General features: G+C 42.4%; 3 protein-coding genes across 13 annotated transcripts; 2 read left to right on the plus strand and 1 right to left on the minus strand.

The window, feature by feature from the left end:
* The first annotated feature begins 2,482 nt into the window (after nucleotides 1-2,482).
* Nucleotides 2,483-70,617, plus strand: MTMR2 (myotubularin related protein 2). Of its 6 annotated transcripts, none has more exons than XM_054059735.1 (16): nucleotides 2,499-2,583; nucleotides 8,276-8,346; nucleotides 25,082-25,187; nucleotides 43,270-43,345; nucleotides 46,714-46,808; nucleotides 46,986-47,096; nucleotides 49,303-49,404; nucleotides 50,093-50,176; nucleotides 59,258-59,407; nucleotides 60,214-60,402; nucleotides 61,272-61,457; nucleotides 62,320-62,526; nucleotides 64,111-64,203; nucleotides 65,493-65,606; nucleotides 67,351-67,527; nucleotides 68,638-70,617. In XM_054059735.1, exons 4-16 carry the CDS (start codon nucleotides 43,300-43,302, stop codon nucleotides 68,797-68,799), a joined length of 1,716 nt encoding a protein of 571 aa, XP_053915710.1. In that variant the 5' UTR covers nucleotides 2,499-2,583; nucleotides 8,276-8,346; nucleotides 25,082-25,187; nucleotides 43,270-43,299; the 3' UTR covers nucleotides 68,800-70,617. The 6 variants fall into 6 exon arrangements, with proteins under 6 accessions (XP_053915705.1, XP_053915710.1, XP_053915720.1 ...); XM_054059745.1 differs by lacking the exon at nucleotides 2,499-2,583 and adding an exon at nucleotides 7,165-7,347; XM_054059730.1 differs by lacking the exon at nucleotides 8,276-8,346 and having other exon boundaries at nucleotides 2,483-2,583.
* Nucleotides 70,618-70,718: 101 nt separating this feature from the next.
* On the minus strand, nucleotides 70,719-92,233 carry CEP57 (centrosomal protein 57). Its single transcript, XM_009566485.2, has 11 exons — nucleotides 92,119-92,233; nucleotides 87,256-87,412; nucleotides 83,879-84,058; nucleotides 83,437-83,558; nucleotides 82,439-82,555; nucleotides 77,020-77,097; nucleotides 75,817-75,921; nucleotides 75,593-75,664; nucleotides 74,998-75,242; nucleotides 74,140-74,284; nucleotides 70,719-72,937 (listed from the first exon to the last, which is right to left on the minus strand). Exons 1-11 carry the CDS (start codon nucleotides 92,146-92,148, stop codon nucleotides 72,701-72,703), a joined length of 1,488 nt encoding a protein of 495 aa, XP_009564780.1. The 5' UTR covers nucleotides 92,149-92,233; the 3' UTR covers nucleotides 70,719-72,700.
* A 576-nt stretch (nucleotides 92,234-92,809) lies between these two features.
* On the plus strand, nucleotides 92,810-105,108 carry FAM76B (family with sequence similarity 76 member B). 6 transcript variants are annotated; one of them, XM_054087364.1, is made up of 10 exons: nucleotides 92,813-93,174; nucleotides 93,777-93,841; nucleotides 93,999-94,053; nucleotides 95,867-96,022; nucleotides 96,970-97,166; nucleotides 99,033-99,080; nucleotides 99,296-99,376; nucleotides 100,062-100,194; nucleotides 101,783-101,884; nucleotides 102,539-105,108. In XM_054087364.1, exons 1-10 carry the CDS (start codon nucleotides 93,079-93,081, stop codon nucleotides 102,626-102,628), a joined length of 1,023 nt encoding a protein of 340 aa, XP_053943339.1. In that variant the 5' UTR covers nucleotides 92,813-93,078; the 3' UTR covers nucleotides 102,629-105,108. The 6 variants fall into 6 exon arrangements, with proteins under 6 accessions (XP_053943356.1, XP_053943347.1, XP_053943339.1 ...); XM_054087356.1 differs by having other exon boundaries at nucleotides 92,815-93,174; nucleotides 100,059-100,194; XM_054087381.1 differs by lacking the exon at nucleotides 99,033-99,080 and having other exon boundaries at nucleotides 92,810-93,174.
* The last annotated feature ends 38,320 nt before the right edge of the window (nucleotides 105,109-143,428 follow it).

Below are 143,428 nucleotides of genomic sequence, written 5' to 3' on the forward strand. Positions count from 1 at the left end.
CACCTGCCTACCAACACGTCCCCAGCGTTTCAGTTTCTTTGCCTCATGTATTTTTGCCAAAACAGCTGGGCATTTGGAAGACACCTTCACGCTGTCAGTCGGAGAACCTCTCTCCCTGCCAGCACACAGAGGATCCATGCTGGCACCCTCTGGATTTTGATCTGCCATATTCCACAGCTCCTGCCCCATCCCAGCAGGGATGAACTCAGACAGGTACCTGGAACAGATACAGGCAATTAGAACTTCCAGGAGCACAACAGTTTTTTATGACAGGTTCACAACCCAGCACAAGAGGGGTCTCAGCAGAGTCTCTAGCAGGCTGACCTAACAGAAATAAGATGACTTATACCCCCCTTCAGAACAAGAAAGACATTGAGGTCCTGGTGTGTGTCCAGAGAAGAGCAATGAAGCTGATAAAGGAGCTGGAGAACAAGTCTTATGAGGAACACCTGAGGGAACTGGAGTTCTATAGCCTAGACACAAGGAGGCTGAAGGGAGACCTTAATACTGTCTATAACTAGATGAAAGGCGGTTGTAGCAAGGAGGGTGTTGATTACATCTCCCAAGTGACAGGCAATAGGACAAGAGGAAGTTGTGCCAGCGGAGGTTTAGATTGGATATTAGGAAATACTACTTTGCCAAAAGGGTTGTCAAGCACTGGAACAGGCTGCCTAGAGAGGTGGTTGAGTCACCATCCCTGGAAGAATGTAAAAGATGGGTAGATGAGGTGCTCAAGGGTATGGTTTAGGAGTGAATAGGTACAGTTGGACTTGGTTGATCTCAAAGGTGTTTTCCAATCAAGCGATTCTATGATTCTATGACTTCAGGAGGAACTTTGAGAGCACCATTTTTTTGCACTGTACCCCGGACAGGGAACCTGGACACTTTAGAAGAGGCCATGAAGGGAGATCCCTGCCAATTCTTTACCTGCGAGAGCATACACCTTGCTTGCTGTTGGGCTTTCACCCTCTTTTCACCCTGAGGCTGTGATACTGAAAATGCCAGGAAATAAAATTCTTGAGAGACTCATTTTGAAGTTTTAAAAAGCAAGCACCCTTCATCAGGCCTGGGCAACGTGAGGGAGTGATCTATATCAATCATGTGCCACAAGACAAGAGCTGGTTACAGAATTTCTTTCCCACTTACATGCATATGTATAAATTTTCCCAGAAATCTTATGCATATTCTATTACTTTCCAAGGATATTTTTAATGTTATTATGAAACCTCGCAACAGTCAGAACTCTAATTTGGAGCTGGCTCCAGCTCTGTCTGATGTTGCACTTGAGATAGGGAGAGACTGCAAACAGAGGTGACTACAAAAGAAGAGACATCTGTTCAGCACAGATCATACTGAACACAAGACATTATCATCTCCAAGGAATGGACAGTGTCTGGAAAAACACTGCAATCATGCTCTTAAGAGAGATATTCTGTCTAACTTTCAAAAACCACAATGAAGTTGAGATGAAATCTAACTCTACTTTAGCTTAAATAAAAACATTCTATTTCTTGTAATAGTAACTATTTCTGGTATCAGCTGGAGGGATGAGGAGCCCCCAGACTTTGTCCGGGCTCCCACTGCAGGAAGGGAAGCAGTGATGTGCCCAGGGGAGGCTGTGAATCATAGAAATCGTAGAATTCTTTGGGTTGGAAGGGACCTTAAAGATCATCCAGTTCCAAGCCCCTGCCATAGGCAGGGACATTCCACTGGATCAGGCTGCCCAAGGCCACATCCAGCCTGGCCTTGAACACCTCCAGGGATGGGGCAGCCACAACTTCCCTGAGCAATCTGTGCCAGTGTCTCACCACTCTCATGGTGAAGAAATTCTTCCTAATGTCCAGTCTAAATCTGCCCCTCTCCAGTTTATACCCATTCCCCCCCACCCTATCACTACAAGCCTTTGTAAACAGTCCCCCCCAGCTTTCCTGCAGCCCCTTTCAGGTACTGGAAGGTCACTATAAGGTCTCCTCAGAGCCTTCTCCAGGCTGAACGAGCCCAACTCTCTCAGCCTGTGCTCGTAGGGAAGATGCTCCAACCCTCCTATCATCTTTGTAGCCCTCCTCTGGACTTGTTCCAACAGCTCCATATCCTTCTTATGTTGAGGATTCCAGAACTGGACACAATACTACAGTAGAGGTCTCACAAGAGAGGAATAGAGGGGCAGAACCCCCTCCCTCGCCCTGCTGGCCACGCTTCTTTTGATGCAGCCCAGGACATGGTTGGTTTCTGGGCTGCAGGTGCATGTTGCCGGCTCACGTCGAGCTCCTCATCGACCAGCGCCCCCAAGTCCTTCTCTGCAGGGCTGTTCTCCATCCCATCACCCCCAACCTGTACTAAAATCCCGGATCCCCCCTGTCTTCGCCTCCCAGGGGCTGCACCAAGGCAGCAACCGGGGCAGCCACCGCCCCTTTCCCCGCCTCCCCGCGCTGCACGCCGGGCAGACATGGCCGCGTCCCGGCCCGCCTGACAGACGGACGGACAGACAGGCAGACAGGCTGCTCCGGCTCCCGGCATGGAGGAGAGCTCCAGCTGCGAGAGCCTGGGCGCGGGGCGGGCGGCCAGCAGGGACTCGCTGTCCAGGTGAGGCGGAGGGAGAGGAGGGTGGAGGGCATGGAGAGGGAGCCGATTGCTCCATCCCTGGGAAGGGGCTCTGGCGGCTGTCCAGAGGATGTCCTGCGGGTGTCCCTATGGGATGTCCCAGCAGACATCCCTGCTGGTCTGTCCCTGTGGGATGTCTCGGTGGGTCTGTTCCTGTGAGATGTCCCTACAAAACGTCCCTGTGGGTCTTTCCCTGTGGGGTGTACCTGCAGGATGTCCCTATGGCTTGACCCTACGAGACATCCATGTGAGTCTGTCCTTGTGGGTCTTTCCCTGTGAAGTGTCCCTGCAGGTCTGTCCCTGCAGACATGGGGTGTCCCAGCAGACACGCCTGCAGGTCTGTCCCTGTGAGTTTGTCCCTGTGAGGTGTCCCAGAAGGTCTGTCCCTGCAATACATCCCTACAAGACATCCATGTGGGTCTGCCCCTGCAGGGGTGTCCCTGTGGGGTGCCCTTACGAGACATCTGTGAGGGTCTGTCCCTGCAGGAGTGTACCTGTGGGTGTGTCCCTGTGAGATGTCTCTGCAAGACATCCATGCAGGACTGTCCCTGTGCGTTTGTCCCTCTGAGGTGTCCCTGCTGGGTATCTCTATGAGGTGTCCCTATGGCTTGTCTCTATGAGACATCCCTGCGGGTCTGTCCTTGTGGGTCTGTCCCTGCATGATGTCCATATGGGGTGTCCCAGCAGACATCCCTGCTGATCTGTCCCTGTGGGTCTGTCCCTGTGAGCTGTCTCTACAAGACATCTATGCAGATCTGGGATCCCTACAAGATGTCTTGTGGGTCTGTCCCTGTAGGATGTCCCTATGGCTTGTCCCTACAACACATCCATGTGGGTCTGTCCTTGTGGGACACCCTGCATGGGTGTTACTGTGGGGTGCCTTTACGAGACATCTGTGAGGGTCTGTCCTTGCAAAATGTCCCTGTGGGTCTGTACTTGTAGGATGTTTGTATGGCATGTCCCTACAAGACATCTGTGCAGGTCTGTCCTTGCGGGTCTGTCCCTGCAAGATGTCCCTATGGGGTGTCCCAGCAGACATCCCTGCTGGTCTGTCCCTGTGGGATGTCCCAAGTGGGTCTGTCCCTGTGAGATGTCCCTAGAAGACATCCCTGTGGATCTGTTCCTGTGGGGTGTCCCTGCAGGATGTCCCTATAGAGTGTCCCAACAGACATCCCTGCAGGTCTGTCCCTGTGGGTTTGTCCCTGTGAGGTGTCCCAGAAGGTCTGTTCCTGCAAGATGTCCCTACAAGACATCCATGCGGGTCTGTCTCTGCATGGTTGTCCCTGTAGGGCACCTCTGCGAGACATCTGTGAGGGTCTGTCCCTGCAAAATGTCCCAGCGGGTCTGTCCCTGTGGGATGTCCCTATGGTGTGTTCCTACAAGACATCCCTGCGGGTCTGTCCCTGCAGCATGTTCCTATGGCTTGTCCCTACAAGACATTTCTCTGTGTCTGTCCTTGCGGGTCTGCCCTTATGGGTCTGTCCCTGCATGGGTGTCCCTGTAGGGTGCCCCTACGAGATATCCGTGCAGGTCTGTCCCTGCGAGATTTCCCAGCAGGTCTGTCCTTGCAAGCGTGTCCTAGTGGTTCTGTCCCTGTGGGGTCTCCCTACAAGACATCCCAGCGGGTCTGTTTGTGCGGGTTGGTCCCTGTGAGATGTCCCAGTGAGATGTCCCTGCAAGCTGTCTTCGTGCTTGGTGTGGCTTCAGGATGGCAGGCACGCTGGCAGGCATGGGCCCTGTGGCCAGACCAGTTCTTTGACAGCTCTTTGGTCAGAGAAGGAGATGCCACCCCCAGCAGCCTTTCGATAAGAGGTCTCTGAACAACCACGGCCATGCTGCGCGTCTTTGGCTTGCGCAGTGCATAGATTTAGGAAATGAGTAGTAGAGGTGAGCTTTTTCTGGAAGAGCAGAGTAGGGCATCAGGTTTGCTTGCCGCCTTCGTGCATGGTGCTGCTCCCAAGCCTAGGCCTTATCCTCTGATGTTTCAGTGATAAATTTGCTGAGATGCATTGAGCATTTGTGGTTTCATCCTCACAGCCTTCTTCTGGGATCTTGACTTCGCAGTCTGAATGACTTTCGATGCCATGTGGGTAATCTGCAGAGTCTTTAAGCTAGGGAAGGTGAAAGGAAACTTTCTGGTTCCTGCCACCCTCTGTAGGGTCTCGGTGAAGTCTAAGTATTGTGTCTCAAAAGTACATGTTGCTTGGGCCGTGCGTTTGATACAGAATAGTTCTGCGGGAGGGTGGCAAGGGGGGACATTGACTGCTGGACAGGGATGGTGGTGCAGAAGGCCCTGTGTCATGGTAGGGCCTGGGAGGCAGGATGACTTGGTGGCTAAAGGTTGTTCTGTCCCATTTTGCCTGCCCTCACCATGCACAGGTTGTAGGATCACAGGATAATTCAGGCTGAACTCCCTTAGTCCAGCTTCCTGCTCACAGCAAGGACAGCTCTGAGATCAGATCAGACTTTTACTCAGTGGCTTTTACCCAACCTGGTCTTGAAAACCTATAAAGACAGAGACTGCACAACCTCTCTGGACAGCCTATCTCCTGGATGCTCTCCACATAGGTGCGGGGGCTGCTTTTTTGGTCCCCTGAAGCATTCTCTGCTCCAGGCTCCCCCAGCCTCCCCTTACAGTGAAGCGCTTCAGCCCCACCATCCTGGTGTGCTTCTTAAACCCCCTTCAGCTTATCCATGTCTTTCCTGCACTGAGGGGCAAAAAACTGGATGCAATATTCCAGAAGCACTCTAATGAGTGCCAAGTAGAGGGGGATCCTTTCTTGAATGTCCTGGCTCTGCCTGTTCTGGCAGCCCAAGGTGCTGGTGGCTTTTTTGCTGCCGGCATCTCTGTGTTCCCATGCTTGTTTTTTCCCCAGCAGGACTCCCAAGGCCTTTCTTGAAGAGCTGCTCTCCGGACAGGCAGTGCCCAGTTTGCACTTTGGTTTCTTCCTTCCCGAGTCCTTCATGACTGCTCATCCTCCTTTCACCATCCTTCATCAAGTTGTTCTGTTCTCTGTATTCGTTTCCTTGTGCAGTTTATATGTGCCCTGCCAGACACCAACAGGCCTCTTTCCCTGTACTCTCTGACCCAGCACACTCTTCTTCTCTCTGCATCAGCTCAGGCAACTTGGACTCATCTGGAGGTCAGTCACTCTAAGAGATACAAACACAAAAGAGAGCTTAACTCAAAAGAGCCAATGGCTACAAGGAAACTCCTGTTCAGCCTCTCAGCAGCATACCCTGCACAGATGGAACTGCTGGGAAATTGAGATGATAAATCTGTTTCTGTTGGCCATGCGCTATGTCCTTCAGCTTTCAGAATTTCAAGTCTCTGATCTGACGTCTAGAACTCACAGAAGAAAGCTAGCCAATTTTTTTGATATGTTCCGAACACAATATAGTTTTCTCCAGATGAATGTTGGAAATAGATAATTTTTTTTCATCTGCAGTTATTAATAAAACCCTTCTCATCTAGTGGTACATAAATATGCACAAATAAATTATTTTCCTTCAAATTGAACTGTAGATCCATTTTCAGGGTTTTCTTTTAAAAGATTTTTTTACAGTGTAGTCTGATTTTTATGCATCGGAACAATCCCTCTGAAGCTAATGGGACTATTTGTATGCATGGAAACATACTACTTTTCATCTCTGTGATTGTGGTCTAATAGCTAGATCAAATTTGAATTGTTAACCTATGACTATAGAGATGTGGCACATTTTCACTGAGTGATCTTGTTTAAAAAGTTACCTTTGGGGGTGGTGTGAGGAGCACAATGAATTGCGAGGGTGCTGTCATCAGTTTTTATAGTCTGCCTGATTTAAGAGGAACAACAACAGAAAGTGAGTAGGTCGCTCATTCCAGATTCAAAGTTACTTAGCAATGTGAAGCCCTATTAAGTTGTCGACTGAGATGTTTTATGCAAGATTTAGAAGACTTGGAAAGGTGATAGTATCAAATATGTACAGCACCTTATTCTTTGGATTCTCTCAGTTCCAGTGTAGAAGTTGAGTGAGTCTCTCATTTCTAGAGGTACTTAAGATCTAGTTCATCAAGAAGATATGCTTGATTGAGCTTACTCATGCGTAAGGTTGGTAACATGAATAAGTGCCTGAAATAACATATATTAATATCTTTATTTGTATTTTAGTAATGTGTGTGAGCTATGGCAATAATGACATTTGACAGTTAAAGTCACTTTAATATTTTAAGACCTTAGAAATGTCCAGTACCTGTGCTCTCTGAGCAAAATGTGAGAATAACTGAGCTAATTAAATAACTAAATATTAACTACTTCCTGTCCCAACTGGAAAAAATATTTTAAGAACTCTTTATAAGAACTCTTTATGAGACTCACGGTATAGCTGTTTGTATGTGGTAAAAAAAATCCTGAGCTCTATGTGGAAATACTGAGTGTGTTTCAAATGAGCAGGTCACAGCTAATTAGCTCAGCTGCCCTCTCGGTTTTGCTGAAACAGCTATTCTTCTCAAATCTAAGCCATCTGAGGCAGTGCTAGTTTTGGGAGGCACAGCACTGGGTTCTGCAGCTCTGTGCGGTTTCCAAAGGTCAATATTTAGGATGGACTTTTCTTTTGCATCCAGTTCTCGTGGAGGATAGGTGACTGTGAGCCAACTACTCATAAAGAGCTGTGGTGAATTTAACTAGCAGCTTGCAAGGACCGCTGTCACGTCTGCAGAGTCAGACCAGGAACAGCCCATGAGACAGAGAGACAGAGAGGAGTGAGGTAAAACACTGATTCTGATGTTTGATGAGCTGCAGTACAGTTATGTCCAGAAAAGAAAGCTTTACTCAGTGTTGTGGACGCTTTTATATTCTTTATTTTTTTATATTCTATAAAATGGCTTGAGGGTCTTGGGTGAGTGTTAAACACTTTTCAGCTGTGCTAGTTAATCAGACTTCCTCAAAGACCACTCTTGAAATGAATTTGTAGCTAGGAGTTGTGGCTGGGTTTTTTTGGTTTGGTTTTTTTTTTTTGTTTGTTTGTTGTTTTTTTTTTTATTTTTAAATTGCATGTGGATCCTCTGACTTTTAGAATTCAAAGTAACAGCCAGCGAAATTCTACCATAATCTTTCCTTTTGTGAAAGGAAAGCCAGACAGAACCACATATGACTTTAATAGAACACACAACTTTAGGAAAAAGGTGATGTCAAACTTAAGATATTTGCTTTTCACAGAAGGCGATTAGGCATTTTGTTCGTGCAAGTTATGTGATTATGTGCTGTAGTTTCTGTATGGATGTATATCACCTTGTATTTCTCTGAAATGTTATCTGAAAAAGTGTATTACAGTCCAATCTGAATAACAGTCCAGTAAGATATCCAAGAGGCTTTCTGTTAGATCTGCTGAAGGTAAATTTGTGTTGCTTGTGCAAGAATGTGAAGGTGATTGTACTGTAACGAAACTGCTGTAGGAGATGTCAGTGATGTTTCAACGTCCTCTTGAAATGAGAAAAAGAGGTAAGGCAGTGAGCAGGTGTTTCCTGCCATCACCACTGTAGCAATGATTCATGTTACCACTTTCTAGTTGCCTGTTACCACCTCTCTGCTGGTGGCTATCATCCACAGAGGTCTGCAGACACAGTGAATCCAATGCATTGCACTTTTACTGAAGCATATGAGAATAATCATGCTCCTTGTCTTTATGTTTGCAGGAATAACTATGAAAACATAAACTCTGTGTAAATCAGTGCAGCAAGGTCTTTTGAAGCCATAGCTCCGTGAGGTATGAACTCCCCGCTTTTGTCGCAAATAAGGTCCTGTCAATACCTGGTCTGATTTAAGGCTACATTGAAACAATTCTTTTCCTGCTGTTGAGAGTGATGCTGGAAGCAGTTGGGTCTGTAAGCTGTTGACTGAGGAGCGCTTGCTAGCACCACATTGCTACCAGATGTATGAGATTTGCTGATTGAGTTGTTTTGTGATGAGTCATTGAAGTTAGAGTCTGAAAGGGAAGATGTTTGCCAGTTCTGATGTTCAGTGAAATGTGAGTAGCTGTCATTTTCCTCATGGGCTTTGAAAGCACTTCTTGCATTTGATATCTTTTATGTGTGAAGGAATATTTCTCAAGATTTGTTACTGTTAAAGACAAGCATGATGCTGGCTGAGTCTTGATAATGAACTGTTTTTTTGCATCTGAAAAACTTCATACTATGCCTAGAACCAATTAGCAACTCCAGATGGGCTCATTATCATTCATTTTAATAAGTGAGTGATAATTTATAACACTTATTTGCAACTGAAGTCCATTCTGAGATTTTTTTTTTTTTCATGTGCTGTATATTGTGAAAATAAAGAGCAGTTTTGCCTGTATATGTTTGCAAAGTGAGGACGATCTTCTGCTAGTTGTAAGTCTGAGGATTTGGAGTAGAAAATAATGAAAATAACATTCAGTCAAAAAGACCAGAGCGTTTAATTTATGCAGTGCATTTGTAAAGAGAAATTGTTACCTTTGAAGATCTCAGGAGTTGTTTTTTTGTAGCAATGTTTGGCATGCATGTTTTGGCCTCTGTATTCAGCAAAAACCTTATTCTGTTGGAGTGAGAGACACTCAGTCACAGAAGTTTTCCTCTGTCAGGCCCATGCAGATCTCTTTGTCCAGGCTCTGACCATTCAATAACAGTGTATGTGTTTCTTTGAGTGTATTTTCCATTTGAGAATATGAAATGCATTTGACACTCACCTATTTCTTGCATTGTAATTAATGTTATGTTGCTGTTTAAAAGCCTCACAAGAATTTAAGGTTCCATGGTTCTAGCAGCTGTACAGGAGGGGATGATTTCTGCGTTGAAGAAGCAGGGACCAGCTATTTAAATATGCCTAAGCCAGGACAACTCTACTTTAACTAATGTCTGATGGGTCTGATTTTACTAAGATCTTGGACGTGTAGTCGAGTGCTGAGACTCCTTGCTGAGATATTGGGCAAAGAGTGAGAAAGTCTAAGGATGAGATTAAAAACTGCTGTGGAGAGATGAGGCAAGATCTGACAGCTAGTGAGGAGTAAAGTTAGGCTCAGAACACGACTCTCTTGGGTCCCGTCAAGCACTGCCTTTGCTGAAGAGAGATGGGAATGGTATATTGACTAACAGTCTATTTGCTGGACATTTTTGAGTCATACACATAGTTCCCTAACTACTGACTACAACAGAAATGTAATTGCAGAAACTGAATTAGATTGAGAATGACCTGCTGATGTCAAATTACACAATTTCCATTTGTTATATGATTGTACTCCTGCTATGGCTTCAACTGTATGTTAATACCTGTCTTAAACATGTTTTGGTATCCATTTTTTATGATTTATGATCTCCCTTACTTTGCTAATTTTTCATGAAAGAAAAGGCAAGAACTTAATTTGGAAAGGTCTTAACACCTCTTGAATGCCTCAGCAGAATCAATAGTCTGCAGATGCTTCTTCATGAATCTTTTCCTGATGTCCTGCTTTACAGTTACTGTTTTCCCAGTGGTGAGGGTATCAGGTTGTGTAAAAAGAGACCTAATCCATACACCAAAGGGCTTATGTTACCAGAAAGTTTAGTTGAGGGAAAAATCAGCAAGCATACATTAGAAATGGATCAGAAACCTTCCAGAGGTCACTCTGAGGTTTTACACAAGGTGTAGTTGTAAAACAAGCCATGAAAAAAAGTGGTTGTCTTGTTTGTTCATGACAAGCCCAGTCCTCCATGAAGAAGAGGGTAACAGGAAGGTAATGAAGTGTTTAGTTTGCAGAGGTGTTTGGAATAACTCATAGAAGTGAGAATATAGAAGAAACACTGCCACAGTAATTACACCCATCTTCATTTTTAACTAAAAAACATCTGGCTGTTTTATAGGCCCAGTAACTGGGAGCTGCTTGAAGAAAGACAACAAAAATTCAGTGGAACTTTTCAAGTATTTGTTTTTCCTCTTCCTACCATCTGTAGTTTCTTTTGCCAGACAATGTTCTCACTCAGTAATTTTCCAATGATTTCAAGGTAGCTCTTTTCCTTCCTTCTCTCTTGCTTCTCTGCTCCATAAATTCTTTTCCATTGCTTTCTAAACTCCTATATATTTGATGGAGAGGAAGTGTTAGCGGTTTTCTAGTCTATAACCCCTTCAAGGTGATGTTCTAGTCATTTTGTTAGCTCTGCACAAATGCTCCCACTTTACAGATCTGGCCTTTCTGTAGTCTTTTGGCCATAGCTCCAAAATCATTAATGTTAGGTCAGTCAGTGGTTTAAATTTGATCTGGGTCAGGTGTGGGTATGTGATCATGTTTCTGCTGAACTATTTAGAAAAATAGGAGTTTGTAGGGCTTTTTTCCTTGTTCTGGGAAGATGAGCAACACCTGTTTAGAATAAACCAAAATGATACGAGGTAGAGAGACTACATGCTTATACGAAGTATTACACTCAAAATCTTGTTCATGGGTAAAAAGGCAGCAGCGCATCTTTATAAAGCAAAGAATTTATTGTTAGTGTAACTGAAATTTTGCAAGTCTAATCATTATTACTCGAGATGCAGTTATTACAGAATAAGAAGAGTGAAAATGCAGCTGAACCGTCCTGCATACAGATCTTGGTTTCTACCCTGCTTCCTGATCTTACTCCCACCCCTCCCCTACTCTTCTGGGTCCCGAGGTTGCCGGTTTTATTATGGTGGTGGTAGGTGTTACAGTGAGTTGTCAGCATCTGGAGTCCTTTGCTGGGAGAAGTTTGTGTTGATGGTTTCTTCTTTGCTTACTGTAGGATCCACCTGGGATCATTTTAATGTGTTTGTTAAAACAGCTGTACATCAATCTTTTTCTTTATTGGTCTGCAATTCCACATTACATCTGATTTTTGCTATATATAGTTGTTTTTATGGGTATTAGATACTATTTCTTTGTTCTCTCTATTACCCCTAAACATGGTTTAGTCCAGCTCTGCGTTTCTTTAACTGACCATTGGTGAGTTGTTTATAGCCGTGGTCTCCAGTGCCAAGCTTGTGTCGTCTTCTCATCCTTTATGCCACATCCTGTGTCTACACTTTTCCGGGCCTCATGCCAGGCTGTCATACCAGGCTGTTGTATTTCTCTATGCAAAGTCAGTTCATTGGTTGTAAACGTCTCATTCTGTATAGAGTAACTGCTTATTACTACTGTGCAAAAACTGTGATTGTACCGCACACAAACAAAAATGAAATATAGTCGATATAGACACCTGGCCAACTACAGAAATTGCCGTTGCAACTAAACGAAGTAAAACAGCTCGAGGCAGGCCACAAAAAGTCCAGGCAAAGCAGGAGAAGCAAACCTTGGTTCTGAGGTTTGAAAATACAGTACAAAGCTTATGGCCTGTGAAGAGCAATGTACTGAATGACAAGGCTAAAGGTTAAACCAGCTGTATTTTTCTGAACAAAATTTAACTGATCAGGCAAGTGTACGTCGATCATTACTTGGTCTTTTGTAAGCGTTTGATGGTTTTTTTCTCCTGGCACTAAAAGCACTGATATCTGAATTACTGAGCTCCTCAACCACAGTCCCATTCGTACCTCCTGCCTTTAGTGAAAATAAAGCATCTGTGCTGTTTTCATTTCTGTGTTAATAAATTCTATTGTTGATTTCAGTTGATATCCCTTCTATAAGGTGATGGTCTTCTTGAACAGAAAGATTGTACAGATAGGTAGTAGGTCAACAGTTACAGCTAAATCTGCCCATAAATCTGTTCACAGCTGGAGCCTGTGAACGAGCTGGTTACATGTGGAAGATTACAGGGTCTGACTGGCTGCTGTGGAGAGGAGATGCTGAAGGTAGGGCAGATAGCTGAAATCTGTAGTACCAGAGATGAAGGATGCCTGTCAAAATCAGTCATCGGAGTAGAGGTTGGTTTAAGCAGCAGACAGGATACCTTTAACAAATTAGAACTGATCAGTATCTAATTTGTCAGTAGGACACCGCTGGTAAAGTAATGAAAAATATGGGATCTCCTGCTAACATTTTACCCAAGTTGACTTTTGGAGTAGGCAGTTGTTAAAACTTCAGGCTGTGTCTTCCAGTCAAAGAATGGGCAACGCACTGCTACACTGAAAATGAGTCCCCATGTCTCATGATAGGGTGCTTCCTAAGACTTTTTCCTCAAAGGTGAAGAAGCACGCTGCCAGAGTGGTCATTATTGCTGGGGTGTGAGAAGAATGTGGTGGAACTGTTTGTGGATGTGCTCAGGACTTCTGCCAGCAGAGCAGTCTTGGCCCTTTTCTTGTTGCCATCTGCACGGATAGAGCTTTTGCTGATCACTGCTGCCTCCAGCACCATGGAGGGACATCTTTTATCTTTTCTCTGCTAAAACGTATTCTGATTCTAAAGCACATTTCCTGCTTCCACCTTGCATGAAGAAAAATACTGGCACCCTGGATGAGATTTTTCTCATCTCGCTGGACTGATACAGATCCCTGCTAGTCTCTGGGTTTCTTTTTGTAGGCAATGGGGAGGAATGAGTCCTCTCTCTTCCCAGTGACTGTAAAGAGAGCCTATAGTGAGTTATTCAGATGTGACCACCTACACAGAACTCCATCCCAGTCATGTGATATGGGCAAAAAGTGCATTGAGTTTGGGTTGTTCTCCACTCATAAAAAAGAAAAGAGCTATTTCCTAACTGTTCTATTTTTAACTTTTTAACTAAAGCTCTTGGAAACTGGCAAGAAAGCACAGATTTGTAGTCTTTGGTTTCCTAAACTTGTTTCTTCATGTAGGTATAGAAATCAGTGGCTGCAGAAGACTTTGGAAACTGAGCTTTGTATTACGGGACTGAGTTCGTGAGGAAAGCTGGTCCCATGTATGAGTGTTGAACCTGGAGACTTCAGAGATGCTACACTCTTTGGAAGTTATGACAAGATACAGGTGCTCAGTGTTTCTGAAAACTTCCTGTGTTGTCTTAGCTTGAATTTCTAGAACTAAAGCTCCTAAATTATCAGAAGCTTGACTGACTTTAGGCTTGAGACTCTGCTAGGGACCAGATTCATGCAGGGACTTGGCTATTGACAGGATATAGCTGTTCCTAATCCTTTTTTTAGCTGAATCTAGCTGAGCACACAGCTTCATGGTATCTGTGAAAGGTTATCCAGTTGTTACACCATGTCAGTTTTGCTAGGTGACACAAGACTTTCCAGATTGACTGTATTTATATATCCTTTCCTCCTTTTGATTATTCCTAGTATGAAACAACTAGTGTAATTGATGAGTAAATTGATGGTATTTTTAATTCCTGTAGGTGTTTGGTTTATTGGGGGATTGTGTGCTGTGGGTTTGAAAGAAAATCAGAACATTTAACAATATGTGTTATGTTCTAAGGTGTTTTTTAAATAGGGAAATAGGTGGGAATCTAAAGAAAAAAGGAGGCGGCAAATGAACTGTGGGAAGTATGCATATATTTGGTTAAACTATACATAACTGCTTCTTAGCGTGCAGTTAGAAACTAAAGCGCTGCCAGAACACAAATAGGAAAAGAGAAGTTATATCTTTCTCATTATCTACTTCTCCTTTTTGTGATAAGGTGAGTATTACTAAGGTAGATATTATTTGTATTTGTTTCCTTGATCAAGTTAATAGGTTTCTTTAAAAAATAAAATTAACAAGCAAAAAAAGATTTGATATCCTGTGTTGGTTTCCATTTTTTCTGCTTCTCCTTGCTCTCAGAGTCTTAAATTATTATTGCACTTATCATAGCACTGCCTGAATTTGCATAAAAATCCTGATAATTTTTCACTTTTATGTTTTTCTCTGCCTTAATATATTTTTAAAGGGAAGGGGTGGAAGTTTAGGTGGTAGATATAAATATTGGTAAATGAGAAGAATCATTTTGAACTGTGTGTAGGACACAATTAATGACTTGTTTCTACATCCAGAGTACCTGTGACGGCAGTTTTCGCCTGTACTCCACGCTCATGAGCCCACACCTCAGATCCTATGTTCAGTTTTGGGCTCCTCACTACAAGACATTGTGGGGCTGGAGTGTGTGCAGAGAAAGGCAACAGAGCTGCTGAAGGGTCTGGAGCACAAGTTCTGTGATGAGCAGCTGAGGGAACTAGGAATGTTCAATTTGGAAGAAGGCAGACAGAGAGGAGACATTGTTTTTTACAACTACCTGAGAGGATGTTGTAGCGAGGTGGGTGTTGGTCTTTTTTCCCAAGTAACAAGTGATAGGACAAGAGGAAACAGCCTCAGGTTACAGGAGGGGAGGTTTAGACTGGATATTAGGAAGTAATCCTTCGCTGAAAGGGTTGTCAAGCACTGGAACAGGCTGCCCAGGGAAGTGGTGAATCACCATCCCAAGAGGTATTTAACAGACATGTAGATGTCATGCTTAGGGATGCGGTTTAGTGGTAGAGTTGGCAATGTTGGGTTTATGGTTGGACTCGATGATGCTAAAGGTCTTTTCCAAACTAAACAATTCAATGATTCTGTGACAATTAGATGCTGTCAACCCTCTTTCTCCTGGAGACTGCATTGGTAAATCCAAGGTTGCTCTGATGTAGGAGATAGCAGCACCACTTAGGTCTCTTACTTCTGTGTCATAAAATGTCGTAAGCCAGGGAATCAGCTTCTTCCACAGGTAGAACTAAGAGGCATGGATGATCTTGTAGCACCAGGAAACGGTTGAATTTGGATTCTTGAGTTGCCCTTTGGCTAGAGGCGGTCATGCTACATGGAGAGCCCCTTGGCTGTCGTCTGCCCAGGCTGCTGCCCCAGCTATTTGGGAGAGAAAGCTATAAGTCAGGACATATGCTGATTCATCACAGCCTGAAAGAACACCTGCCAGATGTCCCATCAATCAGTGATCTCCCTGATGTCTTTCCCTCTGTCACTGTGCATCACTTCTTCAACCATCTGAAGCTCAAGGTATTGGAGCTTCTTTCCCTTAGCCATGTTTTTTTGACCTAGAAATGCTATTTTTTTGAGAGGATCTTATTCTTCTTTAGTTTGGTCTTGCTTGATGCAGCATCTCATATTTGCAAACAAAGGTTCTAACTCTTCCTGAACAACCCCAAATGATCCCCAAAAGCACAGCTATAAACTAATGTGTAGAAAGGTGCAGAGATGAGCAGGTGGCAGCACTGTTCTGGCAGGCAAGCTTGTTTGTGCTGAAGGTAAACAGGGTTGTGTTTTGCACCTTTTTTCATCCCTTATAGTTCTAATTTATTTTCAGTGCTAAGGGTCTGTCTTGGTGATTGAAAATCCCAAAGCTTTGCAGTACAGACCCAGATGTGCACACCATCTCCAGGAAGTCTATCAAACCTTTCTCCCAAGCACTAGGGCAGAGCCAGAACAATTGGGCTGCCTCTCCATCATTGTCTCACCTGGAGGACGTGGATTGCTTGCCTTGCACACTGCTCACAGCCCTAAATGCTAGTGGTGGATTTTGCAAGCCAAACATTTCTATTAGGAACTGGAATCAGACCAAAGTACTGGATTATCAGCCTGCTTTCAGGAGGTAGTAACTGATTTTGGACTCTCTAGGTATGGGCTGAAATTTAATTGATGAAACAGAGGTAAAATGTCAGTTCCCAGCAGAAATCTAACAACCTTTTGAAAAATACGTAAGTTTTTTTTTCTTTCTTCTTATTTATTGCTTGTAGCTGAGCACCATCCCATACCAGCCTAGAGCTTGTTAGAAACCTAACTCTCTTTTTGTTCCTCTCATGAATACGAATCATTTTGTAATTAACTTCCACGTGCTGATCAGAGGACATTGATTCAGGCCTCTGATAGCTGCTATTAGTCCTGCTTTTTACCTTCTGGGTTGTTTGACTCATGAAAGCATGATACTGTGGGCTGCTCACTGTTATTAATTATGTACTGCTTATTGGTTTGTCTTTGGGTGTTGGCTTTCTATTCTCGGAATCTTGAAAATATTTTAAACAATCAGCCTATTGTTTAGCAAGTGCTCTACACACACTGTAGACCTTTTGTGAATTTCTGTTTAAAAAAAATAATAAAAGAATGACTAATGGAGCACGACCGGTGCTTGTGACACTATAGTCCATTGTGTAGTTGTTCAGAGCAAAATTTGCATTCCTAGAAAAGCTTGTTCACAGTCAAAATATAGGACATTCTTTTTATGGCTCTTGGGAAAACGTACTGTATATTCAGCTCAGGATGGTACTTCAAAGGATCAACTTTTAAAAAATGACATTTTCTTTCCATGGAACGATGAAGTTGGACTGAGACCTGGCTTTGCTTGGCAACAGAAGTGAATCTTTTTCATTCAGGCAAGTGGTGTGGGGGGCTGTTTTAAGGCTGTCACACACAAGCACAATGATTTGTTTGCTGAAATGGCTTCTTTTTAAGATGTTAAGCTCTGACATTGCCAGCCCTTTTGAATGGAGCCGGGTACATTATTATATTATATAACTGTCTGCCTCCTCTGAATGTCAAAGGAAGCCTGGCAGTTGGTGCTTTTCTTTCCTTCAAAAGCATATTTGTTTATGGCTTTTTTTCCTCCCTCTGAGAATGTTACAGGTCAAGCAGAGGTTAAAGTGGGATATTTAATGTCTAGAAAGATTGTGAGTTCCATGTACTGCTGAAATGTAGCAACTGACTGTCCTCCCAGGGTCCTGGCTGTCCAGTGGGGGTAAGGGTGCATCTCATGTCTGCTATAGGGAGTTTCCTTTGGTACTTGTTGTCTAAGTAGAATAACCCTGGTTTGATTTCTCCTTTTTTTTGTTGGAGATACTACTCTGTCTATCCATGTGAGCTCTTTGGGAGAAGCGTTGCTTTTTGTTATGGGCATGTACAGTGCTGAGCGCTGTGGGATTCCTGTCCTAGGAGAGATGCTGTTAAGACGGTAAAACTTCATTTACAGTGCCAAGAGCCTGTTGCAGCCTCATGGCGAGAGTGGAAGCCAGCGCAAAGTGGCCTGCTCCTGCTACAAAGCTCCAGTTTGGGGAGATGCCAACCATGCTTTCACATGCTTGCTTCAAGGGAGGCATATGAGAGACTTCTGAGTACCCTTAGGTATTGATATATAGATACGCAGATAATGACTATGAGGACCACTTTGCCTTAGCACAGATCCACAGACAGCTGCTGGAAATGGGAGAGCCTGATGTGGGCAGCAGCTGGATTTTCCTGGCCATTTCAGCCAGTCCTAGCTAGGACAAAGTCATATTCATGGGGAAACAAGCACTGGTTTGTCTCCCTCTGCTCTGATGTGACCCAAGAGGTTTTTCATTATTTCTTTTTCCTTCTCTGAAAGAAACAGGAGTGTTGAAAGTATTGAGGGAGAGTTGTCAGCTTGAGCTTGGGAAGTGACCAGGGAGGGCTCAATGCCTCTATGTCATTATATATTTAAGAAAAGTACCTAAGTTCTGCAGGTGCTCCTATCCATGGCTCTGCTGTGAATTTGAACCAGTTGTAACCTTCTCTCTTGGCATCTGAAGCTTTCAAGTTAAATTGTATTTGCCACTAGTCATCATTAATTTGCAGTTTTCACTTTGATTAATTTTTAGGAATGTACCTAGTGAGAAACTTTTACAAAAACAGGAAGAGAGGAAATGGAAATTTGCCCTCTGCAGTGTTTTTCTCGTCTATGACCTCTACGATTGAAACTGTATCACCCAATGGTACATTTTATCACCTGTTTTCTATGTTGGCTCAATGATTATTGAAACAAAATATTCAATTTGATAACAGAAGAAATGATGTGAGCACCTGAGCAACTGGCACAGCTCTGCAAGCAACAAAGCAGGCACTTATACTGGCAGGGAAGGAGTATTCCTAAAGAAGGTGCTGGAGAGCTGATTTTATCATCACTGATTGCATTTTGGTTGTATTATTTATAGGTGTGAGCCAGGTCAATATTTTAAGATATTGGTGCAGAAAACAGATGTCGTCGAGCCCCATTTATATGCTGTAAATAAGAACAGCATTTTTTCCAAAGATGTTTTCCTCCTGTCCCATCAATTTTTTGCAGAGTTTTGAGTGTTAAACTCAGACACAGCTTTCCAGTCATGTGGGTTTTTTTTTTTTTACTTCCCCCCCCGTTGTCCTGGTTTTTGTTGGGCTTTTTTTTGTTTTTTCCGAGCAAGACAAAGATCGCTTCTTCGCCTTTAAAAATCTGCACAAGTGTCCTCAGAAATTAGCTGGAGTCTCTCAGGGAATTGTTATCCATTGAATCATAGAATGGTTTGGGTTAGAAGTTGACCTTCAACATCATGTAGTTCCAACCATGGGCAGGGACACTTTCCACTAGGTCAGGTTGCTCAAAGCATCATCTCCTCATCTAACCTGTCATTGAACACTTCCAGGGATGAGGATTTCACAACTTCTCTGGACAACCTGTTCCAGTGTCTCACCACCCTCATCATAGTCAGTCCCTTTCTGCAAAGGATTGTTTCTTATATTTAGGAAGGTATATATGTGTATAATTTTCATGTTCTTGCTAAACAGTAGTACAGTAGTACAGTAGAAGGAATATGTGTATATTTTTTCTGTTCCTGCTGAAGAGAAAGTGGCACACCTTCATGATGCTTGCCTTGAAAGTGCCTGTTGTCAGCAATTACAAGCTGGGAAGTTTTGACTGAACCATCCCTTAAAATAAGATCACGATCTTTGTCTCATATTTTGCCAGAAGTTGTTGAAGTTTTATGTCATACATGAAATTGGTTGTTGTGACTTTCTTCTTGGGTCACGTGGCTGAAGAGAAGAGGTTGTATAGTGTGATTACCCTTAGGTTGATGTTCACAGAAGGCTTTTTGTCGAGATCTCCTAGGAGTTTTCCTTCCTGTGGAAGGTGGGGACAGATAAGGAAAATATCCTCTTTTTGAAGTACAAAGAACATTGTATTGGATTTCCTACAGGTCTAAGGGTATAGGGAGGAGCACTCAGTCCTGCATAAATGTTGCGTGTGTCTGCATCAGGTGAAAGCTGTGGGCCTCAACAGTTCAAGCTGGGTGCTTTTTTTGCTTCTCTGTGCTTCTCTTCTGCTTGACCTGAGGTCACTGTGTTGTGCTCAAACCCTCATGCAGTCAAATGACCATCTTCAGAAGCTATACTTGGACTTTCTTCTTCCGTGTTGCTTCTCTAGGAAAGCAATAACTTCATAATCAAACTCCTTCTGTAACTGCTGGCAAAACAAATGGCAACTACAAGTTTTTATTGTTTTAGTTTGGCTTTCTTATACAAGATTGCAGTGATCCAAGGGTAGAGAGTGCCGCAGATGGCTTTGGCACTTTTTGAAGTGGCCTAAGACTTAAGGGCTGCTTTCCCCAAAAATATTTCCCCTCCACCTTCATAGTTTAACAGGCTAAGTTTGCATGTCTCAGACACTTCTGTCTGCAGCTTCTTTACATCTTTGACAGTTTAAGTTAAGCATACTAGCATACCTTCAGTTCTGCTACAAATGCAGTAATACCTTTCGGTTGCCTGAACAAGAATCACCAGAGGGCATCTGTCTGAGTCTGAATTATGTTTGAAAACCATCTGGCATGTTGTGAGGTAGTTCTAATAATAAGAATGAGCACTTTATCAGGAGCTGAATCATTGTGCTTGGTTTCCATTGTAATTCTCTTATTAGTTGCATATATGTATTCCATATAGCCAAGGGGTTAATACTGCGTGCAGATACTGTACAAGACCATTGAGACAAGACAGTCCTCATTTAGATTCATTTAACATTCAAAATCTGGCATAAGAAATACATTTAAATAATAAAAATAATTTCTAAGATGAAAGATGCATATTGGTGTTAGTTGCCTCCTAAACCTGTTTCCCACTTCTGCATGGGGAAGAAGGAAGGAGTAAATGGGGATGGCAGTAACAGGAGTAAGGTACTTTCCCTAGAGATGCTTTTGAACTGTTATAGGGGTCTCTTTTGGCACTTAACACAGACATCCATCAGCAAGAATGGTGCAGACCTGCCTGGGCCTGAAGCACGAGAAAATGAACACTCCCGGGATGTTCTTGGTGTTTACAAGTTCCTCACAGAAACATCTGCACTTGCTTTATTTCCTGTATTCTGTGAACCTGAGTATATGCTGTTTCCTAGAATCTTAATGGGGTTCAGAGAAAATATTGTTGTTTTGCCTATTTATTAAGTTGTATTGAATCAGAAGTTCAGCTAGCAGTGATTGGCACTGCTCAGTGATTTTTAATCCTTGCTGAAATCTGGCCAAACCTACCTGTGTTCTCAAGTGTTTGTCAGGTGCTCCTGAACCCAGCAGTTATATCTGACCTGCGTGCCTGGGCCATCCCTCAGGTTTTGCTGTGTTGCCTCGCTGGTTGAACACAGGTGTTGGGGATATGTTCCTGTGAGAACAGAGCATCCTCCATGGCTTCCTTGGTGTTTTAGACTGATGACAGAAGTACCCCATCATGCTGCCAAAAATATTGTATGAGACAGCTTTAACTTTACATTGGTAAAAACTGGGATAATGTGCAGAAGCCATGACAGAAGCAGGAGTAAATTATTTGACTGAGATGATGCAGAAGGACTAGTGGCAAAGCATGAAGGAAGCTCTGGTCTCGCTCTAAGTTTGCGTGTCAGCCTCATGATGCTCTTCCCCTTTCCCTAGCCAGAAGCATATGAAACTGTGTGGTTTGAGGATCGTTTCTTTTGCATTGGCAGCAGAGAAGAGCTCGAGATTGATTAAACCACTAGAGCTAATAAACTTCTCATGTGCATGAGGGACATCAGGTTAATTAGTTTGCAAACCAGCAGAGCTGGAGCCATGCAACTGCCTGACGATGATAAGAGGAAGGAACTGCAAGCCAGCGGCATTTCAGTTGTCTGCTCCTTCATTCCATCCCGGCTCCCTGTAAATGATGGATGGAGAGAACACAGGCAGCGAGCCAAACATATGCAACCTATGCATACTGTGCAGAGCTGCCTAATCCAAGCAGTATTGTTTGCTGTGTGTGCAGGCAACGCTTCCCAAAAGCTTGTGCTGCTGTTGCTGGAGGGAGGCTTCACTGGTGGGTTCTGTGGGAGCAGAGTGATGCTGGTGCAGGGAGCTTTTGAAAATCCACTTCTAAAATGCAAATGCTTTCCTTCGTTAAAACCCACTTGAAGCCAAGTGTGATCAATAAACACAAAACACTTTCACAGCTCAGACATGGCCATGGATTATGGTTCTCTCTTTTTCTTTTTTTTCCTTTTTATTTTTCCTGCCTAAAGCAGTTCCCCCCCTTAGCCGGCTGAAGTGAAATTAATTCACAATTTCATAAAAACCTTTGATCTACAATAATTAGATAATCACTGCTTGTGTAATTAGGTAGACGCTGGGAATGTATGAGGGCAGACAAGTTGTGTAAGCAGAAAAACGTGAGATTTTGATCCTTTAGTTAGCACTCGGTCCTTGTGAGCTGTTAAGAGCTGGCTAGGCAGACAGGTCTTGGGAGCTGCTTGGGTGTAGCTTGCCCTAACTTGAGGGCAGAGAGACTAGCACACTCTATTAAACCTTTCCAGCCTTCCCAGCTCCCTTTTCTATGACTAAAGGATGTGAAATTCTTGCTGCAAATGCTTCTATTAATAGGTTATTGTGCTCAGCGGCTTAGTGATGTTCGCTCAGTGCGTGAGCTGTCCTGTGCTGTACTCACGGGCCAGGTTAGCTGCTGGTGTATTTACAGCTGTGCTAAATGACTTGTAAACTCAGCAGAATTGCTGACCTGTAAAATGCATTTAAATACACAAAACTCTGGACTGTGAAAGGTGAGGGAGCTAGAGGGGCATGGCTTCTGGAGGCTTACTCTCAGCCTCTGGCTCCCCCGGCTGGAGCCAGCACAGCAAAAGGCACGGCAGGGACCCAGGGACAGGAGTTAGAATTCTTACCCAGCGACAAAGACATCTACAGTATCTGCTGCTTTTGATTGATAACCTTAAGTACCATTTCCTTATGGCTTGCTGTACAATAAATCGGTGCCACTTTGCGGAACAATTAAATTGACTCTTCCCCTCTACTCTGCTCTCCTGAAACCTCAGCTGGAGTACTGTGTTAAGTGCTGGAGTCCTCAGCACAGAAATGACATGGATCTGTTAGAGTAAGTCCAAAGGAGACCACAAAGGTGATCAGAGGGCTGGAGCACCTCTCGTACAAGGACGGACTGAGGGAGTCAGGCCTGTTTAGACTAAAGAAGAGAAGGTTCCAGGAGACCTTATAGGGGGTCTGCAGAAAAGCTGGAGAGAGGCTTTTTATCAGGGAGTGTAGTGATAGGATGAGGGGGAATGGCTTTAAGCTGAAAGAGGGGAGAATTAGATTACTCAGTGGAAAGAAATTAATGTGAGTGATGAGGCATTGGAACAGGTTGCCCAGAGAAGTAGTGGATGCCTCATCCTGGAGATGTTCAAGGCCAGGTTGGATGAGGCTTTGAGCAACCTGATCCAGAGGAAGGTGTCCCTGTCCAGGGCAGGGGGGTTGGAACTAGGTCATCTTTAAGGTCCCTTCCAACTCAAACCATTCTATGAAATGTGAATATTTTTTTCTCCCACTCCCCTTTTAAAAATCAAATTAATTAAACAGTTGCAAACATGAGAGCAAACATTTGGAAAATGAAGGCTAACCATGCAGAAACCAGACTGAGAGGATTTTCAGTGAACACATGCAGGGGTCTGAGTTCGTTTAAGTAAAGTAATGTAAAAATGTGGTTTAGTGCTAAGCCTAATTTAGCATGCCTGCAGGCTGCTGTGCACAGAATTGCTCTCAGCCTTCCTCATCATCTCCAGACAAGGATTCCTCCCTCTCTGTGCCCTGTGTCTGATGATTTATATGGCCACGTAATGAATCCAATCAGCCCTATTGTCCAACAGAATAATCTCCTCATGTTTATTAATAGTTTACTGTCCCAGCAGATCAGCAAATTGAACTATGCATCCTGTGATGCTCATGCAGTGCAATGGAGGTGGCAGGGGCGTGCAGTCTGGGTTGAGAGGAGGGGGAAGAGAGGGGAACGTGAGAAGCAAGTTCAGCAGCAACCTACACTTTGCATCAGTTTTGTTGTAATATGAAACTGTATCAAATTTGGTGTTTATGTGAGGCCTTTTGGTCTGTAAGAACGAGAGTCTTTGCAGATTCAGTTCTTGTTAATTTAGTGTGAGATTCCTGCCTGGGTTGATTCTGGGGCTGTTGCTGTATCAGCAGCATTGTGTGCACAAGTGCCACTGTTCATCCAAAACTACGTGAGTTTACCTGGCAACACTGCAACAGATAAAGTGGAAAGCCGAATGATTAGTCGTTGAACCGTATACAACAAATGCATTCAGTGAAATTGTGCTGTTCAATTGGGTCATCAGTATCATTTATTCCATATAATTTTTAACCCTTCCCAAAGGTTCCATTTCTAAGTTTCTACTTCTTAGGATGAAAGAGCTGCCAATACTCTTTAATCCTCGGAGAGGAAGGACTGACTGCCAGCAAGAGCCCAGTTTTGTAGTCCACGTTTTTAACACTACCTGTGTAATACTTTGCCAAACTCTGATGAATAGCAGTAAAAGCAGAGCATTTTGGCCTTTTGGTGGCTGTTGACAAGCAACAAAACAAGTTTCAGACAATTAACAGATTTCTGGGCCCTTTGGAAGCTCAGATGTAGCTCCTTCTAGATTGTCACGTGTCTAATTATTACAGCTAGTAATGGTAATACTCCTGCAGGTATTCTGCTTTGATGAAGGCTAGACTTGCAAGCTGATCCTTATGAGTGTCTTTATAACCAGCTAAAGCCTTCTGGAGGTCTGTAGGAGTGTGGGAATTAATTGGTCCACGTAGTGTTTGCTGATGTATTGTGGCTTCAGGGAGTAATGTTGTACCATGGAGGATCTTTCTTTACAGTCACCTGGAATTTGTAGAGTATTATTATCAAATGCTCATTTTAAGGAATTGTGGCTTTAAGATAGGTTGCAGCATAAAAATGCTACAAAATAGGTTTATTTTACTTACAGCTATACTAGTGAAGCTGTATAGAAAAAGAAATTCTCTGGTTTGCTTTGTTATTTAGCAAATTGCACTTTGTATTACCAGAGAGGTATGGTGGGAGAGTCATTGTAATTCTCCAGAGGATTGTACTTACACCTGAAGGAGCAAAGTTGTGTGTGATAGAAAGAATTTTTCTTCTGAATTTCTTTTGCCACTGTAAAGTTGTGGTTAGAGTTGTGCTGGCGTGCGTTCAGAGGTCTGTCTGTTTTCATCCCCTTACAGTGCACTAACATCTCCCATCTGAAAGCCTGAAATGGAGGCTCTTGGTTTCTGTGATTTAGGATTTGATTAAGCTTCTGATTGTGATAGTGTTGGCGTGGTCTGAACTAACATTTGGTCATGAATTGTGTAATTCATGGTAGTCTGTAGCAACGGTGAGTAAAATGGGTTCTCTTAAGCCACTGCTGAGGGCTAAGTAACTGAGAGTAGAGAGGGTAGAAATAGTGAAAAATGCCTGATACGACTGTAAGCAAGTGGTGATACTTCGTCGGCTTTTGAGCATTCTTGAACTCGGTTTTGATACGCTGTGGTTTTTCCCTTTATAGCGCTTCCACTTCTCACTCGGACCATTCTGCTCCCACCAAATCTGCTTCTGCTGTATCATCCGACTCTGTCTCAACCTCGGTGGACAACTTCTCTCCAGACTTAAGGGTATGTATGTTTTGTCTTAAAAAAGAAAAAAATATATGTATGGTGGCCTCCTCCAGAGAACTTTTGTTGCTCCTGTGAGTTTGGATGTGTTAAAATGTCTTCAGCTTTCACATTAATGCCAAATTTTATATAGCCAAGGCATGAAAGGGCCCAAAGTCAAACAGGTGAAACAGAAATTGAAGTTTAATCTCTAGTGTAGTATTTCGTTCTTTATAAAGTTTTGTAATCTTCAAAAAGCTGACTCTACAAACCCATACTTGGAAATGAATTTTCAAAGGAACTCCATTTTCTTTTAAGTGCTTTAAGTAAGTGAAATACTCAACCTGCAGTTGTATATCCTTTTATTGTCCTGTTGTGTGTATATATGAGATATTCTCTCTTGAAAACTCCTGCTTGTTTTTAAACACCGAGTCCTTGGAAGTATCTTCTTTCAGAGGGAGATTGCTATCTCCAAGCTGTTAAAATAATCTTCTGTCACAATAAATTGCTCTGACATAAGAAGTTCCAAACAAGACTCTTTTAAGTCTGTTATTAGATTTGTTCATTATAAATCCAAAATTCTTGATCAGTGTCTTAGGAGTTTTGAAAGCTATCTGTAAGTTCCTCTGATGAAACCAATGGGTTTACTGATATACCCTTGCTATTAAAAAAAAAAAAAAAATGCCTGAGTATAAATCTGTCAATATTGGTACATTCTAGTAATGACTTTTAGCATTTCTCAGCTCTGGTTAATCATCTTTGTATAATCTAAACACAGAAAAATGGCATTAAAACCTCTAAATGCAACATTAATTCCTTTGACAACTGCAATGTTTTTAACCTGTGAGTGTTGTCCCAGTAGGCCATGATTAATAACAGAAAGTCCACCTGTTTGTAAGTGACAAGAATGTGAATGTTTCTTTCTAAAGGCATCTTATTAGCCAATATCACGTTAAACTTGAAAATGAATCAATGATTTATGTGTAGTCTGTGTATGTGGAGACAGTTTATGTATAAAATTATAGCTAACAGGTTTTAGTTATGGATACAAAAAGTAATCTTCAGCACATGTCTGGGTGAAGAAGTATTTAATAGGTCTGAAGTTTTTATTCCATGAAGTTGCAGTGTTGAGTTACTCCAGCATACAGTCATTAGGCTGAGGCTAAGTAATTAATTGATACAAATATGCCTAATATTACAAATACTACTACAACTCTAACCATTTATATAATAATATAAAAAAGTAACTTACACGCAAATTTATTTTCTTTACTTCTTTTTTTTTACTGAAGTTTGCATAACTGGGTTTCTTTTTCCAGTTCCTATGCGCAACTCAACTGCCTTTTTACAGTTTTTCAATCCTTGACAACTGCTTTTACCGGTAGAGAATGAAGCAGCGTTTCTTTTCTAGAATTGAGGTTGTCTTTCCTTCCTGGTGGTTAAGTTGGCTTAACATGTTTTCCTTGTAACCCTGATTGCCTCTTGTGACTCTTTCCCTCCTTTTGTCACTTTGTGTGAATTGCCAGCAGTCTGGGCAGGGAGTCCTGCTCCTGGATTTGTCTGGTTTCTCATCCAACAAGGCCTCTGTTCCTCAATCAATAATAATGTCCGCAGAGGAATGTTTGCTTTGTTGCATGATGCTTTTTTCTTTTTCAGGCACAAGTTGTGTATGTATTGTTTACTGAAGGCCAATAGAAGCCCATACTTCTTTTCTGTGCCACAGTTCCTGTAATTTGCAGAGTGATTTTTCACAGCCTGCCCTCTTCTTTTTTTTTTCATTTCGAAGTAAACTGAAGTTCTGAACGGTTGGAAGAAATGCTGCGCCTCTTTTATTTTAGAGTAGTGTCTAAGGAGAGATGGTAAAGCAGAGAATTACTTATTTAAAGGCATTGCAGGCCAAGTGTGAGCATCTGTCTCTGACAGCAAAATGCTTCTTGCTCTTAACCTGCATCAACTCTGTGGGACCTGAATTCAGGCATAAGTCTGCTGTGCTTGCTCTCGCAGGAGGTGCTGTGAGTGGTTGTGATGCAGTTATGTGTAGGCAAAAAAGCTGCTTCTTGCCTTTACTCTTTGCTTCTTGTCAACAGTAAGCAGGCCTGGAGAAATTAGATCCCCGTGCTCCTGCTTGCGTTAGGGTATAGGGAGAAAGGGGCAGTTTCCACCAGTACAGGTTTACTTTAGCTCTTCCATAGGAATTAATGCATTAACCATTTCTCTCTTCATTCCTGAGAGTATTTGATACAGCAGAACAAGCCTGGGAGGTAGGATGGAGATCTGTCTTCTACCTGTGAACAGCTTCTTGTGTCAGTGTTGCCAGTGCAACTGCAGTCTCACAAGCTATCCTCAAATCAACTGCTGTCAGTGCTAGTGAGTTCCTGTTTGCTCTCTGGGCTCTGGGACTTGTTCCTGGAGCCTAGTGCTAGCTCCTAAGTGGAAGATTTATTATGCGTGGTGATTAGCTAATTTCTTTCCAGTCTTGAGCCGAGGAGAACAGACATCCTGTCTCTGGGTCATTCTTTGTCCAATTTTCTCTGGTTGGACTTGATGATCTTTGAGGTCTTTTCCAACCTTAATGATTCAAATCTCTGTCATATGACAGTTCTGTAAGAGACTTTTCAAGGTTCTGATTGTTCTTACTATTTTCTTTGATCTTCCCAACATGTGGACTTGCCTTTGATACTGCAGACGAGGTCATACCATTAACTGATAGAGTAGCATGAGAGTGTCCTCTGTTCTAGCCCTTTCTTCATACTCCTGAGTGTCTTGTGCAGCTTTGATTGGCACAAGACAGCACAAACTTCTGAGTCTTAACAGGTACTGAGATTTGAACTAAGTGCATTATTTCTTCTGAGGACAAAAAGAAGTCCCACGTTGTTCCTGGAAAATGCAAGAGAATAGGCCCTGAAGTGGGAACTAATGTGTATTGTGGTATGGGAGACAAGTGCCTTGATACATGGTGTTCTCACAGGAAGGTGTTACATCAGTTTGCTTTAAAAGACTTAAAATAAGCTTTTCGAGATTTTGAAGTGGATCTGCCAATTATGGGACTATGCTTTTGGTGTGTATTTAAATTTTCCTTGCTAGAATGAATTGCTATGTGGATCCATCTTCACTCCTACCTCTACTTGGTCTCTGCCTCTGTGTGTGCATTGACTCAAATTTAGAAATTAAATTTCTGCGATGATGGAAAAACACTTTGTGATAGCTACAATTAGCACTCTCCTTTTCTGTGGGGAATTTTTAGAAGAATAGTAGGCGTCTATCAGGAAGAGAGAACAAGGGGCAGGACCCACATCGTTTCTTGCAGTCTGTGCCTGCAGTTTTCTTTTGGAGTGCAATTAACACTCTGTGTGTGTGCGCACGCATGTGTGCAGTGAGGTAAATGAGACAACCACTGGGGATTCCTACTGAATGCATGCACAGTATTTTTCCTAACTCTTTCTCCAAAGTATTTAAAAATAACCTTTAGGAAGGTGGGAGGTTTTTTCAAGGTATTTTGAGCATTTCAGTATTTGGAATCAAGATTGAATTGCCTTTCCACTACAGTTTATAGAATTTTCACTTCATAAACTAACTCTGAATAACTTTTGGCTGCTTCAGTTTTCTTCTTTTTTTTTTCCCTGTGAAGCTAAGAAATACCAACTCCAACAGAAAAGCAACAAAGCACTATTAGGTTCTCCCCTCTACCCCCTTCCTGATCTCAAATCTGAAACTTTGTATAATTGATTTAGGGAATGTATTTTTGAGGGAATTTTTAGCAAATAGACTGCCATATGTTTTAACATAAGTTATAGATCAGGCAAGAACAGAATTGAAGTAGTTGGAAGTGAAAATGAGCTGCAAATTCCTAGATACTTTGTAATTTGGGATCAGATTTTTTAAAACATCTTAGAGCAAACATTGCCAAAGGGATTGAGTTGGATAAATATTTCTTGCAGATCTGGAAACTTGGTGACAGTGAGATACTTGCTCCTAAGTCCGACAGGTGGTATTTTCTCCTGTGCTTATGGGCAGATATTTCCGTGCAGTTTATAGTACTTAAGTCTTCTTGCTTGCTAGTGCTTTAGCTTTTATCAGTGGGAACTTTTATTTTGAGTTAGCCGTTGATTTATAGGAGAATGTCTGAAGTTAACCATGCTCAAAGCTTTGGAGCAGCTGTTATAAAAGGGTTGGATCCCTTCCATCTGCAGTTGGGAAGCAGTGGGTGAGCCTGCTGCAACTTCCCTTAAGAAAGGTAGCATTGCCTGGAAATTTGTTAAGGTCCACTGTGTTTGGTTTTGGATTGTATACAGTAAAAACTTGAACCAGAGGATGGAAACTCAAACATTTGCTTTCTTGTGTTGCTTCTTGCTTCTAGTCCATTCTATGGACAGAGGAAGCCAGTACAGCAGACCCATGCATCACCTGCTTAGTTGTGCAGCACTGAGAAACAGAGATTCAGATCTTTGTTGCGTTGCTGTTTATGACCACTAAACCATTCTCCTCTTTGAGGACAACAGTAAGATCCACAGTTCCTGATGACCCTCTGCGGTCCAGCAAAGTATTGTATAAACACATGCCCCATCCTCTGTGATTGTTTGCTCCCTCCATAATAATTTTTTCCTTTATTATACAAGGAATTAGTGGATTTGCAGTGGGTTTATATATGAAGATGATCAAAGGGCTGGAGCACCTCCCATACGAGGACAAACTGACAGAGTTGGGGTTGTCCACCCTGGAGAAGAGAAGACTCTGGGGAGACCTTATAGCAACCTTCCAGTACCTGAAGGGGGCCCACAAGGAAGCTGGGGAGGGACTTCTTACCAGGGCAAGTAGTGACAGGATGAGGGGGAGTGGCTTTGTATTGTGAGAGGGAATGGCTTTGTATTGGAAGGGGGTAAATTTAGATTAGACATACGGAAGAGATTCTTCATGATGAGGGTGGTGAGACACTGGAGCAGGTTGCCCCAGGGAAGTTGTGACTGCCCCATCCCTGGAGGTGTTCAAGGCCAGGCTGGATGGGGCCTTGAGCAGCCTGATCTAGTGGGAGGTGTCCGTGCCTATGGCAGTGGGGGTGGAACTGGATGATCTTTAAGGTCCCTTCCAACCCAAACCACTGATTTTATGAGATGCAAGAGCATTACCGTAGCATGCACAGGACCTGAAGGTTAGAAAAGTGAAGAAACAGAGCTGCTTGCCTAACCTTGATTCGTTATCCATTGTGTGTATGGTTGGAGACTGTAGACAAGCCCAGGTGTTTTATTTTGTAAGATACATAACTGATGCATGACAAAAGATAGATGAAGGAGCCTTCTCCATCCGACATGGTAAGTGGATGCCATTATTTTCTACTTAGGTTTTCTGGATTAAATCTGTTTAAGCAAGTCTACATTCAGGCTAGCTAACCACAATTGCTTTGCAGGTGGTGGAAAGGAATAAGTAATTTATGATCTGATTTATCTGCCTTAAGGAGATGCCAATGCTAGGTGAGAATATCATGTAGCTGAGCTAGAGAAGTCCTTGCTGCAGGATGTTGTGAGCATTATTTGAGGGGCAGCAACTGGTTTCTCAGAGTGAAGAGCTTTAGCTGTGCTCCTTTAAAGGTGTAGTTTTGTCTCCTTTGAAAACCTGCTGTGTTTCTCCTCTGACTATGAAGAAAGTTCAGGGTAACTTGTCCAGATGTAGACCTCTAAAATTGAGGTAAATCCTGTCCCTCAGGTGGTGTTGGGCAGGATTAACTGAAGTGTCAGTCACTGACTTTGCCACCTTTGTGTTACTTTATTCTAGTTTTAGTGCAAAGTGGCTTAGACTAGTTTTATGTTGAACATATTTATCGATAGTAGAAAAACATATTGAAGAAATATGTGATTTTTTTTTCCCCGCCCTCCCCTTGCTGTAAATCACTTGAACAAGCCACAGTGAGCTTTTCCATTTCTATCTCCCTGCCAACGCAGGAAGTGTGTCAGGCTCTGGTTATGTGTAACACATGTTCAACAAGAGCTGAGTCTAGAGGGCGGCATAAGTTTTTAAACTTTAAGTACTCATTTAAGCAATGTTTTTTACTTTCGCATTTAAGGGACTTTTTGGTTAGTGAGTGATGCTAGTTTGGAAGCACTAAATCATGACAAAGCCTCTGCCAGAGTACCTCTCTGAAGATTCTCTGCCTGACCAGTCAGCTCACTTAGTGATGTATGGGGATAAGTATTCCTGTTTTAGACTGGCCCTTGACTCTTTGCATGGGTCTGCCTGTAAGAAGACTAGTTATAGCAAATGCAGAAATGTCCTCCGTGATGTGAACTTGCCTTCCCAGTGCACGGGTCTGTGACTGCTGTTGAATTACAGACCACATCACGCAAGCCACCAGATGGTGAAGATAGTTGACCTGTGGTCACAAATTACTTCAGTAGGTGTGAATTGGTGATACAGCAGTGAAATTAAATAAGCAGTTCATATTATTACTGTCACTCAGTGAAAACTTGACCATATGTATTTCTCTGTGTTGTCACTTTGGGCTTGGTTGTATTCTGACGCGAGGCGCATCTGACACTTTTTACAGGTGTACAGGAGTAGAAGCTATGCGGGCAATAGTAGTCCTTATCTGGTCTGTGGGTAGTGTTTCCACAGGTCTCTTTGCACACAGGGCTGCAATCAAGACCAAATCCAAGAATGAGTGATGTTTTACATTACCAAAGGTATCAAGTAGAGAGATGTAAAGAGCAGCAGAGAAGAAACAGGAAAATCTTGCAAGGCAAAAATATTTTAACTGTATCAAAACTCTGATTTTGGCTGTGAGTTGCGTGTTTGTGTCTGTGGGAAACTGTCTTCCTTTCTTGTTTGGTGCATTAAGCTAAGCTGTCAATGAGAAAAGGCACAAAAGACTGGTTCTGGAGCATGAATGATGCCCTTGTCCATGAGTGTGGTCATTCCAGGACAGCCCATGAGTGACTGGAATTTAGCCCTTGTTGTTGCCATGTTTTTCTAGGGCTCCAGTTTCCAGGACTGTAAATGCTGTATATTTCATGAGAATTACAATCTTTTTCTTTTTATACTGTCCTGAAAGATGGAAAATTTTGGTCCCCTCCTAGCACTTCTCCCCACTAAGTCCTTTCTGCACCTCCCCCTATCAATGAAAGGAAAATACAAGAGTAGCCAACCTCTGGGCTGCAAAATATTGATTTCATGCAAATTAGATGGGGAAAAGCCAGATGCAGTCAGTTTCCTGTCTCCTTTTCATGGAAGTAATACTCCCTAAGTGCTCATCTAGTTACAGAAGAGAGCAAAGACTGCAAGCCTTGCTTTTCTTATATAGAGGTACCTGAATGTTGAATATGAAGTAATGCACAGTGAAGGAAATCTCTGGAAGCGTTTATGATTGCCATCTATTAGGAATGGAAAACTAAGGAGAATAAGCAAATGGCCTTCAGATGTTCCTCAAAATTATTTTCTTCCTAATTGACTGCTGTGTCGCCTAGCTGCAAAGTGCAAGAACTCTCCTTTTGCTGCGTAAAACTGGGTAAGACGTAGCTTTTGTTCTCCTGTTCCTTGCCCCCCCAACCCATTATAGTTTCCTAGGTGGAAACCCAAATCAAGCAGGAATGAACAAGCATGGTATTTAAAAGAAGCACGTGGATTTGTGACAGCATGTAGTACCTGCCAAGATGTGATTTTCTGTAGCTGTTTTTGCGTTGAATGAAACGTATTTGTTCCCCTCTGTAAGATTGTTTACTCATTGTAATTACTTGTATTTTGAATCCTTATCTTACATATCGCTAAACTCCAAAGTGGAATTCTTGGTAACAGAGACACTTTTCTGTGATTTAGTTGGTAGAATATAGGACTCTCTTTAGTCAAAGTGTTTTTCTGTTGCTTAAGACTGATGGTGAACTTCACTTTCCTTGAAAATTTTAATCTGTTTTCCCATATAAATTGTTTGCTAAACAAAATACAGTGAAAATAAAGAAAGGATAGATTCAGGCGTGCGTGCTGTACAAAGTTTTTGAGCGGTGGGGGAGAACAGGGCTGTTGTCGTTTGAGACGTATGTGGAACACTTGGCACTGAAGAGGGTTCTGTATTAAAAAATGTTGGACTTGTCTGAATAGATCTTATCTACAACCTTCTGTGCCAGGGAGCGTTGCTGTGTTGAGCCAATGACGACTTTCTGTCAGAGCCTAATGAGAGAATTGTCTTGAGGCACCAAACCATACCAACTTGGAAGAGACAAGCCAGCCATGGTTGAACAAGTGGCCCTCAACAATATGTTCCTTTGAGCTTCTGAGCCTTGCCTTGTACTTGTGCAGCAAAGGCCCAGGAGGTTCACTGGCCCAGAGAGGTTGTTCTTCACTGCTGGACACTCGGGCAGCAAACCTCAGGGAAACACTGCATGGTAGCTCCTTCCTCCACGGAAGAGTTCCTTTATATTACCCTGGTGACTGTATTACTTTTTTTTTTTTTTTAAATACACGAATCTTCAGCTTCTTCGTAAAGATTTCCAAGACAGTGGTAAGTAAGCAAGTGATTTCTCAAGCCTTTTTATACTTTCTCAAAATATATACAGGAGTTAGAGATCCCAGTTTGCCATTTGGGTTTTTTTAGTTGTGTCAGTGGTTTTTTGAGACTAGGAAAGCATAGTTAAAAGGCAGTTGCAGTGTACATTGTGTCTAATTATTGTCTTTAGAGTAGTGTAATAGATGATCTGTTGTCAGAACACTTTATTGATAACTTAAATGCCTCTTGTGTTATTTTTAACCCAGCTAGGAAGCCGCCTTTGGCTGAGTGCTCTCTTAGGAGCTGAATGTGCTTGAAGTGGTCTTTGGATGGTATATTCAATTCTCTTGTGTACTGTTCTGAAATAATCCACATGTCCACGGTATTTTGTCTTTTCTCCTTCAAACTTCTAATATACCAAAAGAATAAGACACAAAGCATTTCTCCGCAATTAATATTGTGCTGGTCTGAATGTTTCTAACATAGTTTTTCAACATATCTGGACATAATCTTCAGAAAAGTCCCCGTGCCTCAGTCATGTAGAAATGCTGCTATTCTTTCCCGTAGTCATTCTGCTGTGTTATTCTTAATGAATCAAAAATAATCAACACAGACCATTTACTTGCTCAATTTATGTTTCGTTACATTTCCAGTAGAATGCATAGCACATAACTCTTCTCAAACTACACTTCAAATAGCCATAAATGGCAGCTGAAAATCTCTCCAAAGAAGTAGTGTTTGGAATCTCCAGGAGGATTTGTCAAGTAAGCACGGCTACTGTTTTGCAGTTCTTCTAATTGAGCAGTGACAGAACAGAAGCAATCAAGCAGCAAAATGCTGGGAAAATAGTGTCCTTTTTGCTGTAGTAAGAAATGTTTCCTTTAGAAAAGGAGCCAATGAACTTATGAAATATTATCCTAAATAAGCATACTGGTCTTGGTTCTGCAGATATTTGTGTCGGTTTTGCAGCTTCTGTCAATGTCAGCTGGACAGACTCAGACCTTCGTTATTTTTTTTCTGAGGTGAATGGAGAGAGCTTCTGTATCTGTTTTGTTCAAAGGTTTTTACACCATCATTGGGGTAACGATAAACCTTGATATGGCTGTCCTTTGTTGGTTAACTTCTAAGGCAACAGCCATGAAAGAGGAAAGGGATGGAGTGGGAGGGCGATTAATGGGAAGAAGTAGCTGAACACGGTCTGAGACCACCAGAAGACATTTGAAAGGAGAAAAACATTGGTTACATAATTGTATATGTTTTACTCTTGATTTACAAAGAAAACAAATAAATTAAAAAATCAAGTATGTAAAAATAATCCTGTGGCTACACCTTTGCAGAAAGGCTGGCTTTCCTCATGTGGCTCTGTGAGACAACAGAAAAAAGCCAGCTCTGACCCAAAAGCTGTCTCTGATAATTCAACCAATAAGACCTATCCTACAGGCTTTGAAGTCATGCCTGTTTTAATGAAGTTCCTGCAATTTTGGGATCTGGCCTGGCTCATCTGCTGCTGCCTCTCTGCACAGAGTAAGTTTGGACCTCTCTGCAAAGTCCAGGTTGTGACTACTCAGTTCTATCAAGATGCCCAGGAGAATGGGTGCTGCTCTGCTGCCACAGTGAAGCACTGCAGATGGGATTCGCCCTACCAGGTCTGCATTGGAGTGAGTTACTCTAGTTCTCAGCCTCCGGTTGGAAGAAAGGCACTCATTCTGAAGGTGAATCTCTTGGGTGTCCTTTTTTTCTCACTGCCTGTGCAGAGCACCTAGGGCAACTAGCTCCAATGTGGATCTCCAGTTCTAGATGTAGTGGATATTCCTGCGGTTTACTGACTGCTCTGCCTGCAGAGTGGCAAGAGTGCTGATTCAGGAGGGCATTTAATCATGTACCAGTCTTTGAGAGAAAGATATTTGAAAAGAAAGGTGGTGAGGAGAGGGAAGTTTAGATATGTTATCTACAAGCAGAATATTCCCTGGTAGTCCATTAAAATGTGAACTATCAGACAAAAATTTTACTGTAGGAGGTAGAACCTTTCACTTGGCTGTTGATTTTTAAATCCATATTTCACCTATAATTTGAAAAGCTACATATTTTTAAAATCTGCTAATTCTAGGTGTGTATTCTTTCACACATACATTTACAACAATGCACATTCTTGTCCCTGCAGCATATATCCCACCTGTTGCTGCTGATCAGTGCATTCTCATGAGGTAGATGCACCAAACCTGTGAGTTTAGCGGCTGCAGATGCAAAGGGATTTAATGTGTGTGTGTATAATGTTTGTCTGTACAGACAGGCTGTATATGTTTATGTCAATGGACCAGTTAAGAGACTTGCTTCCTGCTGCAGGAAACACAGAAGAGGACTGCGTGTAGCTGGAACAAAAGCAGCTCTGAGCCTGGCAAGCTTGTCCTTGGAAGAGATGGGGCAGACGTGGTTTTAGGAAAAGAATAATGCAGGAGCAAGGTGATCATAGTGTCAGCTTGGACATGTCTTACCAGCACTGTGGCTTTATGCATAACAAATCTGTTCAAAATGTACAAAATTATTTGCAGTGTGTAGGAGGTTACCAAGGAGAGATTAACTCAGAGAGGGGGAAAATCACAAAAAAGGTACGCTTTAATTTTATCTAAACCAAAAAACATTCTTTTTGTTCATTCTCATTGTGATTCAAAGTAGAAGAATCTATGCAGACTTCGGTAAACTGTTATACTGCAATTCAATAATGCAAACCTGCACTCGTCTGCCCTTAAGTTACATGGAGCCAAAAAAAACCCCTGACTTTTGGCTGTGGGTTTCAGGACTCAAATATTCAGGAGAAAGAGTAGAAGAGGATATCTGGAAATTGGCTGGGAGAGACGTCAGGTACTCTCCTCATGCATCTTAGTTATCTGGAGGCTGGTATTGCAGTCAGTCAGTCCTGCTGCTCTCCCTCCCTCATGGGTTTAACATGCCTTCATTTGTGTAGTCACACCGTAAGCCAGTCCTGACAAAATGATCCAGGTTATGGAAAATGTACATTAAAAAAAGCTGTTAAGCAAACCCAAGCATCTTGACTAAACTAGATACGGGAGCAATTACAGCACTGGCAGATTGGGTGGGAGGAGGCAATCCTGGCTCAGCCTCAGCCAGCACAGGATGTGTGTTGTCATCCTGGCTGTGCAGCCTTGCTCTTAGGCAAAAGCCTCCCAGGCGATACAAGAGGAAAGCATATCCATTGTTTTGTTCACAGGCAAAAGCAGACTCTGAATATAGGGCTTCACGTAGCCTCTAAGGTCCTTCTGGCGCAGTGTTCAGCAATGCTCAAATCTCTGAGACCCTGCAGTGAGAGTTACGGCACAACTTATCTCTGTACCCTCCTGAGCTGACTGTAGCCACTCAGGTTGAGGTACAGTCATGAGTCATGCAAGTATGTGGATCAGGAGGGGGTTTTGGAGTAGCATGTTGGCTGCTGTGTTAGGAGGCACTGTGAGGACGTGGTTGGACAGGCTTGGCAGAGCTGCAGTACCCTGCATTGCAGTATGAAGAGATCAGGGACAAGGCAGGGAGTAGTCTTATCTCTTTAGCAGGATGTAAACCTCTTTCCCTGACCCCAAAGGAGGAGATCGCTTCGTTGCTGATATTTGTAAGTTGTGTTGATAATACAGCATCAGGTTTTTCCTGCCTTGAGTGCTATAAGTGGGAGGGCATGAGAAAGCTCTGCACCTGCAGCCATGGGTATGGGGACTGGAGCTAAAACAAAGTGAGATCCTGGAGTATGAGAAGTGTTTGTTAAATGTAGCAAGTGTGGGTTTGTTCTGCCAAGTCACTGCTTGAGCAGAGAACAAAGGTAGGTGGTGGCATAAAGTCCTCATACCCTCTCTGTGCTGAAGCAGGAATTGTATTTAGGTGCTAGGGTACCTGCTCTGGTTCCCAGAGAGCCATGTTATCCGGAGAGATTGCCTGCTGATGGGTGGAATGGGCAGATTATGTTATCTGGTAAAAGAAGAGAGAAATAAAGTTTTTTCTGGTGTGTAACTAAATTCTTCATTCCCCTAGAGATTTAGTTAGCAAGCACAGCATTTTAATACCAAAGACCTCGAATGGCTTGAAGGCAAGGCAAAGTAGTCTACCAATTTTCAGTGGCTATATTTGTTTCTTGCAATAATTAGTGAAGGTTGTGACAGATAGAGCCAGCACTCTGTTCCTCAGTAATGGTGATCCTGCCCAGCTCTGTCTGCGACCTTCATTGCAGATCTCGAAGCACTCTTTGTTTTTGTAACCCACTGAACACAGAGGCACACAGAGGTGAAACATTTCAGTTACAGATGTGTACAACACCAGCCTCAAAAGCGTTAATGCATGGGTAGCCAGCCTTCATTCCTGTGCAGCTCGACTGCTGCAGTCAAGGCCCTGACTCCCCTGCCTGCTTCCTTGCCTCACTGGAGCTCTTAATTTCATTTTGCAAAATCTAAAACAGGCTAAATCTGGACCCAAGAGTGTTATCTTTAGAATCTTGAAAATAGGCAGTGTACAAAAAAAAGATTTTTCTGACAGTTTAATGAACTATTTTAGATTTGAGGGTGGGAGGGAAGGATGGCAGTAAGATGGAAGGGCTTTTCACGTCATCTCTCTGTTCATATAAGGGGCAAAGGATCCATCTATGGTGTCAGCATCTTCCTAGAGTTCCATATGCGCTTTCCCATCCCCTTCTTCCCCTCTGATCTGTTTCCAAACCTCCTTTTTCCTTATCCACCCACTTTTCCTCCCTCCTGCCACCCCCTGTCCTTTAGCGCTGCCCCAGATGTCATCTCCTGTGCCTGTGCCTGCATTGTCAGCTGCACATAGATTGCATTTCACCAAATCAATTTTAAGGAACTGTTGGTGAAGGTGGATTTCAGGAAAATGCCTACTGTTCATTTCTTGGTTTCTGCCAGGATGGTTTTCAGGTGTTCATGTTCCAACTAGGAGGCTCATTCAAGGTCTAGAACTGGGCAGGTGCCACAAAGACCAGCACACGAGCAGTGTTTGCCCTGGGCTTTCTGACCATGTCTGTCTTAGTCTCTTGGGAAGGGTGACTGTTACGCAGGAGTGAGCTGCTTGCTTTGACTTTGAAATGATGAAGGCAGTTGGTGCTGCGTTAGCTGAGGTAGACTGAGGTCCGTTGGGGAATGGGGAAAATGGCAGACTAGTCCTCAAGTCTGTACAAAAAGGGAAAAAAATGGGGGAAGGAAGGAGGAGGCAGTGGGGCAAAAGCTGTTGACCTTGAAATGCTGTGCTTCCAGGAGGCCACCCATTCGCTGCCCTGTGTTGAAGTGAGTGCAAGTTTGAATTACTCACCCTTTCCTCTGACCTTGGGGACTCCACACTTCAAAGAGTGTAAGTGAGCAGATGGATTTTATTAGACTTAGAAGAGCCAGTGTTTTAGCTGAAAAAGCTTTCAGCCTTGGCTTTAGCAGAATGGTGTTGATGTGGAGGTCTTTGTCTTTCTTACTGCTTGCCTCTTCCCTCCTTCTCTACTCCACATGCAGTAGTGTTTAAAACCCACCAGAGCACTGCCCACTTAGTGATCATGGCAGCTGTTGGTCATACCAAATGCTTTCTATATATCTTACCTCATATTTGGCTTAAGATATAGCCTAGTCATCCACATATTTACTGTTGGTCTTGGTCCCACTGACATCTGCAGGAGAGCAGTGTGTCCAGCTGCAGACCACAGTGATCCTAGCAGCAGCTGCTTGTTTCTTTTGGGGTAGGGACCTTCTCAAAGAAGTTGTGATTATATCCTAACTCAGAGAGTATTTTTACTAATGTCCTTCCAAGATAAAAGGCCATAAAGACAGACTAATTTGCCAGAAGCCTCCATCTCATTTAGCGCAATCCAGATGTTCTCTTGCCAATTTCAAGGCTGTTTCTCAAACATAAAAGTTTATGTGCAGGATTTGAGATCAGGTCTGCATCTCAGGCTTTTGTCAGGAAGACCATCACTCAGAGCTGTGATGAGATCTGTGATCTTTGGCCAACACAGTTACGCTGACAAGAAGTCCTCAGCACAAACTTCTGGTAGTTATACTAGAAAAGCCTTGGTTTTCCTGGTATTTCCGACCTGGGGGAGGAGAAGCTTTCCTGTGAGTGCTGCCAGGGTGAGCTCTGTCAATGGTGACCTCCCTATATCCGTCCTGCAGACTTCAGTTTGGCTGCCCTGGCAGCCTACCTGGTAAGATCTGGCCTAAGTGGGTGCAATTGTGAGGTTCCCGTTAGGAAGCCAGGACTGTGCTTGCTTTTACTTTATTTTTTTAAGAGTCTTTTGAATGCATATTTTTAAAATGTGCATCATGTTTTCAAGAAGACTTTGATCTTGTTAATCTTTTCATCTATAAATCATTCTGTTGTGTGAAAACGCTGGAACATGCTTATATGGTGGTATGGGGTTTCTTTGGGTTTTGTTTTAGTTTGTTTTTTTTTTTTTTGTATAGTTTAGAGAATTTTTCTTTCCTGAGGCTTTCCCTCTGGCTTGATCATACGTGAAAGGTGACCATAGATGTGTCAGGTTCTAAGGTGCCACTTCAGGCCATGTCTTTGAATTTTCTTTGCAGGGATTTCCTGATATTAAATTAAAACAATTCTTTGTCATTCTTTGCATTAAGATAAAGAAAGCATTTTGGGCTAATCTGCATATTCAGTTGCGAGCAGAGCTGAACTCTCTGCTTAGAAGAGCAGACTTAGGCTTCTTCAGGGTTGTGCTTGGTAGGGTATCATGGGATGGATAAAGCCCCGGAGGGTAGAGGGACCCAAGGAAGCTGGTTAATATTCAAGAATCATTTCCTCCAAGCCCAGGAGCTATGTATCCCAACAAAGAGGAAGTCAGGCAAAAACCCCTGGAGGCCTGCATGGATGAATAAGGAACTCCTAGACAATTTTAAACACGAGAAGAAAGCCTACAGAGGGTATAAGCAAGGGCAGGTATCCAGAGAGGAACACAGAGAAATTATCTGAGCAGCTGGGGATCAGGTTAGGAAAGATAAAGCCCAGATAGAATTAAATCTGGCCAGGAATGTCAAAGACAACAAGAAAAGCTTCTGTAGGTACATTGGTGATGAAAGAAAGACTAGGGAGAATGTAGGCCCTCTCCAGAAGGAAATGGGAGACAGAGAATGGATTGAGAGTACCCCTGAAGAGAAGGACCTAGAAGTGCTGGTGTATGAGAAGCTCAGTGTGAGCCAGCAAATTGCCCGTGCAACCCAGAGAGCCAACCGTATCTTGGGCTGCATCACAAGAAGTGTGACCAGGAGGTCGAGAAAGGTGATTCTCTCGCTCTACTCTGCTCTCGTCTGACTTCACCTGGAGTATTGCATTCATTTCTGCAGTCCTCAGCACAGGAAGGACATGAGTCTGTTAGAGCAAGTCTGTAGGAGGGCTGGACTTGCTGAAGATGATCAGAGGGCTGGAGAACGTCCCATACAAGGACAGGCTGAGAGTTGGGCTTGTTTAGTCCAAAGAAGAGAAGGCTCTGGAGAGACCTTATAGCAGCCTTCCAGTACTTAAAGGGACCTGGGAAGCTGGGAAGGTGCTTTTTGTCAGGGAGTGCAGGGGTAGGATGAGGAGGAATGGTTTTAAGCTGAAAGAGGGGAGGTTTAGATTAGATGTTAGGAAGAAATGTGTTACTGTGAGGGTGGTGAGGCACTGGAACAGGTTACCCAGAGAAGTTGTGGATGCCCCATCCATGAAGGCGTTCAAGGTGAGGCTGGATGAGGCTTTGAGCAACCTGATCTAGTGGAAGGTGTCCCTGTCCATGGCAGGAGGTTTAGAACTAGTTGATCTTTACTGTGCCTTCCAGCCCAAATCATTTTATGATTCTATGAATCCATCTCCACCAGGTGGAATGCACACCAACTTTAAACCCACAGTCTTCAGGTTGCTACAGCATAAGGTGGAGTCTGGACTAACTTACCTGCTCTTTATCTGTGTTACTTGCTTGAGCTGCTGTGGTTGTGGTCATTTGGCTGGTTTGAGACATGGGCAATATGATTTAATCTATCTGTGTTTGGCCACATACTCTTAGCCTTAATCTTGATCCCTTACATACGCTCTTCTCCCTTAGTTCTTATATAGGTTTATATCTCGAGTTATACTGTCATAGTTAGAGCTGTGCTTTCCTAAAATGTCCATCTGCTGATGATAGCAGCTCTTCTTGTGAATCATAGAATCGTTAGATTGGAAAAGACCTTAGAGATCAACTATAATCATACCTGCCTACTACTAAATCATGTCCCCAAGCACCTCATGTACCCACTTTTTAAACAGCTCCAGGGATGATGACTCAACCACCTCCCTGGGCAGCCTGTTCCAGTGCTTGATAACCCTTTCTGTGAAGAAATTTTTCCTAATATCCAATCTAAACTTCCCTTGTCTTGTCCTGTCACCTATCACTTGGGATAAAAGACCACCACCTTCCTCTCTACAACCTCCTTTTAGGTAGTTGTAGAGTGCAATAAGGCCTCCCTTCAGCCTCCTCTTCTCCAGGCTAAACAACCCCAGTTCCCTCAGTTGCTCCTTGTAAGACTTGTTTTCCAACCTCTTCACCAGCTTTGTCGCTCTTCTCTGGACACGCTCCAGGACCTCAATGTCTTTCTTCTAGTGAGGGGCCCAGAACTGAACATAGTATTCAAGGTGCGGTCTCACCAGTGCCGAGTACAGGGGGAGAATCACTTCCCTAGTCCTGCTGGCCATGCCATTTCTGATACAAGCCAAGATGCTGTTGGCCTTCTTGGCCACCTGGGCACACTTCTGACTCATGTTTAGTCAGTTGTCGACCAGCACTCCCAGGTCTTTCTCTGCCAGGCAGTTTTCAAGCCATTCTTCCTCAAGCCTGTAGCTCTGCACAGGGTTTTTGTCTACCAAGTGCAGGACTCTGCACTTGGCCTTGTTAAACATCATGCCATTGGCCTCAGCCTATCGGTCCAGCCTATTCAGATCCCTTCAAAGAGCCTCCCTACCCTCCACACCTTTTTGTGAAAAGGAATGCCCTGTGGTATAACATTAACCCAAGGGAAAGTGGAGGAAGTGTCATTTGGCAGCCAAAAATTAAAAAATGTGCCTCCTATGCACATCTACCAAAACATAACCTTCAGAGCAAGTCACTACTACTGAGAGAAATCAGGATCTTTGCAGTTGTCAGACCCTCACTGAAGTTAGTGCTGTGATGAGGTGACCCTTTTAACCTTCCTCAGTGTAAACTATAAATTGCTTTACTTAATAGGATAGCATCATGGTAATTGTTGATCACTTCATCTGGGAAAGAAACTGATCCTCTTGGTTCCATGTGTACCTGTTGAGCGAGTTTGACTTGTGATGATGGGCTGGGGATGAGAAGGTTGGAACGTGTGAAAGGCAGACACTTGGGAAGTGCGCTGCCAAAGCACGCAGGCTGCTTTGCACAGTCTCTCCATCAAATACATCCTTGCTTTAAACACTTCTGCATAGCCTAATTGTATGCTTGAGGACTACGCCAAGGTCTCTCACATGTTTTGTGTTGACCTTTCAGAGGCTGACACATGGAGGTACCTTTGTTATCCTTGATATTGTTGACGCGTTGCAGGTAAGTGTAAAATTCTTGGTTTGTGAAAGTGTAATGGATTTCTTTTTCTACCTCTGTATTTTGCCTAGGTCCTGAGGGAGACTAATAAATTGGCTGAAATGGAAGAGCCACCTCTGCTACCAGGAGAAACCATTAAGGACATGGGTATGTGAAGAGGAAAATCCTTACTGTTTGCTGACTACACAGAATATCCATAGAGCAAAATACCTTAGCAGTCATTGACCAACATCAGCAAATTTCTGATGTTTTGAGAACCGTGTTATTCCATTAATCAAGTTATTGCACATCACATGAGCCAAAGTTAACTCTATGTCTCTTCTTAAAATGTAGTAAATAGAATGCAATTCAACTTACCTTAGCATAAGTGATGAGGTAGATTGTACAGCTTTGCATTTGCTACCTCCTGAGAAGGCATGGATCAACTGTTTCAAGTTGTGCTTGCCACAGGCTAACTTGACAAGTTGACACAGTATGATTGTGTGTTGAATTTCCATCATGAACTGCAGGAGGGGATAGAATCATAGAATCATAGAATCACCAGGTTGGAAAAGACCTCCGAGATCATCGACTCCAACCGTACCTATCTGCCACTAAACCATATCCTTAAGTACCTTATCTACCCATCTTTTAAATACCTCTAGGGATACTGTGCTGTTGAAGTGAACTTGCTGTGATATGGGGATGGGTCTTTTTTTCTTTTTTTTCTTATATTTTTTTTTCTGACATGTACCAGGTTTGGTGGTGCACTCTAATCAGAAATTTTAAGTAAGCTTCTTGCTTAATGTTCTGTGAAAGATTTTGCATGTTCCCTTCCTTTTAAAATGATCTGGAAGAAAGCAGTTTCAGTCCTAAAAAAACCACAACTCTACAAAAAACCCCACACGATAACATCTAAGAAAAAAGAAACTAAAGCCAAAAGTATCCGACCTCACTGCTCAATCCTTTTCCTTGCTCCTTTCTTAAGGTCTCTGAAGTCATGCTCATATCAGCCATTCTCTACAGACTGACATCTAACTCCCTTCACAGGCACAGTTAGCTCTGACAGCAAGACTGTGTTGTGAAGGGTTCCTGGGGAATGCTTTAAGAGATCAGAGTTATCAATATTTTGTCTGTTGGCAAATGATGTGATAAGCCACGTAAGTCTGTAAGCTTGGGTGGCTTTCAGAGTAGGCCAGAGAGCAGCTGCCTGGTCCAGCAAGAAGTTAAAGGTGGAAGTCTTTATTATTCATCGGCAATAACTGTTTTTATCACAAGTGTCAATAAGGCAAATGTAATTCTCTTTGTATATTATAGAGAGGGTAAGAAAAATTATTTCAGCCAACCTAATAATCTAGGGTAAGATTTTCGCTATAAAAGACAAGAATTCTAAAAGCAGAGGAATTAATAAATTCTGGTTTCCAGTATGTGTCTTCCATACGGATTCTCTTATATCTGCCAAAGGCTGGGCTTAGTAGACTTGGTAGCAGCAGCAGTACAATCTTCCTTATGCCTAGCATGCATTTTCACAAACAGTGAAGGATTTTAATGCCTTGGAGATCCCTGTTTATCAGATAGAGGCTGCTGAAATCATACAGCTGTGGTAGGGTTAAGGTCAGACAAGCCACGTGTGTAGGTACTTGTGCAGTGTAATTAAGTAAAATTGTTTCCTTAGGAAACCAAGCTAATAAAATGCAAATGTGAAAGGTGATGTGGCTTACAAGTTGGCAAGACCAGTGTTTGAGATCATGCCTGGGATTCCTTACCTGGAAAACATTTTTCTAGCACCTTTCCTCTTTACCCAGAAATCTTGTTCCTTTTAAGATGTAAATGCACACTTCTCTTATTAGTAGATTTTAGGATTTTTTTTTTAACATTTTGAAGTTACTTCTTGAATAATGGAGACTCTAGTGGAAAACCCAGGCAAGCTGCCTTCACCCTAATTGTGCTTCATGAGTCTGTTTTCAAACCTCTGTCAGACTAGTCTTTGAAAAGAAATGATTAATAATTGGCCACTAGTGAAACATTTGGTTTAATTAGAACTGGCTAGGAGCATTATGTGTTTAATTGTCCTTCCAGCAAACACATGTACACTAAAATAAATAAACAAATAATTAAATTCCCAACATGTGTGTGTGTGTGTGTATTTTATTTTATTTATTTTTAACCAACAATTTTGTGGTACATATTTTGCTCTGAATTAGTTACTCCTGATTTTTTACGGATCCTTCACCATATCCATATCTCAAGAGTCAGTGAAGTCTATGCAGAAGCAGAGCTGGTATGAGGATGATTTAGTTGTATGGGTTGCCAGTGACATGAAATAAGGCAGCCTCTCTCCCTCCCTCCTTCCTTCTCTCTTGGCTAAATCTCATGGATAAAGTCAGAAGAAATTCAAGTCCCCATCCTGACACCCCAGCAGCCTCACTTCTCTCGTGCGTGGTGGTTATCACCTGGCTGGGAGGCAAGCTGTTCTCCTGGCTTCACACAGCCCTTGCTAAAAGGATCCCGTAGGATTAGAGGCTTGAGGTTATTAAGGTGGTGCAGGGGATTCTTTCATGGATCTGGGAGCTCTGGTCAGTGGGTCTCTTTCTGAAAGGATCTCTGTGTGCTTAAGGGGTATCGTTACTTGTCAGTAATAGTGTAAACCATTGCCATGGCACAGCCAGCCAACTGCTTCAGTGACAGAAGACGTGATGGGTCACTGCTGGGCAGTGAGGCAGAAGGGAACGACTTAAATGTTGGCATTTTTAATTGATGTAAACCAGAAGGGCAGTTAGGGAAGGTGTTTGTTGTGGAAAACCAGCAGCACTTCTTGCCTTTTGCTGGAACAAGTGAGAAAAAATTGAGGCCTTTTTAAGAAGGGGACTGTTTTGAGTCACCATCACTCAGGCTCAAAAATAATTGAATTGTTGCAGAGTAACTTGATCGCTGACTTCAGACTTAAAATCACCAGCAGCTGGGTGCTGTTCGAATTCCTGGCTGCTGGAAATTGCTGTAACTCTGCTGGCTTTTAGCGTGAGGGCCTTCATCCTAGGGCTGATTCTGCATGCAAAGTTGTGTGGAAAGACTCGGGCATCTTAAAAGCCACATACAAGAGAACTGCCTTCTGTCCTTGGTGGCACAAACCTGCTTAGTGCCAATCCTTTGCTTTTAAGCAGATTGTTGTCAGCTTCAAATATGTGCATCCGGGCAGGAGTTGTTTCCCGTCTTTGTGCATGGTGTTATTGGCTACTGACAATGCATTGCTCACTAAGAGTAAACAGTTTGTAGCCAGATACTGGCTTTCTTACAGGGTGTAGCAGTTCTGTAGGATTCTAGGTGATGGTAGTTGCCTGGAGTTCAAGTTATACCTAAACTCTTACCTTGTCCACAGAACCAAAACTTGCATGTTAGCCTTAAGCTAGCACCCTAGATTAAGCTGGTTTTCATTCCATCATCTGAAAAGGAAAACCCTGAGGTATTGTTGCTATCATAATTTTTACTGCTGTAAATTATCCATGAAATTAACGACTCTTTCTTTTTGTTTTTTTAAGCTAAGGACGTTACTTACATCTGCCCCTTCACTGGAGCAATCAGAGGAACCCTTACTGTTACCAATTATAGACTGTATTTTAAAAGCATGGAACGGGTAAGCTTTTGAAACCATCTGCTTTTGTTTGCTATTCAATCTTTAGACCTAGGTGTTCTTTGAGAATAATTCTGTGTGAATCATAGCTATATGTTTGGGAATATAAGCGTAAGAGAGCAGGAGCTGGGGATTTTTCCCCCTCCCCTTTTTAAACTCACAAATTTCAACTGTCTACAGGACCCTCCTTTTGTCCTAGATGCATCTTTAGGTGTAATCAACAGAGTGGAGAAAATTGGAGGCGCTTCCAGTCGCGGTGAGAATTCATACGGGCTGGAGATTGTATGCAAGGTAAATTTTTATCTGTGTTTTACAATAGGGGAGGGGAACGTATATTTTAAAAGGTTTTCTCTGTAGTAGCGTAGAAAGTTCTGTGAAATGTTTCAGTCAGTATGACTTCACACACTTCAAAAAGCATCTGATTTTAAAAGTAGTTTTCAAGATTCTCCAGCTCTACTCATTCGAGATGAGATCCAAACCTTTATTCAGGCTTTGTGCTAGGCAATGTCTTTTCTTCATAGTGGAAACCTGAGCCTGCATCCCACTTATGCAGTTCTCAGGATTGCCCACCAGGCCTTCCTAGGAGGACTCCAGTCACTGTGGAGTGCAGGGTGCCTTTCTCTCAGCTGCATTTTAGGCACATGAAAAGGACATGTTTTCCCCTAAGTTGTTAGCAGATGTTATGCTGCACCGCTTTGTGGTGAGGGTCTTTCAAGTAGCTTTCAGTCCTCCTTGAGGCTGTACTTTCGTTTCTTTCAAGGCAGTACCTATTTGACGTATCCCTCTCAAGAGCCCTTGGAATCATTGGAAATGCAAACATCAATAAAAATTAACAATTCACCTCCTTGTACCTGCTTACTATAGACCCAGAAAGTAGATAAGCCACCATTTAGGGAGGAGGTTGAGTCCCCATCCCTGGAGGTACTTAAAAGATGGGTAGTTGAGGTGCTCAGGGACATGGTTTAGTGGCAGATAGGAATGGTTGGACTCCATGATCCAAGAGGTCTTTTCCATCCTGGTGATTCTATGATTGTATGATCTTCAGTCTTAAATCCATGCTTCTGTTGTTCACCAGGGCATTTGGCCCCTCTGCTTCCCTCAGTGGCAATGTGGGATTCTGAACCTTGTAGGTCTTGGCCTCCTTAGAGCTCCTGTCAGAGCCCCCTCAGGGCTGAAAGGATGCCACTTTCTGGATAAGGGCAGGTGGAGAGATGAAAATGAGTCCCAAACTGCTCTGGTCACTGCTGTGATTTTGAGTCACCAAGAAGCTAAGCAGACTTTCAAGCTGTGAGTGTGCCGAGTCAAGAACAGCTGATATAATCTCTACCAAATCGCACAGCTGTTCTCTCATCCTGTTGCAGTCAGGATCCTCTGTGGCTAACGTTGAGGTGCTGGTGCTGGCAAGCTAATTTGTTCCTTTTCTTGATCTGGATTCCTAGTCCTCAGCCATTTTGCCTATATGCAAATTTGCACACATGGTCAGGTTTGGAATTAACTGTAAATACATTGTTTCCCCGGGTGGGATACAGTACGTATCTTGGCCCTACACAACATATATATACATACATATATTCCAGCCTGTTTGGCCCAGGATACACAGAGCAATTTACTGCAATAGCAGAGTAATGCAGATACAGTTTATGCATCCTGAAATGTTCTCTGTCTGAGACCAATTCCTAATCTCAGTCTTGTGATACAGCTAAGTCATTAGCAGTTTATCTCATTCTCTGATTTGCTGTACCATCTTCATATACTTGAACTTGATAACTCATTTAATGCTGGTGACTTTTAAACTGTTTACTACAAGTGTTTGAGCTGTAGGCTTGGCTGGAAAATCTTGGCATCTTAGAGATGCTTTATTTAGTTTCTGAATTTGATTTTTATAGATGAGTACAGAAAGCAGGTCTTGAGTTACCACTCTGAGTGGAAACTGCGCTGCTGTGTAAAGCGGAGGAGCTGTCGTTACCATCATCCTCACTGTGCTCTGAGAGATCGAAGCTTTAAAGGGAGATGGTATTTGTTGCTTTGCACCAAACTGTCTGGATTTGGGCTCCCTATATGCAGTAGCCCTAGGGGGTGCTTTGTGAGACAGTCCCTTCTAGTTGTCTTATTGTACTGCTCAGTCTGAGAGCCCAGTAAGAGCTAGGAGGTTTGTCTCACAAAGTCCTGCTGGCCGGTGATAGCTTGTCCCTAAACAAGACTTTCCCCAAGACTTCCAGCAGGTAGAGAGCTTCATGTGAAGGCAAGATGCTGCGATCAGGTGCACCCATGCACTCCCTCTACTCCTCTGCATTTGTGACAGGCTTTGTTGGAAGCTGCAGATGACTGCTGAACCTAGTCCAGACTTGCAGTACAACAGTGTTCAAAGTACGGTATTAAATCAGTACTAGAACAAGCATCATGTTGTGACTCTGTTTTGAATGCTGGCTTTTGCATTTTCTTTGGATTTTGAAAGGGTTCAGAAATCTACAATTCGATTTTCCTTTTTTTTCCCTAGGATATCAGAAACTTGCGATTTGCTCATAAGCCAGAGGGGAGAACTAGACGATCCATATTTGAGAACCTAATGAAATATGCTTTCCCAGTCTCAAATAATCTGGTAGGTATTTTCTTTTCTGTTTTTACCAAAAGACACGGAGTAGCAGCAAGCTCTTTTTTTCAGTCCCATCTAGTTGGTACAATGTTCACATGGGGTGCATTTTGTAGAAGGAGGAGAAATGGTGGGTTTTAACTCTGTTCCAAAATTAATCCTGTAGGAGTTTAGATTGTATGGAAAACAGGAAAAGTCTACTACCATGGAGCTGAATTCCTTCATGCATGGAGAATGACTTAATGATACATCCATCTAGCAGAGGGAAAATATTCAAAGCAAGTGACATCCATCAGGGGTTTACAGCTAACGGTGATTGCACTGCCCCAAATCTGGAATGCAGTTCATCTGCTCTGTTACGACATTGCAGTTGTTGCTTCAAATGCTCATTGGAGGGATCTAGTTCTTAATATGTAAGAGCGTTCTAGCCCAAGTAGTCTTATCTTTCTCTCTATAATCTTTAAAACTCCTTTTGTCCATGAAGTACCAGGTAATAGATGAACAAGATCAAGGTTATAGAGGAAAGTACCTTGTTATACTAATCACCTGCTACAGGAAGCATGTTAATTTTTTCACAAAGCCCTGAAAGGAAAGTTGTGCAATGGGAAAAAAGAAGGACCAGTCATGAGTTGAGATATTAAACATCCTGGAAATGGACTCTGAGTTGGCTCTTAATGGTAAATTTTCTTTCTTTCAGCCACTTTTTGCATTTGAGTATAAAGAAGTTTTCCCAGAAAATGGATGGAAGGTGTATGACCCCACTTGGGAGTACAGAAGACAGGTGGGTATTGAGCCATGGTCTTCCTCATCCTCTCAACTCTTCAAAAGGGAAGCTCTGTGCAGTAATATAATTACAGGTCACATGGAACGGAGAATAATCCTGCTGACAAATGTCACGCAGGCTGGGTTAGGACATTGTTCTCTACACTGCAACAATTGGTGTGACAGCAGTACAGCTTTAGATAAAGTAGCATCCATTGATGGAGATTACTCAGGCTGCAGAGAGCTGACTTCAGGCTTTGGTAGGAAAAACTGTTCCAGCTTAGTCATCAGCCACTGCTGGCAGTGAGGAACAGAGGATGTGTTTTGCAGGTACAGACATCCCGTTGTTGAGTTTCATACCTCAGCTCTTGCTTGTATCAGCTTTAATGCCTTGCAGAAAATTGGAAAGAATCTCAAACAGGAGCTTGGAAGGAAAATAAATTAAATGTAGAATGCCTTAATTTTCTTGCAGAATCAGCATAGGGATCAACCTAGAGAATGTTGTGATTAACCATAGCTTGGAACAGATGGTTGTAGTGTGTCCAGAGTCCTGGTCAAAGGTGTTAACGATTGTGGAATGGTAGGCTCTCAATTACTGTGATAAAAACTTGAGTGGTTCTCCCTGGTAGAAAAGAGGAAGGAATTTTGGTTTTTATAGAGAAATCACTCTTGTCATAAAATTCTCAAGTTGAGGAAACAGCACAATTTGGTGACTGTTTTGCCCTGGACAGAGTAAACTTTTGTCTCATCCAGATCTGCCAGAATAAAACTAATTTTCCTTTATAAAATTAAGAATTTTACAGCCACGTAATTTAATTATTTATTTGTGTCTTTCCCATAAAGCAAACCAAAACAAGACGTCTGTCCTAGCCTAGTTGTTAGTCTGAGTCCTGACATGCAAAACGTAAGGAAGGGATTAATTTTCCTGGCTTGAGTCTTCTAAAAGCTGGGCATGCCTTCTCAATTGGTTATCTGGGCCTGTCATTAACAGATGGGGAGAGAGAACTTCACTGTTGGGGGTGATTTGTTCCCTCCTGAAATAGCTGCCTAAGATAGATGGCTGGCTTCTAGGCTGCTAATTGAAAGTGAGATGTATTTTACCTCCTCTGTCTTCATTGCAAAAAAGTGTATGTTTTACAGTGAGATACCACTACCTAAAATCCTAGTAGAGACAAACTCCAGTCATTTGTAGTGACTGACACACATTGTATCCAAAGCTGACTTTGACAAATCAGAGCAGGTAATGCAGTGATTATGGCTTTCTTCAGAATTTACCTCTTTATTGGTAGTTATTTGAAGGAAAGATCTGTTTATAAAGAAGGATCTGCAGCCCAAGCTGTATGGGAAAGAGGCTTCTTTACAGGACTGAGAACTTTGGACTAAAGACAATAGAATATCATAGAATCATAAAATAGTTCTGGTTGGAAGGGACCTTAAAGATCATCTAGTTGCAACCCAGATGCCATGGGCAGGGACATCCCACTAGATCAGGCTGCCCAAGGTCCCATCCAACTTGGCCTTGAACACCTCCAGGGATGGGGTAGCCACAACTTCCCTTGGCAACCTGTTCCAGTGCCTCACTGCTCTCATGGTGAAGAAATTCTTCCTAATGTCTAGTCTAAATCTGCACTTCTCCAGTTTACACCTCTTCTCCCTCGTCCTATCCCCACAAGACTTTACGAATAGCCCCTCTCCAGCTTCCTTGTGGGCCCTCTTCAGGTACTGGAAGGTCGCTCTAAGATCTCCTCTGAGCCTTCTCTTCTCCAGGCTGAATAAGCCCAACTCTCTCAGCCTGTCCTCGTATGGGAGGTGCTCCAGCCTTCTTATCATCCCTGTAGCCCTCCTCTGGATCAGTTCCAACAGCTCCATGTCCTTCTTACATTGAGGATTCCAGAACTGGACAGAGTATTCCAGATGAGGTCTCACAGGAGAGGAATAGAGGGGCAGAATCACTTCCCTCGACCTGCTGGTCACACTTCTTTTGATGCGGCCCAGGATACAGTTGGCCTTCTGGGCTGTGAGCACACATTGCTGACTCATGTCGAGCCTCTCATCAACCAGCACCCCCAAGTTATTCTCTGCAGGGCTGCTCTCAATCACATCATTTCCCATCGTGTACTGAAAACGGGGATTGCTCCGACCCAGGTGCAGGACCTTACACTTGGCCTTGTTGAACCGCATGGAGTTCTCACAGGCCCACTTCTCCAGCCTGTCCAGGTCCCTCTGGATGACATCCCATCCTTCTGATGTGGCAACTACACCACTCAGCTTGGTGTCTTCTGCAAACTTGCTGAGGGTGCACTCAATCTCCCTGTCAATATCATTGATGAAGATATTAAACAGCACCAGTCCCAGTACGGACCCCTGAGGGACACCACTTGTCACAGATCTCCATTTGGACTTTGAGCCATTGACCACTAGTCTTTGAATACAACCATCCAACCAGTTTCTTATCCACCATACCCATCAAATCCATATCTCTCCAATTTAGAGAGAAGGATGTTGTGGGGAACTGTGTCAAAGGCTTTACAGAAGTCTAGATAGATCACATCCATTGGTTTACCCATGTCCACTGCTGGTTACCCCATCACAGAAAGCCACTAAGTTGGTCATTCAGGATTTGCCCCTGGTGAAGCCGTGCTGGCTGCCACTAATCACCTGCATGTCCTCCATGTGCTTTAGCATAGCTTCTAAGAGGATCTGTTCCATGATGTTCCCAGGCACAGAGGTGAGGCTGACAGGTCGGTACTTCTCAGGGTTGTCTTTTCTACCCTTTTAAAAACATGAGCACAACGTTACCCTTCTTCCAATTACCAGGGACTTCTCCTGACTGCCAGGACTTTTCAGATATCACGGAGAGTGGCTTGGCAACCACATCTGCCAATTCCCTCAGGGCTCTGGGATGCATCTCATCGGGTCCTATAGACTTATAGATGTTCGGGTTCCTCAGATGGTCATCTGTGGATGACAGGTGGATATCTGCTATCAAAGTAATCTCCATTGAAAAGCACAGCATTCACTTAGCCAATCTTCACTTAAAGGAATTGAAGTACAAAAGACATTCCTACAATACCTGGAAAGATGGAAGGGTGACCCTTGAGAATTTCAAGGTTAATTATTCCAGTTTCTTCAGCCTAACGTACTTGGGTTTTGGAATACAAGCTTTACTATCTATGACAGTTTTTATATTGTGATTGGCTGTACCTTAAATTTGGCAGAATCTTGCTTACACGGTGAAAGGATACATATATTTACATGCAGGTGATATGCAGGTCTTTGGGGCCTTTTTGTAAAGAAAATGGGACTCTGGGCCACGGGATCTTTGTTTCTGGAAGCACTGCTGTGTGTAAAGTTTGTCATGCTTGAGACATTGCTGCACCATGTACTTTTGTTATAACCTGCTTTTGTATTACTTTTGAGCAGGCAGGAAAAACTTAGCCAGGGTGCTTGTATGTTAAGAAATCAAACATACCTGTATGCTGAAGCCCTCAGTCAGTTGCTTACGTTGATAACTGCAAAAATGAATCTACACCAGGATTTTTTGCAGTCATGGCCTATCTGAGTATTACCCGTGATGGGCCACAGTAATTCCTATTCCAGATCACACCATCCATCTGTTTGAATAGCTTATCTCCAAAAGTGACCAACACCAGCTGCTGAAGAAGAGGCAGACTACTGCAGTAGATGTTTATGTTGTGATCTGGCCAGGAGGGAACTTCATCCCTTTTGTTCAGGTTGATTTAGGTCCTGCTGTATGAAGCTTTATGTCCCCTCCAAAACTTTTTGGTATTTCAGTGTGTTTATTTAATTTAAGCATTTATAACTATGGATGTTCAGTTTATCTGTGTGAGTGTCTTAGCCTTTTTTCTTAATCCAACCAGATTCTGTTAAAGCAGTAACAAATACTACAGTAAATCAGCATTATGTCCTGAAACGGCAGCAGGAATTTGTTAACAGTGATGCAAAACTGGCATCATCAAATCAGATAATGCGATTACCTGTGTCTGACCATATGAATTGTGATCAGAAATAGAAAAGCAGTACTTATGAACTATCTGCAGGACTTCATAAAATTTGTTTAAAAACTGTTAGAGATGAGCTGGCCTCAGGCATAAGCAGCCTAGAAGTGTGACCAGACAGTAACTTGGTATATCTTAGGCCAGCTCAGTCATTTCTTTGTGAGAGCAGGGACATGGAGAAAAAACATCCAGAAAAAGACTTTTAGAGTACAGTCCATGATAGGATCTATGTCTACACTGTTAGGTGTGGTGTGGTGTGATTTTTTTTCAGGTTAATATAATTGTATAGATATGATAGAGACTGTAGCAATTAGGAAAGATATTCAGTAAACCCCTGACTTCTCTGTTAGCTTCCTTGGGAAAGATGGAAATGTGTAAATTATTAAAAATCTGTGATTGTGTAAAACGACAGGGAGTAATAAACAACCTGTAGAGAACAAAAGGAACTCAGAGAGGTTTGTGATTTAGTCAGTAAATGGAATCACATGTGGCAAATGAAATTTAAAACTGAAATTGCTCCCTGATTTTTATTACACGCAGGCTGGCAGAGTATAAAACAGAGTTGCAAAGTGAATAAGACTCAGTTGAAACCAAAAGGCCTTGAGATGCCTTTGGAGTAACTTAAAGCTTTCATTTTCCTTAACAAGGTGGAGAACATTTGGAAAAAATTACAAAGGGTTGTGAAGCTGGAAACATGTGATGTTTCCCTACAGAAGTTAAGCTTGTCTAATCCTATGCTCAGGTCTTATGTACGAAGGGAACCACAGCGTAAGGCTGTGGTTGCTGCTCTCAGAGAAAACATACAGAAACTAAGAAGAAGAGCTGATATGTTTTGCGGACAATAGAAGTGCCCAGCATTAGCATATAACCAGAGTAGGAAAGATAGAGCACAAGAACAGCATCGTATATATGAATGATAGGGGGGAAGATTAGAATTAAATTGTTAAATGTCCCATGTTTTAACTGAGAACCTGCTTATGCTAGGGATGTCTTTGCCTCAAAACGTGTCTCAGCTCTCTTGTGCTAAATGGAGACAATCTGAGCTCAGTACAGAGCAGAGGGGCCACCTTGGCTCTGGCAGCTGTCTTCTGTTGGTATAGGGATGCATCTGAGCTTGTGTTCTCAGCCTCTTGGTCACTCGTGGCTCAAATCAAGATTGAGAGAGGCATTGCTGTGTGTAACTCGGAACCCTCCCAGCCTGGATAAGCTCAGAACCAGTCTACTGGATCCAGTATAGGGATGCGACTGTGTGTAGTTCCAGTGTTCCCAAGCACTGAGTTGCCTTTATTTCAAGATCCAGGACAGCTTCAGTCCAAGCTGTTGCCATCTGGCTTTTGAGTGAGTATGTGCTTGAGCATCTTTAGCCATCCACAAAGATACTTATCCAGCAAGATGTATGCAGATTGAGAGTATGAAGCAATTATTTACTGGCTGACACACAAAAAAGATAGCTGAGATTTAGCTAGCTACTAGTCTGAGCAACTAGTACTTGCCACCTCAGAGAAGACATCTGAAGAGGCTTTCCTGGCCAGGCAGGCACTAGTGAGAGAAGGATCAGCCTCTGCACTTCTCTCAGCTGGATTGCCATTTTCCACCAGTAATGGCAACACTGGCACAGAGATGACCCAGCTGTTGGCCTTCACCCAATGCCTACTAAACTCAGTTTTTCCTTTTGGATTTCATAGCATTTCATTATGTTGTTTTCCCTCTTGAAATCTGGAGCTACCAGCAACTCCCATCTCAACAATCCTCTTTCTCCATCTGAAGTTTTACATTCCTTGCCTTTCTATAGATTTTCACACAGCTCTTTTGCGTGGCTTTGCAGTATCCTTGGCAATCGGAGTCACGGTTGTGCACCTGGACCCCATCAGAGCTAGGACCTGGAAGACTCCGGCCTTTGTGGAGCAGAGATGAGAAAGGGCTGCAAAGCTAGCCTGCCAAACTGCTCCCAAACTTGGGTGCACTTCAGAGGCTAATGCAGGCCAAGGATCACCAATAGGCAGTTTGAAAAAACTGCCATTCTGAGGATAAAAGTGTTTAATAGCATGCATGTGAGGTGTGCTGTGCCCGCTGGGCTCAGTGAGAATGGTCATGGGCACATTTAATTTGTAGTTACAGATGCGGCTATGCTGCCTTCCTCACTTTATCCCCTGGAAGCAACAGAGCATGCAGTTTCCTGAAATCAGGGTCTACTAGTGGTGTCGGTTTACCTGGAGAAGACAGACCTTGTGTATCATAGAATCATAGATCATAGAATAGTTTGGGTTGGAAGGGACCTTAAAGATCATCCAGTTCAACCCCCACTAAATCAGGCTGCCCAAGGCCCCATCCAACCTGGCCTTGGACACCTCCAGGGATGAGGCATCCACTGGGCAACCTGTGCCAATGCCTCACCGCTCTCATGGTGAAGAAATTCTTCCTTATGTCAAGCCTAAATCTGCCTCTCCAGTTTATACCTCTTGCCCCTCATCCTATCACTACAAGCCTATCACTTACAAGCCTGCTGTACCAGCAGAGCATCCAGCTCTGGTCACTAATGTGGACACCACGTTCCCTAGCAGCTTCTGGAGCAGCCCAGCTGCTGTTAGCGAGGTGTGCCTGGGTTCCTCCTGCAGGTGCACAGGTGGGCCGTGCTCAGAGCCTATCCTGAGCCCGCAGAAGCTTCTTGAGTTACATCTGTAAGAGTTTGAGTTTGTTTGATAGTAGGATTTTGGGCCTTACAGCTTGCCATGAAGCAGTGAAACGTATCTTATATGAGGAAATACCAATGTGCTTTATATCATGATTAGCTTTTTCTATTGATTCCAGCTGGAGAAAGCACAAATCTGAAGGAACATGAGTAAATGCAGAAGCTACACAGCATTGTTGCAAATGTCCTGGGAGGATGCAAATCCAGCTTCTCTTCTAGCACACTTTGCTTGTTTCTGTTTACTTCAAGTCCTCAGTGAAAGTCACTATCAGAATCCAAAGCCCTCTTTGGGTGGTTCCATGATTCAAGGCTGCTCCGCCAGGCAAAACCAGACATTCACTGAGATTCAAATGAAATTTAAATGCTGACACAGAACATTGTTTCTTTCTTTTGGTGCTTGTATAGATTTTCCTGGTCTGAGCTATCACAGAGGAAAGATTTCATTTGAATTTGTCAGAGTGGTAGCTGAAAGACTTAGCGCTTTGGAGGGTGTCTGTTCTGGAACAAGCAATATGTGCCAAAGCCGTTCTGCCCAGAACTGTGAAGAGGGTGCTTTACAGTGCCAGTGACTGTTTAATCTTCCCAGAGAGCACTGGTACTGTTGCAGGGCAGAACGAAAAGGAGCTTTTCTTCATGTAACTGTTTGTCAGCTCCCATTTTTCTTGCCAACAGTGTGCTGAGAGCATAGTTTGAATTCAGATTTGGGGGAGGTGAAATCTCCAAGTGTTGCTGAGGGATCCATTGCAGTGCAGTCGTGTACTTACTAGGACAGGACTGAGGACAATTTAGTCTTTTTTCATCAGTTCACTTCCACATAGTAACCAGTTTGATCACAGCTGATGGACAGCTAAGATCAAGTGCTGTGCTGTTCCCTTGTTGACAGCAGAGCAGGTGGACTCAGGAGATTCTGTCCCTGCTGTGTACAGCAGGTAGACCTCTGAGCATGTTTTATCCATCTATAAGTTTGGACTGTGTATACACGCTGTTTGGTGCCTGCTTCTGCCAGTCCTTTGGCTTCAGGCAGCGCCAAAAATAGCTTTCCTTTAGGGTTTTGGGGTAGTCGTGATCCTAGCAGCTCTGCTGATTCCTTGTAGTAGCATTTCCTTCCCAGAAACGGCCCTGCAACCACGGGTGGTTCACAAGCAGGGTGTAGCCAGTATTAGACAGAAGGTCTGTCCTCTCCTCTCATTTCTAACCATGACCTGTTTTGACAACATGACTCACCGCTCTGATGGGGAACCGGCTGAAGTCTGTGTGGGTCAACCATAATCAGTTCATCTGACTTGTATTAGATTTGTCATTTTTTTCCTGTGGGAGCCAAGACAGTGGTAATCGATGTCCCACTACCCTCCTTAAAATGAAGTCCTGTTTGTTAGAACAGAAGCTTATATTGTTTTAAGAGCCGATGTTCCTCTAAACCAGACTCTGTGCTAAACAGTGCAGCCGTGTGTTCAGTGTAGTAGATCTGTCTTCCCCATAGAGATGCTTGTGTCAGTGCTCACCTTTGCTGCTTCATGTATCTGTTTAAATCTTTCCTTGCAGGCACACAGTAGCAGCCACACCATTTTCATCTGTTAATTGCCAGTGTCAGCCCAACTGAGTCTGCAGGTTGTCTGGATCATCCCCATTGTGCTTCAGGTGTTACTTGGAGGTTACCATCTGGGAAGCTGTTAAGTTGCTTCCCCATCAGGGCATGTTTAGCTAGATTATGTGTGTGTGTGTTTAGATTCCCTGCTCTCCCAGCCCAAGTCGGACTAGTACAACCAGAGAGCTTAGTCTGAGAGGAACATGGGAGTCACGTTTCACCGTCCAGATCACATACAGTCACGCAGCCGGAGACATACAATTATTAAGTTTCTGATGTTTCTGATCGCACAGCTGTGCCACAAATGCTGAACAAGGCCCACAGCAAATTGATTTTTGGGGGCATTTTACTGTCTGTTCTCCCTTCTGTCTTCCCATCCATCCTGTCTGATAACTCCACTTCCCATCCCCGCTTTCCACCCACAACGTTTGAGCTAAGTACTGAGAAAGGAGTGAGGACTGTTGGTCACCTGTTTTGTTCAAGCTCTATGATGAGACCAGGAGGTATGTTAAAGATACTCTCAGTGAGATCCCCTGTATTGCCACATCTGTAGCCTCCACGATTCCTTTGCCAAAGGTGAGCCTGCTTGCAGTGTTCTAGCTTTCCTGTTCTTCAGCGACTTGAGCAAAACATCTACCTCTCTGGTGGGACGCATGAAATGCAAGTTACCGAGATAATGCAGTCCCAGACTCCAGCCCTAAATGTCCTTCATTAACAAAAGTTGCCTTGAATTTCAGGTCTGGGGATTTGACTGTGCTGAGGTCTCAGAGCAACTCATTTGCTAACTTGCTGTTGTTTCCTCTTTAGGGAATTCCTAATGAAAGCTGGAGGTTGACCAAGATTAATGAGCGCTATGAGCTGTGTGATACCTACCCTGCTATTCTAGCTGTGCCCGTAAACATTCCTGATGAAGAATTAAAGAGAGTAGCATCTTTCAGATCGAGAGGACGCATACCAGTGAGTGTGACGAAAGAAACCACTTTGATGTGGTGTTGTTACATACCTTTGGGCCATAAATAATACCAAGATCAGGCTGAGTGGATTCCAGGGAGCAAATAAATGTTCAATGTATAATAAAAGTGACAGCGACACGTTTGAGGAGCTGGAAAGCAACGTTATCTGTTGGAACTACTGTTGTGAAAGAGATGTAGACTAAACCAAACTGAGAAGATAAGATAACTTAGCACAATCCAGGCCAAATCTCAGTTCAGTTCCTGGGAAACATGAAGCAGCCCTATTTAGTTGTTTACAATTGTCTACTCTGACTTTCAGGATGAAGAAATAGTTAGTGACAGTCTTGATGAAAAATGAAACTAAGACAAAACACATCATTATGATTATTTCAGCACTAACCGAAAATGTACTGTTTTATTTCTCAAGCCTATAGAAAATTAAATCTGTCCCTGGAATACTTAACTTTTACATGGTGTGATGTAGGTTAAGACATAGCCCAAGGACTACAGAGTGAGAAAGTGTGTTTGTGACGCACGCAATAGTGAGAAAACATTCTGCACCATATTTAAAAGTCAGACTTAAACCTATTCAGTACCCTCTTGTTTGTTCAAATTTTGGGAATGCCACCAGAATGAAGGAGTAAGGACAAGAGAGTTTGTTCTTTCATTCAATCATGATTTAATAGAATCCAGCCTTCTGGAGCTAGCTAATACATGGCAGGGTCCCAACACAAGCCATTACAGGTAAAACACTTCACTGGTTTAATGAATCCCATTTTTGCTTCATTTCTTTCTTATTTGTTGCTGAAGGTATTGTCATGGATTCACCCAGAAAGTCAAGCAACAATCACTCGCTGTAGCCAGCCGATGGTGGGAGTGAGCGGCAAACGAAGCAAGGAAGATGAAAAGTACCTTCAAGCCGTCATGGATTCTAATGCTCAGTCCCATAAAATCTTCATATTTGATGCAAGGCCTAGTGTGAATGCTGTAGCAAATAAGGTCAGGTGCTTTTTGTTCTGTCAAGAGCTGAGAACGTAATCATTTGGAGGACATTTCCCACCACCATTTCACATTATTCCTTTCTACTATGAAAAGATTCACATGCAGTAATTTGATTCTCTAGACAGACTTTTACACCTGCACTGGTATCATCAGAGTGACTGTAAGACATCCATTTGGATTCATCCACAACTTGAAATGAGATTGGAAGTGAAAAAATCAGAGTAGTACTCAGGTCAAATTCTAGCACCCTGGATCTTGTGTATTTTTCACTTCACATGGTTGAAAGTTGCTTCCTCTAACAGCATGAGAACGCTGCCCCTGTTAACTCTGATGGCATCAGGGAATCCTCAGCACCTCTGAAAATCAGGCAGCATGATCTTTAATTTCAAAATATAGACTGGGGATCTTTAATATCTAGGAACGTTGCTATGTTCTTCCTGCTGTTATGTCTCATGCCATCACTTTAAGCCCTGTTTTAGTGGTAGAACTGCTTTGTTGCACTAAAGCTGATGGGTTTTTCTTTCCCCGCCCCACTACTTAGGAAAAGGAATTGGTGTGTGGGCTATGCTCCTCTATAATAGTATGGTAAATTTGTAAATGACAGAATAGTGAATCTAATGAGCCAGCAGCTTTAGTGGGGATACGTGATAATTACAGAGAAAAAGGAGGCTCGTAACATGATATTCTTTGGTTAAAATTACAGCGTTTATTACTATTGCAGGAAAGAGACACAAAGTGTGTGCATGTACATGTTTGCACAATCACTGTGGTATTTTGTCAGTTGATATTTGCTCAGGACAAATGATTGGGATAAAAGATAAAGTATGGGTTTGCTTAATGATTTTTATGTGGATTTTGTTTTTCAGGCTAAAGGAGGGGGCTATGAGAGCGAGGATGCCTATCAGAATGCAGAATTGGTGTTCCTGGACATTCATAATATTCATGTTATGAGAGAATCGCTGAGAAAACTGAAAGAAATTGTGTATCCCAATATTGAGGAGACTCACTGGCTGTCTAATTTAGAGTCAACGCACTGGCTAGAGCATATCAAGGTATGCACATCTGTGCCCACGGGGTGTGGCTGAGTAACCACGAGTCTGTACCAGTCCATGCACTGGGGAATGTATCCAGAACTAACTCCAGTGCTGGATTTTCAATCCATGATGAATTTGAAGACTTAGAATTTGTTTGCAATTTAAAAACAACTAAAACCACAGTTTCTTGAAATGGGGAATTGTGAGGGGATGGGAAGAGGGACAAAGAGAGAGGGGGTTGAAATTCTGAAAGATGATGTTTTGAAAGTGAAATGTGTCCCAAACGTAATGTGTAACTGTGAAAGCCCTGGTTACAGCACAGGAGTCCAGGAGTTTCCAGGCTCTTGTCTTGGGGATCCTCAACATCCTGGCTTTACAGTCTGGTCCAGACCAGCAGGTGTTGGGAGTTGGTGCCCCATCAGCATCTCAGGAATCCAAGCAGAATTGGAATGAGGGGGGCAAAATGCTTCAGCTTCTACAAATGTTGGTTTTCAAATTAAGCTCTTTCTTTACTAAAAATGTCAAGTTTATGTCGTCTGCCTGCTGGTGCAGAAATGGACAGTTGCAAGTGGATAGCCGTGTTGTGTTCGTGTTCAGACACAGAATGTTTCTGGTTTAAATTGTAGTCTGTCTACTCACTGAGCTTAATGCAGGGGCTCTTCTACAGCTGTGCCTACAGTTTAGATGTGTTGTCATCTTGCTGGAACAAAAAATCTGTTCATGAATTTGCTGTTCTAGTTATAAAGTAGTTGGAACTGATTCACCATTCTCCTTGAGGCAGACTGAGCCCTTGGTTTGTCCTCTGTTGTCACTAGCCATTTTTCTTTTATAGTTTCTCTTCCAAAGAGATTTTGTAACTTTTTTTTCCCCCTTATCCTAGCTCATTCTTGCTGGAGCCCTTCGGATTGCTGACAAAGTGGAGTCAGGGAAGACGTCTGTGGTTGTACACTGCAGTGATGGCTGGGACCGGACAGCCCAGCTCACCTCTCTCTCTCTGCTCATGCTAGATGGCTACTACCGAACTATCAGGGGCTTTGAAGTGCTAGTGGAGAAGGAGTGGCTGAGCTTTGGCCACAGATTTCAGCTGGTGAGTCACTAGCCTTTGGAAGGCACTGAGCAGAAAGCTATTGTCCACTTTGAAGGATTTCAAAGGAGTTCAGTGTTTCCTGTGAGAATTCTCCCAGCTGAACTCACAGAAGAAAGGTGAATGCTGCTGCTGTTGCTTTCTGCCCATAATGCCATCCATCTCTTAATCTCCTTGGAGATAGGATCGGTTAGATATGAGGAACAGGTGCTGTTACATCTCTCAGGAGCCTGACTGATATGTTGTGTTCCCAAACTTAGGCCTAAATTAAGAGTGTGTCTTGGGTTCAGGATAGGCGTTTCTGCTGGGAGTTGGCAGAGAGCTCCGGGGTATTTTTTGTCTGTTTTTCCAGTTCAGTCCATTTTCCGAGACTGCTTGGACACTGCCGTCTAACAAATGCCTTGGCATTGAAGAGGCTGGGCAATTTGGTTATGGCTTTAACCTCACGTTTTCTTCAGGTGCATTTTATTTTTAGGAGGTTTGTAATTGTTTAGGTAAAAGATCAGCAGTTTGAGACTGGACCAGGAGAAGCTCAGGGTTGTGTCCCTAGAGCTGGCAGAGAGGCGGGTTTGTGGACTTGCAACACAGCAGTTTGTTATGGTTTGCGCTGATGGGAATTGAGGGAACCTTCCAATAGTATCCTCTCAGTCTTTGTTCCTATTGTGTTTTGCTCATAGCTGTGTTCTTGTGGTTGTTTAATTTAGGCAAGGGCTAGAACAAGGTCTGTTTACAGCCCACGTGACAGTGGGTTGCATAGTCAAATGTTCTGGGTAAAGCGGGGAAACCAAGGCCCTAAGCAACTGAGGTTCTGCTGCAGCAAAACTATAATCTGATGTTTGATCAATGAGTATGTTAGCTTCCCTGTCTATACAAAGAAGATAATGATACTCAGTTCCTTTGGTGAGGAAGGAACAGTATTACTGAAAACATAGGGATCTAGGTTACTTACATGTTCTTGTTCTGTGTCTGTACGGTACTTAGGGCTCCTGAGTAATATATAACCACTAACATGCTGTACTTGTTATAAGGAATTAGGGCTCACATGTCTTGGCCACACAGCATGGCCAGGGTTGGAGAGTGCTTCTGAGGATGCTTTCATCACTGCCTCTCTTGAGGTGGCAGGAGATGGGCTGGGTTAATGTTTGTACAGCGCTTGGAAGCTGCGAGGTGTTGTGTGACGGTTATCGCTGCATGCCGTGCCTGTAGGTGGTGTTTAGATCCAGCACATTGTACTACTGAAGTAGCCAGGACAACAGCTGCAGCTGAAGCAAAAAGCATTTTCGTTTTTTTTCCTGCTGAATTTTAGCTATTAACTGAAACCAGTGCCAGCAGAGCATCTGGAGCCTCTACTCAAACAACTCGTGTTTTAATTTAGCATGAAAATATCCCCATAAAGAAATTTCACTTCAAAGACAAAGGGAGTAGCTGTCCTTAACTCCTTTACCCACTGATGTGGACAAAGCAAAATCAGGACTCATTTGAATTTCTTAGAGCTCTTGGTTAGGGCTTGGGTGACTGAGAGGAGGCCCCAGCAGTTTCCCCATGAAGCCCCGTGTAACTCATTTTCTTTGTCCTGCTCTGTTTCAGAGGGTTGGCCATGGAGATAAGAATCATGCAGATGCAGATCGCTCTCCTGTCTTCCTCCAATTCATTGACTGTGTCTGGCAAATGACAAGACAGGTAAATTGCTGGGTGGCGCAGACATCCACAAAGCCACTGGGCTAAGATGTGGCACTGCATCTGGCCACGGGAATAATTTCCAAGTGGACCTGCACAAGTTGTTCTTCCTGGGCTTCTAATCTTGTCTTGACTCCAGCAACAAGTTTCCCGGGAGTCTTTTTTAGCGCAGATCCTGAATGCACAAGTGCACAGGAATGCCACGATATCAGCTTGCATCAGACAAGCTAGTCGTACGTGAGGAACAGGGCTGAGGTCCTTAGCTCAGAGCAGGCATGACAGAGGCACAGTTCAGGAGAGATCGTTTATGCTTGGGAGGTTTTTTCTCTAGGTAGATGGGACCTGGAAGGTTTTCTGTGTCTGCTGTGACAAAATGTGTAACATGGCAAATGTCAGCCATGGTCAGGCAAATTACTGAAAAAAATTAGGCTTATCATGGGTTAGAATGGGTAAAAAGGAAAAGAAGGATGCTATAAATGAAGCTGTACTGTACCCAAGCAGAGAAAGAGGGGAGGCTGTACCAAAAGTCACTTTGATCATGCTCTGCTTGGATTGCTCCTACAAGCAGGCATCCTTATCTGCAGCGAGTGAGGTCAGGATGTTGCACCCAGGGCAGACTGGGAAGAGTGGTTTGTGAGGGAGGAAAGCTTCCTGCTTCTCCTCTCCATTGCTCCAGCACGTCTTTGCGGTTCACTGTGTGTATTCTTACTCACCCTTTGTGGACCTTCAGTTCTCCGTCTTGGGTCTGATTGTTTCTGCTTGGAACGTCACCAGCAAACACAGCCCCTACGTATACACCTCTTTCTGTCTCTGACCTGCGTTGCAAGATTCCTCCCTGCTGTTTCCTCTGGGAAGTGCTGTTCTACACACGGGTTATTTCTGTTTGGCCCCAGGAAATTTCCATTCCTTTCCCTGCATTATTTCACATATGCTTCAGTCTTTTGTTCACAGTCTTGCGTATGGTCTGTCGTGGAGGCAGGCACAGCAGAGCAAGTTTCAACTTGAAGCAGCACTGAGTGTGTATAAACACAGCGGTCAAACCCTTCAGTCCTCTGGCTTTTGATCAAAATTCCTATCTGCACATGTAAAGCAGCTTTCCAAGAGAGAAACTCTTGCTTCTGGAAGGAGCAAATACGATCCTGAATATCCAGCCAGCCAGGATAACAGGGACAAATTCTGTTTTAGAAATCAAGAAGAGAGGCCAACTGCTTACTGAGACCGCAAAGTGGGAGAAAGTTTATTTGCAATTCCTGTTCTACAATTCCAACTTAATTTTCTGGTTCTGTCTGAAGTTTCCTACAGCATTTGAGTTCAATGAGTACTTCCTGATAACCATCCTGGATCACCTGTACAGCTGTTTGTTTGGGACCTTCCTGTGCAGCAGTGAGCAGCAGAGAGTGAAGGAGGTAAGAGGGCTTCTCTCCAGGGTGAAGGCTTTGGCTGGCTTGGTGTTGCTGGAGAAGCTGTTTGAGCTGTAATGAGTGGTGGATGCAGGTCTAGGTAATGCCAAGCCCCCTTCTTAACAGCTGGGGACATGGGGTATTTTCCTCTTTGCCCAAAGTGCTGTCTGTTGAAGAGTTTGCATTTCAGAGCTGCACCGTTTCCCTCTGGACAATCCCACTGCTTTCAGTACAACTTTGAGCTACTCACTGGTGGCTGAAAAGTTCCTGGTGTCTCCCAGTTAGTTAGAAACACAGCTTTTCTTTGAACTTCAGTTTAATGTAACCCTCTCTGTGGAAACTGGTATCTTTCTGTCCTCCTTTTCCTTGAAGTGGTCTCTTTTAGGTTGCTTTTAACTACCAAGTGTGCGTGGTCATTCTGCACACAGAGGTTACAGCAAGGAACTGTTCTCAATGCGTATTCTGGATGTGCTTGCATTTTTTTCCGGGAGAGGACAAGAGCACTACTATTAGGAAGGATGTGCCTCTATGGTCTGCCACCAGCCAGCTCTGTCCTGCAGTCTGGTCAGTGTTTGTTTACTGAAGGAGGATGAGTACATTTAGATCCAGTCTGGAATCAGAAAGAAAAGCAGGGGCACTCATTCTGTCTCACCTACCTAAAGGTTGTAGAATCATAGAATAGAATCATAGAATCACCAGGTTGGAAAAGCCCTCTTGGATCATCGAGTCCAACCATTCCTATCTGCCACTAAACCATGTCCCTGAGCACCTTGTCTGCCCGTCTTTTAAATACCTCCAGGGATGGTGACTCCACCGCCTCCCTGGGCAGCCTCTGCCAGTGCCCGATGACCCTTTCTGGGAAAATTTATTTCCTGATATCCAGTCTGAACCTCCCCTGGCACTGCTTGAGGCTATTCCCCCTCGTCCTGTCCCCTGTCCTGTCCCCTGTCACTTGGGAGAAGAGGCCAGCACCCTCCTCTCCACAACTTCCTTTCAGGTAGTTGTAGAGAGCAATAAGTTGAAGCATTTTGTCACCAAAAGGCTGCAACTTAACATCACAGAGGTACATTGGCAACAGTGCTGTGTGGAGCTATTGTGATTGTATTGGGTAGCACATCAGTTAAAAAGTCATAATTCACTAATTACTAAAATCCAGCAGTGGTAGCATTGCACTGGAGTGAAGTCAGGGTCTCTGTTTCTCTCAGGTCCATGGTGATTGAAAAAAATTCTGATTTCCAGAGAAGAAAACCTGCACACTGTTTGCACGCGGGTTTGGGTTAAGGCCTCAGCCCAACAAAGTACTTGATCTGGAAAGCACTTCAGCACTGGATTCACTGGCACTATTCACAGGCCTAATTATTCCACTACATCAGAGCTTAAGTCAAATGTTTTCTTTTTTTTTCTTTGCAATTAAATACTCCACTTTAGAGAGGTGAAGTTTAACCAAAGTACTGGGAGTTCACGTGCCACTGTCCTCTTGCTGCGCCGATGGCGATTTCTGGTCTGTGTTGGCACCAGGCTGGGTACGAGGGGCTGTTTCTCTGCCAGGGTGTGTGTGTGTGTGTGCCTGCCTGCATCCACGAGCTTCGATTACAATAGCCACGTCAAAAGAATATAGAGGGCTTTTAAGCTCTAGAAACGCAACCAGCTCTGTATTAATGCCAGGCGTATGTATATGCTGTTATACTTCATAGATAAATGCTGGGATTTGTACAGGAAATAAAGCCTCCTCCAACCCCTTCCTTTACAGGGCCTTCCAAAAAAGACTGTTTCACTTTGGTCTTACATCAACAGCCAACTGGAAGACTTTACTAATCCCTTGTACGTGAGCTACTCCAACCATGTCCTGTATCCTGTGGCCAGCATGCGCCACCTTGAGCTGTGGGTTGGCTACTACATCCGCTGGAACCCCCGGATGAAACCGCAGGTACGGCTCTTCCAAAGATCCTACTTTTATGTTCCTTTCTGCTATTACTGACGCTGTCCTTTTGGAGTTCTAGACCTTTGAAGCACAAGAAGTAGTGTACAAATGCCTCTGCTGCTTAAACCTAAAGAAAGCACCTAGAGGGGGCTGCTCCAGGTGGTCAGCTGGAGGTCACTGCCTCGTAAAATCTGCAGGAGCTGAAGATGCTCAGTAATTTGGAAAATTTCTTGCTTAGAATCTAGGGAAAATAATCTGAACTCTCTCTTTTCGCTGAAAACCTAAGGCTTCTTTCAATGTGGGATTCTAGATAGAGGTTTGGGGCCATGCTTAGATCACCAGCAATAGGAACCTGCCGCTTGCTTTGGCTGTTTGAGGCACAAGGGTCAGACTGCAACCCCGTTACACTCGTGGCCACTGACAGCAGGGAAACTGGCTTGCCCAGGGCACCCAAGACGTACAGTCTGAGCCCAGCCCTAAACACAGGAATCACTTCTGAATAGGAAAGGATGAACATTCCTGGATTGGCAACTACAATTAACAGAGTTTTACAGATCTGGGTCATTAGAGGAACCCAACCACTGCTTTCCAGTACCAACTGTTTAACAGTCAGAACTATGTGAAAATATTTAGATACACCTGTATTGGTTTTTTTTCCCCCCTCAAAGCCCTGAAGTTATTGCCAGGCTGAGATGCCAAGGCCAGTGTCCCCAGAAATGTCAGAGGTTATACATTTTGTAATTGTCATTTTTCAAAATATACACTAAGTTTCGTAGCCACCGGTGCGCTATGCATGGATAAAACAAGTATCCCAAAGCCAGAGCACCTACTCACCCCTGGCTGGAGACGATGACAGTCCCTGGAGGTGATCAAGGCCAGATTGGATGGGGCCTTGGGCAGCCTGATCCAGTGGGATGTCCCTGCCCACGACAGGGAGGTTGGAACTGGATGATCTTTAAGGTCCCTTCTAACCCAAACTATTCCATGATTCTATGATAACCCACCCACCACCCCTGCTTCCCTCATAGCCGCGTGCCAGGTCAGCAACAACCTGTTGTGGTTCAGCCTCTCCTTCCACGCTTACCTCCTAGCACTCAGCTACACCTTTTCTTGCAGGAACCCGTCCACAGTCGCTACAAGGAGCTTCTTGCCAAGCGAGCTGAGCTGCAGAAGAAAGTAGAGGAGCTGCAGAGAGAAATCACCAACCGTTCCACCTCATCCTCAGAGAGAGCTGGCTCTCCCGCACAGTGTGTTGCTCCTGTACAGACAGTTGTATAATATAGACGTTTTTATTTTGCCGAGTACCTTCCCAGGACTGTGGGTGCAGCTTTTCTGGAACCCTCTGGATTTCCAGCATGGTGCCTGGGAGATGCCAACTTATTTATTTATTTCTCTCCAGGGTAATTTATTAGTACTGTAGCACTAGAGGAAGCTTAAGCAAAAACAAACAAACAAACAAACAAGCCCCCTATGCAATTAACCTTCTCAGTGGCTAGATTATAATACAAGCGAATTGCACTTGCCACCTAAAAGAACCCTAGAGCTCTTTCTTTGTTCACTTATGTGCTGGAAATCACTTGGCTTTAAAGAGAGACCACGCACCACATCTACTCCAAAGCTGGAAAAAAAAAATCTGTTTCCTGAAAGGAACTACTGACTTTGTGGTGGAGCCTAGAATACAGGTGTAAAATCGTGAACCCTCTGCTGTTAATGTCTGCATAGCAGTGTTAACGACAGTGTTTGCCAACTTAAGAGACAAGCAGGGACAGAATCTGAAGCATATCCCTGTTGTCCCTTTTCCCTTTGCTTTGATCGAAGCCATGTAAACGATGCCTTATTTAAACAAAGGGCAGCTTCTACCAATCAAACATGGTGATAGAGTGTCAACCTACATGACTTGACTTAACTTTGGAAGACGTTTACTTCCACCTCTGCAACTTTAGTCTCGTTTATGGTTTACATTGGGTGTGCCAGGATGCAATTTAAGCACCTTTATTTCTGAGAGGGGAAGCAGAGCATGGCTCCCCTGGGCTTTCTGCAGCTCCTCTGTCCTCCAGTGCCTCATACTCACCAGGGGAAAGGCAGTGGAATACCAAGGGGCACGTGTGAACTGCTGGGATCAGTCATTTCATTTTGCTTGGATAAGCGTAATTAGTGATTTTAATGCTTCTTCTGTGCAGGATCATAGTGGCGTACATATGGTATTTCAGTTTTCTGTTAATTAATGGAAGTGACTGTGTATTGACCAAAGAAGCCTTTTTGCCTGCATTGCAACTGTTACTTCAGGTTATTCTGGTAGACTGAACAGCTTAGCTAGTTTAAGCCATGTGTTTAGGTCTTTATCCTCATAGCATACTTCAAGAATACTTCATACTTCAAGTGTCCCCTCACACGAGTCCAAATTCAATTTCTATATGAAATTTTACTGTAGAAGCAGAGACAAAAGACACACTTGGTGAATCTACGACTGCCCCATTGCTCATAGTATGGGCTTGTAGAAAATAGGGCTTACAGCAAAGGAGGTTGTGTGGGTGCAAGGATCTTTACTCCAGGCTGCTTCTCATCTCCTGCTAATAGAGGGGCCAGGCTTGGTCTGGGATCCCATGCTGTGGCCGCCTCTGTGACACAGCCACAGGCACACTGCTTCACTCAGCCTCTCAGCCACAACAGGGAGGTGTTTTCTGAGAGGGTAGAAGAGTGGACCAATTTATAAGTAGAAATTGTCTTTCAAAAGCCACATTCCTTCCGAGGCAGGAACACTACATTCCCCCTGCAGCCTCCATTTCCGCCTGCCCTGCTGCAGACAGTGGCTCTACATACAGAGAAATCCACAGCCACCTTCTGACAGAACACATACCAGGCCGTGCAGCATCACTGCATTTGTTACAGAGTAGCCCCAGACTACATCATGGAATAGTGCAAAGAAACCACAAAAAATACCTTCTGAATGACTTGGATTTGCTTTAAGGTTAAAGGGCAGATCTGCTTTTATGTACAATCACTATGTAGGAAGGTTCCTGGCATTATTCTCTATTAACAAATTGACTATGTGTGTGTATTTTGTTTCTTGAAGGCTGTTTGGTTTCCTTAACACTAATAAAAACTGATAAATGGGTAAAGTTCCTGTGCTCTTTATTTTCAGCTGTGTTCTCCAAAGGACATGGAAACACTGATAAAAGGGCACTGAATCTTCAGTATGTCAAATCCAAATCTCTCATTGGTCTGCAGGTGGCAATACAAGATGCTAATGTTCAAACTCCAAAATTCAGAACGACAAGAAAACAAAACCACTCTTTAGACAAGTTTCTCTTATCCTATACAGACCAGTATTAATACAGATACAATGCTGAGCTGCTCAATGTTACAAAAATACTTTTACAATTAAAAATAAAAAGATCAATTTCTGTATTTTTCAGTGCATTAGCACAGCAGCTGCTGCATGAAAGGAGGATTCGTGTTTTTCTATGTAACTCATGTTAAGCCCAAATTTACTGGGATTTTTTGGGATAAACTCGATACCTGCACCTTGTGCTCCCAAACCTGGCAGCCTTAACTCCAACTTGGACACCTCATTCACTCTATGCAGCGCAGGAACCTAAAATAATCCCATGCCCTCAGTAATGAGCTGCATAAGGATGTCTTGAGGCAGTGCTGAAGTTAACCCATCTTTGAGCAAGCTGATCCCCAGAGGTCCTTCCCAAGCAAAATTCCCGAGCATAGTTTCCATTACTGATTTTTTCAGAAACTAGGATGCTGCTTTCCAAGGGGTTACTCCAGCAACCCGGAGCCCATGTCTCCAACATAAATGAAGGTTGATGGCTCCCAAGCCTGGTTAACATCTTCTGACTTCACCCTTCACAGCTAAAGGCTTCGGTGCCTCAGATGCAAGCAGGGGCATCGCTTGCAGCTAATTAAAACTCACCCCCCCACCCCCCTTTGTGCCTGTGTTGACCCTACAGAGCTCTCTACCTGTTCAGCTACAGGCAAAGGTGGACAGCTCTGACCCTCACACCTCACCTGAAGCTTGGCAGCAGCTCCTATTCACCACCCTGACCAGGGAGATACCACATCACCACACACAGCACACTGTAACAGGTAAAGCACTGCAAACACCGAGTTAATTTGGAGCAAGTGCAGCTTTCCCACTATCCATTCAACATGCAAGCTAGCTTTATTATTTTTCAATTCTATAAATGGGTGAGCTGGGTCTTCTATACATTCCATTAATAGGAAATTCTTTACATTATTAACATAATAAATAACATTTACTCAGCTGTGCAAGTTGGAGTGCAAAATGAAACGCACCGCTACCAAAGTAGATTGCTCAAAGCACATATTTAAGGTTAAAAGCAAGATGCCAGGACTGAATGGCATGATCGAGGCACTTGCAGTTTTAAAACACTTGTGGTTTATCTCACTTCTTTACCACACAAAGCTGTGAACTAGGAGACAGGGTATTATCCCCTATCCTATAGCTTTTTCATAAGTTGCAAAGAATTGCTGTAGAAAAATGTAATTCTTCAATCAATCATTAAGCAAATTAATTCAGAAAAATTACTTTGCTCCTGGTTTGAGTGCTCAGACATCTACGGCCGTTAATGCTGGCTAATGCAATGTAGCAGAGCAAGAACCAGGAAAACTTTTTGAAGAGAGCTAGATGGAACAAACAAACACCTTTAAAAGTGTTTACCTGTTCTCCCTTAGACCCTGTCAGAGTTTGAGTAACTGCAGCTGCACATGGAACAGAACTGACAAAAACCCTGAAGACTTAGGGGCACGGCATCATTTTCAAACACGATGCATCTCGAGAAGCCTCCCAATGCACAGTTCAGCAACTGTGTGAAATCACACTGGCACTTCACACACGCCAACCCACAGAAATGTGCAGTGCTCGGTGTGCCGAAAGAAAACCGAGAGACTGCTGAAACCATAACACAAAAGGAAGTGGTGGAGACTTATGGTTAGATTCAGTGGCTTGGTACCTTAAAAATGGAATGTGTTTTAAGCTAGACTATAATACATACAATCAAACCCAGGGATGGAGAACAAAGGGCCCACATTTCCAAAGTGCACTCAGCATTCAGTAGTCTCTTTCACATAGCAAGGATGGCAGCGGCTCTATATTCAAGATGTGAGAAAGTTTGACCAGGATGGTACAAGAACACCTCCTGCCACACAGTCAGTAGTCCCAGCTGATATCATCTTTCTGTAGTGAAGTTTGTATGGTCTGCATGTCTCTAAGCAACTGAAGATTTTTCCGACTCTTCTCTCCAGGTCTCACTTTGATGGGACCAACATTCTTTCCTTTTGTTGTTACTGTAGTTGTTACTTTAACTTCACTAACAGGGAACCTGCTGTCTTTTATTTGTTTAGCAGAAGTCTTTCTGGACTTGCATTCTCTCTTAAGTCTCTCTAGCTGAAAGAGAAAACCAAAGAAAAACATTAAGCAGTCACCATGTTTCGGTTTACATGGGGCAACTCTTCCAGACAGCTGAAATATCCCACCACTCATCTCACACAGGGAAGCAAATAGATGTTCCCAAATCACTTTGAACAAAGATTTTGCATAACTGTTTTCAGCTCGTAGCCTGCACTACTGGGTTCTCTCTTTAAAAACTGATTAAGGGGTAACATTTTCAATTATGTTCATGATGGAGAAATTACAAATGACAAAAAGTAGATTTTGTCACTGATACCATCCAGTGATTAAAAAAAAAAAAATCAGAAATCAAATTTTTCTACACACAAAATAGCGATTGGAATAGCCAGTCACTGTCAGAACTGGAGCTTTAAAAAGAATACCAAACTGCTGCTGATGCGAAGAGCTGTTTTCAACTGAAACAGATATTTCAGGTGTTATAAAATGAAAAACTAAACAGAAAAAGGCCATTCACTCCAAGCAGAGAACTGCTAGAAGATTCAGCTCAACACTGAAAGTCCCTGGGAATCTCAGTACATCCTTAAACACAGTTTAGTGTACTCTTAAGTTCAATGTGAAGAACAGCATTTCACAAGGGCTTTCTCCCCTCCTGTGCAGCTGGTTGTCACTAAGGACGTCACATAGAGCAGTTACTTTAGTTCAGCACATCTGTTTGACTCATACCAGGAATGAGCGTGACTGATCAGACCACAGGCTGTCTCCTGATACATCAGGACCAGAAATGCCTCCCAGATGGACTGCTGGGGCCCAGGATTGATACTCACACCTTTCACCCCTATCTGCTGCTTCTCATTTTGCAAATTGCCCAGCCAGCTTATGCTGGGTTTACAGAATGCAGCAGCTGTGGGATTTGCTATTGCACAGTGGATGATCTTTTCCCTGTTTTGGGGATGAGAGGAATGTAAAAGGCAACACAACAACGAAAGTGAAAGTTCTGCTCAGGACAGGGTGAAGAGTGGACACAAGGGTGACGCGGTAAGACAGGATATTCCTGCAGAAATACTGGGATGGAAAAAGTGAGTCATGCAGACTGACTTTGGGACAACACAGATAAAGGTAAACGTTACTGCTCTGCTGTGGTTATTTCTGCTTTATTCAATCGCTGCTAGATGAGGATGTAACACAGAAGACCCCCTAGGACAGCAACTCTACAGAAGCATGAACATTGCCAAAAGTACCTGCAACCGATGCCTCCGGACTTTGCTGATTTGGTCTGCTTTTGCTTCCATCTTTTCCACCAGTGCCTCAAGCTCCCTCTCCAGATCTTCCCTCACCGCAACAGTCGGGGCTTCCTGGACAAGCTTTGACAGCTGCTGGTGATCACTAGCATGGAATTCAGACAGAACACAGCTTGCATCAGACTCCCTTGGCTTCTAATGCTTGTACACCCAGTTCAGAAATAACACTTCTAGGAAACCATAGCCTCAGCAGCCAGAGATGTTCAACATGCCACAACGAACCAGTAAGAAGAGGTTTGCTGGTTAGCAGCAGTATTACAGTAGCACATCCTGGTGGCAGAGCGCTACAACATCAACTCTCAATAATATAAATAGCTTCACACAAATAGCTTCACACATTGAAAACAACCAAATGGCCCCTTGATGGCATCTCATCACTCATCCAGTTTCTGGTTTGTCTATCTGTTTCTACTACAGTTGTGCAGTAGGATTACAAACTGTGGTCTGTTAACCAGCACAAGCGAAGTGACTGGTAAAGTTGTCCTTTACCTGAGTATTTGTCCATTGCATCAGGGGCTGTTAACCACAGTTCTCCCCAATACCTCACACAAATTTGGTCTCTATATACAACAGTATCAAGTGTGCAGTCCAGGCTGTTTATCCTAATTTATTTGTAGCTGCAAAAATAAATGACAGCCTCCACAGCCAGTCAAACAGACAGGTTATATGCCGAAGACCTCCTAGACCTAAATTATTTCTCAGGAAAAACCCTTCAACTTTAGCAAACCCCAAAAGCAAACCCCAAAAATATAAAGCATCTACATTCATAATCTGCAATGGAGAATATGGCAAACTCACAAACTCATCTGCCCAAATTCGTCTTGTAAAGTCAGCAGCACTTCTGAGAGCTCTTCCTGGGATGAAGAGGATTCCTTTGGCAGAGAAGACTTTCTGCTTTTGCTTGCAGGATGCCCAGTACTAATGGACTTTGCTAGTGGAGTATCATTTACCACGCGACTGTTACACAAAGCTTTTGTGTGTTGTTTCATGAGGTGTAGCACATGTTGCACGTTGGCACCAACTGAATGACTGGGACTGGTGGACTGGAAGGAAAAGTAAGAGACTTCTTTTAAATGGCACTGTCAACAACCTAGTTGAGAATAATGGGGAACATTTAACGGTAACAGTTTTGATTCACTGCCAAGAATGTATTTTTGGTTTGAATGAACACATACTAACAAGAACAACAAAGAACAGCAGAGAGAAGACCCATTTTTGGAAGTACGGCTTCTGCAAGTTATCAATATTCAACACGCCTTTTGAAGACAAATAGAAAGAAAAGAGTCAAAGAAAATTAAACGATCTCACCACTGGGTGTCAGGAGTGCACTAAGTGAAAGCCACTTCAGGAGATACAGTTATAGAGCATTAAGCTTTGGAATTAAGCTCCTCACCTTCCCAGCTACAAAGGGTACATCACCCAGACACAGTCTGTAATGGGGCTGCGTAGTGGGATGGGAGCGCTTCTGGAAGGCAAGACAGACATGTTTATTAAAAATTACACTACAGCAAACCCATTTTCCCTTTGTTTCATAATAAAAGGGACAACTAACTTTCCATGAGGGCACATGCCCTTATTTAACTCCTCAGTACCTACCCTTCCCTTCCCCCACGTTACCTTCTCTGGCTGTTTAGCTTTCTTCCTGGGTTTTCTTGCTTTTGGAGAAAGCAGTGGTGACGCTGCTTGAATCAGTAGTCTGTTGGTTTCCAGGCCTGTCTGAAGCTTTAATTGAGCAAATAAGGGGTGTTACTGGAATTATATTCATAGATCAGAGACAGAGTAAGCTAAGAATTGCAAAACTATAATTTTTAAAACACAGACTCTGTGAAAGCAAGGGATGCCAAGTTTTTAGGACGCTTCTGCAGTCCAATGTCAATTTAAACATTAAATAAGAACACTTCCTCTGGAAGCACTGCTCATCACTAACCCTAGTAAGTTAGAGAATTAGTTTAACTGTATTACTCCAATGCAGGCAAGTGCCAAAATGTCAGGTGTGCTTTACACTGGACAAAACGTTAGGCAAGTCAAGCCACCCAACCCTGCTAAATTGATGCTGTGGCATACAGTTCATTGGCAGCTATTCCTTCTATTCAACTGAATCTGTCAGTAAAATAAAAACAAAAAACCCACAACCCAAACAGCCTACCAGAAAAGTTAAGCTTCAGATTCTCACACTCAGTGAGCTCTATACACTTTGCTAATCCTTTCAAGAGGAAGCTATACCATGGCTCTAGAAATCATCTCCAAACCAATCTCAACTAGAACAATTCACAGAACAGCTACTGATGATCAATTTCAGATACCCTCCCCCTCTAAAGTCACGGCAAAAGTTAACGCTAGAGCCCATCAAGTGATCTACAGACTTCTTCAGTATACAACACAATGCTAAGGTTAGAAGAAAACCAGTGTCATTGTGAGGTTATACTAAGTAGAATCCAGTCTCTTTTTTGCCTCCTCCACAGTATTCTAGTTACAATTACAAACAAAGGAGCTTGACCTTGATCTATTTAAAAAAAAAATACTCAGCTTAGGATGTACGAGTGTGAATTTCTACTCCTCTTTTCTAACTAGCATTTTTATTGAAGAAATGCAGCTTCAGCGCCGTGAGGAAAAAACGGTTTCCAAAAAGCTCAGAGAACTTTGGAACAAAGAAATTTGGCACCTCAGTCAGGAGAAAGAATAAAATAAAAAGACTAAGCCAAAAAGTTTTCATCAGTCTGTATACAGGAGGCACTTCCAGCAAGTTAAGGTGAAAAGTTGATGGAAAGGAAGAGTTAATTACACTGCATACCAGTACAAAAGAAATTTCCTGTTGGTTACCTCAGCTGCTTTTTCCTGAACCAGCTTCCTCGCGTGTTCTTCCTCTTGAAGCTTCTCTTCCAGCTCTTTCATTTTTTTCTGGTCAAAGTTGAATAAAAATAATGGCATTACTAATGAAACAATACTTTTTTTCCCTGAAGCCTTTGATACTAAGAGCTCAAATAAAAGCATATCAGTTCAACTTATAACTTAGATTTAACTGAAGACTTCAGCATCAGAATGATTACTGACATTTTGTCTGTACAGGCATAAACACAGCATTCAAGTGCTTATGCTTAAAACTTAATTGATTTTTCTACTTTTACTTCCGCTATTGGTATGTGAATTTCAGTTGCAGCCTAAAGGAAAAGCAGTGCCCAAGGCTGTCTTTCTCTTAGGTTGAAACAAAACCGCTAGAAAGTAGTTTTTGTGTACATTGTCCTGAAAGATTTTGTACTATAAACGGGCTAATGAAGGCATATCATGTATCACTGTAAGCTGAGAGAACTTGCTTTACTTAGACCACTAAAGGTATTTGTGCTAATAACTGTAACAAAGTCTCAAAAGAAAGGAATTTTTGAACATCTAGCTACCTTCTTAATAAAGAAAAGGGAGGAAAGTGTATATGATGCCTCTGAAATATCTTTAAGCAAAAACAAGCAATTTAATCTTTTTATTGTTACAAATATGTTAAGAAATCTTTTGAAAGCCCTTTTCAAAGAAAAGGGTTAAAGAGAAAGACACATTTCCAAACCCTCCAACAAGATAAAACCCTTGTTTAAGCAGGATACACTTCCAATGTGAAAGTTATTTGATAACTTTCCAATTCCTCACAGTAGAGTGAAAAAACCAATCCAGAGCTCCAGGACACACAACTTCCCTTCCCTTTGCCCTAAAGACTGATTATTCACAGAGCCACTACTCTAACTAAAAGCAGACAAGCATGCTATTCAAAGTAACAGCTATATTTGTACCTTCCTGTTTGTTTATAGTAAATATTTCAATTCTGCTTTACTTAAGCATTAACCGCAAGATTAATGTAATCAGCTGTTATACGAAAGTGTTAAAAGGCAAAATACTGGATGAACACTGAGAACAACGGCACTATATGAAGGAACCAACTTTTCCTATTAGATAATATTTTTCCCCCCCCCTTTCAAGTGAGACATATTCCAGGTAACTTAAAAAATATCTTCTGCCATTTACAGCATACGGAACAATTCTTTATTTCCATGCGGTCAGTCTCATAAAGATCTTTATTTAACCTGTTAAATATGATGTAATTTTTATTATAAAAATACCAAATCTAACATGTTGGAACTGAAGACTGACATGAAGTTGGGTCAATGCTTTTATACTGAAAAGAATGAACTGACTAGCTACAGTGTGCAGCTCAAGATGCACAGCAAAAGCATATCTTACTGTGTTACCAGTGACACACACAGTTAATTATCTATCCAAGTTTTATTCCCAAAATAATTTCTCTTGCTTATAGAAAAAATTATTACTGGATTACTGGTCGCTCACTAAGAGGGAGAGACCACAGGGCCAGCTAATAGGGTACACACACTCCTCAGCCACGTTGCCCATCACATAAGGTAGCATGGCACAGAAAGCATGCTGCAAGTCAGCACTGGAGTGCCTAAAACACACTGCTCAGTCAGCAGGAGCTGCTGCAAAAAATGTCAATGAAAAAATAGAAATAAAATATTTCAATGTCTATTTTTGCCTATTTTCTAGCAGAAATTAAGTTTCATCCAAACACCTCACTCATAGAATCACAGAATAGGTCGGAAGGGTACTTTAAAGGTCAGCTAGTTCAACCCCCCTGCAGTAAGCAGGAACATCTTCAACTCAATCAGGTTGCTCAGAGCCCCATCCAACCTGACCTTGAATGTTTCCAGGGATGGGGCAACCTGTGCCAGTGTTTCACCACCCTCACTGTAAAAGAGTTCTTCCTTATCTAGTCTGCATCTACTCTATGTTAGTTTAAAACCACTACCCCTTAACCTATTGCAATAGATGCTGCTAAAAATTCTGTTCCTGTCTTTCTTATTAGCCTCCTTTAAGTACCGGAAGGCTGCTTCTCCATGGAGCCTTTTCTTCTCCAGCCTGAAGAACCCCAACTCTCTCAGCCTTTCTCCACAGGAGAGGTGTTCCATCCCACCAATTATTTTTGCTGCCCTCCTCTGGACCCCCTTCAACAAGTTCATGCCCTTCCTGTGCTGAGGGCTCCAAGAGCTGGATGCAGTACTCCCAAATAGGGTCTCATCAGAGTGGAATGAAGGAGCAAAATCACCTCCTTCATCCTGCTGGCCATGCTGCTTTTGGTGCAGCCCAGGATACTGGGGGTTGCCCTAACCCAGGTGCAGGACCTTTCACTTGGCCTTGTTGAACCTCACAAGGTTCACATGGAGCCAGTTCTCAAGCTTGACCAGGTTCCTCTGGATGGCATCCCCTCCCTCAAATAACTCTAACCAAAGAAGACAGTAACTTATGAGACCTTGAAGATACAGAATATCTAAATTTCTTAAATTGGCCAGTGGGATAAACATCCAAACTAGTTCCACCAGAGAGGAACTGTCTCCAGTGTGAAGACAGCTTTTGTTTCAGTGCTTCGCTACCCTGTAAGTTAGCACATGCCTGACAGCTGAGCAGCCAGCATCACTCAGCTGGAACAGGATAGGTGTTGCTTCTTACCACCTGGCAATTAGAGGATAAAGGAAAAAAACTGAGGTGCAGATAGCTTACAGCCACAAACAAAAGCAAGGATCCATTAATTCTGTTGTTCACAGATCAGAGATTTATTAAGTGTCATTACTATCATTAAGAAAAGATCAATTGCTACCAACTACAGTTCTTTAAAACATGTCATCTATACCTGCATTCAAACTGTAGCCATCTGGACACATGCAACACCAGAGCCCAAACCGTGCTCTGAGAGAATAACACCCAACCCCTTACTCCATCCTCAGACATAAATATGTTCAGACTCGTAGTCACTGATCCAGAAACCGCACTACGGGTCTCCAGTTGCAATCAAAATACACCAGAAAATGCTTTTAAGGCAAATACTGCAGCTGGGAGTCCTTCAGATAAGAGTCGGCATTTCCTTTACACAAGCAATATTAACACTGGCAAATTGCTTGAAGGCAATATTGATAGTGTCAGGTAGCAGCTCTGCAGACATTAAATGCTCTCAGCAAGATCCCCCCACAACCTGTGCTCTAGCAGTGTCTGAAATCAGAGGCAGTTAAATCAAGATTATTGCTTGCTAATGAGAAGTCTTCTCACCGCTCTTCACCCATTTTAGCACACCATGTATAGAAATAGTCCCTTAAGTATTTTTGCTTCAAATTAAACTTGCAAATGTTCCTCTGGTCTTGCCATAACTAAAGCAGAGATCAAAGACACAACAGATGCAATTGTTTTGAGCCAAGTGTGCAGTCACCCTTCCAGGATTCTAAGGTAACACTTCACAAATGGATACTCACATAGAAGCACAGCACAGAGGCAGACAGACCTGTTGATCAGAAAACACATCATGACACCAAAATGATCACAAGGAAAGTGACCTTTAGTCAGAGCTAAGTCCAGCTTTTTCTTGGTTCCTTAAACTAATCAAAAATTGTGTGAATTCAACAGCACAAGAAGGACATGGAGCTGTTGGAGCAGGTCCAGAGGAGGGCCATGAAGATGATCAGAGAGCTGGCGCACCTCCCATGGTTGGACAGGCTGAAAGAGTTGGGGTTGTTCAGCCTGGAGAAGAAAACTCTGAGCAGACATAGCAGCCCTCCAGTACTGAAACGGGGCCTTCCAGAAAAAATGGGGATAGACTTTTTAGCATGGCCTGTTGTGACAGGACAAGGAATAATGGTTTTAAACTAAGGGAGAATAGATTTAGTCTGGTTATAAGGAAGGAATTTTTTGCAATAAGGGTCATGAAACACTGGAACATGCTGCCCTGGGAGGTAATGGAGGCCCCATCTCTGGAAACATTCAAGGTCAGGTTGGATGGGGCTGCAAGTAACCTGATTGAGTTAAATATGTCCCCGCTCCTGAAGCGAGTTGGATTAGGTGACCTGAAAAGGTCTCTTCCAATCCAAAGCACTCCATGATTCTATTCTACGATTCTAACACTCACTTCCACTACAATAGGTTTAATTGTGTCAACTAGTAAGTTTGATTGGGGGGGGAAGAACTGCAATGCTAAAATTATGATCACTAGTCAGACAAAAAGACAAACATTCCAGCCTCACCAAACTCCAGCTCTACGGCCCAAAAATGTGGTAAAAGCCCTTGAGAAAGAGCTATATCTGAATGAGTTATTTCAACCCTAGCCCTAGAGGAACCTCCTGCTAGTTTCAGTGAACACGGCTCAGGAGACCTTTGAAAGCATTTGGCTCACATCAACAATGCAGGCACTTTAACTCCACAGATGCAGCTTACCAAACTGGGGTGTCGAGATCATAAACAGCTTGTTACAGCTGTGCTGGGTTAGGGACTCCCAAGAACAGCTGCAATGTCTAACAGTCCTGCAGCAGACCAACCAGCTAAGGATTTAGTACCAAACATGTCCTTGTGTACTCGTGGAAAAACATCATCTGCTTAAGTACTGGCAAGGGCTCATATGCTGGATGGCAAGTCTAAAATTTTGACAGGAGTCCAGAGCTGTCCTCAATATCACAATCCAATCATGTCCTATCTGCTCCTTTTCGATCAAGGAAATCCAAATGGAAGCCTCTCCCTCACTAAGTCCTCTGTAGTTCCCAGGCTTGAGAGTCCTGTGGTTTCTCTACAGCAACAGAAAGAGGTAGGATGTGGACTGGATTTCAGAAGACAACACCACAGACAGTACACAAAAAATATGACCAAACACAGTTAGGTTGGACTTGTAAAAGCTACTGAAGTAAGCCTGGAGAGGCAGATTGGTTTGAACCCACTGACAGCAAGCCAGTGCTAGAGGCCTTGCAATCCAAGGCCTCCGAATTCTGCACACAAAAAAACTTGTGACTTGTGTTTCTTAAGGAGGAGAGCAAGTAGCTAAAAGAAAAAAAAACAAACATCAAACCCACACAAGTAAAATCTGGGTCATAACACAATATGAATGCTAGAATTCAGTAGCATACAAGGTAACTCAGAAGTTGGGAGCTTAGGAACGCCCTCAATCCTACACGCCTATGCACCAACTAACCACAGAAGAGGAATACCAACAGGTACCGTTAAGGCTAAACAAAGTGCAGTGACCGAAAGCCTACCTGGCCATGCAGACTTTCAGAAAGAACTGCAAGTTTTTACAACACTTCAGCTTTAAACACATTTTAGTTGTTGTCTCTCTACAGCATAAAGCTTTGCTCAGCTCTATTACTAATGTATAGCTATAAAGTGGTGCTACCATAAACAAACTAATCCAATATAGTATCCAGTAGAAGTGACAGACCTCTGCTATGGACTGCATTGCAGTGAGTCTGCTGTACTCTTTTTCCAGCATATCCAGCTTTTCCAATTTAGACTGGACATGTGATTCATCAAGAAGCCGATCTTTCTCCAACGAACCCTTGAGGGGAAAAGTGAAAAGCAAAACAATTATAAGCAGAATAAAACAAGACCATCTCTAGTAAGCCTTGGGTCTGCAGCATGAAGGAGGCCCAAAACACAGTCCAAAGGAACTACTACTTCCTCTGTGGTATTTTAGATGGCGCTACAATCAGGGAGCAACTGCACCACTGGTCCAACAATGGTGGGAACAACCTCGCACTCAACCAGATTCAGATGAGAAAATTTTGCAGTCCCTTCCTTCCTTCCTCCAAACCCAACACCGCAAAACCAAAACCTCATTACTCAGCTATTAGAGATAGCCTTTTAATTTTTTTTTTCAGTAAATATTTAATAGACTGAAATAGGACAAGCCAGCGACCAATGAACAGAGAACCACACTCCTATAAAACAAAATTTAAGCTCATTTTAGATATAGGACAAATCCCAGTCACTGACTGTGGGAAACAGAAATTTACTATTATTTCTCCAGAATCAGTATTTCAGCCCAGTTTAGCAAAAGCAAATAAGTAAGAAAATCCCCAAAGATCTGAAGAGTGGGCCCACAAAATTTAGGGTTGTTTTCCTCTCCTTCCCCCAGCAACACACGGATACAACACTGAGGGATAAAGAAGAGCTACTATAGTAAGCCAATCATGCAGAAGCAAACAATTCTTACTGATATCTGATCCTGATATTGCCTTAAGAGACAGGTGCAGAAAGACAGAAAATAGCAGGGACCTGATAAGACTGGGAAATTTAAGTAGGGAAATGACCCACATCTAAGTATATAAAGGCCAGCCAAAACAGACAATCACACTTAAAGATACTAAAATAACAGCAACTGAAAAATCATAAGAGTTCACAATTTTTATAGTTTAGCCCTGAGATACTTGAGCACACCTGTTTCTCCAAGAGATGAGACTTCTCATTTTCTGCATGCTGGATCATTCTTCTCATGTAGTCCAGCTGTTTCTCTAACAGGCTGCACCGAGACTCAGCAGCTGCCAGCTGAGAAGCAAGTTCTGAAGATAACAGAGGGCAGAGAAGTAACATTATGTACTGCTTGTTTCAGGGGTTGACGGGGGCCTGGTCTTTGGATAGCTCCAAAACAAACAAGAAAAGGAACATCTATAGAAACCCACAGATTAAGCCTAATGAACTTCAGCATGCACACAAATCCCCAAAACACAGGATGCTTTTAAAAATATTTCTTTGTAACTCCATGTGTTGCTGCAAAATAAAAGATGCTGAACAAAGTAAATTAGCAGTTTTAGGCATTGATAAAAATAAAGTTTTATCCACATCAGTGTTCTATAGTATCTATGTAAAGTTTGCAAACAACCTTGGTTTTTCTTTGACGCTTCAGTCTTGTCATGCTCTTTGTGCTGCATTTGCTCACTTAGAACTTTTTTATAGTCTGCTGTTTCCCTGCTGAGGTGCTTTACATTCTCTTCTGCCTTAAGCCGTTCCAACTCCAGTCGATGAATTTTTTCCTGGAGATTCCTCAGAGCAGAAAGTATTGCTGGAATTGAACAAGTACCTTTTATTAGATACGGTTAAATCACCAATTCAAGGTAACACTGCACTTGAAATGTTATTTTAAAAGCTTGTTATGTAAGAAAGTCAGAGTATTCCTTGCCAGCCTCCAACATTCCTTCCAGGAACTAAGACCTGCTTCCATTTAAACCATAACTGATTCTAAAACAAGTCTCAAACAAATGGATGCCCTTGGTACACACCTTTATCTGAAACATTTGGGAAAGATACATCTGTCTCCCAGAACAAGGGCACGTAAATATTCTGCAGTTTAAGTGCAAGCAGTGCATCTTCTGACTCTTTATCAAAAGGAAATGAAAGGTCACAACTAGATAGTGAAAACAGTGGCAATTCTCTCTACTATTTTTCCTCTACAAGCGCATGCTCACACAACACATACAAACACATGGTTCCTATGAATGGTCACAGAGCAGAATAAAGGTTATCTATCAGAAGGTCTATTATTTCTGTAAGTGGCAGCTCAATTTTGATTCTCCTCTTTTTGCACTTGTGTTCCCCTCCTCTCCTTGACACACATCTCCTTTATGATGAACAACTTTCCCTTGTTCTGTTTCTTGCCTTGCTCTAACAATCACTCAACAAAACCTTTATATAGTCATCACCACAAAAGATAAAAGCAGTTATAAGAGAATTCACTCCACCTTGAAATTAGACCATCTGCAGGTGATGTATTACATCTCTTAGCTGTATTGTTTAATCCTGCAAATGGAACCAAAATAAGCCCTTTCCCCTGCACAGTCTTGTTAAAGTGAAACACCGGAACACCTTTACAGAGAGCTCATATATCAGACTAATCTGCAACATCATGTTAACCCACTCCTTTATGCTTAAACCCACTCCAGAGAAAGAATGCACCACCTTTACTACTGAATGCAGGAGCACATAAAAGTTAAGACTGCATATTTGTTTTAGCACCACATGACAAAAAAAATAAAAGGAAAAATAATTATGAAAGTGAATTTTCCAGGTAAAAACTCAACACATCTTTAAGTGCAGAGAAGCGCATTAGAGTATTGCATCAAACTTTAAGGTAACTGTAAATAAGAAGTGAGTGACAGTAGTCACAAAGAAAAGTTACAGATAGCTTGGCCCCATTTGCAGGATCAGTCCTAACTGTACCCTTCGCTCTCTACTTAGGTTATTGTCACCAGGATTCAGTGGAAATGGGCAGAGTAAACAGCTTTGTTACTGTTATCCTTAGACCTAAACTGAAATCTTCACAAAATACAACGAAACAATTCAAGAAACATTTATTTAAAAGTGAAACCCAACACAATGACAAGTATCATTTAGTCATCCTTATTAGAGTATTAAAACCAAATATTTATGCTGATAAGATATACATATACACAGAAATTCAAACCAAAATAACCAGAATTTACTATACTCAATTTCAGGATGTTTCAGCATGATTTTTGCGGGAGGAGCATTGTGGATCCCCAGGAACAACCAAGTCTATTTTCCCATCTGAAGTTAATTCCAATATACTTACTCTGGTATATACTCAAGAACATTTTTGTACTTTTAAAACCTATGCAAAGAAAAGTAAGATATTGGATCATCTGTTGGGTTTAATTTTCAGTATGTATTCACATTTAACCATGGTTTGAAAAGGGCTTTTCATAGCTTTTTTTAAAAGGGATATAATTTATTAGATTGTCTCTCTCCAACCGTATTTCAGAGTTGGCAGAGGATATGGCCTCAAGTTGCACCAGGGAGGTTTAGACTGGATGTTAAGAAATATTCCTTCACCAAAAGGGTTGTCAAGCACTGGAACAGGATGCCCAGGGAAGTGGTTGAGTGGCCAACCCTAGAGATATTTGAAAGACCTGTAGATAAGGTGCTTTGGGACACAGCATAGTGGTGGACTCGGCAGTGCTAGGCTTACAGCTGGATTCAATGATCCTAGATGTCTTTTCCAATCTAAACTACTCCATGATTCCCTGCTTGAGAAAACTTGGAAGTCAGAAGTTGGTCACTAATGAAAAACAATCCACAAAAACGCACCTGCATCAGTAACTTGCAAGGAACTTTTCTACAAATCCAATTTTATCTGTCACAATGTTCCTTCAGTTTTGTGTCAGTAGCACTCTCAAAACTGATAGCATTGAGCACATTAGAGTGCATACAGCACTTTAAATAGCACTTCAAGAATTCAGATTTAATTACTAGAAGTAATTACTAGAAGTTTTTAGTAATTCAGACAAGAATTAAGTTATTGCAACAGGACCTGAGCCTATCATGCTGATTTTTTTTTACTCAGTTTGGGTAGTATTAGTATTCATCCTAAACCTTTTTCACTTTTCTCCCCAGAAGGAAAACATAAGTTTTTCATACCCTTAAGCCTCAAAGCAATTCTAGTCTTAAGGGAAGTATTTTTGCAATGACCATGAGCCAAACAGCTTGTATCAAAGGATGAGTCCTATTCCAGCCTCCCAGCAACCCTTGCTGCCTCTGTACTTTACCTCAGGGCAGCTCTGGAGTACATCTTGTTTGCACAGGTCAATTCACTAACACAACAGAAAACTAGGAATATTTTTGTTCATGTCAGGCTAGACAAATCTGTTTATCAGAAGATGAACACCAGGAAGAGTGGGAAAGAAGGAAGAAGGAAGAAGGAATAGCTTAGAAACAATGAAGAAAAAACAGGAGTAAAATCTCCTCCCTTTTTGGTGCTGTGATCTCGCTGTTCAGCCCTATGCTGTGTAATACTCTAAGTCTTCACTGACAGAATAAACATTCTTATCACACCCTTCGTCCATGACAAGCCTTCCCCTTGCAACAGCTCTTCCTTTGCTCCAAACTATTTTGGACTTAAGCCTCCTTATTTCAAACCCAGCTATTAAGTTAGAAGATAAAAATTTGGGGTAGAGGAGGACTGGAGAAGGGGCAAAGATCACATCAGGATTATTTCACAATGTATTCAGCCAATTTTACAGCTCTCTACCAGTTAAGAGGAGCATCTGTCTTCAGCTGTAGGATGACCATTCTCATCAGGTATCGTTCAGAAAGCAAAGTGCAAATGACCTACAAAACAAGTGACCTGCACATCGCTGGGAAGGGATAAAAGAAAAAAGACTGCAGCTTCTGTAGATGTGGACATCCATTATCTCACCACATGATTTGGAAACAGCTAAGACAACAACTCTGCTGGATTATTACCTCTGCTGTTGCTTTCAGGATATGGGATTACTGGTTTCCATGGAGAACGCAGCAAATCTGAATTAATAAAGGGCTTGTGCTTTGGATATTCTATAAATGAAGTTGCAGAGATTCCATCTGTGGCTGATGTAGAGTTAAGAGTTTTGTGCAGATCAGCCTGAAAACAAAACAAAACTGTTATTCAGCACACTTGTTTCTCTGTCACAAGAGCAACAAAGTAGAATCCTATCAGACGGTATGGACAAGTTTTGCTGCAGGAAACTAATACCTCAAAAGCTGTATTTCCTTCCTTACAGCCTTAGGCTGTCATTTCAACATCCAGCTCCCCTCCACCAAAAACAGTATCAGAAAGAAAATGTCTTTTCCATACATATCATTTTCTACTTACTTCTAATGTATTTTGCTTATCATGAGAAGGTAATAAACCAGTCAGCTGGAAAATAGCTGCCGCCTTAACTACTGGCTCTGCTTACTGCACATGAGATACTGGGCTAAGGTGCCCAAACCTGATAAAAGCACACCCAGGACCACAGCTCTAGAGCCACTCATCTAACATAACAGCTCACTAACTGTAGATGGGGGACATGATCTCTTCTCATCTCAGCCACACAGCTGCATTAAGAGTCCCAACGCCTCTTTTCCACTGGCTTCAATTCATCTTCCCTAACCTTCCACAAACAGACCAAACCTAGATGACTTTACACGACACCTGCTTAGTGATATCAGCACAAGAAAAGCAGCAGCAGGTCATGGCCAGGAAGGTACCTTTGCCTCTGAGCAGCAAGGTGCTGTTAAATAAGCTTGAGACTAGTCTCAAATGTAAGCATTTTCCCTGGAATAACTGCATATTCATGAGAACTTTTGCTGCCACAGAAAGCCAATTACAACAGTAACCCCTAGTTAATACTATATTAACCAAAACATATTGAGCAGATTTTTGTACGCACGCACATAGATATTGTTTTATCCTTAGCAGCCGTGTGTAGAATGTCAAATGAAAGTCTGCTAGGTGCCAACACCGAGAAGCAAACCTCACTCCTGCAGAAACACCTTCAGCATTACTGCGCTGAACTGCTGAAGACAGAATAACGAATAACAAAGTAAAATAACAAAGTAAAAAAAACAACTGAGCAAAACATTGTACTTTACACAGCAGGCAATAGAGTAACAACAGCTACATAAGCCTCAGCAACGCAAATGACTGTATTGATTCAAATCAATTGATTCAATCCACTATTTTCATCCACTACTGATTCAAACCAAAGGTATTCCATGAAACTGTCAAAAGAAAAGGGGAGCCAGTCTGAAATCAGAGTAGAGCTACCAGCATCACAATTTTCTGAGATGTCTTTATGTTTCACCTGTAAAATCTTACCTGTGAATTAAAAATAACTACATGAAATCCTCAAACTAGGAGTATTTTTGTCAGGTTTTACTGGTGTAAGTAACATCTTTCTAGCCAACAGCAGACTAAGACAAAAGGAAAAGCTCTGTACTCGAACACTTGAACACCAAGTTACGGAAAGCAAAACAAATATGGGCTTTCAAGCAGTTACATGTCTTGTAAATTCCACCTGGATGGATGGTACAGACAATGATTTGTATAGTGGGATAGTCAGTACAGATATCTGCTTGAAATAAACACTGAAAGATTGCGCTGAAATAATGTCTAGTCTATCAGCCATCGTTCTTTGCTTCAGTCTAACTAATCACTTCCTACCAAGCATATTTTCCTTGTACATTTAACAAAAAGGCTGGTTTGTATTCTGGTTCACAAACAGTAACTTCTAAATACACTCAAGTGAAAAATTGATAACGTTTATGAAATAACATCCAGGAATTTCACATCATCAGTCTCAGACTCAAATATTACACCAATTCTTTGCTCTTTGTTTCACTTTCAAGTCATTGAAAAAAATATTTGAGTCAGTTTCTGCTCTTGGAAATTCTAGCAGGGAGAATCACATTGTGATGCTCAGGAAAAACCTAAAATACAAAAAAAATAGATACGAAAATCAGGGAACTCTGTACATTAATTTTGAACCTCAGATAGGCCACATTTGCTTACTTAATCTCTCTTTCTGGGTAAGATCTGTAGTCTTTCCTTCCTTAGCCACACTAAAGCCTCATAATCTTAAAGAAAGAAGCTTAACAGTCCCACAAGGAGCCAAGAGCACCTGTATTACCTAACAGTAGTGAGTTGAGCACATTTAACCTTCATAGGTCTGAGGACATTACCTGCCAAAATTCCTTGTGGCTACCATGGCATATCACCTGCCTCCTCAATCATGCAAAAGGGAACATTGGAAACACAGAGGAGCCATGGCTGAACACACATCAGTGGCATACAGTGCCTTCCTGGAGCTTCTGAAGACTAAACACAATGGGGAAAAAAGAAAGACACAACCTCATATGGAAAGTTCTCAAATAAGAATCAGCATCTTGGGGCAGAGGGACACTTTTGAAACGAAGCACCTTGTGTAGACCATTAAAAGGACACACATTGTTACTAGGGCGCACAAAGAAAAACTACCCAGAAGATTATTAATCCTGGTGGTTTACTCAATGTTTCAGTAAGAAAAAAGAAAAAAAATCTATAAAAAAGAAAAAAAATTAAATTTTTCTCCTTACCATACACAATTTGACTAGATCCATGGAAAGTAAAAATGATGATTTATAAACCAACTGCATAATCAAAGAGAGAGAAAAATGTAGAAAGTCTCTTGGTCAATAGCTGCAGCATAAAGGCACCAAATCAGCATCTTTGGTACGAACATTGGTACGAAAAAAATAGTGAATACCTAGTAATGCTAAGAGTGACACACAGCAGCGCTCATTCAGGCAGAAACAGGAAAACTACATAGGGACTGGGGAAAAAAAGCAGAATAACCAGGTATTGAGTTCACTGAGCATAAAATATTCAAGTGCCCAGTCACAAAAACTTTCAACACACCCATTTTGGAAGGAAAAATCTCAATTAGCCTGTCCCTTCCCCTCTGTACTGCACTGCTGTGAGAACAGGGAAGAAAGCAGTCCGTATCACCCAAAGGCACCCCTAAGTGCTGTCTGTGCCTCCCTGATACAGGCCAAGTCAGGAGCACCCTAAATTTAAATATCATCTCTGGTTAAAAGCAGATGTTAAAAAGTTCACTTAGTCAAGTCATCACATCAAATAGGGGGAAAAAATGTTGGCACAATAGAGTATTTTTTGTTAAGCTTCTGCTGTAGCATGACAGAAATATTAAAAGCAACTATTTTAAAAGTTCACAGTGTGTAAAGTCTGCTTTTTCCCTTTTTTCCCAACACATACAAAAAGTCTTCAGTGGGTACCTTCTTTCCTAGAAGTTTTGGTTTTACTAACTAAATTAAACAAACTGCCTACATTCAACTACTTAACATCCATCTATATGCATGCTAGAAAAAATATCAGTCAGACAGGATAAAGTCCTCAAACCACTGTGTCAGCACTCTTGCTGCTGCAGGTGTAAATATGGGACCATACTGCACAGGAGACACACAAGAACACAGAGCTAAGTGCTCATCAAGTAGCTACTGAGACCCCAAACCATGAAACCTTGAAGTGGCATAGCTTGCACACCATTATGCTGCATCCTTTTCACCATCTCTGTTCCTCCAAAGCACGTATAAGACACAGCCACTTACAAAACCCAAACAAAACAAGACTTGACTTCAGAGAGCAACAAACATTAAGCCAAACATTAAGTCGAATGAGAAGCCCAACTAGAAACTTCTCTTGCAGGTGAAATCCCGGCAGAAGTGGGCAGCCTACATCCACCCTGCTGTGCTGACACCAGTCAAGACTCTATGGCTTCACCGTGGGTCCTGTTCTTTCACTACACTCAGCGCCTTAAGAACATGAATGAGGAAATCCTGGCCCCTTGCTTGCAACCACCCACATGTTACCACCAAGTCAGCCAGCTGTTCACCTGCAACATAAGGACACTGGCTATCCTCAAGTTAATCTGAGGTTGAGGGCAATATTTCCGTCTCACAGGTAGGAAAATCCATCCACAGCCCTCCAGTGAGATGCAGTTGTTTGCTGTGATATGGTAAGCGACCCACCACCGCACAGTCAACAGAGCCCTTCTGGCTTTGCAACAGGCACTTACAGGGCCAGGACCCCAAATGATTTCTGAAAATCAGTCCAATTACAATATTTTATTCCTATTTGCTTACAAGTATGCTCTCAGGACTCCAGCACAGTGACAACTAGTGGGCTGGTTTAAACAGGAGAGCGCCCCTCTCCTTTTCTGCTGCTCCTCTTAAATATCATAGAATGGTTTGAGTTGGCAGGGACCTTCACATGGCGTTAAGTCCAACACCCCTGCAGTAAGCAGGGACATCTTCAACCAGATCAGGTTGCTCAGAGTCCCATCAACCTGTCTTGAATGCTCAAAGACCTCCTTTGAGCCTTCTCTTCTCTAGGCTAAGCAAGCCCAACTCTCTCACCCTGTCCTCGTAGGGAAGGTGCTCCAGCGCTCCGATCATCTCTGTAGCCTCCCCTGCACCCATTCCAACAGTTCCATATCCATCTTATGCTGAGAACTCCAGACCTGGACACGATAATCCTGATAAGGTCTCACAAGAGACGAATGGAGGAGCAGAACCACCTCTCTCGCCCTGCTGGCCACGCTTCTTTTGATGCGGCCCAGGATGCGGTTGGCCTTCTAGGCTGCGAGCGCACATTGCCGGCTCATCTCGAGCCTCTCATTGACCAGCACACCCAAGCTCTTCTCTACAGCAGATTTATTTTCACCGCGGCTACCGGCGGACCGAGGAATGGCCCTGACCCAAGATCCCCCCAAACCGCCGCCCCCCTCAGCGGCGGCCGAACCCCCTCACCATGCGCTCATCCCCGCCTGCCGCCGCCATCTTGACCAGCACAGCCTGTGCTGCCTGTCCCTTTAAGGCGGTGGCTCCTTCCCCTCGCTTGACTGACGTCCTGGCGGACCAATGGGAGAGAGGAAAGGAGTAAGTCCCGCCCCAAAGGCGCGCGAGAGTCCCTCCGGCAGTCGGAAGTGAGTGACGTGTAGGCTGCCCAATAGAAACAGCAGGGGGCGCCTCTCAGCCAATAGAAAAGAGCGGCGGGATTAAGCCCCGCCCAGGAGGAGCGCGAGACCATCCGCGAGTCGGACGTGAGTGACGCCTAAGACAGCCAATGAAAACAGGAGAGGGAAGCCTTTTAGCCCATAGGAAAGGGTGGAGAGGTTAAGCCCCGCCCTAAAGGCAAGCTAGCGCCTATTCGACAGTCGGTCGTGAGTGACGTATACGCTGCCCAATAGAAACAGCAGGGTACGCCTCTCTACCAATGGGGGAGCGCGGAGGGGCTAGCGCCCATAAGCGAGTCACGTGTGAGCTACCGAATAAACAAAGGAGGGCGCTCCCCAGGCAGCGAAAGGGGAGACGCGCAGGGGGCGCCGGCCGCGTGCGGCGCGGTTAGCGCGCATGTGCGGCGGAAGAGGCCGGCCTTTGTCAGCGGGCGCTCTCCGCTTCCCCCCCCCGCCGCACCTCAGCCAATCGCAGCACGGAGCCTGCCCGGCGCCGCCCAATCAGCGCCCGGCGCGGGGCCGGCGATTGGGCGGCGCGTTTCGAAGGCCGGTTTGGCGCGAGGCAACGATTGGCTGCGGGCGTGGGGCGGAGGGAAGGAAGGGGGGAGACACACACACACCCCGAGACAAGGGGGAGGCCGCGGCTCCGGCGGCGCGGGAGGCCTAGGCCGGCGGCGGGTGAGAGGGCGGCCGCCACCTCGGCCCGGCGCCTCCCTCTCGCCCTCCCTCAGGCCCGCCCGTGTCCGCCCCGCGGATGGCGGCGGCGGCGGCCCCGGCGCTTTATGCCTGCACCAAGTGCAACCAGCGCTATCCGTTCGAGGAGCTGTCGCAGGGCCAGCAGCTGTGCAAGGTGCGGGGCGGGGAGGCGCCTGGCCGCCGTGGGGAGGGGGGAGCGGGAGTAACCCTTCCTCTCTTCATGGAATCATTGAATCGTAGGCTTGTTTGTGTTGAAAGGGACCTTAAAGGTCATACAGTTCCAATCCCCCTGCCATGGGCAGGGACATCCCACTAGATCAGGCTGCCCAAGGCCCCATCCAACCTGGCCCTGAACATCTCCAGGGATGGGGCATCCACAGCTTCCCTGCGCAACCTGTGCCAGTGCCTCACCACTCTCATGGTGAAGAAATGCTTCCTAATGTCCAGTCTAAATCTGCCCCTCTCCTGTTTATACCCGTTCCTCCTCATCCTGTCCCCACAGGCCTTTACAAATAGTTCCTCCTAGCTTTCCTCTAGCTCCTTTCAGGTGCTGGAAGGTCTCTATAAGATCTCCTCGGAGCCTTCTCTTCTCCAGGCTGAACAAGCCCAACTCTCTCAGCCTGTCCTCATATGGGAGGTGCTCCAGCCCTCTGGTCATCTTTGTAGCCCTCCTCTAGACCCATTTCAATATTTCCATATCCTTCTTATGTTGAGGATTCTAGGATTTTTCCCTGTTGCTCTTTTCCCCCTCTCCAGGAATGCCGCATCGCCCACCCCATCGTGAAATGCACCTACTGCCGCTCTGAGTTCCAGCAGGAGAGGTACGGTACGGGGTGAAGGGGCACCACGGGCAGTGCTGGCTGCTCATTCTTTCCCCGCTCCCATCAGAGGGGTTGGAGCGAGTGTTTACCAGTAAGTGCGTGGGGAAGAGTGGGACGGTTTATCGCGGAGTTGACCACGATGCCATTTTGTCTTTAGCAAAACCAACACAATATGCAAGAAGTGCGCCCAAAACGTGAAGCAGTTTGGAACGGTGAGTAGTAGGCTCTTTCTCCTGAAATCCGGAGTTAAGTTCAGTCTCATTTGAAAAGGGTCTCTTGCTGCTGAGCTTTCTGTTTTCTCTTGGGGAAAACAAGAAAAAGGTGTCCTTTCAGACAGGTTTTCTTCATAGAATCATAGAATGCGTTGCGTCAGAGGGAACCTTAAAGTCAGTTCCAATCCCCTACTGTGGGCAGGGACACCTTCCACTGGATCAGGTTGCTCAAACCCCATCCAAACTGGTCTTGAACACCTCCAGGGATGGAGTACACACAACTTTGGTGGGCAGCCTGTTTCACTGTCTCTCCACCCTCACAGGAAAAAATTTCTTCCTAATAGCTCATCTAAATCTCCACTTTTTCAGATTAAAACCATTACCCCTTGTCCTATCACTACACTCCCTGATAAAGAGCCCCTCCCCAGCTTTCCTGTAGTCCTCCTTAAAGTACTGAAAGACTGCTGCAGTGTCTCCCTGCATGCTTCTCTTCTCTAGGCTGAACAAGCCCTTCTTCATGGCTTAGTTTATTTTTTCAAATTGAAATCCATGTGTAGCTTAATAGTTACGAATAACTGCACTATAGCTATTTACAGCGAAATCAATGTTATTTCACTCTATGCGTGTAAAGTAATTCTTTGTGTATTCTCATAATTGCACACTTGGTAGCAGAAAGACCCTTAGCTGCCTGTGTTTTTAGTGAATGGTAAATGTGAATATCTGATAATGCCACATCATTTATATTACATCACTCTTAAAATTTTTAAATGCATGTTAATTATGCTAAGCTGTTAAGTAGAAAGCACAATGTGAGTATTAGCTGTATGTTACTTTACATTTTCTCGTTTTGAATTTCAGTTTCAGCTCTGTTAGAAAAATGAGGGTTTTTTAATATATGACTATATGCACTGTATCCAAGTGCCCGGCAGACGCTAGTTTGTAGAAGGTATCAACGTAATTTTGTGAAACAAAAGGGCATAACTTCTATATACTTGACATAAACCACAAAAGATGAAATCCAGCTTATTTGAGAAACATAACAGCTGTTGGTATGTAGCCAGGCATTTTTTGAATGTAAATCTAAACTGAACAAAGAATATTCTTTCAAAAGCTTAAGATGTAGCAAAATGAAGCATAAGACAGATCCAACAACGTTTCTATCAGTAGTTCATCAAAGAAAGAAACTGCATTGAAGATAACCGGCTATTTCTGACCTATAAAATCTGACAGCAATTTATTTCCCAGCAGTGTATTAGCCTAGTCGAGCATGCACTATAAAAACTGATAATCTGATCTGATGGTATCTGAAGGATTTGGATTTCTTTTAAGTTTCCTGCAGAACTGCAGGGATCAGAATACTAATTTTGGAGCTATAGGGTTATTAAATCCTCGAGCAGTGCAAGGAAGAGGGATGTCCCCAGACTTTTCCAGGTTTAAACAATGCCTAATTATTCTTCTAAAGTTTTTTAAGTAATTTCTTTAGCAATGTAGTAAACCAGAGAGAAAATATCATATTTTAAGAAAATAACAAAAGAGGTAGGGATAGAGGTGAGCCATCACATTGTACATGTTTCTTCCATTGAATAGGTACTTGAGTTTTCATGGAAAGTCCAGACTGTTCTTGACTTTTGAGGAGCATTGTTTTAGGGGAAGAGTTTAGTACTGGAGATAGAAATAGTAGGAAAAAGGTTCTTAGAGATAGGTTATAGCAACTCTTAGTATTTCAGAAGCATCACTGTGTGATTTGGAATACCTGTGCTTATTGTAGACGCTGTAAGTGTGTTAACTTCAGTTCAACTTACCTGTTTTTCAGCCCAAGCCTTGTCAGTATTGTAACATTATTGCAGCATTTATTGGCACAAAATGTCAGCGTTGCACCAACTCTGAGAAGAAGTATGGCCCACCTCAAACATGTGAACAGTGCAAACAGCAGTGCGCTTTTGATCGGAAAGAGGAGGGAAGAAGGAAGGTAGGTTTTGTTCCACAGCTGTAGTGGCTTAGGCTGACAACAGACGATGTTTCTTCATAAAAGAAGATTAAATGGGGAATGTATTTTATTAATTTCATTAATACTAAAGTTGCTGTTCTTTATGATATTGGAATTAAATTTTGCAACTTGCAATTGTTACATTAGCTACTGAGCAAACTTACTTTAAGTCACTCTTTTTAAAAGCAAGCTTAATTGTAAGCGGATGGTTGTAACTGGTGAGCAGAGTTAAGCAGCTGAATAGTTTCTGGTGTTTTTATTTATTTGTTTGCATGTTTATTTATTTATTTTTATTTTCCCTTGTGTTGGATATTATGTCTGTAACTTGAATCTGTCGCTTTACGTCTTCTGATTTTCCTGCCTTGCCTTAAAGAACGGCACCAGAGAGGTGGACTGCTCTGAGCAGCCTTTTGTGTTCTGTTTTCTTACATAGCTTTGGTGAGTGCCACTTTCTCATTCCAGAAGGTGCTGAGGAAATGACCTCAAAAGCCTCTTGCCTGAACCCAAGAATAGTGCTGTTTTTGCAGAAGAATTTACTTGGTACAAGTAACGCGTTGGCTGGACATCTTGATTCTGCCTGGAATACAATGGGTTGAGAGAGGGTACATGGTGTTTAAACTACAAATGATTTGTCCCGTTAAAAAGTTATTGTCACCTCTGTGATGTAGAGCGAGCCCAACATTTGCTAAGACTGCTTTCTAGCATAACTTTAAATGACAACAAGAAATGGAATAAGATGCACTTTACTAAAAGATAACGTGCATATGTTGGAGATACGGTAGTGCTCTTTCATGCCAAAGAGGTGTCTGGATTTTTCCCAAAGGTAACAAATGAAGTAAACCAATCTTTTTCTCACAAATATTGAAGTACATCTTTCTAGTGCAAGTATGCTTGGAAACAAAACCCTGCTATGAATTATTTCCCAAAAGGTTGATGGAAAGTTGTTGTGTTGGCTCTGCACACTGTCCTACAAGAGAGTGCTACAGAAGACAAAAGAACAGAGGAAGAGCCTAGGATCTTCACATTCTAACTCCTCATCCTCATCTCTTGCTGAGAAAGACCAGCATCATTCAAAACACCACCACCATCACCACCATCATCATCGTCACAGCAGCAGTCATCATAAGTAAGTATTTCAGAAATCAAAGTTGCTGTTGTTACCCTTGAAACTCTTCTGTGTTCTGTTAGTACTGAGATCCAACTGAAGGAAATGAGAAATGCTGTTTAAAATATGGCATCAAAAGCAGTAGCAGGGAGTTGTTCTTCCATGATCTGTCAAAATCCTTGTATTCTTACAGTTTGGATGAAGGACGGTCAGTGAAAATCAGAAATTCTTGATGACCATCAAACTAGTTTAACTAGATGTTAAAATTGGTAGGAAGTCTAGAAAAAAGGCCCACAGAATGGCTACAGAGCAAGTTACTTAGGGATGAACTTGAATTTGGCCTTCTAAGCAGTAACTGTGTGATAACTGCTATCTTACATGCATTTACCATGGATTAATAGGTGTGTATTAGCAGTGAGCATCGAACAGTTACTTCACTTGGAGTCCACACCCTAGTGTCCTTCATCGTGATTAGTCTGTGCACACATACTTTCAGATAAATGGAGAATCAGAAGAAACAGTGTGGGATCACCCTCAGTCCAGGACCTCTTTATATCTCTTTGCTAGTTTTTATAATTGAATCTTGCTGGAATAGGCAGTCTGTGAGTAGCTGTGGTACAGACAGAGGAAAATAACACTGTCAGTTCCTGGCAGTCTTGATAATAATTTGCACAGTTTTGTCCCATCTTCTGCAACTTTTCGCAGCATAGCATCTCTGGCCATGGCATATGCAGCATACCAACCTTAACATACATACCCTGTTTATCTAGTTGGAAATCCCAGAACTGGTTGGGGTTTTATGTCACTATGATAGTAGCCATGGTTCTTATTTTCATTGGTAGGCTTGTGGCAGCATAACTTTAGAACTATTTTTATTTTCCTTTAATTTTTGTGTTAGATAGTGAATACTGCAGCTGCAATGGTAATGGCCCTCACACCAGACACACAAAGACTTTCATTCTAAGCTTCACTTTTCTAGTGCTTGTAATTTTCCATTTTGACTGAAACTTATCCGACTAAGCGTAATTTAAAGATAGAAGCAGATAAACTGGAATGATATTAGTAATGAGGAGAAGAGAAATGCACGTTTCACTTAAAAGAAAAAAAAAGAGAGAAAAATTAGGGTTTTTTTTTTAGGAATTCGAAGGAGAAAATTATTCTTGTCATGCAGAGAGTAGTTGTACTGTTCCCATTCTCTCAACTCTCTACTGAAAACTGAGTTACAGCAATCTAAATCTAATTTAATGTATGTGGCAGACATATAGTAATGATTAAATTTAAAAAGTTAGTTCTTTACTGCAGAACAAAGCTTCTGATATACTCAAGAGTTATAGAACTAAGTGGATCTTTATACAGTTCACAGTGTTCCTGCTTTGGCATCTTTATTCTGTCAGCTGCCGTGAGTCTGTTTCTTCTGATCGAATAAGTATGACACTCTTTCCCTCTCCTGAGAAGCAGTCTTTTTCTTATGCCACCATATAAGCACCCCTTCAGGCAATGTTCATATTGCAGTATGGGAATACCAGGAATGCTACTGTAGACCAGCTTGCTGAGTACGAGTTTGACAATATAAAGTTCATAAAACTTGGGAAATACCAACAAAAAGGTTTAGCTGTTAGTCTTGAAGTCTACCCTTTGTGCCTTACAATAGTGTAAAAATTCAGCTAGGAAATATTTTTGTAGCATCTGATCTCTTTGCTGCAGATGAGATGCTAAAGAATGATTGTGAATATGACAGATAATACAGTTGTCCAACTGAAAAGCCATAGATGGTAATTTTCTTTACTAAGAAAAAGGGGGGCGTAGATTTTTCTCAAGTACAGATACCGTTCACTTAGGAATAATGGCATATTTGATCAGTTACCAAATACATTTCACATCTTTCAGAATCAGCAGTCTGAGTCCAGAACAAGATCAGGGACTATGGAAACAGAGGTAAATATGTATCATGCTATTTAGTAATCTTCTTTTATTTTCTCTTGCAGTTTTCATTTAAAGGACTTTCTTTTTTTTTTTTTCTTTCTTGCATTTCTGGCTAGTCTCTAGCATTCCAGCTAGGAGCATGAGTTAGTTATTTGACATGTACCAAATGGTGATATTAGAGAGTTCTGTAGTACGAGGCTTTAGGTTTACATTTTGTTTGATTTCAGCCATAAATCCTCTGCAGCTATTCAGAATGAAACTCCAAAGAAAAAACCCAAACTGGAATCCAAGCCATCAAATGGAGATAGGTAAAGTTATGTTTTTGTGAAACTGAGCCATTTCAACCAGAGCACAGATATGTGGCCAGTTGCTTTTTTTCTTTTCTTTTTTTTCTTTTTTTTTGGTCTGAAGAATGAGAGAGGTGAAACTATTGTTCAGCCAGACAGATTATTGGGTGGCATCTGAGTGCTGTCAGTCAACTAAATGACTTTATTAGGAGAAAGCTGGTTCTTTGTTTCTGCTCTTAAGCTGTTTGGGGCAAAATTAAATCAAGTTTATGCACAAGTTAACAGTTATCAGTGAAACAGTATTCCCTAATATTGGTGTTTTGTCAGTTAGATGCAGGGTTGAACCTGCTGCTTTAAGCTGACCTAGTGCCTAGAAAAGTCTTTTGGACCTTAACGTATGAGACTGAATCTTTATTCTGTCTCTGGCCAAACAGTTGGAATAGAAGTAAAAGTGGCTGCTTCAGTCAAAATATATTTGTCCCCCTGAAAGCTAATACTTAATTATATTTCTGCAGGTGTATGTAATGTGTGCCATTAGTAAGGTAATTTGCCAGTTGCACCTATGTCTGTCAGGTACATACCTTTTTTTTGCATTAGTCCTTAAGGATGTTTGTGGAATTATTAATTACCCCATTTTAACTTTTAAAAAGTTATCGTTTATTCCTATCAATGTTGCAAGTAATTTTTCTTCTTTTATTTTTAGTAGCTCTATAAATCAGTCAGCAGACAGTGGAGGAACTGACAACTTTGTCCTCATAAGTCAGCTGAAAGAAGAAGTAATGTCACTTAAACGTCTACTGCAGCAAAGAGATCAGACTATTTTAGAAAAAGATAAAAAGGTAAAAGTTGCACCTGCTTAATAAGAATTTTATCATTTTGTTTTCTATTTTGTAGACTCCTAACAGTGTCAAAATGGAGAGATAATACAAAAATCAGATACAGCTTTTTTATATAGTAACTAATCAAATCTTGCCATTTAAAAGACAACTTTGGGACTTTTGTATCATGAATATATTTTGTCTTCAAGTCAGAGGAATTCATCTTGCCTCACTTCAGCCATCTAGAAGCTAGGCATCTAGTTCACTGTTACTCAACCGTCTGCCACAGGTGATGGATAAAATGCCAGACAGTGGGTTTTGTTTTACATATTCTAAACTGAGTCACAGCAAAGGTCTAGTATACCTATGCAGGCTGCGTGACGCACAGATGAGAGGAGGATTAAGAGTAGTAACCACTCTGAGTTAGCATAGGTTTTGTTTCATTTTAAACTATAGCAACTATGGCCATAATTAATGAATTGCTGTCCAAATTTACTTGTACAGTGTATGAAAATGAAGCATTTTGAGTTTAAAAGATTGGTAGCGTATGTGTAGTGCATGTTATCAAATCTTTGTGTATGTTCAGAGACTAGAAGAAAAGCTTGGTTTATATGCTTGGTAGTCAACAAAGTTAAGTCATTTTATTTAGGACTATTTGATTGACAGTTCTTTTGAATACTTTCTTTCGCTACATGTGATTTGACACATACTAAGCTTGGTAATAGCAGTCTTGGTAGTCATTTTAGGAATGTATACTCTGGTTTGTTACAGGGGGCTTTTTTGATAGCAAAAAAGCTTCATTTCCTGATATCTCGAATGCCCTGAGTGCTTCAAAATAGCTGAGGGAATCTGGGATGCTTTGAGGAACTCAACTTTTTAAAGAAGCGGGTCCTAAAATTTCTCAGTCCATATACAACAAATTGTTAATAATTCACCCAGCTGTGCATGCTTCCAGAAGGAGCGTTTGGCTGCTTGGATAGAAGTGTGTATTGCAATTTACCTTAGTATATGTCATCTGGATCTCGGCCGGTCTTAGGAGAGACCCAGTGGCAGCAATACTACACCATACGCTCAGGATTAAATCATGAGATAAGTCATTTTAATTACACATTTCTAATAACACAGTTAAATTCACTATTGTGGTTCGAGACAGTGAAACTCTGGTACATATACTTCTGTTTAGGACAAACAGTAGCGTAAAAGGACACAAAGGAGTCCTTTCTGTTGTCTTTGTATGGAGGATTTTTCATTTCTTACCATACCATATAACTGAAGAGACTTAACTGAAGGTTGCGGTAAATATCTCTCAGCTGAAAGAACAGCTAAGGTTATAAATCATTAGGTTTGTATTTGATTTTTTTTTTTTTTTAGTTGAGGATTAACCTTCTTTATACCAAATCCGGAGGAAATGGTATGGTTATATAAGTGCAGTTATTTTCTCCATATAAAGTAGACATACTTACTTCTTAAGTGCTGAGCTGCCAGTGCTACAACAGTGAATAAATAATGTTTCCTCAGAGGCCCGAGACTTTCGTAAAGATTTCATAGATTGATGAGCAGACGTGTACTGTAACAGTCCAAGGAATCTTCATACAATTTGTTTTTTCAGTTAACAGAACTGAAGGCAGACTTCCAGTACCAGGAATCTAATTTGAGGACAAAGATGAATGGTATGGAGAAAGCCCACAAGGAAACTGTGGAACAGTTGCAGGTGAGTTGTTGCTTATCAGTGCTTGAGAAATACTTCAGATGGAATTAAATATTCAGGCTGTTCACTCACAGCAGTGAAATAGTACCGAGTTCTTGAATGGTCATCGCCACATTTAACTTCTGATGCATTGTGCCACAGTTTTGCAGTCAACAGACAATCTCCATATGAATTGAACTCTATAAGAGTTGCTTTCTAACTTGAAGTGATAGAGCTTTACCTCACATGCTTTCTCAAGTGCTATGTTATTTTTTGTCTGTTCTCTGACATGTAATCAGTTGTCAATGTGCTATTGATCTGATTTAATGGTTCAGCGTAACATAATTGACAGTTAAATGTCTCTTGTTAAAGCATACTTTATCAGGAAGGAAGTCTGAATTAGTTCCGTTATTAATCATTCACTGAACAGGCGCTCAGTGTTATACCTCAGATACCAAATTTTGCAACACAGGAAATACAGTTACCTTTTCTGTTAAAGATGGAGTATGCATATCAAAAACATACAGATCTTTGAAAAATTATCATTATCTTCTTAGAATATTCTCAGCAGGTATATCTTGAGAATTTGTTTCATATATGCAATGGGAAATTAGTGCATGACACTACCGTCTGAGATGTTTCAGTAATTCAAAAAACTTTTTTTTATCTGTATTGCAGGCCAAAAACAGAGAACTGCTGAAACAGGTTGCAGCATTGTCGAAGGGTAAAAAGTTTGATAAAAGTGGGAGTATACTAACATCTCCTTGAGGAACTGGTTATTCATGGGGTTTGCTACTCAATGGAATTTTGAGTAATTCTGTGAAGCCCTTAAAAGCCTGTGTAGTGGAAAAAATATTTTTGCACACCAGATTAGTTGGCATGTTTCCTACACGTTTTTGTAATATGCAGCTTTTTTTAGTTACTGTTCAGATGAAATACTTCAACTGGCTTGAAGAATGTTTTTATTTTTTTGATATTGGAAACTTTTTGCCAGCAATAGTATTAAACAATTGCATAGAGAACATAGCAGTGCTCTCTCTAAAAGGACAACATGCAATAACAAACTAGATGTACTTTTTACCAAGCAATTGAGAATTCTAAGCTACACTGATGTCAGCCAAAAGTTTATGAATCTGCAGTGACACTGAACACTGGTTTCTGGCAACTTTAACCTTTACTTTGTATCAAAATATGAAATTAGAATGGAAATCATGGTGCTCTCAAGTGAAGCTAAAAAAAAGGCTCATATGTATGTGTAAATACAACTGTTACGGTTATATTCTTAGTTATAACAAGTAATTAGTGTTTTACATTCTCGTGATAGGGATTTACGGAAAGATTATCTATTGTACAGTAACAGAGGCAGTGTGGTTTTTGTAAAATTTCCTGTAGATTTTTCTTGCAAGTGCCTTTCTCCAACTGTTTATTTATAGGAATGTTGGTATTTTGTACATAAGGTTTTTATGTTTTAAAATCATCTTTAATAAATGTTTTATGTAAATATAAATGTGTGTACAGAAGAATCTGAAACAAAGATCAAAGTGGCTAGTGCAGTGCTTGAAGCAGCGTTAAGAGCTAGCTAATTGTTGGACAGTAAGTATTGGCTTTAGATAACCTTTGTAGCTTGTGTCTGTGAGATGTAGAATTTTGTTAGTGCTGCTCATGCCAAACTCTTCCTGAACAAAAAATGAAATGTTTTTTGCCACACTGGATTTGACTGGTTTGTTTATACATTTTTCCCCATTTGGCACAGCACTGATTTTAATTCCATAGCAGACATCGTACTCCCAACATTACATCCTTTATTAGTGATATACACTCAAAGTGTTAAAACTTTATTCTTCATTGCTTGATTTAATGTACTTAGTTGTATCATATGGTCATTCTTTCTCATGAATTGCAAGATTCTAGCTTCCCAGCAAAGATACACAATGAGAAAAGAGTAGCCAAAACTAATGGTCTTGAAATTCATGCAGGGAATGTGGTGTTCAAGGATGGGTTGTTTTAATGTTTTGGGTAGATGTAGATTTTCATTCTGAATTACATCAGTTTTTGTGTCTATGCTCCTAATGGACATTAGTTATATTCAGAATTTTTATTAAACATAATTTAGTACACCCAAAGCTCTGTGCTCAGGAAGGTCAGTTACGAGTCAGCATGAAGGGAAGTAGACTTAAATCAGTAAAGGTTTAGATCAGCTTCGGGTACTGGGTGGTAACAGGGTAACTGCTTATATTTCAGGAAGCTTAATTGTGTAGAATAAGCTACACACCTTTTTACTGAAGAACTAAAATTCCTTGTCTGTCCACCCATTTACTGAACTGTGACCACCTTTTCAGTAACTGTAAAACAAGTTCCAGCAGTGACAGACTACAGAATAGTTTGAAAAAAATCAAGCTGGCTTGTTTCATATGGTATACCTGTATTTTTATACCCTGAAATCAACTTTGTATGTTTATAAAGGCTTCTCTTTACACTTGTTCAACCAAGGTAAAGAATGCTGTGATCCTTTGGGAATGTTGTTATTTTTCTTAATATTACCAGTTTATGACTTTCCTTAATTCATAGTATTATTTTGATACAGGTTTTTTTTCCACTTCAGTGGCAGCCCAAGTTTGGTGAAATTGTTTTTGCAGCACAGAAAAGCATAGCAAATTTAAATGTTTTCATTAAAATCATTTAATGATATCAGTTCCAGCTGCAGTAAGGATGTTTTAAAGGAACAAGCTGAAGTTCTATATTAGAAGTTATTGACTTTATAAAGCCAAGCCCAAAAAATTTTTAGGGGCTTCACAGTATTTAGTTCTAGTTAAATACCTGTGGGTTTTCTTCTGTAATCTCATTTTGAACATGAGGGTTTTTTTAAGTTGTAAACTAGCCAACTGAATCCCAGTTCTGCAAAGGGTGTCCTGGAGCTGTAGATTATTGACATAATAAACTGATGTTCTTTAAATGTCGATCTGCAAGGAGATTATTGTACTATATTGTGCTTTTTTGCCTGTTTCCAGATGGTGATTAGCACTGAGCAGATATGGCCATTTTGGCTCAAATTATTTATGTATTTTAAGCCTGTTAATATTGCGGCCCCCTTTGGGACAGTATGTCTAAATATGCGTTCTGCAGTGAAGCTGTTCAGCTGTCCACATGTATAGACTATTGAAATACTGTACTGGCACACATCTGACCGCTGACATTTTGTACCTTTTCTAAATCCAATGTTTCACAATAAAATCTTGTCAAAACATTAATCTGTCCTTTTCAAGTGATTCAGAAGTTCATAATTCATGTTCATCCTTCACGCTATGTAACTTGCTAAGAGTCTGTAGCCAAAAAAAGGAAAAATTTAATATTATCATTTAGTATTTAGATGTCTAGGAAGATTAGACACCTCAGGCTGTCTACAAATTGTAACAAATTAGATCCTCAGAGTGGTTTCTCTCCCAGAAATATCTTGGGTTTCTGCAGTTGGATTATAATCAATAGAAATATTTTCTTGCAGAGAAGAAGATAAACAAACCAACCTGAAGGTTTAGCTGAAGTTTAATGTAATTTAATAAAACCTTCAGCGGGCTTTTTAAATTCTGATTAACGTCAGCATTCATGTTTAAAAGTACCTGAATTTCAGTCTTAGTCTCTTAACCGTAATGTTTTTCCTTTATCTACACTATGTGCAAGTTAGGCGATTCTGAGATTTGAAGTGACATTGGTATTTTCTACGTCCGTTCCCTTCCTTGTGTCAGGAGGAGTCAGGCACCCGCACCAGGGTGCTGCCAGCTGTCGGTGGCTCCTAGCATTTAGAGCACTTATGCTGTTGTTTGTAGATCTCATTCTGTATTTTTCTCAGCATTCAGCCTTCATTTTTCCACAATGTAGCAGAATACTTCTCATTTAAGAATTCAAGTTCAAAAAAAAAGCCCACAACTAAAAAAAAACCACAAACCAATGCGACAGTCAGGTTCTGTAGGTCAAGGCAGTTATCTAGCATGGGGAATCTTTGTCTAATTGTACATTTTGTATTAGGTACAATAATGAACAATATGCTATTCTTGTATGTAATTGTTCTTAGCCTCATTTTAATGCAAATTTGCAGTGACTTTTTTGAAGCCGTTTATCCTCAAAGCTGAAAGCAAGGCAAAACCATGTGTGGTACCTAGTTCAGGTATGGCTTCCATGTGACATATGCAGAACTTCTGTAACTGGCCGTGTTACAGGTTGATTCCCTGAAAGAGATTTGCTTCATTTGAAGCAAATTTCCCTGAAGAAGATTTGAGTTGATAGAACCTGTGTGGAGGCACTTAGGCAGTTCCAGTAACTTCGGAGGCTCTGAATCCATGCAGATGTTTTTTTGAAAACACTGAAGTTTAATTGCAAACTATAATCTTAACAAAGTTTTTGAAATAAATAGACTAAAAACTGTTATTGTTGGTTTTGTGACTTCAAATGAGTTACTAAATTATATTGGTTCAGTTGAAAATACTGCAACAGAACGTACATTTTCTTGTATATTATGCATGATGCCTTTGCCTTTCCTCTTGGCAAAGGTGTTGATATATAAAATGCCTTCTGTTGAATCCTACAGAAGTTGGGGGAATGAGGCAAGGGGATAATTGACATGGAAAGAGATATTTGAGCTGCTCCTGGGGAAAGGGCTAATGGGGAAGAGAAACCTCTGAGATTCCATGTTACACAATTTTTTTTCCCCAAGGCATAGGTTATTGCTGTGTGCCAAAAAGGCAACTTTGAAAGGTAAAATGCATTGCTTAAGGAAATTTTTTTGCTTGGTTTTTCTTTTAATGATACTAGAGTAAGAATTTTAGAGATTAACAGAATAAATAGCTTGATTAAATTGAAATATAAAGATGTACAATGTAAATTGTCTTACAAATGTTTTGCCATGCTGTTTAGGCCTTGGAAATATAGGTAACACTGTAGTAGAGTGCTGTACAACACTGCCAGGGTTGAGTATGAGTGCAAGTTTCAGCATAGGAGCTGAACTCAGTTTGTCTCTCCTTACACATTAAACAGAAATTGACTGTGAAGAGATATTATCAATTAGCACAGGAATCATTGACATTTTCCCTTGCTTTAACTCAAACAGAAAACAGGTCTAGATTTGCCCGTTTGCCTTAATTGGTTGTCATTGTATTATGTGTTGTGGTTTAATCCAGCAGGCAGCTAACAGCCACAAAGCCTTTCACTTTCTTGCCCTGTAGTGTGGAGAGAATCAGAAAAAAAACCCTGTAACTTGTGGATTGAGATAAAGGCAGTTTAATAGGAAAGAAAAGGAAAATTAAAAAAATAAATATACAAAACAAGTGGTGCACAATGCAATTGCTCACCACCTACTAACCAACACCCGTCCCATCCCTGAGCAGCCACTGCCCCTTGGCCATCTGCAGTTTGTATAGTTAGCATGATGTCATATGGTGTGGAATATCCCTTGGGACAGTTTGTATCAGCTGTCCTGGTTGTGCCCCATCCCAGCTTCTTGAGCACCTCCAGCGTCCCCGCTGGCAGGACTGTGAGAAGCTGAAAAGTCTTTGACTTAGTGCAAGCATTGCTCAGCCTCGACTAAAACATCAGTGGGTTATCAACATTATTCTCATCCTAAATCCAAACCACAACACTATGCCAGCTACTGGGAAGAAAATTAACTAAAAACAGGCAAGTGTGCTGGCACTGTTCTAACTGGCCGCCTGGCTCCTGGCAATTTCTCTTCTAAATCACTTACTCTGGTGGGTAAAACCAATTTCACGTTTTGACTGAATGGGGTTTAGGTTCCCTGAATGCTGATATGCTAAACAAGCCAGGTGAAAGTAGGGATTTGTTTGTAGTGTAGTTTCCTTCTACTAAAGCTTTCTGATTCTGAGGGATAAGATCATGTGGTTTTGATTGTCAATGGGAAAAGAGGTCTTCCAGCTTCCAAAGTATAATAGAGGCTGAAGACCAAACCTACATGGTTTTTGGACTAAAAATGTCAGTCATAGAGGCAGAAGAAGACTGCTTTTATAGTGACTTATTTTTATTGTGGACAAACAAAAGTAAGTTGGACCAACAAATAGTTCTGCGTTGCTTTGGATGATCTGATTACAGTTTGGGTCACAGGAATGTGATATATTCCTGCTATGGTTTCTGCAGGTATTAGAATTTGCAACCTAAGTTGATTTTTACCTCCAGCTATTACCTTCCCTCTGACACTTCTTTTAGTAACTTATAGGAATTTATTTTGAACTGAATGCTGAAAACCTGAAGATATTTTCTCTTATTTGAATCAACAGATAAATGTGATTTGAATTTTTTCAATAAGAGATTTAGCACATTTGTAGCTCATCCTTCATCAGGTATATCAACTCATCTCTTTCCATTTTACAGAAATCCTGAAGTTGCACTTATAGATGGTCACTGGCGAACTTTTAGATTTTCTAAGACAACTCTTTATTTTTTGCAGAGTGTTAATTTCTGCTTACATTTATTTGCTTGGAATTCTGCTGCAGCTGAAATGATAGAATTCTTTCCTGGATTTTTATTCTGTCCAGCCATGGGCTGCTTTTGAGAACATCTTGTGACTATATTAATTAAAATACAACTTGGAAAAATTTATTATTAACTAATAAAAATATGTTGAACCAATTTACTAGAAAAAAAATCTTTTCTTTTTGGATAGAAATTATTCCTTTTGTTGAATGTGAATGTAAAGTGATGCATTTTCCTTCATTTGAGGAGAACTGTACAACTTAAATCTGTGTAATTGTTTACAGGTGTAATGTATTTCAATGGAAAAAAAAAAAAACAACTTCCAAAAAGAACGGAGTTGTAAGGCTGTATTTGCTACAATAACTTAAATCACTGCTGAAAGGCTAATATGTTCATCTGGTTGACTTCACTGAAGTAATCTAGTAGCACTCTTGCAACCTGTCACAGTGCTGTAGTTACACAGCATGTTACCAAATGCAGCTGGGAATAATAATTTTGATCATTCCTTCAGGATCTACAAGATGTTGCTTGGTAGACACTTACCTGACTCAGGATGCACCATTCATTACAATTATCTTGGTGCTATATTCTGGTATATCTTACAAGGTCCACAAAAACTTGTGCATGAGCACTCAATTCTTCTTGTTACAGGGAAGGCATGAAGGAAGGAATGCATAGAACTCCCCAAATTACCTTGTAAGATGCAGTTGAAACTTAATTCCTGCATTCCTTGGTTGAACATACTTAAGTCTGTCTCCTGAAATAAACGTGCTCTGGTTTGCGGGTTGTGATCAGTAGTCCCTAGTGCTTGTTCCTCTTATTTTGCATTAAAGGTGATGATATGATAAAGATGACACCAAGCTGAGTGGTGCAGTTGCCACACCAGAAGGACGGTATGTCATCCAAAGGGACCTGGACAGGCTGGAGAGGTGGGGCTGAGTGAACCTCATGAGGCTCAACAAGGCCAAGTGCAAGGTCCTGCACCTGGGTCGGGGCAATCCCCATTTCAGTACACAATGGGGGATGATGTGATTGAGAGCAGCCCTGCAAAGAAGGACTTGGGGGTGCTGGTCAATGAGAAGCTCAAAGTGACCCAGCACTGTGTACTTGCAGCCCAGAAGACCAACCGCATCCTGGGCTGCATCAGAAGCGTGGCCAGCAGGGCAAGGGAGGCGATTCTGCCCCTGATTCCTCTCTTGTGAGACCTCATCTGGAATACCGTGTCCAGTTCTGGAATCCTCAGCGTAAGGAGAACATGAACCTGTTGGAACGGGTCCAGAGGGGGGCTACAAAGATGATCAGAGGGACAGAGCATCTTTCGTATGAGGACAGGCTGAGGGAGTTGTTCAGCCTGGAGAAGAGAAAGCTCCGAGGAGATCTTATAGCGACCTTTCAGTACCTGAAGGGGCTACAAGAAAGCTGGAGAGGGGCTATTCATAAACGCTTGTGATGATAGGACCTGGGGGAAAGGATATAAACTGGAGAGGGGCAGATTTAGGCTAGACTTTACGAATAATTTCTTCACCATGAGAGTGGTGAGGCACTGGCATAGGTTGCCCAGGGAAGTTGTGGCTGCCCCATCCCTGGAGGTATTCAAGACCAGTTTGGATGGGGCCTTGGGCAGCCTGGTCTGGTGGGAGGTGTCCCTGCCTATGGCATTTGGGTTGGAACTAGATGATCTTTAAGGTCCCTTCCAACGCAAACTATTCTATGATTCTATGATATGCAAAGATTTTTTTTTTAAAGCAAACACACCTTTGGATCTTGTTTACCTAAAGTGATAGAATGAACCTTTTCCCTTACTTCCTAAATGCTAAATTTAGTAAGAGAAACTAGAGCTAAATAGGAGGCTGCCTACATAATTTTAACCACTAGATGCTGCTTAAACCATACAGTTCCTCTGGAGCTGTAAGTGCTTTCTGCAGCACCATCCGGCACCCACAGTGGGTGGCTCTTCCAGATCAAATACAACACTGATGCTAAAATGAGACTATCCTAAATACCAAAATAGTTATACTTTGGTATATATTTTAGAAAATGTGAAATATATTTTGGAAATTTAATCATAGCGATATCAAGCATGTTTGATAGAGTTAAATATTTTAAAATACTTAGATCTATATTGTACTTGATTGTATTACCTTAAGAACAAAAGCCCCCATTTTATAGGTCAGGAGGCTGATCTGTGGAATAATTCAGCTTGTCTACTGTCACACGAAAGGCATTGCTAAAATTAAACTCCAGGTCTCCCCAAGTGATATTGAGATTTAATATCTTTTTCCTTTGAAGGAGATATCACAGTTAAGTTAGTCTTACTTAGTCACCATAGATGTGTAAGAAATCTGTAGCATTAGTGAACTTAGCATCTGAACCTTAGAAACAATTATTAAGTATAACTAATTTATTCACAGTGTGGATAGCAATACAAAGCTGAGAAGAGTATATTTTTGGCTTGGAAAAATAAGTTTTAATATTTACTCTTTTCCTCCTTCTTTGAGTCTGATGCGCTTCTGATAAAGATTTTTCCCTGTCTGATCCTGTGAGTAGATGTATTTGGAATCTTGTGACTTTCTAGTGAAAGAGAGAGTTCTCGTCACAATTAAAAAAAACAGGAAGTTTTTAATAAGCCTTGGATTCACCAAGATGTAACTGTAGTAGAGGAGGAAAAAGTCTTTTCACTCATCTATTTTATAGCCATTTTGTGTATTGTATTTATATATTCTAAGGAGGAAGACCCAAGGAACTACTGACCAGCCCACCTGCTCAGTGCAAGAGAGATGTGAACATACTGGAGAGAGTCCAGCAAAGGGCCACAAGGATGGTGAAGGGACTGGCACATCTTTCCTAGAATCACAAAATAGTTTGTGTTGGAAGGGACCTTAAAGATCATCTAGTTCCAACCTGAATGCCATAGGCAGGGACACCTCCCACCAGATCAGGCTGCCCAAGGCTCCATCCAACCTGGCCTTGAACACCTCCAGGGATGGGGCAGCCACAACCTTCCTGGGCAACCTTTGCCAGTGTCTCACCACTCTCATGGTGAAGAAATTCTTCCTAATGCCTAGTCTAAATCTGCCCCTCTCCAGTTTATACCCATTCCCCCTTGTCCTGTCATCACAAGCCTTTATGAATAGCCCCTCTCCAGCTTTCTTGTAGCCCCTTCAGGTACTGGAAGGTCACTATAAGATCTCCTCGGAGCCTTTTCTTCTCCAGGCTGAACAAGCCCAACTCTCTCAGCCTGTCCTCGTATGGAAGGTGCTCCATCCCTCTGATCATCTTTGTAGCCCTCCTCTGGACCCGTTCCAATAGTTCCATACCCTTCTTATGTTGAGGATTCCAGAACTGGACACAATACTCCAGATGAGGTCTCACAAGAGAGGAATAGAGGGACAGAAACACCTCCGTTGCCCTGCTGGCCACGCTTCTTCGGATGCAGACCAGGATACAGTTGGCCTTCTGGGCTGCAAGTGCACATTAGCAGCTCGTGTTGAGCTCCTGTTAGGAAAGGAGCTGAGAGAGCTAAGTCTGATCAGCCTGGAGAAGAGAAGGCTGAGGGGGGTCTCATCAATGTCTGTAAATATCTGAAAGGAAGATGCAAACAGGACAGAGCCAGGTTTTTTTCAGTGGTGCCCAGTGCCAGGATGAGAAGCAATGGGCACAAAATAGAACACAGGAGCTTCTCTCTGAATGTCAGTAAACATTTTTTTACTCTGAGGGTCACTCAGCTCTGGCACAAGTTGCCCCGGGAGGGTTATGAAGTCTCCATCCTTGGAGATACTCAAAAACCTTCTGGATGTGGACAATGGGCTCTAGATGGCCCTGCCTGAGCATGAAGGTTGGACCAGAGGCCTCTAGAGGCCCCTTCCAACATCAACTGTCTTGTGACTCTGAAACCTGAACAGGGCAAACAACTTTTCTTTCACCTACTGAAATACAGGATTTTACTATGAAAAAATGGGCAAACAACATTTTGAACTTTTCAGGTTTTCCCTCAGTATGTTCAATTCATTTGAATAGAAGCAAAAAAAACCCCAGCAGTTTTTGTAGCAGTGGTTCACCTGTCAGGCAGAATGCTGCATTAGGGAAAAAATTTAAATTACATGGATGATTGTTACATAATCGTCAAAACAGTTTGCTGAGCGTGTAAAATATATACTTTTGCAAGAAGAAGAATTTCTATAAGCTATTTTTGGTAGCAAATTTCAAGTAAACAGAGCAGGGAACAGTAAATTCCCATCTCTTTCCTGTTAATCTGTTGCCAACACGGTATAATTCTTATACTATGCAAAATCAGAAAAGGTCTGTTTGAAAATAGCAAAGTTGCCAAGAGTCTTTTCTGGCTATTGAGATCTTTAAAGGCCTTTTGCGTTATTTTCTTTGTATTTAGTAACAGCAATCTAAATAAGTTTGATATGAAGCATGAACATGATCCTGCAAAGGGATCTGAACAGCCTGGACCGCTGGGCTGAGACCAATGGCATGAGGTTTAAGAAGGCCAAATGCCAGGTCCTGCACTTGGGGCATAACAACCCTGTGCAGCGCTACAGACTAGGAGAGGTCCGGCTAGAAAGCTGCCTAGCGGAGAAGGACCTGGGGGTGTTGGTTGACAGCATACTGAACATGAGCCAGCAGTGTGCCCAGGTGGCCAAGAAGGCCAACGGCATCTTGGCTTGTATCAGAAACGGTGTGACCAGCAGGTCCAGGGAGGTGATTCTCCCTCTGTACTCGGCACTGGTGAGACCGCACCTTGAGTATTGTGTTCAGTTCTGGGCCCCTCACCACAAGAAGGATGTTGAGGCTCTGGAGCGTGTGCAGAGAAGAGCAACAAAGCTGGTGAGGGGGCTGGAGAACAAGTCTTATGAGGAGCAGCTGAGAGAGCTGGGGTTGTTTAGCCTTGAGAAGAGGAGGCTGAGGGGAGGCCTTATTGCTTTCTACAACTACCTGAAAGGAGGTTGTGGAGAGGAGGGAGTTGGCCTTTTCTCCCAAGTGACAGGGGACAGGACAAGGAGGAATGGCCTCAAGCTCCACCAGAGGAGGTTCAGGCTGGACATCAGGAAAAAATTGTTCCCAGAAAGGGTCATTGGGCACTGGCAGAGGCTGCCCAGAGAGGTGGCTGAGTCACCTTCCCTGGAGGTGTTTAAGGGACGGGTGGACAAGGTGCTGAGGGGCATTGTTTAGGGAGTGTTAGGAATGATTGGACTCGATGACCCAGTGGGTCCCTTCCAACCTGGTGATTCTATGATTCTATGTAGGACATCAAGAACGTCCAACCAGGGAGATGATTCTGCCTCTCTATTCCTTTCTTGTGAGGCCTCATCTAGAGTACTGTGTCCAGTTCTGGAATCCTCAATATAAGAAGGACACGGAACTGTTGGAACATGTCCAGAGGAGGTTACAAAGATGATCAGAGGGATGGAGCACCTCCCATACGAGGACAGACTGAGAGTTGGCCTCGTTCAGCCTGGAGAAGAGAAGGCTCCGAGGAGATCTTTTAGCGACCTTCCAATACTTGAAAGGGGCTACAAGAAAGCTGGAGAGGGGCTCTTCATAAAGGCTTGTGATGACAGGACAAGGGATAATGGGTATAAACTGGAGAGGGGCAGATTTAGGCTAGACATTAGGAAGTATTTCTTTGCCATGAGAGTGGTAAGACACTGGCACAGGTTGCCCAGGGAAGCTGTGGCTGCCCCATCCCTGGAGGTGTTCAAGGCCAGGTTGGATGGGGCCTTGGGCAGCCTGATCTGGTGGGATGTCCCTGCCCATGGCAGGGGGGTTGGAACTAGGTGACCTTTAAGGTCCCTTCCAACCCAAACTATTCCATAATTCTATGATTCTAAGAACATGTGCAGTTCTGTAGCATTTTCCCTTTATCTCGAGACTTATGTCTTACCTTTCGTTAAATGTTTGTGTTTGAAGTCGAGTGGTGTATCACATTCAGTCTGTATCCCCTGTTTTCATTAAAGCTCCAAGCACCGTGATTTTAAATTCTTAAAAGAGGTTTTGAATCAGGCTTGTGTATTCTTTAAACTTATTTTGCATGTGCATGAAAATCATAAGTCATGTGAGTCAGAAAAGCAGTCTTTTGGAACTGGTGGTTATTGGTATTTATACATAACATTTATATTTTTATGTATTTTTAGTCTATGCATTCAGTTAAAAAAACAAGCTCAAAATATGGAGCAGTTCCTCACTTCTTTCCATGTGTCAGGAGAACAGGATCCTGCAGTTGAATGGGGGATATGATTTTCCCTGTATTTTGTTGCTGTGACATGAACAAATGAATTTTTTTTTTCCTACAAAGTATCTTTGCAACAACTCAAGGAACATTAATCCTGAGTGAAAATACAGGCAGATAGAAATCATAGCAAAAATCAGATAGCATCTTAATCCATTAGTAATGCTGTCATACTTAACCTTTAAAGTTGAGTAAACTAGGTGATAGTGGAAAAAAAACCCAGAATTAATCCAGATCATTTTGAAAAGCAGTAAATAGAAATTTTACAGTGATTCAGAGTGCCTACTGTCAAGATTGCTATCAGGCTGACAAAAAAAGTTGTATCTCATAAAAACAAAAAAATGACTGTGTTTTACAAAACAACAGGTTTTTTATTCTTGGACTATAGTTAGGAACGCAGATATCCATATATTATTTACAGGCATAGTATCAGAGCTTATAAAAACAGTAATTTATCTAGTCTAAAAATATATCTGCCACTTCAGTAGAACTTGAAAGAATTTTTTTGGTAATTTATACAAAACAACTTCTTGAGAGATAAGTTTTCTTTGAAAGTTTTTCTGTAGCCTAGTTCCTATTTGTTAAACTTTAATAACACTCTAAGCGCAGTTGCATTTTGTAGCAAAAAGTTCCATAAAGTAATCAATTTTACCGCAATTTCTGCGATGGCTCCTTCTTAGTCAATACATTTATTGGCTTAGAATGTGAAGGCTGTAACTCTGCCCTCCAGGGTCAGCACATTCAGAGATTCTCCTAGCATTTTTCTTCAATTAAACTACTTCATTGCTAATTAGCACCATTGACCTTTCCTCTTCGCAGTAAGATTTGTTCTTCAGGAGTCAATAGGTTAGTCACCATGTGCATGAAAAAGAAAAAGGATGATAAGCTCCTTACTGTAAAATACATTTCCATCTTCTTGACTCTTGTTCTAGTGCTATTTTTTACCAGCAGTAAAAATGCCGAGTTTTGGGTGCTGGAGCTAGTGAAAGAGCTCTGGCCTGCTGTGGAGTGACTGCAGTCCTTCATCCCACTCACTGGGCTGGCTGAGGTCCAGCCCATGTCCACTCACCCACAGTTGTTCTCCAAAAAGCCGGCATGAGAGAAAAATGGTGCATAGGGATCCTGCCCTAATGAAGAAAGGTTGAACAGATCCGTGTCCCCATGCTTACTTGGTGGTGAGAAGATGCTCTATATCTGTGGTTTCCAACATAAGGTCTAGAGACCCATGGTCATAACGAAGTAGTTTGGAGTTACTCTGCCCAAGTATAGAGTCTTTGCCGTATTTTCAGTTATGCGTTTTTTAGTAAATGTAGGTAGTAGAGCATACTGTGTCTTCTGGGCTTCTACAGGTATGACAGCCAGAAAAGGAAGGTCATAGAAAGTGTACCCCTCTGTGATGGGCAAGACTGGCAAACTGGTAGCAACAGACTAGGAGAAGGCTGAGGTACTCAACAACTTTCTTGCCTCAGTCTTCACTGGCAGTCTCTCAAGTGAATGGACCCCAAGACAGGGACTGCAGGAACAAAGCCCCTCCCACTGTAAGAGAAGATGAGGTTCATGACCACCTGAGGAACCTGACCGGGACACTCACTAGGATATTTGAAAAGTCATGGCAGTTACGTGAAGTCCCTGATTACTGGAAAAAGCAAAACATTGCACCCATTTTAAAAAATGTCAGAAAGGAGGACCCTGGGAACTATCAGCCTGTCAGCCTTACCTCCATGTCTGCAACGATCATGGAACATATCCTCATGGAAGGCATGCTAAGGCACATGGAGGACAGAGAGGTGATTTGAGAAAGCCAGCATGGCCTCACTAAGGGCAAGTCCTGCCTGACCAGTCTAGTGGCCTTGCATGATAGAGTGACAACATCAGTGCACAGGGAAAGAGCTATGGATGTGATCTATCTGGATTTCAGTAAGGTGTTTAACACAGTCTCCCACAACGTCCTTCTCTCTAAATCGGAGTAATATGGGTTTTATAGGTGGACTGTTTGGTGGATGAGGAATTGGTTGGATAGTTGCATCCAGAAGGTAGTGGTCGATGGCTCAATGTCCCAATGAAGACCAGTGATAAATGGTGTCCCTCAGGGGTCTGCATTGGGACCGGTACTACTTAATATCTTCATCAATGACATAGACTGTTGCCTTGAGTGTGGCTCAGCAATTTTTCCGCAAGATGAGTAGTGTGGTTGACACACCTGAGGAATAGGATGCCATCCAGAGGGACCCAGACCAGCTTGAGAAGTGGGTCTATGTGAACACTATGAGGTTCAAAAAGACCAAGTGCAAGGTCCTGCACCTGGTTTGGGGCAGCCCTCGGTTTCAATACAGGCTGGAGGATGGAGGGATTGAGAGCAGCCATGCTGAGAAGGACTTGGGGCATTCTGGTGGATGGAAAGCTAGGCATGAGCTGACAATGTGTACTCACAGCCCAAGAGGCCAACTGTATCCTGGGCTGCATGAAAAGCAGCATGGCCAGCAGGTAGAAGGAAGTGATCTCGCCCCTGTGGTCCACTGTGGTGAGACCCCACCTGGAGTACAGCTCTGGAACCATCAACCCTGGAAGGACATGGACCTGTTAGAGGCGGTCCAGAGGAGAGCCACAAAAATGATTAGAGGGCTAGAACACCTCTTCTATGAAGAAAGAGTTGGAGTTGTTTAGCCTGGAGAAGGCTCTTATTGCAGCCTTTCAGTACTTGGAAGAGGCTTACAAGAAAGACAGGAACAGACTTTCTAGCAGCACATATTGTGATAGGAGAAGGGGTGACGATTCTAAACTAAAGTAGATTCAGACTAGATGAAGAAATTTTTTACAATGAGGGTGATAAAACACTGCCACAGGTTGTCCAGAGTTGTGGTAGATGCCTTTTCTCTGGGAACATTCAAAGTTAGGTTGGATGGGGCTCCAGGCCACCTGATCGAGTTGCAGATGTCCCTGCTCACTGCAGGGGTTTTGAACTAGATGACCTTTAAAGATTCCTTCCAAAACAGACTATTCTTTGGTTCTACGATTCTGTGATTAAAGATTGGTAGCACTGCACAGCCCAGGAAACTTGGAAGTACTGCTTCAGAAAGAGTTCTGTTTCCTTAAGCATGGGATAGAGTTGCTGGGCAGTCATCTTGGTGAGGATTTTCTCTCTTGATCCCTTTGTCCCTTTGACAGTGTGTTAGAAGGTAAACTGTCAACCCAACAACTACAGCTTACTGATGGACAATCAGAGGTAGAAGAAAATGGAAAAAAAAAAGAAAGTAATGAATAGCTCTAATTTATATAAATTATAAAAGCTAGTTATAAATACTATTATACAATATTATACAATATGATGATATCATCTATTATATGCAATATATATATAATGTAAATATAAAATGGATGGTTACCTGTCTTTTCTCTCATCCAATGCAAAGCTGGTAGGATCAGTTGCATGAGTCCTAGTCATGCATTCTATCCTTTATAGACTTGTTTTCTCTTAAAATCAGGGTAGTTTTTGCACTCAGCTCACCTCTGATCAGTTGATAAGAATCAGTAGGATTGTTCTTTGGTTTGAAACTTAGGGAGTAGAGAGTGTGGCTTGGTTTTGAGGTTTTGTTTGGTTTTTTTTTCTGTTGTGTTTTTTTTTTTGTGGGTTTTTTTTTTTTTTGATACCTCTCTTCCAAATACAAACCTATCATCCAGTGCAAGGTCTCTGTTCCTTCTCATAGGTGGGGAGGGACTGGGACCTGTTTATTTCCTGTTCCTCTCCAACAAACCTCAAGTCAATGTCAGTCCCCACTCAACTCTTCCAAACCAGTTTCTTAATAAGCCTCCTCCAGGACACCTCCTCGGCTAAGATGCAAACTGGCAAGTGCTGCTAGAGCTGATCTCTCAGTGCACAGGTGACTTCCTAGATAAAATTAAAAATACATTTCAAATTAGTATTTTCCAATCAGCAGCAGTATTTATTAAGCGTACCCCCATTTCAGAACTGTAGTACAGCAACAATGGATAAGGCAAACCCAAATGAAGCAGAGTGCAGGTTACCTTTTCTGGCAAATGTAGTCAAAAGATTTCATTTCCTGTATGCTCCAAGCACACTGTCTCCTAGTTAACTCACACTTTTGTTTATAATAGAGCTGTTACTGGATGTGCATTCCTCTTATCTCTGCAAATCCTTCATGATTTCAGTGATCTTCCAATACCTGAAGGGAGCCTACAGAAAAGCTGGGGAGGGACTGTTTACAAAGGCTTGTGGTGAGAGGGCTGGGGGCAATGGGTATAAGCTGGAGAGGGGCAGATTTAGACTAGAAATAAGGAGGAAGTTCTTCACCATGAGAGTGGTGAGGCACTGGCACAGGTTGCCCAGGAAGGTTGTGGCTGCCCCATCCCTGGAGGTGTTCAAGGCCAGGTTGGATGGGGCCTTGGGCAGCCTGATCTGGTGGGAAATGTCCCTGCCTATGGCATTTGGGTTGGAACGAGATGATCTTTAAGTCCTTTCCAACCCTAACTATTCTATGATTCCGTAGTTCTATGATTCTATGATTATATATCCTAGCAGCTCAGGAGCAAGCCATCTCTGTGTTCCAGAAAAGGAGCCGGCGGGGGAAAAAGCCAGCTTGGTTGAGCAGGGAGACCTTGAGATGCATCAAAAAGAAGAAGAAGGTCTATGAGCTTTGGAGGAAGGGGCAGGCGTCTTGGGTGGACTACAGGGAGGAAGTAAGATCGTGCAGGGAAAAAATCAGGAGGGCCAAGGCCCAACTAGAAATCAAACTGGCTAAGTCTGTGAAAGATAATAAAAAATCTTTCTACAAATACATCAACAAGAAAAGGAGGACTATTCAGTCCCTATTGGATGCAGAAGGAACAACAGTGACAGGGGATAAGGACAAGGCTGAGGTACTTAATGCCTTCTTTGCCTCAGTCTTTAATAGCAAGGAAAGTTGTTCCCTCTGTGTACAAACCAGGAGTTAGAGGAGTAGAATGAGGCTCCCATGATCCAAGATGAGGCGGTTAGAGACTTGCTTGCCCAGCTAGACTCCCACAAGTCTCTGAGGCCGGATGGGATCCACCCAAGAATATTGAAGTAGCTGGCAGATGTCCTTTCCAAACCCCTTTCCATCACCTTCCTGCGGTCCTGGCTGACTGGGGAAGTTCCAGTGGACTGGAGGCTGGCTGATCTTGTGCCCATCTACAAGAAGGGTTGCAGGGAGGATCCAGGGAACTACAGGCCTGTCAGTCTCACCTCAGTGCTGGGGAAAGTCATGGAGCAGGTAATCTTGAGTACTATCATGAAGCACATGCAAGAGAACCGGGTGATCAGGCCCAGTCAACATGGGTTTACGAAAGGCAGGTCCTGCCAAACTAACCTGATCACCTTCTATGACAAAATGACTCAACTACTGGATGGGGGAAAGGCTGTGGATGTAGTCTTCTTGGACTTCAGTAAAGCCTTTGACACAGTTTCTCACAGCATTCTGTTTCAGAAACTGTCTGCCTCTGGCCTGGATGGTCACACACTCTACTGGGTCGAAAATTGGTTGGATGGCCGAGCCCAGAGAGTGGTGGTCAATGGAGTTAACTCCAGCTGGAGGCCAGTCACAAGTGGGGTTCCTCAGGGCACAGTACTGGGTCCAGCTCTGTTCAATGTCTTTATCAATGACCTGGATGAAGGCATTGAGTGCACCCTCAGCAAGTTTGCAGATGACACTAAGCTGGGTGGAAGTGTGGATCTGCTGGAGGGTAGGGAGGCTCTGCAAAGGGATCTGAACAGGCTGGACTGCTGGGCCGAGACCAATGGCATGAGGTTTAACAAGGCCAAATGCCAGGTCCTGCACTTGGGGCACAACAACCCTATGCAGTGCTACAGACTGGGGGAAGAGTGGCTGGAGAGCTGCCTGGAGGAGAAGGACCTGGGGGTGTTGGTTGACAACTGACTGAACATGAGCCAGCAGTGTGCCCAGGTGGCCAAGAAGGCCAATGGCATCTGGGCTTGTATCAGAAATGGTGTGACCAGCAGGTCCAGGGAGGTGATTCTCCCTCTGTACTCAGCACTGGTGAGACCGCACCTTGAGTATTGTGTTCAGTTCTGGGCCTCTCACCACAAGAAGGATGTTGAGGCTCTGGAGCATGTCCAGAGAAGAGCAATGAAGCTGGTGAGGGGGCTGGAGAACAAGTCTTATGAAGAGCAGCTGAGGGAACTGGGGTTGTTTAGCCTGGAGAAGAGGAGGCTGAGGGGTGACCTTATTGCTCTCTACAACTACCTGAAAGGAGGTTGTGGAGTGGAGGGAGCTGGCCTTTTCTCCCAAGTGACAGAGGACAGGACAAGGGGGAATGGTCTGAAGCTCCGCCAGGGGAGGTTCAGACTGGATATCAGGAAAAAATTTTCCCAGAAAGGGTAATAGGACGCTGGCAGAGGCTGCCCAGAGAGGTGGCTGAGTCACCTTCCCTGGAGGTGTTTAAGGAACGGGTTGATGAAGTGTTTAGGGACATGGTTTAAGGGAGTGTTAGGAATGGTTGGACTCGAAGATCCAGTGGGTCCTTTCCAACCTGGTGATTCTATGATTCTATGATATTACCTTTTTACTATGTGAAAAAAAAAAAAGTGAGCAACCTTTTGTTGCTCATCTGCAGCTGTGGAGTGTGATACTATGGACCTAAATAACACAAATTCAGCATTACTGTATCAGTTAGTAGCTGAGCTTGTGTACTTCAGAGCATTTCTACTTTCTGCTTTGGGATACAAAACATCATATGTGTTTTGTGGTAGTAGCATATTTGCAGCCATCTGCAATTGCCTCCTACTTGCATATGCTTAGTCACTGCATACAAACATACACCTTCTGCTGAACTTTAGAATTATGCTCCCCTCTAGTCAAGCTCATTATGTTTTTTTGCCAAATGATATCCTATAAAGCCTCTTTTGACAACATTACAGCCCAGAAATCCAGATTTACCTCCAGGGAGGACAAAGGAGATAATTAAACCAAACCATTATTGTAAGTACTTACTTTCTCATGTGATCCAGTGACATTTTGATAGAAGTTTTGTTATTGCCATCAATTCTACCAAGTAAATGAAAACATGCTTGCATGGAAAAAAAAGTAATGAATTTGTTATTGGTAGAGCCAAAATAAACATTACAGGAATACTATGAAGCAATACAATTTAATACATTTTTACTTTCCCTACATTTTAATATAGGTCTTATATGATCCTTCATGGAATTGCTAGGTTAATTCTTCTAAAAATCATGGGGTAATTAAAGATGTACTGATCTTTTCCTTCCAGTCACTGTCTAGACTCCAAACTGTTTGTCTGTTGTTATCTTATCTGTGATTCTAGTTTTTTCAAGGTGAATGTTTGAGGGGAGGGTTTGCTAAAACGTGAAGACATGAGAATCATCACCACTCAGATTTCTGTTGTGCTAATCACTACTCAGATCACTACTGATCACTTCTGATCACTACTCAGATTTCTGTCCAAAGAAGTTTGCCTGCTCCTACCCATACATTTGACCATTTAGCCAGAGTATAGCGACCTTCCAGTACTGAAAGGGGCCTACAAGAAAGCTGGAGAGGGACTATCCATAAAGGCTTGTTGTGACAGGACAAAGGGGAACGGGTATAAACTGGAGAGGGGCAGATTTAGGCTTGATATAAGTAAGAATTTCTTCACCATGAGAGTGGTGAGGCACTGGCACAGGTTGTCCAGGGAAGTTGTGGCTGCCTCATCCCTGGAGGTGCTCAAGGCCAGGTTGGATGGGGCTTTGAGCAGCTTCATCTGTTGGGGGGTTTCCCTGTCCATGGCAGTGGGATTGGAATTAGATAATCTTTAAGGTCTCTTCCAACCCAAACTATTCTATGATTCTATGATTCTATGATTCTATGATTCTACGAATGTAGTTGTCTTTGGCAGTCACTGTTAACTTAGGGAGAGGTTGTTTAGGTCAGCGATCTCCACGGCCTTGAAGCTGAGGAAATATGCTCCTCTTGGTCTGCTTCTTCTCCAAATATTGCCCTACAGGACATGGTGGGATGGAGCTAAATGATGTGTTAATGTACTTCGTGAAGCCTATGTCTCCTGAACAAATGATCTCCAGGTATCTGAACCAACACTTACAAATGGGCAGTTGCATCCTGAAGCAAGGAGAAAGCTAATAATTAGTTGTAATTGAGGAGGGAGAACGCCTCTTGGAAACTTGACTTTGTGCTAGCCAGAACAGCATTCCAGAGAAAAATTAGATACCAATATCCAAGGTATTTTTTGCATGATGACACTTATATGGAAATCCCAGCATGGTGAAGAATGACAGGCTGCAGACTATCTCGAGAATATAAGGATCTTTCCTCCCTTACAGTTTGATAGTATGGATCTTTTTAAAAGAACTAAATTGCTTCTTTATCACTTCTATGTTCTTCCAAACTGTGACATTTTATAGTGGACTAAGAAAAGGTTTTGGAAGCACACGTAGCCAAACTACAGTTGGCATTTCGGTCTATGCTGCTGCATAAACTCTTCCAGCCTTGTTCCTGTAGGGACTGAACTTGCAAAGGACTGATGTGCCAGCTATGCTGGCAGAACTGCTGCCCTGGCATATCATGAGAACACTCCATGAAATCACTGCTGTATAATATTACTCTTCTTTCCCCCTCCTGGCAAAAGAAAAAGAAGCAGCTAAGTCCACAATCAGTTATGTCAAAAAGCTTTTAAGTGCAAAAAGTTTTAAGAGCCTGATTAAAATTTTATAGTACTTGTTCATGACAAAGAGGAAATGTATTGCTGCTTGCTATTCCCATTTGATCCATGTCTTGGCTTTGTGAGAAAAGCTCAGCTTTTTGCCAATAACCAAAAAGAGTCGGCAGGCTTCCTCAGGAGCACCCTGCAGACTTCTAGAGGAGGAATATTGCTGTGTGCTACATCCTGCAGGTTGAATTAAATTATATGGAAAAAAAATTGCTCCTTATAAAATTACAACCACTTCATAAGAGAGTATTTTAGAAGCTCTTTTAGGCAACAAAAGGTTTTATCGGGTGGAATTATGTGGTCCTGATGCCCAGAGACAATGCAGCTGTGTAATTTTGAGACTGGTGAGCCCAGCTGACTGCACCACTGTGTCAGAGCTGGTGCTGTCACGAGGGAACCTGAGGGCTTGCATGGCTGGGCATGCAGGGAGCATGAGAGGTGCAAATCTGGACCTGTTTACTCTTTTACTGGAGCCGTATTCACAAACTCTCCATCTTTGCTTCAGTCCTCTATCCAGGCAAAGAGCTCTGCCCTATAAAAATACATTAAGTAATGTGAGATGGTCAAACACCAAAGTAATGGGGAACACAGAAGTACTGCACAGAATCATTTAGGTTGGAAAAGACCTTTAAGATCACCAAGTCCAACTGTAAACTTAACACTGCCAAGTCCACCACTTACCCATGTTCCTAAGTGGAATGGCTAAATAGAGAATGTTGTAGTTAAGACCTAGATTTTATGTTGATATTTAACATAAAGCATGGTAATTTTGTTGTGACTTGATTAAAATACAAAGCTTTCGGAAAGAACAGCAGCAAAACATCTTGTCTCTACACTGAGGATGTAGAAATAATTCTTAGGATGACAAAGAATAAGTGCTTATTATAAAGCAATAATATAATCAGCTGGCTAAGATAATGAGCTGTTTTGAGAAGTTATCAACGGACAAAGCAATCCTAAGGGAATAAGAGGCATTAATTAATAAAAGACATGAATGCCATGCAAGACAACATCAGTTTCTGGTTATCCTTCTCTAGATTCTTATTCATAATTGCACCACTGTGAAATTTGTCTGTAAACACTAATTTTGTTTTTACTTTCACACAATGAGACTAGAAAAGCACATAGATAAGGTAGAAGATATTGGGGGAAAAAAACCAGCAAATACAGATTTTAGTAAAACACAGGTCCGTAGTCTTGATACGTGCATGGACTGAGAAGCATAGAAAGGAAAAGAAAGAGTAAGAGGAGGATGTCTGTCCCTCCTTGCCCAGGGTAGATGTGGGAGGAGGTGTTTCCAAGAAGCCTCTGAGAATAGGGTAGTAGGTGTAGATTGAAGGGTCCTATGGATCATGTATGAGGGAGACATCAGGTGGTTACAATGGAACTGAGGTAGAAATAAGAGGTGAAGCAGAAGGAACCTTCTACTTTCCAGCACGTATCATCAACTTCATAGGGGTAAAGGGTTTTGAAGGTCTCCATTCTCATTTTCTACACACAGATTTTGCAGTGCATCTCTGCCCTACAGCCCCACTCTTGCCTTTCCCACAGCCTTTCACCTTGGTTCCAGTTGTCCTGAATGGTTGAGAGATCTGGCCCATGGTTCTCTTTCCTAGTCTGATTTTCTTCAAAGGCATAGTAGGCCCATCTTTGTCTATTTGTCTATTTAGGGAGCTGAGTGGTTAAGATTTTATACAGGGGTGGCTAACATCACGCTGTGGATTCTATTACATAGAGGTAAGATTTGCATGTGCAGAAGATCCTTCCTGGTTTTATTATTAGTGTGGATGTAAATGTTGTTATTACTTGAAATTTGTCACCCTCTGTATGTGATGTAAGTTAAAGTAGTTCAGGAATCTCGATCATGTCCTGCTGAAGAAAGGTACACTAACTTAATTTCAAATTAGATATGCTTTCTTTGTGCTAGTCCTCTGTTATCTTTTTGAATTCAGCTGGTATGTAACCTTCATTTGTCTATCATTATTCCATAACTGACTTGCTGTGGTCCTTGATTTCCTCTTTGCAAAACACTGGCATTATTTAATGCAGCTATATATTGCAAAGGATAAGCCATAATTTTGTGTGTGGTACAATGACATGTCACTAGAAGCCTGTCAACAGGATCAGAAGAAAAGAGAGGTACCAACAGGTTCATCTCACAACCTTTCTTTCCCTTAAAGGCTTAAGTATTTGCTTTTCTCTTTTGCACTGTTTTTTACGATTCTTTGCAAAGCTGTTACTTGTGATTTCCTTGCACATGCAAGTGTACAGATTTCATTTTTCTTGGGTACTCATGTTTTGAGTCTATGCTATCAGTTTACATTATCTGTATGTACTCCAACAACACTAATGACTTATAGTTTCCAGCATTTCAGCAACTACTCTCAGGATTCTCTTTTTTTTTCCCAGATAAGTCAAGGATTTGTGTGTTTTTATGCCTCCTGGGCACCTGAAACTCTTTTGTACAGCCTGGAAAATTGAAGACTATTTTCATTTCAGAGACTGAGACAAAAGAAAGAAAACAATCTGAAACCTACCAAAATGTCCATGAAAACTCCGTCTGAGAAGACTATTTGGAAAAATCATAAAAAACCTAGTTTATCTCATGCTTGTTTTTCTTCTACCAGTATTCCCTTTCTCCTAGTCGCTAAGGAAAGCACAGTAGGCTAAATTCAGTCCATTGACAGGGGCCACCTTAAGGCTTTTGCATTATTGATGTCTCACTTGAGTTATCAAAACTAGTCCTTTTTCTATGAAGGAGAATTTTGCCCACTCAGAGCTAGTGTTCTTTTCTCACTGTGCAACCATCGGTCTCTAACACAGCCATGTCGCCACAACACTATTTGCAAGCTCTTTTGCATCTAGCATAATAGTTTGCTCTTCAGGTTCTCCTGGTTTGTTGTCACCCCTGCTCCATTAGCTGTGTGCTGCTCAGTGAGTTGCCTTAGACACTTCAGTGCCTCAGACGCTTTGTACAACTAGCAATTATAATGGTTGGCCTTTGAAGAAGGTGGCCTCCTAAGCCTTATGCAGGTGTTGCTGTCTTGCCCGGTGAGCATTAACAGTTTTGGCCTCTCAGTCAGGCTGGACCAATGGGCTGAGACCAATGGGATGAGGTTTAAGAAGGCCAAATGCTGGGTCTTGCATTTGGGGCACAACAACCTTGTTCAGCACTACAGACTAGGGAAAGAGTGGCTAGAAGGACCTGGGGGCGTTGATTGACAGTGACAGAACATGAGCCAGCAGTGTGCCCAGGGGGCCAAGAAGGCCAATGGCATCTGGGCTTGTATCAGAAACAGTGTGACCAGCAGGTCCAGAGGGGAGATTCTCCCTCTGTATTTGGCACTGGTGAAACCGCACCTCGAATCCTGTGTTCAGTTCTGGGCCCCTCACCACAAGAAGGATGTTGAGGCTCTGGAGCGTGTCCAGAGAAGAGCAAAGGAGCTGTTGAGGGGCCTGGAGAACAAGTCTTATGAGGAGCAGCTGAGGGAACTGGGGTTGTTTAGCCTGGAGAAGAGGAGGCTGAGGGGAGACCTTATTGCTCTCTACAACTACCTGAAAGGGATTGTAGACAGGAGGGATCTGGCCTCTTCTCTCAAGTATCAGGGAACAGGACAAGAGGGAATGGCCTCAAGCTGTGCCAGGGGAGATTCCGACTGGATATCGGAAAAAAATTTTCCCAGAAAGGGTAATCAGACACTGGCAGAGGCTGCCCAGGGAGGTGGTTGAGTCCCCATCCCTGGAGGTATTTAAAAAACGGATAGAGGAGATACTCAGGGAAATGGTTTAGTGGCAGATAGGAGCGGTTGAACCCTATGATCTAAGAGGTCTTTTCCTACCTAGTGATTCTATGTTTCTATGATTTGCTGTTAAATTTTGCTATAGCAAGGTTTGCTTTGCCCTTTCCTTTTCATTTTCAATCGTCCTCTGAAGGTTTCTAATTCACATTCGACACAGAGCTCAACTTTCCCCACATATCTGGTAATTGTTTTTAATATTTATGTGTATGAAAGATTACAACAGTTCCTATTGCAGGACTTTGAGTCATGCATGTGTTTTCCAGTATTTAGTTTATTGTTCTTTTTTGTTTCCTGCTTTTCTTGAACTTGAAATCTGATCTTAAATCTTTCAAAATCTTTTCATCTCCAAGATAATAGATTTTGCAATTACTCAATAAATTACAAGCATAATGCACTTACTGGAACTGACTGGAAATTATGTTTTGCTTTTTGACTATTTTCCTTGTAGATATCCGAAAGTTTATCATATGCTGATCTCATATATACCTCTTTAAATCCAGAAAGACTATGCTCAAGGTAGAGGAGAAAGTGCTTCTGTTAAGTTCTTGGGTTGAGGATAAGAGTCTGGGCCCAGGTTGTTTTAACTTTAGTCTTATTTCTTGGAGCAGAAGTCACTTTCCTGCACAGTGATGATTAATAACTCATGCATCTCAAAATAGAAAACACATCTGAACAAAAGTAGTCCTAGCTCTTTCTACCATTTTTTTTAGAAGTGATAATTTTTCTTGAATTAATTTATTTCTCATAACACTTCTCTGTCAAGGGAGCCATAATGGCAGGAACTTTGATACTTGATAACAGCATGATTAGGTGCTGATATTTACTAGTACTTTGTTTGCATGTTAATAAATAGTTGACTTTCACTACAAACTTACACACCTTGAACTTTTTGTGGAAGACAATATGCTTCTTTCCATGGAAAAGTACATGGAAATTAAAAGATAATTTAGAGCTCTTTTTCTTTCTTAAAATACCCTATTAGAAGGTGCAGAAGAATCTTCTATTCAGTTCATTATCACTCTGTTTTCATGACAATTCAATTTTCATGGAACTACTGTCCTTAAAGTGTCTTTAGTTCTCTGTGCCTAACTTTTATTTCAAAAATAGTTCAAAAACTATTGTGATAATTGCATTTCAGGAGAGACTGGCAGGCTAAAGAGTTAGTTTTTAACAATGGACAGAAGAACACAATTTTAAAATGCACACATATATGGAAATTGAGCAAAATCACGGATGCCTATCTATGGGTGGTCACAAATGGTGTAGAGATCATTATGATGACGTGGTGAACTTAGCTGTAGAATGGGCTGGAGACGGATGTCTCATTCACTGCTGGTATGACAGCATATGTATGTTGAGACATACTTATAGCAGACCTACTTAGAAGTGTTGCACATGGTTAATTGTTCTTAGGCTTTTACAATTTCATTCTGTGACAATTGAAGCTTCTCCTTCTTCTAGTATTTTTCTTCTGCTTCATCCATGTCTCTCATCTTCTCACTGCAACCGTCCCTTACGGTTTGCCAGTGGCATCATCTTTGACTTGTCATTTGTCCTCCTCCCCCCAGAATCACTTTTGCCTTTCCCTACACTCTTTCTATCCACGTGGACTCTGCCTATTTTTCATGGATGTCTTTCCATGCTTATGGGCTGATGATGACAAGGCTGTAGATAAGCCATGACTGGTAAAATATTTTTTTTCTTTAATTTAAATTCACACTTCATTATGTCACTAAAACTGTGTGTTACCTGGAGAAGAAGTAGTCAGCATGTAATTTCAAGTTTGCTTTTCCTTTTGTCACCCTTCCTTGTCTGTCTGTCTGCACTTTTTAGTGGGCCAGATCTCTGGAAGCAGCGACTGTATAACACACAGATCCCAATTTAGCAAAGTACTTGACCATATGACTAACTTAAAGCATCTATTTAAGACATATGCATATGTGCTTTGATGAATGCTTTGCCAAGCCATTTCTGTGCCTTGCTGGAAAAAAATATAATGATAATATGCCAAGAATTTGAAATGACCATGAGGCAGTCATTAATGAATACGCCTGCATGGAATATTTGCTTTTCCAGATAGGATTTCACTATTCCTTCTCTTTTTGTGCATGGAATTTCATAGCAGGGACTGAGTTATTTAAGCGATGAATAGCTATGTAGCTTAGTTATGCTAGCTAATAATCATGTGAAAGATCTCTTTACTATCGCAAAGGGATGAAGAATAAAGTATGAAGCAATGGTACAATGTGATGACTTTTCTTTTTTTGACGGACATCACTCCAGTACAGCCAATGCCAAACCAGGGAAAATGAGGAGAATCTGACTGATGCTATTTAGAAGTCTGCAGTCCAAGCTGAATTAACGTGTAGATTTTGTTCAAGCAAGGATTGTTAGAACGCCAGTATTTCAATCAGAAGAGAGACTATGAGGCTGCAGGGAAAGAGAGAAATAGAACTTATACACTCACCGAGGGGAAGAAAATGAGATAAGATTTCCCTTTTTCCCTTTGCATGGGTTACCCATGGGGCTAAGCTGATGAGGTTATCCTGTGAATGAGAAACTGCATCCGAGCTTGGGCACTGCTCCTGCTAAATTTGCTTCCATGTCACCTTGGTGATGCTTCCTCCTTAGCTCCTGTGAATCATCCCACTGAACAAAACTATGATAATGAATGAGTTTCTAATTGCATTCAGTCCCAGAGTGGCTGCTACTCGCTACTGTTGTGGGGCAGGGGAGAAGCAAGGATTAATTGTGTCCATGTGTCTATTCCTGGGACCATTCCTGAGCCGGTGCATATCAGGCTACAAGTTTCAGTGCTCTGTGGTTCTTTTTGTCCACCATCAATCTTCACTCTGATGACCAATGCTGTAAATGAATGGCATATGCAAAATGGATTATGTTCTTCCCAGCACATGGGCAAGAAATCAGTAGAAGGAAAGTACTGCGGTGTCACTGAGAATTTTAATTTCCCCCAGAAAATCAAATTGAAATGAGTATCCCTTGGGCATATAAACAAAAGTGAGCAACCAAAAGCCTTAAATGCGGGAGAATAAAAGAAGAAACCATGCCGTCATGACAGTCTGCAAATCACTTATGATACTTTTCCCACGAGAATCCTCTGTGGTGGTGGTTGCCTAGAGCAATATGTAGGGGTGTGATACGAGTGGTGGCAGTACTGAGTGACCGATTTATGAAAGGCAATGCAATCAACCTCTTGGTATCGTGAGTGCCTGCAGATCTAAAGGGAATCTGTGGGCAAAAAGTAAATCACTGGATTTCTATGTTTTATTACCTACAAAGCATCATTTCCCCCTAAAATTCCTTAAGTTATATTTTTGTACAAAATGTGAGGAAATTAGGTGCAAAGGGTCTTGCAACAGAAGTAACTAAGCAGCTTACAGTCTCACAAAGAGTGAAAAAGATGCGGAAAGCAAGGTTAAACGGTAAAATTTAGCAAAAGTATGGGATTTAGCATTATATAGGAGAATGAGTTTTTTTGAGTTTTCTAAGACAAGAGCACTGTTTCTGTGAAGTCCTCTGAGGTGACGTTTACTCTCCTCCCTTTTGTTCAGACTTAGGAGTGCTGAGGAGGACCTATATCAGAGACTGCTGGGGTTGTTCACCGAGGCTGGAAAAGTACATTAAGATGCACATAGCACTCTAGTGCTACAATCTCTGCCCAAAACATTGACCCAACACAGACCTCCCCCAAGACATGATCTGATTTAGTCTCCCAGGATGGATCAGAAGAAATCTGAGCATGATAATGAATTCAGGCCAAGGCAAGCTAACCAATTTGCATCCTTGATTAACCTCATTTAACACTGGGCATCTGGAAGGCTCCATCCCTTTTGCTGCCATTTGCAGTGAAGATTGGCCCTCATGTAGGACAAGCCCTCCAGAGAACACCTTTTCTCTTCCTAGTGAGAAGATCAATATGACTCTGACCTCATCCTGAAGGGTCAGTTCGAATCACCCACTAATGCAGAGGGAAATAGTAGAAGGCACAGGGAATACTATAATTTAAAACTGAAGGAGGGTAGATTCAGACTAGATACAAGGAAAAAATTTTTTGTGAGGGTAAGGAAACACTGAAACAGGTCACCCAGAGAGTTGGTAGATGCCTTATCCCTGGAAACATTTAAGGTCTGGTTGATCAGGGCTTCTAGCAAAATGGTCTAATTGAAGATGTCCTTGCTCATTGCAAGGGGTTTGGACTAGACAACCTTTAAATGTCCCTTCCAACTCTAACCATTTTATGATTCTATGATTCTGCTGTTGTTCCCCAAGGTGGAACCATTATCACAAGAAATACACGAGCTTTTTTCCAGAGAAAAAGTGTCTTGGGAGAAAAAACATCTGTGCTTATAGAGGAGGCAGGAAGGATAATGTCAAGAGATAAAATAAAGCCCACTGAAGATGATAGAAGCCTGACTTTCATGGCTCAATTTCTCAAACTTTGAGAAAAACTTTATTGAGGTTAAGTGTCCATTCTTATGTTCTTCACTAGGTGCCCAGGGACCTAGTGGAGAACATATATAGAGCATTGTCTTCACAGGCATGTCTGCTCTTTGTCCATACTTTGATCTGATCAGCTATGTTTTCTCGAGTCTCAACAACTCATATACACCCTCTGCTTTACCATTTACAGGATCGAGGAGAATATTATCACTCTCCTATTACAAAATTTTACTGCAGGAAGAGTAAGGAGCAGAGTTTTCTTCTCCTGGAGATTGGTGATGATCTGGTGCAGTGTTTCAGCGCGGGTATCTTGCTGCCTCAGATGTCTGGTTTTGCTTATTTAACTAAACGCCCAATATCATGATTTGGGATCAGGAATTTTCTCTTGCTTCAGATTGGCAATGACTAGGTGGAGAAGAGTTGTCTTCCTCTACGGGATGGGGCATAGTTCATTTTGTAGGGCTGGCCTGGTTTTTATGTAACAAACTCTTGCTTTCGGAGGGTCATAGCGTATCGATCGTGCCATTAATTTCTCCTGCTGCCTCCCTACGGCCATTACAAGAGCAGATTTTGATCTTCCACTAGGACTGAGGTTTGTTAGAAGTGTCTTATGGCTTGCAGTGTGGGACCATGCAGCATAAGCGATTGATGGGCTGGTCAGGCCTGAGTGCAATCAGACTGATGCAAGAACCTTTGTAGGGTTGAGCTCCGCAACCAGCCGCATCGTTTATCCATTCACAGACGATGAGGGAAACCTCATTCTGCTGCCACTTATTCCTCAGTAGCTTCTGCTCATCCAGGAAGACAGCAGCTTCGCATGCCTTGAACAATCTGTGCAGTACAGTGTTCACATGGAAAATCTGAGTGAACAAAACCAGATTTCCTTGGAAAGAGATTGCTCTGGAAGATTTCTGAAGGAGAAAGATGAAGGTAAAGCTTTGGAGTCATACCTCTACTGAAAAACAACCTCAACTGTTGACAGTAACTGTGTAAACCTACTTGAATGAGAACAGTGAAGCATCTTTATTTTGATCTCTTTCATAACAGAACACTTAGGCACAAACCCCATAATTTCCAAGTGAGTCACTGGAAAAGAGTAGATTTCAAAGGAACTACCAGGAATTTTACAGCAGGTAGAAGCAGCCAAAAAATGAGATATGGATGAGGCATTTAATGTACATAATCCAGTCAGCAACTTCCGCCCAGTCAATTCATGCACATATTGCATTCATCTGGGAGACCATAAAATATAGTTTTATGGAATGAAAAATGCGGGAACATTTAGAACTACACATGGACTCTAAGTTTCTTAGGTCATCATTTGATCTTTCCTTCAAAGATATTTATTTTTAAAAACATACTCTTTGTTGGCCTTGTCAAAACATGCACCGTTAGTCTAAACAAATTTAAGTAGAAATTATGATGTATTTTTGCAGTTTGGGTCACTAATTCAATATGGGGAAGTATGGCAGACTCTTCATCCTTGTATTCTTGCATCAGAGCTGAATATTTCCTTAAAATAAATTATCTAATTGCTGCAGTGAAAATTTAAACGACAATCTATATAGATAAAGCCCTTTGCCATGCATCAGCCTGCAGCTCAGACTTGGTAGCTTTGCATTAACTTTTAAATCCTGTATTCCCTAGAGCAGAACAAGATTCCTTAGCATGTTTTGAATTGTCAGCTGTGTGAGACTAGATTCAAATCCCACTGAAATCAGAGCGAACAATTTCAGTATCTTCAGTGTGATGGGGAAGGGGTCCTTAAAGCACACATTGCTCAGCTTATTTTATCTTCTGTGTCTTTATAGAGGTATTGTCAGTAACAAGGAATCTTATTTAACCTAGTGGTGGTACCAGCTACGTGAGTGTCTTAAGAAAGTTAGAGTCTCGGTGTCTACCTGTCACAAAGAGCAAGGGCTCTGGGAAGTGATGCAAAGCCTTCTAGTGAAAGTCCTTGTTAACAGCATCATCTGCCTCTTGATCACTATTGAAACCCTAACCTTATAATGGTTAGGCTGATTTCTGGTTTTTGGATAATTTCATGCAAGCAGAGTTAAAGAAGCCCTTTGAAATCTCCAAACCAGAGCCTAGTCATCATGAAAAAGAAAACTGCACCAATACTTCTTCCAGATACCAAAAGGGGCAGCCTGGCTCTCCTTGACTTCTTCTTTGCTCCTGGCATCTGTGACACTTAGCATGATTCTGCAAGGGACTAAAACAGCTTGTTGATCCACCCTAAAAAAAATCCACTTTTTTTTGCTGAATTAGTCCTCCTCAGTTTTCTGAGCTGGATTAACTCACAGAGGGTTTGTACAAATGCCCACGAGAAGAGATGGAACTCTATGGTTGAGCACACAAGCTTGTGGACCATACCAGTTTACCTTCAGAGATGTGAGAAAGGACTCATGCTTGAAGGCTTCACTTTTTCCATTTATATCAAATGGTCTCATACAAGCTAACACATTCCCTCTACAAACTTGCCTACTTTATCCTTAGACCATCACAACTTTGATATTACTACTCAATAATGCATATGGTGATCCCTTTAGTCGTTAAAGGAAATACCCAGGAGCCATCCTGGACTGAATAGCCTCTGTGAAGACCTTTGCAAAGGCTAGTTATTATATGGAGTGGACAATAAAGGGAAATGAGGTTTGTGTTTGCTTATCCAAAAGGCCAGAGAGAGTTCATAGATTATTCTCTGCACAGATAAGCCAGATGTAAAGTAAACACTCCTCACTGGAAAGTATCTGCTGTTTGTTTTCCTAACTTTAACCATGTGGCTAGCAAAAGCAGAATAAATTAAATAAAAGACAGGCATTTCAACAATAAAAAAACACAGTGTCTTTGAAAACTCCTGTTACTGGCCCCTGAAAAAGTTAAAATGATCTTTTCTACTCACTGCACGAAACACATGCTGATATGGCTATAAACCTTTCTTGTAAGTGAAAACCGGTAATTTCAAGATTTCAAGCCCATCCCATCAGATATTCACCGTTACACTAGACCAGAGCATTCAACTCATTTTAGTTAAACCACTGCTCCCATGCCCTTTATTTGGGCGTTACTGGCATTATGTCAGGATTTCAGTGAAATTAATTGAATAGTTGTCCATTCAACAGAGCCGGAGGTTTGGAGGGGAAGGTTTCAAATTTTGCTATAGAAAATTCGGAACAAAATCCTCCATGAATATAAATTAGCATAGCATGGCTCTTAAAAATATCACCCACTACCCATTTGTGTCTTCAGGTTCATAAATATTTGAGGGAAAAAGATTTATCCTCTCTGCCAAAACTGTTTACAGATTACTTCAAATCAATCTGTGATTAATTATTTTCCTCATTCCTGTCTTTTTCAAATATGACTTAACTTAGAAAATTTCAGTCACCAAACTCTCGACTCTCCATAGTAAGTCATCTAACTGTGCCTGGGTGTTTCAGAGCTAACAGAAGTGGGTTTTTTACAACTAATACTCTTTGATAAAAATTTCCAGTCACAAGAATAAAACTTTTATTTCTATTTTTTTCACTAAAAAATTGCAATGTGCTATAGAAGAGCTGGAAACATGGCTCTGGGTGAGGGAAAGGAGGATGGGCCCCAGAATGAAAACAGAAGACCTGGCTGTTGGAACTGGTCCTATGCCATGAGGTAGTGATGTTTGTGATAGCTGTCGCTTCTATGGCAACGTGACAGCATGACTTACCGCAATAATAGAGAAAGCAAATGCAAAGCTTTTGTTTAACTTCAAAGCCATGAGCTATTTGTTGATACTGGGGAGAAGGCAGTGAGAAGTTCTTTGACTTCTAGTTGAGCACATTATTAAAGTATCTTAAGTATCAGAAGAAGTCAATAAAGGCAATCACGGTGTTCATATCTCCCTTCTGTGCTTGCAGAGCTCGCACATGCACAGAGACACAGCACTCAACTCCCCTGTGATGCAGAGTGTAGGACATTTCTTTGTGCAGACTGCAATACCTGTCAATCTCCCAACTCAGGAAAGCAGCACAGCTGAGGTCACTGAGCAGAGCCAGTGGCAGAGTCTCTGATTCAGGCTTCATGCTGGGCTTAGGACCTCTGGCTGGTGGCTGCACCTTGGAGATTAGATGAGTTGCTGGACTAAGGTGGCTGGAGATGTTTGTTTCTGGAGTATGTCAACAGGAGAGGGTTAGAGTGAAGGTTTGGGACAAGGGGCAAAAAAGTATGTCTGCTACTTTTACAGGATCCACTAGAGAAAAGTAGAGGCTGGCAGGTAATTGTTCCAAGTTTTGAAGATTATAAAGGCTAACTGTAATGAAGACTGGAGTTAACACAGGGAAAAAGTGTTGAACCATACAACATCACAGCACTGAATTGAAGGCTGGTGTCAGACGTCGGAATCATCTTTTGTTTAATTGTGGGACCACTATGTCTGATTAGGATTAGGTGATTAGATGCTGGGGCTGGGCATCTTGACTCTGCTGTCACATTTCATCTGAATTTTCACTTTCTGTCTATCCCATGCTGATGTGCCAAGCCATCCATGAAGGAGTGCGATCAGCCTGGGTAACCTCAGCAAGGAACTGAATTCCCCTGATATAATACTGGCTCTCTCAGTGGCTGCCTATGTGAGTGGCTCTGTGAGGGCTGCTCAGCACCAAAAATGGGCCATGAAATATTGTCTGATTTCCAGCAGTGCATCCTCACCTGAAGATCTCTGCTTGCTTGTTTTGTGATGCTCTCCTACCTAGGAAAGTAAGATAATCCTAAGCCCCTCTTCGCATGGCCATGCCGGGTTTGAGTGTGAGGAGTGCGGAGGTCCTGGAGGAGGCAGTGGCCACCTTTGCTCCTTCTGTCTTTCATTCCTCCCTTGCTGTTAGCTGCTAAGCACTCTAAAGGGAAGGAAGTTCAGCTAGATAGGCTTCCTGTCTACTAGAGACCCTCAGGAATATATCTTTATTAGTATATTGAGTACAGTCTAACGCCAGCCACCACGGAGCAGCTTGGGTCCCTACCATCAGGCTACTCGATCTTCCCAAACAGGGTGGCCCCATGCCATCTTCCTGATCCTTGCCCATCCTAGGAACAGCCCCTGAAGAGAGACACACAGGACCATACATTTAAATGGAAGTACTGGTGCTCTGAAACAGTGTTAGTAAGACCCAAGTCAGCCTTTACTATCTGATGTAAAATATATCTGATGTCGTAAGATTTTTTTTCCTGTGCACATGACACTATATTGTATGTAAACAATAAGCATCACTGTTGGAATTACCAAAATCTTTGGGGATAATTACAGGGTAGAACTTACCCACTCACCTTCCTTACACGCTGCAATTATAAAAGTGTGGTTGTTTATTCTTTATTTAATCTGCATCAGTTCTTGTTCCATAAGACCCTTTTGCGGCATGTGTTTCTGGAGTGCATATGTAAAATAAAATTAGCAAGAGGACAAAGATGTTGCTCTGCATTTTCTTTTTAGCCATACGTTCTCTTTTTAGCCATTATAAACGATGTCTCTTCGTATCAAGATACACTTTTCTGTCTCTTATTGGTTTTAGAGCTGATTCTTTCAGTATGTTTTCTGTTTGGGGAAGCCTGTTCTTGTTTAAGCATCCCCACTACTGTACTTCATGTGAAAATAACATTGCTTTCACATTCAGTGCACATCTCAAATCCATATGTATATTAATAAACTGATGCAAGGACAGAAGAATTAATAACATTGTGGGGAGCCACAAAAATGGACAACGCATTTTTCACTAAACTCTATACTGACAGAGTCAAGTGTTCTTTGGCTTGTGTGAAATGAGGGAACAGGTAGCAGCCGGCTGAGCAAAAGTGCCTTTGCTACTGGTACCTTATCTGAGCACATTAATAGGATTCCAAGAGCTGATCGTGGTGGACACTGTGTTGTCTTTCACTAAGACTTTAATGCAAATAGTTATTTCCTGCTGAAATACAGGTCATCCAAAAGCTCTAATACAGATTATACAGGACAGAAATTTTAAACGTTTTTTCTCTCCAAGATCAAAAGAACTTAACCATATTTCTGGTATTGTTTTCTTTTACAACCCTGATGTGAAGGCATTATGACTTCTATGAAATTTTGATTTGGTTGACCGTGGTCGATCTGTTGATAAGAAGATGTATTTAAGATGAGAGCTTTTTGTTTTCCTTTTTCCCTTAAAAAAAATCATTCTAGGTCACTTTTTTTTTTTTTTAATACGATACATGCGTCCACCAAATATATATTTTAAAGGCTAACTGTTTTATAATCTTTGCTCTAAGCTTCTGAGTAGAAAGCAACAGATAACGACATGACAACAGTGTGTGTGCATGGGGCGGAGGGGAAGGGGTGCTATAATTGCCCTGAACGGGAAGAAGTTTATCATGAAGCTGTGAACAGCTGTTGTTAAGACTCATTCAGAGCAGAAGAATGCACCTCCTGCTGTTTCTGTTCATTTGAGACATTTCTGTGCCACATGGTGTCCATCACGCTGAATGCTTTCCCTATGGGCTGTGTGGCTAATAAGACAGAGCAAGCTTTATGTTGAACAGTGAGATGTCTTGAGTCAGCATGTCATGTGCAATAAAAAACTACGGAGTTGAGTGGTGAAAATGAATTTAGGATACTACAGATTTGCTGATAAAAATTTTCTCCAGCAGTGAGCATCATATAAAAAAATATGAAATTGTCCTGCCTGATCAGTATTTTGTTGTTTTAATTTTGGGAACAGGATATTAGTCAGGGTTTTGACACATTCTACAGTAGGACTTGAACTGGATTTTTAAGATTTTTTTTTGGCATTAAATTGCCGTTTGGGTTTTTAGTGGGCCTTTTGGCCCCACTAATCTTGAAGTTAGAACTGAGACTGTTGTAACTGCTGGAGTCATCTGGAGATTTTATTAAACTGAAAATATGTAGGAGGTAGGGTATTAGTCTGTAACAGATCTTTAAACTCAGACTCCAGTCTTGTATTTAGGAAACTGGGGAGGTTGATTGAGAACAGGCCTATCTGAGGGAAAGAATAATCTTTGTGATGGACTGTAATGGATTTATCTGTATCAACCCACCACTCAGCTTCAGTGTTGAAGCTAATACAACCAAAAGAATCAGCAACCATGAATTATTTTGGAGAAAGCTTTAGTTTCACCTTTCCACTTCTAAGTGGCACACCTGGGTTGTAAAGTTTCAGAAAACACACTTTAAGCTAGATCATAACCTGAGAATTCTTTCTACTGTATTATTTGAAGTATGAGATTGTTTTCACTGCACGCCTTTTGATTTCTCTCTAAGTTAGGCAAGACAGAGCATTTCCAGAACCAAAGCAGCCACCTTGCAACCAACACTGCTTCTCTCTAGTTCAGCTGGCAAGCACATTCACCTATACTTCTCTCTTTTTTTTATTGCTGACATGTTATGTTTCATTACATCTCCTGAAAACAAGGACAGCCATCAAGTAGCAGTCCTTTCCAACTGCGTTGGGGCTGAACATTGTTGAAAGGTCAAAACCATTTCCAATCATCCTCTTTCACATGCAGCCTTCCTTTAAAGCAACTCTCAAAAAGTAATTCAAATGCAGGCAAGAAATTTGCAGCTGGCTTATATGAAGGAGTGTGTGTGAGACAGTTTATGTAGCTCTCTTCATGAGCAGAGAATAGGAGCTGGAAGAGCTCCAGTTGGTGCCTTATGCATCTTGTCAAGGCTTAGTCAAGTGCTCCCCTTCATCCTCATCCTGTCTCTTTACTTCCATTTCATTTCAAACTGCCAGCGCAACGTTCTTCTTCCTGCTTGTCATGCAATCACTCCACTTCAGCTGTCAATCTTAGGATGAGATGCACTGAGCTTCAGAAGAGGCTGCATCACTTCTAAAGGAACCTGAAATGACTGACCCCTGTGCAAACATCTATCTTGCAGCCATCCGGAGATGGGAGAAGGATGACACTAGCCCCACACTCCACTAAAGCTATGGATTCATAAAAACAGGTATTGAAAGCTGGGGAACAGCACTGCATTTGAAAACATTTCATCAGAGCACAGCATGAGGTACTACTCTCCTTCATAAAGGCCAGGGATGTCTCAGTTGCTTAGAGCAGTTTATAAAAGAAACAGCAACTGTGCTGTTTTCTTATCAGTGTTCAGCCGAATATCACAGCCAATCTTTTTTTGCCCCTTATATTTTTTTAGAATTGATAGTTAGCCACTAAAAGGTACTCAAGGGTTTAAGATACAAATGTGGAACCTGAGAAACTTGTTCAGAGTCTGCCTCTGTGCAGACTTCCTTCAAGCTATTTGCAGCAGGCAAGTTTAAAGATCTTTAAGGATTTTTAATGTTTTATTTAAGCAACTGGAATGAAATATGCAGTCCTATTGCGGCTTTGTCACAAACTTCAGTACAGGTAAGATTTCACTTTCTATGTATCTAAATCACAGCTGATCATCTGGAGAACAGAGGACCTTTCATTCCTGTCTTGTCTCTTCAGGTCATCAACTGTTGAAGGCATTTTCTTATAAACTAATATAACAAGAGCCTCTGCTCAGCCCAGACCAGGAGGCAGCAGATTATTAGTGCTACTTCTGACAGCCTGACAAAGACAACCCTTGATGCTTAGTATAATGAAGAGATGAGAACAGGTAGGTATTTTGGCTTGCTGGTTGCTTTGTATGCAGAGGTTAAAATTTTCAAAAAGCATGGAAGAATCTTTCCATAAACGCTCATTTTGTTTGTCAAGCATTTTGGAGGAGAAAAGCAGCATTTGCTCTGTGTGGGGGGCATATAGGCACGCACGTACACACACATGTGTGCTTGTGTCTTGGAAGTCGCTTGCAATATCACAGTGAAGCAACCTCCTGGAGCTGAGCTCTGGGTCATCAGGGGAAATACTGACTCTGCTTTTTTCAATTTGCTGAGAAGAAACATTCCATTTTTTGAGTCTGACTCAGTGAAAAGGCTGATAGCTGCCTGACTGAAAAGCCTGCCTTTTGAATAAACACTGACTTGCTTATCCAAAAGGCAGTAAAATCACCTTTGGTTTGATGGATTCAGCTGCAGCGTTGAGTAATGAGTTGAAAAATAACATTGTACAGACCTGTCAAGGCACCTCTGTGTGATCAGACTCAGTGTTACACAAGCTGACAGCGGCCTATGGTAGGAAGTTACCCATTGACAAACTTTTTCAAACCAAGCCAGCTCCAGAGTGGTTGCAATACAAGTCACAATTGTCTTCCTGAGTCCTCTCTGAGAACGGCTTACCTGTAAACCATTGGAAGTGCTTTCTGGAGCCTTTTCAGCTTTGATCTTCACAGATTATGACAGCCATAATCTCTGTTATATGGGAGCTGTGGCCTGCAGAGGACAAGACATGCCCAGCACAATTCCCCCCATCCCAGCTAGGAGATGCTGGCTGGGGTTGCTGTTGTGATGTTCAAGCCCTGCAATAACACCCAATCTGGACTCAGGCCACTCTAATCACACCATGTGCCCAGTGGTGGTGCTTCAAGCAACATTTGACACGTTTCTGACTTGCACATTCTCTCCAGGATGGTAAATGGCTGCCTCTCTCTGCTTCTAACAATGGCAAGCCCAGAAGTGGAATGTCATTTACAAGGTACACTGAAGACCACTTGTATGAAGATCTTTCATACAATTAAATGAAAAGCTGCTGTTATCGTAGAATCATAGACTCATAGAATAGTTAGGGTTGGAAGGGACCTTAAAGATCATCCAGTTCCAACCCCCCTGCCATGGACAGGGACATCCCGCTAGATCAGGCTGCCCAAGGCCCCATCCAACCTGGCCTGGAACATCTCCAGGGATGATGCTGTTAGTGTGTTGCAACCCATAGAGATACACGAGCCGCTTACTTCTGCCGTGTTGCAGAATAATGTTAATGCAAGGCCCTTCTCCTGGGCTGTGGGTAGTGCTGGACCCTGCCAGCACGCATGGAGCCTTCAGAGCTGTTGCCCATCCAGTCCATGAGGGGCTAATGCTCTCAAGGCTGCCAGGGCACCAGGAACAGGAGTCATGGTCATATTCCACCAGCTACATGCAGCTGAGAACACACATTACTGGGCTGTGCCAAACTCAGCCACCATCCCTGTCCCAGCTCCACTCTTCTTGCAGGGCACTGCAGGATGGCACCAGTCTGGGAAAGGCACTGCTTTGTCCCTTGCTGTTACCCTTACCCCCAGCTCACCTGCCCTCATCTGTTGGGGTGCAGTTTTCCGGGTAAACTCTGCCGCATCCTTTTTTTTATAAAACAGAAGGCTATTTCATTGCTAGATGCTTGGCAGGCATGGATAAAAAGCAATGCTGTGCTGCACCACAGCTCAGACATGAGTGCAGCGTGCACCAGGGCACCTGGCAGCATATCCGGCACATGCCCTACCCCAGAGGAACCTGCAAACAGGGATCTAGAGAAAGGCTCGTGTGTTTGCAAACTTATCCACTTTTCCAACTACAGAAAAAGTTGTAAAGTCCGGAAAGCTGATGTAATAATAAATATTGTTTTTGCCTATAAAACATGTCTTGTCTAGATCTTTAAACTATCAAGATTGCAACAACATTATCAATAAATGTACTTGTATTTCACTGCATAGACATTCCATAAAAAACTATTTTCTCTGTGTGAGATCCTCCCTACTGTACAAGAAAGTGATTCAAAACAGACTCAAGAGTAGTGGGATACAGTCTCTGCAGAGAAACAAAGGTGACTATGTAATCTTTAAAACCTGAAAAAAGTTAAATACTTCTTTTACCTTGTGAGAATGGAAGCCCTGAAGACGTGATCCCTAATATGGATGAAACACGTAAGAAGTGTGAATGTGACTTAAATTGATCATAGAACTCAAAGTTAGGCTGTGCCTGAACTGTTTGCCATCATGCCTTATATTAAGGCTCTATGCACAGGTAGTTTATAGAGCCTTATCTGATGGTTAATGTCTGTTACACATATTTTAGATGGTATTATAGATAGATGTAAGCCATTACTGCAAGTGACCTATTGATCTGTTAGTCTTGCCGAAAAAACTCAGAACAGTGACAGCTCATTAAAAGTGAACATAACATGAAAGGTGACCCAGCTTGCCCTAGGACAAGGATGCTCTCATCACAGAGATTTCAGATAAATTCTCCATATCTTTCAGCACATCTCATCTCTTGCTCAACAGTTGTCCTATTAGCCCTCACATAAATCTTTTCTGCTTACCTACTTGGTTTTGATGGCTAGGATAAGTTTCCCTTGGGTTTATTTACTGCAGTGTCCTGAAAATACCCTCATTAACTTTGTGCCATATTCCAGAGACACCATGCAGAGCTAATCTGAAGGGCTGTGTGTATGAAACATGGGGCAGAAATCCCTGACCAGCTCTGGGCAAGTTCCAGGGAGGCAGCAAGGTACCAGTAGGAGCTACTTGCTTGTCCCCAGCAGCAGAGCTCTCTGCAGCAGCATTTGGGCAGGCACAGCAGCACCGGCATGGTGAGAACTGTGTCTGTCCTCCATCCATCTCCCAGGCAGTTCTTATGCAAAGGCTCTTTAATATGACTAGGAAGCAGTCCCTGGACTCACCTCTCCTGAGAAATCCCACCTCACCCTGATCCACGGCTGCCCGCAGCCTTGGGCTCCCTATTATTTAGAATCATAGAATCATAGAATCACCAGGTTGGAAGGGACCCACTGGATCATCGAGTCCAAACATTCCGAACACTCCCTTAAACCATGCCCCTCAGCTCCTTGTTCACCCATCCCTTAAACACCTCCAGGGAAGGTGACTCAACCACCTCCCTGGGCAGCTTCTGCCAGTGCCCAATGACCCTTTCTGTGAAAAATTTTTCCTAATGTCCAGCCTTGTCCCCTGACGCTTGGGAGAAAACGCCAACTCCCTCCTCTCTACAA

Source organism: Cuculus canorus, chromosome 1 (assembly GCF_017976375.1).
Source record: "Cuculus canorus isolate bCucCan1 chromosome 1, bCucCan1.pri, whole genome shotgun sequence".
NCBI lineage: Eukaryota > Metazoa > Chordata > Aves > Cuculiformes > Cuculidae > Cuculus > Cuculus canorus.

What these genes read in the sequence shown, in the direction of transcription:
- CEP57 (XM_009566485.2), bottom strand. Translation starts at nt 92,148, where the DNA reads ATGGCGGCGGCAGGCGGGGATGAGCGCATG. An exon ending in CAATGCAGTCCATAGCAGAG is followed by an intron (nt 77,098 to 82,438) that starts GTCTGTCACTTC and finishes AACTTTGACCAG; the next exon opens with AAAAAAATGAAAGAGCTGGA. An exon ending in TCCGGAGGCATCGGTTGCAG is followed by an intron (nt 72,938 to 74,139) that starts GTACTTTTGGCA and finishes TTTCTCTTTCAG; the next exon opens with CTAGAGAGACTTAAGAGAGA.
- MTMR2 (XM_054059730.1), top strand. Translation starts at nt 2,516, where the DNA reads ATGGAGGAGAGCTCCAGCTGCGAGAGCCTGGGCGCGGGGCGGGCGGCC. An exon ending in TCCCAGTCTCAAATAATCTG is followed by an intron (nt 49,405 to 50,092) that starts GTAGGTATTTTC and finishes TCTTTCTTTCAG; the next exon opens with CCACTTTTTGCATTTGAGTA. An exon ending in ACTGGCTAGAGCATATCAAG is followed by an intron (nt 61,458 to 62,319) that starts GTATGCACATCT and finishes CCCTTATCCTAG; the next exon opens with CTCATTCTTGCTGGAGCCCT.
- FAM76B (XM_054087356.1), top strand. Translation starts at nt 93,079, where the DNA reads ATGGCGGCGGCGGCGGCCCCGGCGCTTTATGCCTGCACCAAGTGCAAC. An exon ending in TCTGAGTTCCAGCAGGAGAG is followed by an intron (nt 93,842 to 93,998) that starts GTACGGTACGGG and finishes TTTTGTCTTTAG; the next exon opens with CAAAACCAACACAATATGCA. An exon ending in CACAGCAGCAGTCATCATAA is followed by an intron (nt 97,167 to 99,032) that starts GTAAGTATTTCA and finishes CACATCTTTCAG; the next exon opens with AATCAGCAGTCTGAGTCCAG.